This window comes from Pangasianodon hypophthalmus, chromosome 16, assembly GCF_027358585.1.
Source record: "Pangasianodon hypophthalmus isolate fPanHyp1 chromosome 16, fPanHyp1.pri, whole genome shotgun sequence".
NCBI classification, from domain to species: Eukaryota; Metazoa; Chordata; class Actinopteri; order Siluriformes; family Pangasiidae; genus Pangasianodon; species Pangasianodon hypophthalmus.
The window spans coordinates 13,569,792-13,713,970 of record NC_069725.1 but is presented as its reverse complement, the minus strand read 5'-3'; the positions used below and the strand labels follow the sequence as shown (position 1 = coordinate 13,713,970).

The following is a 144,179-nucleotide window of genomic DNA, read 5'->3' as shown; positions in this document are numbered from 1 at the left end:
CGCAGTTTGATGACTTCAGCTGATGATGATGTGCTTTTTTATTTCATGACAGATGCTATTATTATTCAGCTGTTTTATTTTATTTGTTTTATCCATACCATATGTTGCAATAGCTGCATCGTCATTTAGTTTGTATCTTCCAGCTTATGTAAGTGTGAGTCATCTATGAGTCACGTGATTCTCTCTCTCTCTATCCGTCTCTCTCTGTCTCTCTCTCTCTCTCTCTCTCTCTCTCAGGTATCAGTACCCTACGATGGATCAGCTGGCTGAGATGCTGCCCTCAGTCCTGACCCACCTAAAGTGAGTCTCCTGAACTATCCATAGTGCATTATCTCATGAAAACACCAGGAAATTAATTATGATTACTTTTTTTTTAATTTATATCCTTTCATATTATTCCTTATCTGACTGTTTGATTGGAATGCATGTCTCTGTATTAAACCTTCTGTAGGATCAATAGTGTGATTGGCATTGGTGTTGGCGCTGGAGCCTACATTCTCACCAAACTGGCGGTAAGTGAACTCTGTGACTTAATAAAAAGTATCAACTATGTTATTTAATAAAAGTTGGGTCTTTAGAGTACCGTTAGTTATCGCAGTATTTGACGAAGGCCAAATATGTGTAGCTCATAATAATAGATTGGTTTTTAGGGTCAGCGGTCAGCAATAAGTGCTAAATCCTAAAACCCTCAAACCTCAGTTTGAACACTTACTGACAGTTACACTAGCATCAGTTATTCAAACATAATCATACTGACACTTTTTTCCCTCTCACATACCTACACACAGCTTCAAAAACATGAAAGGCACACATGTATCACAGAGCCACTTAGTCACTTTACCTCCCCAAGTCTCATCTTTCCAGCAGAACATAATTAATCTGTATAAAATTGAAGAGGATTAACAGCTCAGAGGCCTGTGCAGGGCCTCTAGCGAGCTCCTTTTACCAGGATTTTAATACCAACTCCAGACTATTAACAATAGGGCTTATTATTAGACTTGTATTAACGTGACATTCTTTTCCTAATGCTTTTTTAGTGTGTATATATTGATGAAAGTGCAGTTACACTCTTTTCCTTTTGTGAAACTAGAATTATCAGACATTGCCCGGGTGTGATATAAATGTGAGTCTGAGAAAAGACTCGCGCAAAGGCATGTTAATGGTGGTTAATTATAGTCCTGCCGTATATATACACGTGGAGGTGTTGACAACAGTCGGAAGCGTTCTCACACTCACTCTCTCTCTCTCTCTCTCTCTCTCTCTTTTTCCATGCGCCGTACTGAGCATCCATTATGGGTTTCATAACTGAACCACTTGCATCCTGAGCAACTGATCTTGCTTTGATGTAGGTCATGTGTCTGGTTGTCAGCAAGCATAAGTTCATGTTTAAAACCAAATGTGTGACCTGCTCTGTTGCACTGATGAGAACAATGTGAAGGTGTTAGCATCTCATGTGCTGAATTCATATGAGTGGGTTGTTTTAGGTTGAAATGTGATACCTGGAAGTCTTAGCCATCTCACAAAAAACTCTTTCTCACAGTACACCACTTCCTTTCCAGTACCATGACCATTTACTGACAATGCATCATAAGTATCCAAAGGTTTATCAGTGTATACTTTGGCCTCAAACATATTTCCGCTTCTTTTTTTACATTCCTAAACCAAGGTAGGGATATATTGACAAATCAGACAGTAGTTTTATTTTCCAATTCCCCTTTCTCTTTCTTCTCTTCTAGCTGAATCAGCCTACACTGGTAGAGGGACTGGTTCTTATTAATGTGGACCCCTGTGCAAAAGGATGGATGGACTGGGCTGCCTCAAAGGTAAATAGCATAGTGAATATAAAATTATACATGTTTATGTACAGTCTACGGAACATGTTTGTTTTTCTTATTACATAAAAGAATCTGTTTTAGGGCAGTTCATACATAATCAAGAATGTTATACCTTTAACTTTTCAAGGAGTAAACTATGCCCAGTGCTTAGGTCCTGGCTGCTGGCCGGATCAGAGTGGATCAGAGAACATTTTGTTCCAAGAAACTTATTAAAAAAGTGTGCTAAACCTCTTTTCAATTTAAAAAAAGGTTTAGTAGCATGTGTTTCCACATCCATTTGGTGTTTGGCCATCACAAATCAAGCACCTTTTTATAAATAAATTAATTGGACAGTATGTACTTTCGCTCAGAAGTATGAGTGGTACTGTGGTAACAGATGAAACAAACCATTGAGCTGTGTGTGTCTCTCTGTATGTCCATGTTTTAGTTGACAGGATGGACCAGCAACCTGGTGGACATAGTGATGGCACATCATTTCAGCACAGTAAGTCTTAATACACACTGCATAGCCTTCATAGCCTGAAGAGGCATAACTGTCCCTGTGAATGTAGCAAACCCCTCTACGGTACAAAAAAAATCATTTAATGTAGCATATGTAGCATATCTAAAACATAATGTAAAACATAAAGGGCTGCTGATTATTAATAAACACTGATGAGGTTAGCATGCACTACATACACTGATGAGGTTAGCATACAAAGAAATGTAAGCAAGAAAAAAGATGATCATATGATATGAATTCTAAATATTATAATTCCATTGGTTAAGACAGTTTCTTATTTTGGTACATAATTCTGTTAATAAGAGGTATGACTTGAACAAGAAGAACTGAGTGGACTAGAGAGTGAAAATAATGCCAGGATATTCGTTCAATCATAGGATGAGCTGACAGAAAACCAGGAGATCATTCAGACATACCGTCTGCACATCGCTCAGGATATGAACCAGGACAACCTGGCGCTGTTCTGCAACTCCTACAACAGGTACTGAACAGATCCACAAGGACTGTCCTCCCCTCAGCTCCCATACTGACCAGACACACCTGAGTTAAGAGTGCACCAGTACTGAGCTTTCTTTTTGTCCTCTTAGCCGCCGGGATCTAGAGATTGAGAGGCCCATCATAGGGCTTAACGAGGAAACTGTCAACACTCTGAAGTAAGTGTGTACTCATTATCATGGTATTGTTTTTTGCAGAAGGCCACAATATACAATTGCACACAAGGAAAATCATTTTTATTGTGTGTTTTTTCTATAGATTGCCAAATAATTGCAATATCAAATACGTGTTCATAATATGTGTGTGAATTTTCCTGCTTTTTTTTTTCAGGTGTCCTGCGTTGCTAGTTGTGGGTGATACATCTCCAGCTGTGGAGGCCGTTGTGAGTGTTCAATATTCAATATTCAATGTTAAAAGAACAAACAGAAACATCTAATCATTTTAATCCTCCATTAAATAATCTGTAACCCATATTTGGTTCTTCCCCAAACTGTTGCCACAACGTTGGAAGCACACAGTTGTATAGGATGTCTCTGTATGCTGTAGCATTACAATTTCTCTTCACTGGAACTAAAGGGCCCAAATCTGCATCTTAATGCAGTGCCCCTGTGCACAAAGCAAGGTCCATTCAGACATGGTTTGCCACGGACACAGAGTGCACACAAGGCCTTCTCACTTGACGCCAGTGCCCAACCACACTACCACACTTGTGGCTGAACGAGCACATGATTTAGTGCAAAGCCTTCCCAGAAGAGTGGAGGCTGTTATAACAGCAAGAGGGGGGACAATTTGGTGTTAATGCCCATGGTTTTGGTATGGGATGTTCAATGGTGAGGTGTCCACATACTTTTGACAATATAGTATATGTGTATGTGTATAAGTATATATAATATATAATATATACACATACATGTACACATACACATATACTGTGAGTTCCTAGCACAGATCAAGCCTACATACATGTTATGGTCATGTGAACGCAGCCATGCACACTGCAGCAAGAGCTTATAATAACGGTCAAAACAAGCAAAAAAAAATCAAATCTCTGTGATCTATGCAGAGATTGCTTATGAGCACATTAATTGTAATTACTGCAGACATCCTCGAGCAACATTACTTAAAGGTGCATTAGGTAAGTTTAGTCTTTATTTTCCAAGATTAGGTCTCTACTGGTTAGGTGGGTTCGAAATTTTAATGATTTTTTTACTGCTTGAACACACTCTCCCATTCCTGCCCATGTTCATGAAGCTCCGCTCCCAGAATCTACAGCAGCCCATAGAGTGTCTATAAAATGACTGACAGGAGGCCCATCGAAACACTAACAGGCATTCCAGACTGGAAGTCACTTTTCCAAACGGGTTTTCTCACTGACTTAATATGCTTTTGCTAAGGTCACAGCTTAATCCATTATTTTTACAATGTTCTACACATCTTTCAGGTTATTTGTACAAGTAAGGAATTCAAAAAAAAAAAAAAAAATCAACTGTTGCACCTTTAACTGACATGTGTTTACAAATCCTGCACTGTCTGAATAGTACTCAAGTACTGAAGCAGTCGTATACTTATGTGCTGTAGCAAAACAGCCGCATCGATTCAGTAATCAGATACAGGGTGTCAAAATGTCTGAGAGTTCCTGCACCACAGTTAATCTTTAAGTGCAGGAATCTCTAAATGTAAGAATCAAGAATCTTTAAATTCTTTTCACTTTTGGATGTAACCTGATTTGCTCTAACTTCACGTCTGGCTAAGATACATGCAAAAGAGAAACATATTTCAGTTAAAGTTAAAGTGTGCAGTTTGCAGAGCTATATAATAGAGAAGTTCACCACATGAGGGGTTTCCCCAGGCCACCACACACATGCTAAAGACTAATGTATTGATGGACATGGCTTATCTAAAGATATCATTTTCAATGACTTGCAATGACTTCAAATGTTCTGAATTATTTTAGGCTACAACATATTGTGCTTAGAAACTGTCATATCGGTCTTTGTCCGTCTGTTATCTCTTGACTGATCTGACTGGAATGAACCTGTTTCTGTGTTCAGGTTGAGTGTAACTCGAGGTTAAACCCCACAAAGACCACCCTTCTGAAGGCAAGACAAGACATTCCTGGCAAAATGCTTCCTTTAGCAGGCTTATTTTAAGAAACACAGTATTGCATTTTGATTTTGTGATTCTGCTTTTAAACTAATATATTTTCTTATTATTTCAGATGGCTGATTGTGGTGGGCTGCCCCAAGTCGTACAAGTAAGCTTGAGTGAAAAGAAAAAGTAGTGTTAGAGAATCAGTTATCAGTTTGATATTTACCAAAAGCTATATATATATATATATATATATATATATATATATGTGTGTGTGTGTGTGTGTGTGTGTGTGTGTGTGTGTGTGTGTATATATATATATATATATATATATATATATATATATATATATATATATGTGTGTGTATATATATATGTGTGTGTATATATATATATGTGTGTGTATATATATATATATATATATATATATATATATATATATATATATATATATATATATATATATATATGCATATATGCAAAGAAATGCTGTAGAGCAAAAATGCCTTCAAACATAATGAAATTAAATGTTTCTACATTAAAAAAATACTATAAAGAGCAGTAAACTTTGCTTTAAAAATTTAGTAGTCTCAGGTACAGTGTGTGCAGTTTTATAAGGATATTAGCTGTAAGTTTTACTGAGCATCTTGTAGAACCAGCCCCAGTTCTTCTGGAGACTTTGACTGTCACACTTGCTTCTTATTTTTGCAGCAAAACCCAGAAGCTTTCATTATGTTTTTTTATCTGAAAAGTGGTCTTTTCATGTCATATGTTGCTACAGACTTTATTCTGTAACGTTTAATTTTGTGCCAGAAAACTAATGTTTGGAGATCTTAAAATGTTTTAGTACTGACTCTATAATGTAGATGTCATAAAATAAAAATTTACAACAAAATTTGTACTAAAAAAAAAAATAGGGTGCCTATACACATACACATATACACACATATATACACATATACACACACACACACACACATTTGTCATACAGGAATATATTTGTATAACACTGCACATTTTTTTCCAGCCTGGTAAACTTGCTGAGGCCTTCAAGTACTTTGTCCAGGGCATGGGTTACAGTAAGTATATGTCTCACTTTTCTCTCTATCCAGTCAGTTCCTTCAGTAGACATCCTGTCTTTAACATCACACAGCTGTATTGCTTTCCCATGTTTTAGTCTGACCTAAGCTGTAACTTCGTGTCTGAAATGTGTCTGATGTGCATTTTGTCTCTTAAACATCATGTCCTTTGAAAAATTCACTGTCAGAAAGTTTTGTGTGGAAAACGTCATCTCAGCAACCCCTTTTCCACCCACGCAACACCACACACACATGCACAAGCACATGTTTGCTGGCTTGTTTGATTGTATGATTGTGGTACTAAATATATCTCACTTACTTTAATACTAATACTAATAAGCACTAAATTTTATACACCAACAGAGTAAAGAAAATTACACCATTACAGGGGTGCATAAGATAGTTCTCCAGTCTCTTAAGTAAACCTGCTATAACTCCAAAACAAAGCTTTAACCTTTTAATTCAGATATAATGCATAACTATAGTACAACATTAAGTATTTTCAGTCACACCTCCTTTTTAAATCAAGCTACAAGCCACAATACTCAGCTCGTAGTTTAGTTGCGGACAGAGACAGACTAGCTTTCCTAGTGCAAAACTCAAAATATGACTTTATTTCCTGTGTGGCTGTGCAGTGCTGCGAGCTCCAGGGTGTAAGTAAAGCAGCTTTACTCTGCCAGTATGCTGTGTTGCATGGCCTGCGTGGACTGCTCCCTTGTCCCTCTGCTCTTTCCCCAACTTTTTGGTGTGTGTGTGTGTGTGCATGCATGGTGCCCTGCGATGGACTGGCATCTCCTCCAGGGTGTATTCTCACATTGAGCCCAGTGTTCCAGGGATAGGTTCTTAAATCCACTGTGGCTCTAACCAGGCTAAAGCACTTACTGTAGCTGCATGAATGAATTGAATGAATGAGTTGAGATGCAGATACATTTAATACAACGCTTTGATTTCAGACACTAGTTAGCATTCTTGGAGAGAAGAAAAAATAATTTATATATATATATATATATATATATATATATATATATATATATATATATATATATATATATATATATATATATATATATATTTTTTTTTTTTTTTTCTTCTCTCCAAGAATGCTAACTAGTGTCTGAAATCAACGCAGATACAGGCCAGCAGCTTCGGGTAATGTTCGCATCAGCCATCAGAATGGGGAAACAATGTGATCTCAGTGATTTTGACTTTGGCCTTATTGTTGGTGCCAGATGGGCTGATATTTTCCTCCTGTGATTTTCAAGCACAACAGTCCCTAGAGTTTACTCAGAATGGTGCAATGAAGAATAAAGATTCAGTGAGCAGCAGTTCTGTTGACAGAAACGTCTTGTAGATGAGAGAAGTCAACGTAGTATAGCCAGACCAGTTCAAGCTGACAGAAGGGCTACAGTAACTCAGATAATCACTCTGTACAATTGTGGTGAGCAGAAAAGCATCTCAGAATGCACAACACGTTGAACCTTGAGGCAGATGGGTAACAACAGCAGAAGACAACCTCGGGTTCCACTTCTGTCAGCCAAGAACAGAAAGCTGAGGCTGCATTGGGCACAGTCTCACCAAAACTGGACAGTTGAAGAATGAAAAACGTAACCTGGTCTGATGAATCTCGATTTCTGCTGAGACACACAGATGGTAGGGTCAGAATTTGGTGCCAACAGCATGAATCCATGGACCCAATCTGCCTTGCGTCAACAGTCCAGGCTGCTGGAGGTGGTGTAATGGTGTGGGGAATGTTTTCTTGGAATACTTTGGGCCCGTTAATACCAATCAATCATTGCTTGAATGCCACAGCCTATTTGAGAAGTCTTACTGACCATGTGCATCCCTTCATGGCCAAAAATAATCCATCTTTTAATGGCTACTTCCAGCATGATAAAGCACCATGTCACAAAGCAGAATTCGTCTCAAATGGTTTTTTTTTTTTTTGCAGGCATTCACTCTGTTGGAAATTAAAACAGATTTTGTCCTAAACACTTGAGGATTGGGAGACTGTGTGGTTAAAATTCAGTAATTAGCTGTGAACAGTTACAGAAAGACACTAGTTCCTGAGTGACTTTTAATTCTGTTTATCATGACTGAGAGGATGATCGACTGTGTGATCATATGGCACGCCTCAGGGGCTGTACGACAGTTACCTTCCAAATGTTGCTTATTCAGTGTGACTTGATTAGTCATCTGTGTCTTGACCTTCAGTCTTGGCCTCACTCCATATCACCACCTCTTAGTACATGAACGCATAAACCAGATCTCCCTCAGAATTTAAGAAAACACACCCTTCTAGTCATAGCATTGTATTGTTGCTAAGTGGGCTTTGTGGGGACTTTTTTTGTTTGTTGCTTGTGTGGAAAAGAACCTTTATTGCCTTTATGTGGGCATGAATATTTGTTGCCGTCTATGAATTTTTTGGGAAGTTCCATTTTATGAACAAATCACATGAAGGTCCAATTAGAATACCATTTATTTGCTTGGTGAGGGTGTAAGGTTTCTTGTGAATACCACTGCACTGTCAAGTGTTCAGTGGCATAAAAAGAATATTATTTGAGTAATTGTAAGATTAGGTCTTTATTCTGTGTGTGCAGAGGTAGTTGTTGATGAGATTAGTCTTTTGTTTTTGTTCAGGATAGTGTCTGTTGTAGGAGTCATGTTTTAACCACAACCACAGGGTTAGTGTTAACCAAACTGGCATTTCAAAACTAACTGAAAATGTTTTGTGTGTTAAGTATTGGTCCGGTCAGACATTTTTGTTTAGAAGACTTTTGTACCAAAGCTTTGAAGTATTAATTACATTACATGAAAAAGTGACAATAAAAAAAACTACAAATTGACATTAGGAATAACAAAACTCATAATCATCTGTAATTTTGTTGTCTTTTTTTTTTTTTTTTTGGTTATGTCTGTGTCAGTCTGTCAGTTGAGCAGGTTTTTTTTGGTCTGGCTTTTCTTTCTTTTTTTTTTTTTTTAAATCTTTTGGTGTGGGTCGTTTTTGTTACTTTGGCCTCGCTTCGGCTCTGTCAGCTGTTTCAGCATAGTACATTCTGGGGCTTGAATGGCGTTAGAAGAACATATACAGTCTGCTTTTAACAAGTTGTTGGTTGAACAAGTTAATTGAGTATATTTTAAGCTTTTATTTTATTAAATGCAACAGGGTGATGGTCTCACAGCTGAGCCTTTCGTGATTTGTATGCTGCTGTTGGTTTTCTTTCATTAAATCATAAAAACCAATGAATGGAGTGTTGAGCTTTTTTATTCTTATGGAATATTAGAATATTCGAGACAGTATTTTGCAGGTTACTTGAACAACAAAATAATTGATAGTTGCTGCTCTGGGTACAACATTTAATAAAACTTGTCTTATCGGAGGTTGGTCTTCTGGTGTTTTAGCAGATGCTGTGTCTCGCACGAAGAAAGCAAGAGACCAAAAGCAGATACATTTGCATTACAGTTACTTAGAAGAAAATTTGTTACAAGTCTGGAAAAAAGCAAAGCTTAAGTAATTAAAGTCTAAAATGTATATGATGTAACCTTCCATGTGTTCTATCCATATTACATCTGGGAGTTCTGCTCAGTGTTTGATTGACAGTGATGGAGGTAACGATGTAAACATTTCTGTAGGTAATGCTCTGGTTAAGTGAGAGTTAGGCTTGGACTAAAGTAAGTTATGATTAATACTGGGCCTTTCGTGCATAAAGATTATAACTATAGCCTCTTCTGGCGGAGCTAGTTTCTCCATAGACAGAGAAGGTTCTAGCGCTTTCTCCCATGATCCTCCTGTTAATCTGTCTTTTCTTTTTCTTCAGTCTTTTAAAACAAGTCCTTACTAGTAACATCTTTGTTTTCCTCGTCTCTTTTCCTCTCTCCTCTTCCTCTTTGACCCCTCCGTCAAACGTGAACAGTCCCCCATGTGCTCCTCAGCCATCTGAACAGCGAAGCAGGTACCAGGAGTTTAGACAACACTTTAGGCTGCACTTCCAGTGTCTTGTCCCCTTATTTGTCTGTTCATTCAGCATCTCTCTCTTTCACTCTTTCTCAGCCCTTGCCATTCAGCCAGTCCCTTGACATTCAGTTCTGTGTTTCTCAGTGTCTCTGCATCATGGTGTTAGTAGCATGATTCTGTGGTCATTACTCCAATATGCTGTTTTTCTTGATGTTGAAAGGGTGTGTGTGAGCACCCTGGGGACAGGTTATCAAAGGTATTAATTTTTATTTATTTAATTTTGTTTTGCTTTTTTCTTCTTTCTGATGCAACTTTTTTTGACATTAACCTGAGCTCTTTTGCATGCTGCATCTTTACATGGAATCCCTGCATTTCTACATGCAATTTCCAAATATTCATTTTTTCCGCCACAGTAAAAATGAATTGGAACTCAGTTGTAACCCAGGGATTTCCCTTCTTTCATATGAGAATAATGACAAATTAGCAGTGGCTAAAACTTGACATGCTGATTTTATGGCCACAGGCAGGAAGACACAAGGCTTATTTGCAGACTTGGAAGAGTGTGACCACCTTGCTGCATTTGGCTTGTATTTCCCCTTAAACTCACTAGACCCATTGGCAGGTCCAAAGTTCCTCACTCTTGTAACTGCATACCTTTCCTCTTAGTTTCACTGTACTGAATTAATGATAGTAGTTACTCTGCAATATGCTTAATGATGAATAACTGACAATAATAAGCAGAGAGTTAAAGTGGTTAAGAACATGTTTTTCAACACTCAAGTCCTGTGCTCTTCCAGCCTTGGCCAAGTCAGACAGCCAGAAATGAGTGTGTACTGTATTGAAATCTCAGCAGTGTGTAAGTGCACGTGAGTGCTGCTGAACTGGGACCTTCACCTGTTACGTGAAGAATCCCAGTGAGGATACTCATTATTCTCCCTGAGAACCACCATGCATCACAAATGGAACAAACACAGTATCGAATGTGTGCCTCTTTCCAGATCCAGCGCCACATCACAGTAGTTCAAGTCAAACTCTGTGCATTATAAATGATTTAAATACCTTTTTCAAAGTCATTTATCCCTTTACCACTATTGTTCATATTTCTTTGTTTCTCTCTCTGTCTCTCTCAGTGCCCACTGCTGGCATGACACGCTTGGCACGCTCTCGTACCCACTCAGCTTCCAGCATGAACTCTGCAGAAGGTGCGCGTAACCGCACTCACAATAACGCTCAGCCGGAGGGCGCTGCTGCCAGCCCAGGTCACGAGAACCAAGCCAGACCACAAACCATGGAGGTGTCCTGCTAAATCTGATAAATCTGCCTCTAATTATGTCTCCTTATGCCACATTCTCTCACATATTTTTCTCTCATAATCCTGAAACCAGGCTTCTGGTGTAATTAAACAATGCAAAGTATGACTATTGAAATGCATTCACAGTCTGCACACACGTTTTTTTTTTTTTTTTAGTCTTAATCGGTTCCTGATATGTGCATATAATGAAGACTGATGTCTCTTGGATAGAAGTGTTCATGTTCAGAAGGCACTTGTTAGTGAGAAGGATACATCTTCCTATTGCTTTTTCATACTATACAGAAGACCAAACCACATCTCACTTCTCTCCGTCCGTCCGTTCATTCATGCAGCACCATTGACTTGTATATTTTTTTCCTGTTGACCACAGCTTTCTGTTCTTCTGTCAATATTATGTGCTTTGTGAAAATATCAGTCTCTAGATTGCAGAATAGTTGTTGACCTTGTTTTCCTGTACATTCTCACAAAAAAATCTACTGATAAGCATGTCCTTTTTAATGTAACTTAATGGAAGTGTATATTGGGATTTGTTTTGTTCAGCTGTTTCTGCAGATACTGTAGACCTCAACCACCCATGGGGTAACTTTGCACTGTAACACAGATGTATTGATATATTTAGCCCAGAACACAGTTTTTCTGATATAGCTGCCTTTCAGTAAATTCTTATGAGTTCTAGGTAAAACACATTTAGAGAGAATGACCTGGGCAGAACAACCAACTTTGCATACACATTAGTCTCTAGATCCTGTTGAGAGAGGAAAACAGAGACATGGTCATTCATTAGAATCTCGTAATAGTTATAGTGAATTTAATAATTTAAACTATACACTCCCTGGAACATAAATACTGACAAGGGGGTATGGTTTCAACTTATTCCACCCCTCCTGTACAGTGGATAGATATTCCAGTTTACTTGAACTGTACTGATTACTTCCTCTATTAAATTTTGTAGTTATATTATTATTATTATTATTATTATTATTATTATTATTATTATTACTACTAATATAAATACTATTGCTATAATGTTTCCTTGGATGTGTATTCATTGTTGCTCTATGATTGTACTGCCTTGAGTGTGACATCAGGCTTTGTCCTCCAAGCATATAGGGGGCGCTGTACTTCTGCTGAGTGTATTGATTTGTACTAATTAATAAAGTTAGAGGTTATACATAAACCTGTTGTCATCATTTTTCTGTTAACAAAATATTACTGAATGTCTTTTTCATTTTGAAATTTGTTAAATACCCTACTCTGCTGCATCAACAACCATATAGTGGAGTAGTGGTAGTACACACTAATTTTTTTTTTTCTTCAATCATGCTCCTGAAGGAGTTCTGCTCATGTAATAAGTTTGACCAATCCCAAACATTCCTACAGAAACTTTTACCAATGTTGCCTGTTCCCTCAGGTAGTTTGAGCAATCCCACCAACTCCAGCAGAAGGTTTGACCGATCCTAACCACTCTTTCAGATAGATTGCCCAATCCCGCCCACTTCTGCAGAATGTTTGACCGATCCTAACCACTCTTTCAGATAGATTGCCCAATCCCACCTGCCCCTGCAGAAACTTAGACTGATCCCAACAATTCTTTCAGAAAGTTTGATCATTCTCGCCCACTCCTGCAGTATGTTTAATGCCGCCCACTCCTGCTGAAACACTCCTGAAGGAATTCTGCTCCCGTAATGTTTGACCATGCCCAAAGTTTCCTGCAGAAATTTTGACCAATCCTGATCGTGCCTACGGAAGCATTGACCAATACTGCCTACTCCCTCAGAAAGTTTGACCAATTCCAGACTGCTCCTACAAAAAAATTTAAACCAATCCCAACTGCTTTCTCAGAAAGTTTGACCAGTTCCACCCACTCCCACAGAATGTTTGCACAATGCTGCCCACTCCTGCAGAAAATTTGACATTCCCCCCCAACTCTAGCAACAAGTTTAACCAATCAAGCTTCCTTCCACAGAAATTTTGAGCAATCCCACTCACTCTGGCAGGAAATTTGTCCAATCCTACCCTTACCAGAAAAGAAAATTTGACCAATTCTGATCACTCTTTCAGAAGGTTTGACCACTCCTGCAGAAGGTTGCTCAAGTGCTCCCTCAAGTGCTCCCACAGAAATATTGACCAATCCACCAACACGGGCAGGAAGTTTGGCCAGTCCTGCCAATTCCTGCAGAAAATGTGACCAATCCAGTTCACCTCCACAGAATATTTGACCAATCCCTTTCACACTGGCAGGATGTTTGGCCTATCCAGCCCTCTCCAGAAGAAAGGCGGACCAAACAATATAGTAGTACATTTGTTTGAATATGATTTTTTTTTTCCATTTTACCACAAATTGCCAGATAATCATCTTTGCAGCATTCAGGGAATGAGGTCTGGGCTTCCCAAGATTTTGAGCTTCCTTTTCTGAAGCCATTTGTTCATTTGATGCTTTGAGTTGTTATCTTGTTGGAGGATGGCAGGTTATTGGTGTTGTATTTGCACTAAACATTATCCAGAAGTAAGGTCTCATCACCATATGATTTAAATGTTTTGTTTGTTTGTTTGTCTGTTTTATCACCCTACCCATAGCCCAAACTTTGGCAGAATATGGGAAATTGTCACATGCAGGGAGAAATTCCTGCAGCTTCTTTAATGCTACTGTAGCTGCTAGTCTTCCTGCTGAGCTTTCTCCTTACCTTGTTATCAACTTGGCAGTGTAGCTGTGGGGCTGCATTTTCTGCACGTATTGATTATACGTCCTCCAGAGGCAGATGATCTTTATTTGAGATTGATTCTTTTCATTGATGGCATTGTGAATGTGATGACTGGTTTACTGTGAACATACAGTAGCTACAGGCTTCTTATAAATGGGTATAACCACTTATTCAGCCGAGGTATTACATGCTTTTTACTTTTAGTTAGTTTTTCCAAATAATTCCCAAAAAAATCCTTCAAAAAACAAAAAATATACTCCTACTAAGCAGATAGGTGTTTTCTCAAAAAAAAAAAGCAGAAAATGTAAAAAAATTAATAATACTACCATGCACTTGAAACTTTCCGACCAGTAACCAGTCATCTCTTTCTGCATCTGGCTACAGGTAGTATGCAGCTATTTATAGATTTGTTAACCAAAATTCTGCAGCTACTCAGAGTACACACTGTGATAAGGGATGTTAGAATGCTGAGTCCATTTTCCATTGAGGCTAGAACATACAGTGAAGCAGTCAGCACTTATCTCACGCATCTTTATATATTCACATGTGATGGGTCTATGGTTTTTTTTTTAATGTATGGACTAAATAACGCTGGTATGTAAGACACAAGGTTTTGTGAACTAACATTGAAGAAGAGAGCCTGGGAAATATTACTTATATAATCTTAAAGTGACCTGCCAAATCCAGACAGAGAAACAGAGAGAGATGAGAGGAACAGAAGGCTGCCTAAGACCTTACACCTCCAGTCATATAAAATATATCAAGCATTTTAAAAGCACTTTTTAAATAAAACATTTTAAAAGAAGGCTTAATGTTAAGGTTTTATCAAATGGTTGTCAAATTTGAGATTTCCTGGTATTGGATTTTTTTAACCACACTGCAGAAAAGTACATCTTATCAAGTGGAAACATCATGAATATAGTCATATTTGTCTAGTATTTCCTATTATAAGATTATTAAACCTATTTATAGATTATTAGTCTTATTTCTGTGTTATTTATTTATTTATTTAACTAATTTCAAGCTTTAAATTGTCTTATTCTGTTGGCAGATAAATTTGCTTCTTTCTAGAAATAAATGCTTAAAATTAGCATCAATTTTTTTTTTGACTATTTCAAACCTGAAATTAGTAAAATGTCTAGAAATAGGATTAATAATCTTTATTGTGTTGTAGTCTTATTTTTTTTTCTTATAATCGGAAATATTTTCTGCCGTGCAGTACGGGAGTTGAGGGGAGGACAGTCCTTGTGGACTTGTTCAGTACGTGTTGTAGGAGTTGAAGAACAGTTTCCAGTTTGTACTGGATCATGTCCTGAGCGATGTGTAGGCAATGTGTCTGAATGATCTCCTGGTTTTCTGAACAAACATCCTCTCATTATTTATTATTCATTATTTCTTTTTCATTTCATTTTTTTGCTCTTGTCATTTGGTGTGACCATCCATCATGCCACATAACCAGTAATGGCAGTAGCTGTATTAAAATTCATGAATATATATATATATATATATATATATATATATATATATATATATATATATATATATATATATATATATATATATATATATATCCTTATAGTATGTGTGCACCACATGCCAAAAGTCTCACAAATTGCCAAATATATGCTTTTTATATTTTATATGCTTTTTATATTTTGGCCTTTCAAAATCTTTATTCGTGAGTGACCCAAATACCACACCAAGCAGCAACTGATGTTTGGATATGTTGATGTGCCGCTTATGTTGCGCAGCTTTGCACAAAATTTGGTAGTCAGTGACATTTGCTTTTCAACAGTTGGGTGGATGGGTGGATCAAAGTGCTTAAGAAGAAGTCTTCAATTAAAGCAGCAACACCATCATTTTTAAGCTCTAATGTATTACTGAAGCATTACTTGGATCTATTAAAAATATTGTTTGTTTTCACTATAATTATTGATTGGATTCTTTTCATTTGGTGAAAGTGATAGTATAAATGTTTAGAAATTTCTGTGCATCAGTTCACAGGAAGCTGCTGCTGGTGCATGTTGTGGGTTTTTTGAGTGTGTGTGTGTGCGTGTGTGTGCGTGTGTCATACATAAAACAGTCTGCCTCAGTGTGTTTTTCATATCTGAGAACCACAGAAGGATTGACAGTTTCTTAGAGCACATACATCTTTCTACTGCAGGCTTCATCAAACACTGCCTTCAATCGAGGCCTGATCTTCAAGTCACCTTGTTTCTCTCACTTCACACTCTTCTACCAATCAGAAACACAGCTACTCATCGCAGTGCGTGTTCTTGACGTGTCTACAAGGGCAGGAGTGAGTTGTTTTTGAGACTTTTTTTTTTTTGGTTAAACTCAGTCATAAAAGAGCCAAACGGATGATCTGCACCCACTGAGGAGAAACAACTGGTATCACAGCTTGGCAGAGAAATGAGGTAAGCATAATCTTAAAGCACTGATGAGGGTTCATTTGAATGTCTCTAGGTTAAAGAACACACATTTCGGGTTGAGATTGCAACTAGGGGGTAAAGTAAGGTAATTTATTTTTTTTTATAGCTTTGTTTTGTTATTTTAGCTGGGGGTCGAGGTGAAATGATGCTTTTAAAAGCAAAACGTGCTTTAAAAATCTCAGCACCTGACCTTTGATTCTTGAGAATGCGTGCTCATGAGGTCCAAAAATGTGGCAGAATGTACTTACAATAAATTAAGAGGCTACTCTTACCTCAGCCCTCCAAAAAAGCAAAGTGTAATAATTAGCGAAAATGTCAGTTAAATATCAGAGTTTCAAACGTTATTCATTCATTTTGAAAAACTGTAAACGTCAAAACATAATAACACATTGTACAAGTGTCAAAACTTCCACATGATTCGTTTGATTCTGAATCTTTTGATACTGGAGTAGCATGTCCTGTTTTTCTTGCATACTAACATCTTGTACTAGCTCCTTTCTAATAAGGCTTTAGCTTTTTAGCATTAAGTTTAGATTTCTTTAGTATTCTCAGACCCTCAACTATGTAAACAGGTATAAGGAAATGTTTCTAACAGAAACTACAAAGCACTTGCGTAAGGCACTTTGGATAAGAGCGTCTCTCAAATGCTGTGTAGTGTAATTTATTGGTCAGTGCAGCCTGAATTATTTCTGTCTCTGTCTTGGACCGAGAGACTCTGATGACCTGGTGAGACCCATCTGTCTGACAGGTGGCTATTCACTCATCTGTGCTGCAGCAATCATATGAGAAATGTGCTTCTGAGTATGATTTCATGTATCATCATATTAGATTAACAGTCAGAGTATAAATAGGAGATGAAATCATTCCTTTCTGTCTATGGACCATTTTGCTGAAGGCCTCATTTTGCAATATTGAGAATATTCCAATACTTGCTACAATATGTATTAAAGTATATGTATTCGTTGCTGTAGTGGTTCAGTAATCTCAAAAATCAGCAAGATAATAACACCCCAAAAATATCCAGTAGTTAGTTAGTTTGTTTATTTATTTATTTATTTGTTTGTTTGTTTGTTTAGTCCCTGTACTTGTGTCTTGGATTCATCCTGAAATTTCTGCACCCCAACTAATTTGCCTGATGCTATATCAGCATTTATCAAACCCTATTTTGCGTAACTCCTATCATATCCTTCCAAAACGTCTACTTTACACTCTTGAAATATCACCAGTTCCACGAAACATGTCAGCAGCATGATTGTGGCTTTGTTCATCTTTATTCCTCACTGGTAACCTAGTGTACTATTACGACATATTCACAAGAAAGGGTTGTTTATGTCATTGACGCATATAAAAACTGTCCAGTCGCACATTTTTGGTGCATTGGTGTATTTGCAGATAATGGTTGAACGTCAGCGTTGTACTTGTTCTATTTTTAGACCGGATTTGCCATAGTTAACAGAGATGTGTTTGTGATATTGAAACTGTGGTTGGAAAATGTTGGTCAAAGTGAAAAAGCAGTTTCACCATCCTTCCTCCAATTCTTCAGAAAAACTGACAATAATTTTTTAACAGTTTTGGAAATTGATTTGTGATCTTACCATATGCCTTTGTGGTACATTTATTGATATGCTTTCTCTGTATTTCATTTTATTCTAGTCTGCAGTTCTGCTGATCAGGAGCATCATGGGCAGCAGGCCAAGTAAAGGGAGGCGTAGCAGTATCCCTCAAACACCCCTGCTGGATTTGGATGAGCCCATGGGTGAGCGCTAGCCTGCCAATACACCTCACCATACACAGCATTTCAACCGTACAGAATAAACGTATAATCAAGGTTGTTACTGAACCGAAGTAGAAAAGTTGTGAACACATGAGGGGAAACCAAATCTATGACAGCCAATAAGCTGTACGTATGATCACTGGATCTCTTTGAGAATATTTTCTTTGTTGATTGCAGCTCAGCAAAGACTATGCGTTTACGCGCAGGAGGAGATGTAAAGAAGGATTCTAGCTTAAGAAGAGCAGTGATGTGGTCAGGCGATGAAACAGTTTGTCGCTTTGCTTAATCTTTCTGTCTCTCTCTGTCTCTGTCTTCAGATGGCAGGTATGTAGTGGTTGCTCTGTATAACTACCCGGCAGGAGGTCCCTCCGATTGCACTATCAGATTTGGGGAGAGACTCAACGTGCTTTCTGAGTAAGTGTCTGTTTCTTACAGCCTTATTATTTACATATAGAACATCCAAAAGGCCCTGGAATGTGCTGAAATATTTCTGTCACTGGGCGCATGAAGGGATTGTTACCATAGGGTCCACATATCTGAGTCTATTTCCAAAAACTGGCATTCTGTCTGCATCTTTTGTCAGTTTATACAGTATATGTCAAGCAAGACAGCATGATTCAAATACTTCAAGTCAAAATATTCTCCAGTAGAAGTATTCTAGTGAGAGCACAGAGGACTATATTAAGAAATTAATTAAGTAGATATGTAGTGTTAGTCATTCAGAAACAACAGCAGCTAACACTGTGTGTAAGGATTATTTGTGTGTTAAATTTGTGGTGTCAAAATAGCTCAAAAAAAAAATTAAGCAAAAGACGCACAACTGTTTTGACACCACAAATTTAACACACACATAATCCTTACACACAGTGGACATTGGACATTGAAATGGATGTCATACAAGGAAATCAATAACCAAACAAAAGAAAAGTTAGTTTTTCATAACTGGTGAAATAAACAGAGTAACATGTGTGCATGTGTGTGTGTGTGTGTGTTACAGTGAAGGCGAGTGGTGGAGAGTGAGTTCCTCAGCTACAGGAGTCGTGAGCTACATCCCCAGCAGCTACACATGTAAAGTGTTTAACAGGTACAGTATGGGCCTCCATTTGACATGCGTTTGCTATTTTATACCTGCTGTAAGGTACAGCCACTGACTCGTTTATGAATCTAGCCAAAAAGGGAGACTCGCCAGGATTCGCGGGTACATTACTGTACTGACATGTGGGCTGATTTCTTACAGTAATGTCATGGATGATGTCATGTAAATGATATGAGGGTCTTCCACAGGGGTGACTTTAGTCAGTTTCCAATGAGGGGTTGTAGTTTACTTCATTTGGCACAAGTATGAAGTAAGTAGAAAGGGGGTAAAACGTGTGTGTGTGTGTGTTGGAGGTCACAGCTGTGTACAGTGTATAACTCTTTCCACATATGTATATTACTCGCCATTGCAACTCTGATCATCTGCGTGGTGTTTATCTTTCTCTCCCTCCACTTCTTTTTCTTCTTTGCCTCTGTATTCATTCTCGGTTTCTGTCACCCGGTCTTTGTCATCCTGTGTGTTCTTTCACTTTGTACCTCCTCACTGCCCCTGCTTTGTCTGTTAAATCCAGTTAGTTGAGAGGGGTTTTTTATCGTTGTTTTTTTGAGAGTCGTTATTGTCAGTATTCAGCTAATCTGTGTTCTAACACTACATAGCTTTATTATGTACTTTAAACTCTGGCTAACTCTCTTTCTCTCTCTGTGTGTGTGTGTGTGTGTGTGTGTGTATGTGCACATGCAGGTGGCAGTTTGTAGGTCTCAGTAAACAGAAGGCAGAAGAGCTGCTTCTCAGCCCTCAGAATCACCCTGGCTCCTTTCTCGTTAGAGAGAGCCAGACCATACCTGGTGGGTTAACACACACACACACACACACACAATTATATAATATGTACTGTATATGCCTAATCACACAGGAGTGTGATTATCCAAGAGTATTCAGTGCAGACAAATTCCTACAGGCAAAATTATCTTAACAGATCTCTCTCTCTCTCTCTCCCTCTCTCTCTCCCTCTCTCTCTCTCTGCAGGTGCTCACTCACTCTCGGTGCGACTTGAGCGCCAGTCCATCAAACACTATCGTATCAATACTATAGAGAACGGCTGGCACTACATCTCCCCCCGCCTCACCTTCCCCACTCTCACACACCTCGTCGAGCACTACTCTGGTAAAAACACACACACACACACACACACACACACACACACACACACACAAAAGTCCTACTATTTTTGTGAGGACCTTCCACTGACATAATTATTAATGCAACTAATGAATACTATGCTAGACCTGAATCTATCTACCTTAACCTCCGTTACCAAAAGTAAACCTTTTGGCTCTTTTTTTTTTTTTTTGTGTGTGTAATTAAAGCTTCAGGGTTGGGTTATTTTTTTTAAAGTAGTTCTCCTCCAGGCAAATGTTTCCATAAGGTCAAAACTAGCAGATATTCCTATTGCCCACATGCTCTCTCTCTCTCTCACACACACGCACGCACACACACACAATTTTATTAAAATATATACTGTTATATTTACTGCTGTGGCGAATGGAATAATTATCAGGCGCATGTTCTGAATGATTTTCAGTTAGACAGCCTTGTATACATGAAGTGTTTTATAAGGGGAAAAAAAAAAAAAACCTCAAAGAAATGTACGTTGATTTTGGGGGAATTACAGATGTGTTAATCAATTCATGAGTGAGTCTTATGCGATTGTGTTTTTCTGCCTTTGCGTGTGTCTTTTTGCTCAGAAGTGTCTGATGGCCTGTGCTGTTTGCTGAAAGAGCCATGCTTCATTCAAGGCTCCAACAACGTTCCGGTTGTAAGCGGCCCTCCTCCTATATCAGTCAGAAAACCCACCATCAACTGGAAAGATGTCAACAGGTGAGCAAAAGCACATGCAAGTGGGATTACTATTGATTTACTCTCTCACTACAAAACTAATAGAAAAATACCCAAAAAATAAAATGAGGGGAAAAAAATGGAAAAGCACTATCATTACAAATGCAGGAAGTTATTCAATATTATACAGTGTTTTATACACAGAGATAAAAAAAAAAAAACAATTAAATCTAATTTACGTTGTTGTTTGAGATGAATGGGTTTGTTATAGTTTCTCATAACTTGTCATATACTCATCTCACTCATCATATAAATACTCATTTAAATTGTTTCTTTTTTTTCAGCTCCATGATCTTTGGGCCCCAAAAGGAAGGTGTGGAAGAGTCGCTTGTCAGTGAGGGGCTGAAGGAGTCCATTAATTCCTATCTTTACATGACTGAAAATGGAGAATGTAACGAATGTGCTGGAAACTGGGACACGTGAGCTTGCGGGACCTTTGAAAGAAAGGAGAAGAGTTAAGGCTGAGGCTGACGGCCAGATTTTACTGTTCCTCAGTTCCCCCTGGGACCTGCTGAGCTTTGCACTGACACACACAGATCACTGGAAAGGCTCGGACATGGACAGTACAGGAGTGTAGTAAAGACATCGGTTCAGTAGTAGAGCAGAACATTTGAAAATGAAGCGGCAGCACTTTCCTGCAGTCCATGTCATTCTCTTTTAAGTCATCACTCATCTTCCAGTGTGGGTGATGGAGATTTTAGCGTCACAGATTTCTGTGTGGACTTGTTCCTGAGGATGTGAACGAAAAAAGAAAGAGAGAAACAGAAGTGACCGTGGGAGGCTCAAAGCAGTGCGTGCAGCCATTTGTGCCGCTCAAACACTTCTGGAACTTTCTCAGTTTTCATGGACTAGAGAGAGGCGAGGCCATGACGGGAGACGCGAAACCTTTATTTCTTGCTGATTTTTTAAAAAAAAGGTTATATTGAACTGTTGGTTCTTATTTAACATTTTAAAAGTTAAGAGTACAGTACATCTGTAAATTCACTATGTGCTTTTTGTTGATTGTGTTCCAACACTGCAGTCACATGTTATTTAATGCTGCTTCAAGAAAAAGCTTAAGAAACAAGTCCTGTCTTTTCACTCATCATAATATTCAGCTACAAGGGAAAAAAACACCAGTCTGCTTCAGGAAATGTGTGTGTGTTACAGAGAAAGACAGAAAGCGAGAGAGAGAGTGCTTATATGCAAGTGCATTGTTGTGGTAAATTGTTTCCTGTGTAAGAAGGTATTCGCACCTCACAGTTCAGGTTAATTGTCAATAGCTTCTGAGTTTTAAGTTTACCTGCTCACAATACTATACATAGTGATTTTAAATGTGAAATACAAAATACCTACTATAAATATTCTTTCTTTCTGTGCACTGTTCATTCTGGCACAAATGAGCTTTAAGCTTAAAGCAGCCTTTTTATTGCTCGAGAGTTGAACTGTATTTATTTTAATACTGTTAATGTAAATATAGCATAATTACTTTTTAAAAAAGTATAATTAATTTTTTAATAGAAAAGATGTTCTGTGTTTTTATTTTAATTATGTCTAAAAAAGCCCCAAACTACCCAGGCTTTCCCCCCTAACATTACCCTAAACTAGAGGGCTTTTTAAAATTTTTTATTATTATTTTTTTTTTCTTTCTCATTTATTTCCATTGTAGCTCTTCTATATATGATTCTACAATATATGATTAACATTGTTATTTGAACAGTTAGGCCAGTCTGAAGGCTTAACACTAATGTATGGGCTGGTTAGTTGATATAAATAATCCACTGCTAGCTACACTGCTAGTGAAAACACAAGATGTATTACATTCAATTTTCTATGAGGTCTGGGAAACATCATAATTCACGAAATAAAAGTTACACTTATAGTCACACGTAGAGACGACTACATTTGCGGAGTGAGATCGGATATGATTCCTGACCTGTTAAAGCCTGTTTTACCTACAGACAGTGTCAGGTGTGTGTGCACTGGTACAGTAAAATGCTAGAGGGCAGTGTAGCGCCGTTACAGCTATATCCGATTTCATGAAGAACCTGACTGAAGTCTGTTTCTGTATCTGCCCACTACTATCTGTGTGCAGCACTAGACTGATGCAACACCACATGGGAACAGTGTAGGGAGTTACTGTACATGAGTAACACATTATATAATAATATTATTTACATGTAGAACAAGGTTTGCAGGTAGCTAACTGACGTTGGCCCATTGTTTATTATGGGTGGCCCAGTGTTAATTATGGGTGGCCCATTGTTTATTATGGGTGGCCCAGTGTTAATTATGGGTGGCCCATTGTTTATTATGGGTGGCCCAATGTTAGCCCAATGCTGGCAACGGAGCACGTTTCATAACAATCCTGCCAAGCTGGATTTAAAGTTGACTGAAAGTCTGACTGTCCTGGTGGCCGAATGTTGTCCCGATGGACAAAGTGATTTTGGCCCAACCTTGGCATTCAACCTCGGCCCAATGAAATGGCTAACACTGGGTCAACATCAGTTTGCTAACAGTTTGTTAAAATTTGAACACACCAGTGCTGCAGCTTATCTACACTTCTCTATTTACACCTGATCAGGGTGTGATTTTCAGCTGATTCATGAGGTAACTTGAATGTGCAAACAGAGAAAAGGTGAGAATTTGCTATCAAGAACCACTATAAATGATAAATTCACAATACAGGCAGTTATTTCAGGCACGCTGCTGACATCATTAATCTCTAATCAATGACTATACTAGAGGAAGATGTTGCATGGAAAAAATGAGAGTATTTATACATCCTATAGAGTCTACAAACAAGACATTTTACATTTGTAAAAATTCAGCGGAAAAAAAAATCTAACCAAAGGAACAAATTACTGAATCAGAATTCACTTAATAGTGATCTCACACATTGTCATTGCCAATGTTTACCACCAGATGGCAGTTAAAGCATTGTATAATATACAGTATAGAATAGTATAGTATAGAGACAGTATACAAAAAATGTTTTTCAACACATTGAATCTTTTCAGCATTACAAATAAGACGAAGAAGCTTCGTGGATGCTGGACTGCTCCCAAACACGAATGGAGGTTGAGGAGTTTGAGGGCTGAGAAACATAAAAAGCTTAATAAAACATAAAAAAGAATAAACACATTCATATCACATCATTAAAGATGTGTGCTTACATGAACAATATTAAGACATGCTCAGTGATGAGCTGATCAGGCTAACCATCAGTGTGTGCAGGTCAGAGAATCTGTGTGTGTGAGTGATTGAGTGAGTGATTGAGAGAGAGAGAGAGAGAGAGAGAGAGAGAGAGAGAGAGAATTAGTGCAAAAGCCTGGATAAACATGAACCTGACCTCTTCAGAGACACCAGAACAAATCAGTCACAGACTCCCGTCATGCACGAATCCCTTACTAGCTCACATTATGAAAGACAAAAAGGGAGAAAAACAGCGAGTGATGCAGCAGAATAAATGATCCGCCACAGAAACAGTGGGGACTCTCTGATCACGTGTTCATAGTAAGATGGATGTGTTTCTTTTTTTTCCCCCTAATACTCATGACATTTTAGAATCTAAGGAAGCTCAACACACTCCAAAGAGACAATCCTGACGTTGCAGGTCATTCCTCTGCACCATGCTCAGGCACAATAACGATGGTGCTACACCACTACTGACATCTGAACTGCTTTGTGATATACGAATGTGGTCAGTTGTAAAGTCACACGTGAGCAGTGTTCAGCTTGGCAGAACTGAGCTTCCCTCTCTCCTTCTTCCTAATCAAACATTCTATACGTGCTTAGAGCATCTCTGACATCACGTCTTACACAAAACCACCAAATCACAACATGAAGCGCCAGACACAATAATGTTTATATTCCACTCCATTCACGCTTCATTAACTGGCCTGATTTGAGTTCTGAGTACGTGGTAGTATGTCATGTATAAGTCATATTAACTCCAGATGGACTTCGTGACGACATCAAAAGAATGCCTGAGCAATCCTTAGGGTGCATGTATGTATATACACTGCTCTGTTATTGATATACATGCCAGTCAATTGTTTCTGAACATCTGGAGTTTCTTAGGTTTTATTACAGTTTAATTACTATTATTGCCACAGACCAAACAAAATGATACGGAACAGCAACATAAATCTTTGTGGACCTTATTAACTGCTCGCTGTCAGACCCCTCAGAACTCTAAACGAGGGCTTTATTAAAAGCAGATGCACTTGGAGGGTAAATCTGTTAATCCTATAGATTAAAAACTCTGACAGTATGAGTAATAACTGTAAAATATAGTCAAGTCCTGCTTTATAAGCACAGAGCAATAACTGATGGAAGAACAACGACTTTCTTTTACTGGATTTTCAGAAATTCAGTCGAAATCTGGAAGCCCGTATCTTCAGTTGTATAGCATGTATGTACTATAAAGAAAGGATGAAAGGATTTAAACAGGAAGTAAATGAATAATTCACTCAAGCAGCTTCAATGTGAAATCAGAAAATATATATTTGAAAGTGCTCTTTCTTAAGAATTTCTCTTACAAACAATACTCGTAATACAGGTACAGGTACAATACATATGAAAGCAGTTTTACATCACATACACATACACACACACACACACACACACACACACATACACACAAAGAACTCAGTCAAGCAAAGACATTTCCTGCATCATCTTTTCAATCTATAGCCATTTTGAAAACAAGAAAAAACAAACAAACAAACAAAAATTACTTGATTTATGAATTTACTCACTTATTGCCTTGGCTATGAATTTACAAAAACATTTTTTTTTTCTATTTTAGTGAACAATCTAGACTCTGAATATGATGTTTTAGAATATTAGCTCATATACATAATTTCCTGTGTATATTATGAAAGTTCATGGTTTGACCCAGAAGAAAGGACAAGTGATGATATATTGATATTGTTGCCTCAACATATTTAACTCTTATCTCCATGGCCACTGCCATTTCTATTGCCACTGTCATCCACTTGCCCTTTTCCTGGGTTGAGCCAGATTGGTAAACATATCAGTGTATGTCATTCCATCATTCTGACATCTGTATACGGCTCCAGTGACGCTGTCCTTCATACATCTTTTAGTTATTATTCCCGCCTCGTCCTTGTTCAAATCCACATATCTCCCCCTGCTGTTGATCTTTGTGTGTGTCGATAAAAAAGAGATTTTTTTTTTTTTTTTTTAATTTAAAGATTTACTTTTTCCTTATTAGCTGTTTTACTGTTAAGAATGGGAAACTGAAAATGAGAAAATGCTGAGATTTCAGGATTTGGATGCTGAAACAGTCTATGAATAAAATACGAAAAAAAAAAAAAAAAAAAACAGTTTGTCCTTTTTTTTTCAAATTGGATATTGATTGAATGGATGCTGCATGGATTAGAGAATGTATAGTATTTCTCAGATACAGATTGCACATGACATTATCAGAAACTGAAGGTTACACTGCGTTATTATCTAGACATGGCCTGTCCAATATGAAAAATCACAGAAAAACTGCATGACTGTAATTATTAAATCTCTACCTACACCCATGTGATATCATGCTGGTCTTTTTCTCTGCTCTGACACAGGAATGAATCAGTGCTTTACTAAATTAACGGATGTAGTCAAAAGTACAAATCTGACCTTTTAGTGCTGCATTGCTTAAATGAAAAACGGTGTGCAGTGAGAACTGAAGAGAAATAGTGCTGCTTTCAACCAAAAAAAAAAAAAAAAATCACAGTGAAATATTTTACTGATTATCCTATTGAGGTTTGGCATTCAGACAAATAATTAATCATTTGCTCAGGCACTTATAATGAGACTTGAACGTCCAAGTAATCCAAGTCCTCAGTCAACACTCATATTAGCTTAGATTTCTACTTGAAATGCTTGGGTTACAAATTTTAAAGATAAAAACCATCAGCAAAATTAACGGAAAATAAATGCTGGCTCTCAACATCTGAAATTGGAAAAATATGTCTTCTACGAAAGAATTTTTTTTCAAACTCAGAATTATTGCCAATGTTTAACAAAAGGTGGCATCTTAAATGCCACAGACAGGTTAACACAATTCCAAAAAATATTGCATAATATTAAGTATTGTACCAGTCTCTTCAGACTGCAGTGAAGAATTGCTCCATTTCTATCAACTACAGTGCTTTATACATTTACCATAGACTCAGTTAACTTAAATCAATGTAGCAAACTCAGCAGTTCAACACACACACACACACACACACACACGCACACACATCCCGCTTTGTTAAAGTGCAAATGTCTGAATTTGTTGTCGTCTCTGAAGAGTACAGTATTTTTACAGAGAGCACACAACATCGTCAATATATAAAACATACACACAACACCAGTACACAACGTTTGCTAATAAAGTATATTAGACGTTTGTAAATGAGTATGACGATACGACGGTATGACGGTATGAAGGAAGGAAGGAAGGAAGACTTGATATGAACACAGTGCTCTAGATTTTTAATCTCAGTGCCCATTCGATTCTAGTTAACTGTGATCAGCTGATATGTGTGAAGGAGTTTTATCTGACACTTGATGGTGGAGGATATTACTCATGGGTTTTGCACGCTGCATTCATAAAAACCAAACACAAATTACAAATGAATAAGAACGAGCCTTGCAGCAGTTTTGCATTATATATCAGGGAAAACATATCACATTAGCTTTGCAGGTTTACTCTAGCACAGCAGAATCAGGATTTAAATATTTCCACTAGTTACTTCTGAGTTCTCACTTACAGCAGCTCCCTACAAGCTATTTATCTCTAGATAGTTTGGGGAAGGTGAATGCTGGTTAAAAGGCATCAGAATAAAGGAGAATCCTGCATAAAAGTTGCTAATTAACACACAGCACAACTGCCGGCTGACCCGAGTATTAGAGTCTCTCACTGTCAGCTATAACGGAAATGATACTTTTAATACTGACGCTGTACAGCAGCCGCGCCAAACTCATTTTAAGTAACGATCCTCATTACACTTGGGCCAGACCCAAAAAAATCAGTTTAGTAGACCAATAACACATCAACAACTCCGCTTAAATGTGTTCATTTATCTGTGTTCATCAGAAAGGTTAAACACATATCGCCTACAGATGAACAGACTGCAATTCATTACCAAAATAAAACACACATTTTACCATATGTACACTAAGGTTTGCATAAATATTCACCCCCTTTGAATTAGGATTATACATCATACATTATATATCAGGATTCTACACGACTCAGTATAGTTTGCAAATATGTTTACAAATAAAAATTGTAAAAGGTTATGACTGCATAAGTATTTGCCCTTTTTTTAAAATTTATTTTTATTTATTTATTTTTTTTTTTTTAGGGTTTTTCCCCTGCTTGGAAAAACCCTAAACTAGTTCTTATGGAAAGAGATGTGGCTGCAGCGTCAACTTTTCAGTTTGCTAATGAAATGAAGTTTATTACTCTATTTTGCCACCTACTGGAATAACAGAGTTAAAAAAAAAAATTGATTTTAATTTACAGCACGCATCCAAAAGCTTTTCATGTTTACTAGGCACTATGTTTCACGCTCCTGCTTCACAGCGACTGAAGAGTGTCCAAGTAAATCTCGGAGACAAGAAGCAAAATGAAACCATTCCAGTGATACATTAGGGTTGTCATAGAGAGTAAATCTCTATTATTAATCTGTGCTTTTCAGCATCCTAAAAGAACAGGAAGTGCTGCAGGCTTTGTATTGAGTGCCCCATTAAATACATATTAATGTTCACAGTGACACTGTAGCTATTATCTAACCATGATAAACAAAGCATAAATACCTTTGGGCAAATATACTGGGCCACACTCTATATTTTAAAGGCCAATTAAGTTTAAAAGTAGAAAATAATAAAACAGAGAAGCACATTAAATGCACTTTAGCTCAAATCAGCTCTAATATAGAGCACTTTTTAAATCCAGAGCCTTAAAATCTCTTATAGAACCCAGAACATGACCAAATACTGCAAACGGAGTCTGATCACATACTACTGCTACAGGCGTGTGATAGCAATAATATAATCTGTGTTCAAAAATTCATATACTGCATAACATACAGATGAATAAAACCTTTCTATACTGTGGGAAATGCCTGAATATAATCATTGTAGAGAGTGTAAGTTCTGTTAGGCTGTAATACAGTGTGCAGGTATGTGAAAAAGGAGTGTTCTGCTTTAAATTACAGATAAAAATTAAAAAAAAAAAAAAAAAAGTTATTTTAGGCAAACTGATGTGGAAGACGTACAGACAGACACACAGACAGACACACAGACAGACACACAGACAGACACACAGACAGACACACAGACAGACACACAGACAGACACACAGACAGACACACAGACAGACAGGCGGGATCTGGGAAAAGGCTTCCCTTGTTATCTGAGTGCTTAGAATTGATTTAAAACCTTCTCTTCGTCTAGTATTCCTGCCATATAATCTCCCCCAGAACAGAAGTTAAATACTAACTATAACAGAAGTTAATACTAACTATAAAACACACAGACTCAGTACTAGCCTGACGGAGTGTAAATAGATCTTCTCTCTCATCCCCAGAGCTTAGTGTAGATATACATCCCCACTGACAACTGCTAAACTTTAACATGTGCCACTGGCGACCTTTTCCTTTCCCTCCTCTCGTATGGACCAGCACTGATAAACACAAGCAGGTCAGCAGGGCGTCTGGGTCAGTCTGCGGTAGTGTGGCATGACCTTGCTGTCGGGAAGGTAGAGGGCCATCTCCAGAGCCACCAGGATGGTGAATTCAAAGGCGATCAGGTCACGCCGGCTAAGACGGAACCTCTCCTCCAGCTTCTGTATGGAGAAAATAAATGGGAGAGATAATGAACCCAAACCAGACAGGGGAGAGGGGTAATTAAACCTTTAACATGTGTTCTGATTCTCAAAAATGAGTGTGCATGTTGGAGTGTGTGTTTGGAATTCCACGAAAGGTTTTTTTAGACTGTTATTGTACGTAGCTTGCATTTTACTACTGTATTAACTAAGTACTAAATAACAGCATGGTCTGTTGTGTATTATTCCACTTATACCACAACAATTTGCCAACGATTACAATGTTTACTGATGAACGACACTTTACACATTTTAACAGTTTATAGTTAGATTTAATATTGTGGAACATCTTAGAGACATGTTAATTCCTGTTCTCCCCTACGTCATAGCCAAAAGACATGTTTTTAAAATCCGTTTATTATTAGTCTTAGATCATGTGGAGCATCTGCCATACAAGTCGCTGTGTATGACCTGTTACTATAGAAACAATAACATGATAGAATGAACGCATTAATATAAAACCGTTGTTCACGTTACAGCCTGAACTACTTTCCGAGCTGTGCTGTTATACAAAAATAATGCACACCTTCTGACCAATCGGATTCGAGAATTCAACTGTGCTGTGGTATAATTATTCGCATTAATACACAAATAATAATAAATTAAATGAACTACTAACTATTGACTATTTTTGGCCAAAATTTTTCAGCAACATGCCTAATAATAATAATAATAATAATAATAATAATAAACTGATGTGTAATGTTGGCTAAGTCAAACATACACTGATAGATTTATTTCATAATATCAAACTCAAAACTTTATTTATTTACCTTGATGGAAAGCGAGGGCTTTCATGTGAGATGTGGGAAAGAGGCGGGGCTTCCAGGGTGTCAGTTAATATTAGAGAGTTCAAAACACCTGTGTAAATGTCAATCATTCTAGATTCACATGTTGATTGGCTCATCTACCATTTTTAGTGGGGAAAAAAGAAGACTGGACTTTTTGAGTATTTTTTTGAGTGACAACTCATAGCAGCATACTCTGATGTTAAAATCAGCTCCAATGCAATATGTGTAAGGATCGGCAGCTCTTGTAAATGATTATTATGTTAAATGTTATGTGATGCAATTACTTACTAAATTTCATATATAATCAGTCGCATTCATGTCGAGTCACACATGAATACACAATGAAAAACTGCAATGATGTTAGAACACTAAAACTATTCTTCAATAAAGTAACTTATACAGACAGTAAAAACAAAATGTCTGGTATATTAACATGTCATAGTGTAAAGTGACATAATTAAATGTTTTCTTTTTTTATAATCAGACTTGGGTTGCATTTTATACTACAGTGTGATATGTTGTCCAGACAATGTGACCAGTATACGTGTTTTTTTTTTTTTTTGTCTATACTCACATCAATCAGCTGTTTGACTTCTTGTTTTTTGAAGTCGCTGCTGATTTTGGCAGCTAGCAGGAGGCAAGCGGCGGCCACCAGCTTCCTGTTGTGCTTGTTGAGGCGGCCCTGAAGGACGAGCTTCTCAAAGTACGCAAATGCCATGGCAATGGTGACCGGCTGCAGAGCACACTCCTCCCCCACCGTATGCATCTCTCGCTTCAAACTGATCCCAATGAGAGAGAGAGAGAGAGAGAGAGAGAGAGAGAAGCGGGAAGTTTGAGGGACCAGGAGAGACAAATATGTTGTTTAAACTGTAGTATGGTAGTACTAGTTGTGTTGTTCTGTGTGTGTGTGTGTGTGTGTGTGTGTGTGTGTACTTGAGATGTACATGGGCTCTGAAATACCAGGTTAAGCATTTGAGGTACCAGTATTTGAATACTGAGTTCACTATTCACTCACATTATTTAAATAATATCCATATTAATTCACTGAGAAAATATTACGAAGAACTGACAAGTCTGGCAGTATTTTCATGCAGACAGCAGCGCTCTCACAACGTGCAAATCAGTGGTGTGCATCAGAACATCAACAACAACAAAAAGGTCTCGAGGTCTAGTGGTTTTTACTCTCATGCATGCGTTGGAGCATGCAGTCCGACACTGTATAAAGCTTGTGAAATGAAAAAAAGAGAGAATATATTTCAAATAATGTTCCAAAAGGTTGCGTAACACTCCTTTAAAAGTGTTACAGTGAACAACAGTTGGGTACATGTTTGCAATTTAAGCCAATTTTACACCAGAAGCGACCTTACGAGTGGCTCAATTGCTCCACTATGCTTTTAATTGTACACCGGGAGCCACTCTCATGCCACACTCATATTTATGTTTCATTCAGTGATTTATCAAATATAACATACAAATTTCTGTACTGACATTAGTATACAATGCATTATATGCAGTAAAGTTCACTAATAACATAAATCACAAAGAAGATTTTTACTCCCTTACACTCTCTGGAAATGAAAACTTTCACAAAATTTGGATTTTAACCAAAGTTAGAGTGTGTGCTGCTACTGTAAGGCTACAGATGACTTTGAGCTGATATTTTCCATCGACAATATGAAAGTTTCATCGATGATACTTTGCATACCTTCTGATCTTGCTGAGCGTGAGCTTGATGTGAGGAAATTTCTCCTTAAAGGTCTCATTCATGTCTTTTTTCAAATCTGATGGCTTCACATACTCTATTACTGTAGTCTGAGACACACAGAGAAAGAACGAACATGAAAAAAAGAATAAACACACATTCATGTCACAGCATTTAAAACAATACATATTACAGAACGGTCTCACATCTCTCCATTGCCTGTTTTTCATTATTTGAGATTCATTTTGGGGCTAAACTTAATGAGTGATCTTGAATGGATATACAGTACATCATCAATTACTTGGTAAATTATGTACTAGTGCCTTTTAGTGCCTTATGTACTGCTGATATATATGTGCTTAAAAATAGGAAGAGCATATTTGATTTCTAGACTTTGTGGTGAAACAAGAAGAAACATTTAAAAACGAGTCAGTACATATTTTTTAAAATAATATTATGAACTGTTATGACCAATTTTTTAAACAGTGTTAAACATAATTTGCTCATTGAGAAGTAAACAAAGTAATTACAGCACTCTGATTACTCATAATGCCTGTGTACTGTATATATTCCCCAATACTATATGGTTCAGAAGCAATAGCTTTCCAAAGGTTTTATTTGAACAGTTTGACCTTTGAATACTTCATGTTTTTTTCTCACTGTGATTCATGCAAGGCCCAAAACATGGGCTCTGTGAAGTTGGCACCCCATATGAATAAATTGTCACCAAAACTATACCATTCGTTTGTGCTGTGTTTGTGCTGATTTGTGGCGCAAAAACGAATGTTTGTGCTGGTTTGGCGTTCAAGATATTAAACATTCTTTTTTTGGCTGTGTGACGTCACTCCCCACCCCATGTCGTCCAAATTGTATCAAATTGGTGCCGTTCGTTTGTGCTCGATTTGTGATGGTATAGTTTTGGTGACAATTTATTTATATGGGGTGCCAACTTCACAGAGCTCAAAACATGAGCTTCTGTGTTGTTAAGTCTATACAGTCTATGCAGTCAACACAGTCAACACTTTCATTTACAACTTATTTATATTTAGTCTACAAGCTGTGAAAAGGGGACATCAAGGAGGTCAATTATTTCCAAAATATATCCCACAGCTGCATCATTTTAAACTGTAATACGGACAAAATATCACAGCGAGCCAGAAGGGAGGAAGAGACTGAAGCTGTCAGTGAAGAAGAAAAAAAAAAGCAGGTCAAATAGAAATTGGTGTTATCAATGCAGCAAATGTCCTTCTATGCCAACTGAAACTGAATATCTGTCGACAAAACAGAGCAAAACAATCCACAACAATTTCTTATGTATGGAATTGTGCAGAGGTACAAGATGAAGAGCATCTACACTAAAATGTATAACAGAACATCATCATCAATAACAAAAACTTCCATGCCAGTATCAACGTTGCAGTCTCAAACTTTTTTTTTTTCAATCAAGACCCGAGAAACCTTTCTATTAAGGTTTCTATTAAGATTTTTTTTAAGCAAGTGATGGTCAGGTGTCCACATACTTTTGGCCATACAGTGTCCATGCAGGACTTTGTAATGAAATGTACCACCCAAAGAACATTGATCTTTACAGATTTAACATTATCATGTGGTGAATGATACAGAGTGGAAAGATTAGCAGAAGATCATGGATGAACCTGAATCTGAACTCCTCACAGACACTAGAACAAATCAGTGACAGACATCTGTCATACACTAATCCCTTCCTAAAGGTCAAAAAGGGAAAAAACAGCCAGTGTTGCTGACTCACAATAAGTGTAGCTCTCAATCTAACATAAATGGCCACACATCTGCAAGATCTCCATATTTCATAGGGCTTGTTTTTGTTCTCTTACCATATAGGAGGCAAAGATCAGGACTCTCTTATGCTTCCCACAAGGCCACTGCGGGTCACTTAGCAGGTTGGGGTCATAATCAGTGTCATCCAGGCCTGCAAAACACACACACACACACGCACACACTTGTTATACATACCCTACAATGTGTATTTATACTGTCTATACAGACAAAGGTTAGAAAGTTGGATTAACATTCATCTTCAGTAACACCACTTTATCCTGTTCAGGGTTTCTGAGGGTCTGGGGTCTCATTTATCACTCGTGTGTATGCATAGATTTGTACATAAACCTTGCATACACATGTCTCTATGCACAGAATATGATTTATCAAGGTTCGCTTGTGCTTGAGGACATGCTAATATTTCCGCACACTCCTGACCATGCATATGCAGGAACGCCTTGTGGTTATTAAGAAAAAAAAAAAAAAAAAAAAGTGTAATAGCGGGTAAACTGATTATGATGTGCTATCATCCCGCTTAGCCTCCTGTCAGTCATATCAGCATAAGACAGTAATTACTGATCTCTGTGATTATAACAAGGTGCAGACGGGCGACACCAAAGAAACGTAAAGTAAAATTATATAAACGCACATCTAAAGACTGATTTGGATGTTTGCCTCGGATGGATGCCTCGTTTGCAGTTTTGGCTTGTGCAGCTTTGTGGAGGGCGGCTCATGTTTTAGGCACCACTGGACACTCTATGCTGAGACTAAGTCAGTCGATTTCATTTGCCATTGCAGTTTAATTGATCTCTGTTCTAGAGGATTTAGCCACAGGCATGTTTTAAATAGAACTTGGAGACAGGTCTGGCATTTCCCAACCAACTATGAGTCGAATAATGACACATTAACTTCACATCACCACAATACACTCCATTTCCATAACCGGCAGCAGAAAAGACAGCAAAAATGATTAAATTTCACGCCGACACAGAGTTTCAAAATGTAATTGGGGCAAAACAATGCATACAAGTGCTTATAAAAGTACCAAAGAAACCACTTTTATTTTGCTCTACTTCGTGCAACAGTAGCTCTCGTCGCTGAAGCATACCTTCTTAGACCTTTTGATATGCTCCATGTCATTCGTAACAAGCAGTGCCATAAGTCAATTGTTTGGCTTTTTAAAGAGAAATTGTTTATGATATATGGTGATTTGGGGGTGTTTCTTTATGCAAATGAGTGCATGAGCACAATTTTGAATGTTGTGGATTATCAGTGGCCATTGTGATAAATACCAGTTTTCTTGTGTGTACTGGTGGGTCTAATTCACAAAATTAGAACTTGTTCTATACATGCTTTGATAAATGAGACCCCTGGAGTCTATCCCTGAATCCTTACAAAAGTCTTTTCTTTTTTTTGTTCAACTTTTTTTTTTGTTCAACAAAAACCAACTATCTAGTAAAGCTTTATTTAAAAAAAAAAAAAAGCAAAACTTAAAACAAATATTTTTAATCCTATAATAACATTAAATTCACTATGAATCAATATGTAACTGGTCTGAACCATTCTGAATCAGTAATTAAGGTTATATTTTCTCTATTAGTATTTCTTTGGCCATCTGGATTAATAGTAGCTCCTGATTCACATATCACAGTAAAACTGTCTTACAACAGTGTCTAATACATATCACTGCAATCACAACAGTACCGCAGGCATGACTCTACACAAGCTATTATAACTGGTTATTACAATTAAACAAATCATTACAAATTCCCAAATACCCGAGGCTGCTTTTAAAATGGCACTTTTTTGTGCATCAGAAGTGCCTATAAACTCTTATTTCCCATGCCAACCTGGTAATACTGGATTTGTCTTTTGCAATCCTTACAAAACAATTGCTATCATTTAACAGGCATTATTGCATTTAGAAGATTATCTTAATGTTTTTTTTATATATATTTTAAACCTGTGAGTGTATTTAAGCCTCTGTCTACACAGTGCAGCACAAAACACTCCAAATCCTCACTTCCCTAACACGCAGATAGGCCATGTGTACGGTTAATAAAGGGTTGCTAAATCAGGCAAAAGGATGCAGGGAGCAATAAGACCTCTGATAATGACAGACACACAGAGTACCAGAACAACTTAACACACACACGCACATAAGCGCGCGCACACACACCCACACCCACACACACCCACACACTTTCCTTAAAGAATATTATTAATGGCCAGCTGCAGCATGTTTGTTGCCACTTCACTTCATGTTCAGTGAGTCACATAGCACATTGGAGGCTATTTTAAGCCCTCTGTGTGTGGGCGGGTGTGTGTGCGTGTGTGTGTGTGCGCGCATGCGTCGAATTTGCATTTGGTAGCTGTTCATGGGAACTTTCAAAATGCGGTCTAAAGAAGTGTTGATGCAAGGGAAGGAGGCCATCATTAGACTGAAAAAACAAAGCAAACCTTTCAGAGGGATAGCAGAATCTTTTGAGAGAGAGTGGCCAAATCAACAATTTGGTACTTTCTTAAAAAGAAGGAATGCACTGGCGAGCTCAGCAACACGAAAAGACCTGGAAGACCATAGAAGACAACTAAAGTGGATGAATGCAGAATTCTTTCCTTGTTGAAGAAAAATGCCTTCACAACATCTAGCCAAGTAAAGAACACTCTGGAGGATGTAGGCATATCATTGTCAAAGTCTGCAATCAAGAGACGCCTGCATGAATGTAAATACAGACGGTTTACCTCAAGATGCAAACCACTGGTAACACTTAAGAACAGAAAGGCCAGATAGACTTTGCTAAAAAAAAAACTCTTTTTAAAAAAAAAAAAAAAAAAAAGCCTGACCAGTTCTGGAACAAGATTAGCTTGTACCAGAATGATGGGAAGAGAAGAGTATGGAGAAGGAAAGGAAGGGCTCATGATCCAAAGCATATCACATCATCTGTCAAACATGTGGAGGCAGTGTTATGGAATGGGCATGTATGGCTGCCAATGGAACTGGGTCACTGGTGTTTATTGATGATGTGACTGCTGATAGAAGTAGCAGGATGAATTCTGAAGTGTATAAACCTATACGCTCTGCTAAGCTTCAGTCAAATGATGCAAAACTGATAGGACGGCGCTTCACTGCACAGATTGATAATGACTCAAAACGTACCACAAAAGCACCCCAAGAGCTTCTTAAGGCAAAGAAATTGAATGTTCTTAAATTCTCGATGACCTCAACCCAATAGAGCATGCTTTTCACATACTGAAGACAAAACTGAAGGCAGAAAGACCCACAAACAAACAGCAACTAAAGGCAACTGCAGTAAAGGCCTGGCAAAGCATCTCCAGGGAGGAAACTCAGCATTTAATGATGCCCATGGGTTCCAGACTTCAGGTAGTCATTGACTGCAAAGGATTTGCATCCAAGTATTACAAATAATCCCAACATTTATGATTATGTTAGTTTTTCCAATTACTTTTGAGCCTGTGAAAATGGAGGGACTCTAAAAAATGGCTGTAATTCCTCAACGGTTAATGCAATATTTTTGTTAAACCCCTTGAATTAAACTCTACACTAAAGTCTACACTTCAGTCACATCTTGATTGCTTCATTTCGAATCCATTGGGGTGGTGTACAGAGGCAAAATTACAAAAACCGTCACACACACACACACATATGTACACACACTGTATATACTCATTATATACGCATCCCTAAACTCTAAATGTTTATCTACTGACGGAGCTGGAACCATTCTGCACTTTTACACCACAAAAGAGAGGAGTCTTTGTAGACAAAATCATTTCAATTCTGGAACCAATACCCAGTGATAACAGGGGCTTGAGTGTCACAATGTGATCGCCATGACAACAACTTTTGATTAAGTTATTAAAAGTTATTATATTACAAGCATGCCTCAGTGATTTGAAAAGAAAACAGCTGCTTTACTCCAATTGCAGCAAACTGCAGGAAGCCAATGTTATCATCTTTATAAAGTGAATTAGGAAATCCTCACAACTGTCAGGCAACATTATTGATGAAAAAGTAATGACATTATATTTGAAGCAGTCTTTTATTCACCACTGGTATAAATGATACAGCAGCTATTTTGCATTGTGCTCTGTATGGGTGCTGAAGCATTTGACTTTAGAGGGTAAAATATATTCTCAAGGCTAGAAGTGAAAAAACCTCCACAGAGGCACACAGTACATTGTGCCTCTGACAAAAAAAGTTTTTTTTTTCTTTTTTAACCAAAATACTTTTAGCAAATAAGCCAATTCCAAAAGTCAATATATCCCCTGCACATCTGTCTGACCAAGTCCTGGGATAATGTCCCTAGATTCACTCTTTTTCACCTGGGTTCCTAAGCTGACACAGAATCCAGCACTTGTACCTCGACAGTGGGGAAAACCTTTTATTTCTTTAGCGCATTTAACAATAGACATTGTCACAAAGCAGCTTTACAGACATGTAGATTCATATTTAGAGCCCTACTGAGCAAGTCAGAGGTAAAAGTGGCAAGAAAAAAAAATTCCCCAGACGACATGAGGAAGAAACTTTGCGAGGACACGGACTCAAAAGAGGACCAGTGCAATTCTGGATGACAGAGGATATAAATCATTACTACTTAATAACTATCAACAGAGCAGAGATAAAGCATGCTTGTGTGTGTGCGTGTGTCTGCAGGATATTGAAGAGGGTGCATATGTTTGTGAATATAAGTGTGTGTGTGTGTGTGTACAGGCCGTACCCAAGTCGAAGCCTACAGTGCTGTTGAGGCGTGATGGAGGGTAGCTGGTGCATGGGATGCTGTTTCTGGAGTAGGGCATCTGCAGAGCGATTTCTGGTGGCTTCTCACGAACCAGTGCATTGGTGGGGTACAGAAACTGGGCATAAGACACCGTCTGAAACACAAATGCACACACACACACACAATTGGTATAGCTCACCAGTCAATTTCAGTCTGTCATTCATGCCACCGATAACCTCCACTGGTTTTTCTCACTTGCCTGTAATGGGCCTGTTCGTGCTCAGTGGGGTGTCAATCATATTTCTCACTAAACATGCACATACTGACAGGTCTGAGAGCTTGATGGACAGCTGAAATAATCCAGTTAGAGGCTAAGCTCTTACCCTGCCATACATGCCAAGCTCCACCCCCTCCAGGCCAGGGAGCATCTCTAGTGTGGTGGAAATCCCCCCAGATGAGTGCCTCCGCCTGGGGGTGCTGAGGGCTGGGTCACTGAGAAGGAGGGAGGGGGAGAAAGAGAGAGAGAGAGAGAGAGAGTGAGAGCACAAGAGACAGAGAGAGCACAAGAGACAGTGACAAGCTTTACTATTTTTATGTTCCAGTTAAATATAACTATGTTTAAAACTTAGTTGATAGATAGATAGATAGATAGATAGATACTTTACTGATCCCAAGGGAAATTGCAGGTAGTGCGTAGTGCATGAGTAGTAGTGCATAAAGTGATCAAGGATCCAAACTCTAATGCAAACTGATGTTTTTCACCATCTGTAGCCAATCAGTAACACGCTCTAACAGACAGGAAATGCAATATCTATGATCTTAATGTACAGTAAGGCAGCTAGCATTTCTCTCTTCAACTGAATTTTACCACAAAAACCCAAAAAAAAGTCTAAGTCGGTTGATGGGGCGGCTCAATGAATTACATTTACCTGCAAACTGCAAAAATGCTTGGATTCATAAGCAACCGGCTGAGCATATAATCTTATACACTTATTAAGTGTGTGTCCAGTCTGTAATCAGTTCCATGTCAGATGTTGCCCATGACCATAAAGTATATAATCATATAATACAATAACTATGTAGGCTTTAAAAAAATAAACATATCTTATGCATTCTTTACTGACATGAAAAGAACTTACCAAACAAACAACATACCTACTCAAGTAGGAACACAAAATAGCTCAATACATTAAAAAAACAATCATGAATTAGGCCCTATGTGATATATGTGATATATACTGGAAAAAAAATATTAAATGGTGCTGCACAGGATGTACATCTTTCATGTCCCCTGCTCTTTCCTCTTCAGTGAACTGCCTTTTCTTTCTGTGTTTGGTCTGACAAGCTGCTTTAGCTGAAAAAGCAGAAAACAGAGGTTTTCGGGTGTCTACCATATCGCTGTAGCAAGGGATAAAAAAAATCGGAAATGCTACCGTTAAACCATAGATGTTAACACCTTGCGCACACAGTAAGGTGTGTACATCAGCTTAGTCATATCTCATCCGTGTACAAATAAATAAATAAAAATGGATTATGCTTTACAATTAAGTGGTGACACCAAGTATATGTGTCTTGTATTTGTACTTAATAAGTGCATGCTCTGTTCTGCAGCTTGGCATTCTCGGTCATAAGCTATAACACATAAGTAATGGAAGAGTATAAAAAGTTATTGTGACAAAACTATATCCATTTTTTTTTTTTTTTTAAATTCCACATTTTTCTACACCTGTGTAGGAAATGCAGATTTACTGTCTACCTGATCAATATTCAAATGTGCTAAAAAAAGTTTACATTTGCACTGGCTATGTCTGAGCATTATTATATTTATTACTGAGTACTAATAGATATTAGTTAGTTATTGGGTTTAACCCAAACTTAAACACCTCAAAAAAAAAGTAGGTATATAAATAATTTCAGCTTGGCAAAATATTATTATACACATTTAAATAATGTTATTATTAATAATTTTTTTTAAAAAAAAAATCTCCACTGAGGGGCTCTGTGGAGTTTTTGTACAGTTAAAGTGTCCCTGGCTACAAAAAGTTTCAGAACCCCTGGTCTAGTGTTACAACGGACCTGAGACGAAAGAACAGATGAAACAGAGTGAGAGAGAAAAGAAAGTAGTAGTAGTAGTAGTTCTTAAAAGCTCTCAGCCTGAAAAAGTAGACAGAACTTCAATGATAACATTCACAATACAGCCTCAGCTGGCTCACCTCACACACATCAGATCAGCATTCTTTTTTCAGTCCTTTGGATACACACGTCAGGTGCAACACTGGAGCCTTTAAATAACACACTCCTCCGTCACTGTCTCCGCACGGTCACTGTCTCTGTGCTCAGACTGAGCTGTCTACAAATAGCAGCTCTTTACACACTGCCAGATGGGCTTAGGAAACTGACCTGAATCAGCCTGCTTAACTCTGGGGCTGTCTTCATTCATTTACACACACACACACACACACACACACAAACATCATCATTGTCTGTGTTATGTCATTAAACTCCTGTCCTTTTTCCCATTCTGTCTCCACCGCCTCATCAGAACTCCTGCTCTCTTCTCAGAGACGGTTTATACATCATTTCCTTTCTAGCAAGCCTTAGCTGTTCTTTTAGACTTTTTACGTAATGAGCGCAGACAGACGGTTTCCCCGCATTCCTAGGACCCTGGGAGGACAAGTCAAGCGGATGGTGGGAATGGCAGCAAGGTCGCAGGCCGGGTCGTGCCTATCTCGGCTGAGGATTTGTGGGAAACCAATCGCAAGCCCAAAATTTGCTGCCTGCCTCATCATCCAGTTGTATCACCAATTCCCAAGAGGAAACTAAAATATCCTTAACACTGTGTGTCCAACACACATTCTCTCTCTCTCTCTCTCTCTCTCTCTCGTCAAGGCTAGTGGTATTTTACAGCCAAGTTCATGATAGTCTCAGGAGAAAAGAAAATGACAGGAAGAGAGATCATCATTATGTAGAATATGGAAAAGAGATGAGAGAATTTTGTGGCACTAAGAAAAGAGAAGGGGAAAGATCATGCAGTTTGGGTAGCCTGGCTTAACTGTTAGATGGAAAATATTGTTGATCTTGGGTACCTTATGTAGAAGCCCTCTCCATATGGCAGCACAGAAAACGCAGCACACAGTGATCTCTTGGCACAGATAAGCACGATCCTGTGAAGCACAAAAATGCACATTAGAACACACATTTGATCTTTTTCTCTTTCAGCGTTCGACAGTATGTAAACTCTCAGTTTCACAGGGACTTCTTTCCTTTAGTTCACTTCTCACTACTGGCATGGTTTATATTCCTGAGTCCCACAAAGTGCACCTGCATTTTCAACCTCAGAGAAGAACTGATCTCTATCTCTAGCACCTATCTATCCTTCCTCCTCTCCGTCTCTCTACTTACTGCTGGCTGTCTGCTATTGCAGCTGGGACTGTGACCGTATTCAATTTTGCTTGGACACTAGCTGAAATCTATTTTTCAACTCGCATGTAAAATGTAGTACACTAGGCCACTCGAGTGCAGACTTCATTGATTTGGTAACCAGCCAGTGGAAAATCAGCCTCTTATCAGCCTCTCAGTCGTTTCCAGTTCCGCTCTCCTCTTGTGCTCCAAATATGAGAATGAGTTATAAAAAGCTGAAGCCTGGGAAAAAAAAAAATCAGCAGAGCACGAGGGCCAATGGTACTGTGGGACTGTTTATAATGAGTCTTTAATAAACATAACTGTCATTCCTCAGCTGGAGGAAGAGCAGAGTTAGGGCAGAAAGAACCATAACACAGTGCCTTAAATCCTACCACATCTGCCCCAAACCCATTACTCTGTTCCCCTTTACCCTGCAGACGAGCTGACCAGACATACACATACGTGAACACAAGTGATCACGACCTACAGACATTCTGGACCTTAGCAATGCCCATGAAAGAATGCTTTTGGTGGATTATACAGAACCAATAATATTTATTTGTTACGTGAATTGAGAGTGAGTTAGAGGTCAATATCTACTGCAGAGTTACAGAGTTTCCTGTGTCATTGTGTCCTGTCTTTCCTGCTGGAGCAGGAAAAATGACAGAATACACTAGGGCATGGCATATTGCATTGCCTAAATACACACTGTATTAATGGTACTGATATGATAATGATATTGCAATACATAGCATATACTTCATGATACATTTTTCTAAATTTCCTGGAAATTGTCTGGTACCAGTGCTTCTATAAGTGTTGATCACAATAACAAGTGGACGCGTACTCCAGTTTTATTTTTGTGTCTTTTCCTCGTCAGATGTGTCAATTGCGTACATCTCTTATAGTATGTCATATTCTAATTCCACTTTTTGATTGTTAGAAAAAGTAAATATTGAGACCTTGCAATTATAGATCAATGATCAACAATAGATCAGAACTTCAGCTTTCATTTCCTGATATTTACATCTAGATGTGATAAACAACCTTTGGTGGCAGACCACCCAATTTTTAGATAAGCAAAAGTATATGAACAGACAGCCTTAAAGTAAATCAACGTAAATAACACTTAATATTTGGATGCATATCCCTTGCTTGCAATAACTGCATCAAGGCGGTGACCCACGGACATCACCGAACTGTTGCATTCTTATTTTGTGATGCTCTTCCAGGCTTTTACTGCAGCTTCTTTCAGTTGATGTTTGTTTTGGGAGTTTCTTCCCTCAGTCTCCTCTTCAGGAGGTGAAATGCTGCTCAATTGGGTTAAGGTCTGGTGATTGACTTGGCCAGTCTAAACCCTTCTGCTTTTTACTCCAATTAGGTTCTTTGTTGTGTTGGCAGTGTGTTTTGGCTCATTGTCTTGCTGTATGATGAAATTCCTCCCAATTACATTGGATGCATTTCTCTGTAAATTGGCAGACAGAATGTTTCTGTAGACGTCCGAGTTCATTCTGCTGCTACCATCATGATTTCCATCATAAATAAAGATTAGTGAACCCGTTCCAGAAGCTGTCTTGAAAGCCCAGACCATAATACTACCTCCACTGTGCTTGACCAATGAGCTTGTATGAGCAGATCCTTTCTTTCTCCACACTTTGGCATTTCCATCACTTTGGTAGAGGTTAATCTTGGTTCCAGAACTCATCTCTGTATTTCTTTCCAAACTGGCCTTCCAGTTCTTATTGCTGAAGAATGGTTTGCATCTTGTGACATGGCTTCTATATTTCTGCTCTCAAAGTCTTCTTCGGATGGTGTACTGTGATACCTTCACTCTTGCTCTGTGGAGGTTATTGGTGATGTCACTGACTGTTGTTTTGGGTCTTTTCTTGACAGAAACATTGGGAGAGCTGTAATCAACTGCTGTTGTTTTCCTTGACCAACCTGTCCATGTCTGTTGTTAGTACACCAGTGGATTCTTTCTTTTTCAGGACATTCCAGATTGTTGTATTGGCTTTGCCCAATGCTCATGCAATGGCTCTGATTAAATTACCCTCTTTTCTCAGCTTCAAAATGGCTTGCTTTTCTCCCATAGAAAGCTCTCTGGTCTTCATGTTGGTTTATCCTTTTTAACAAAAATTGCAGTCTTCACAGGTGAAACCTGATACAGAGCTATTAATTTGTAAAACAATTAATTTAACAGGACACCTGAGCAACAAGAAACCTGTCAGTCACATGTTCCAATATTTTTGATCACTCAAAAAATGGGTGGGTTCAAATAAAATGCACCATGTTCTAAGTTGTTTAACATGTCTAGATATAAATATTAGGAAATGAAAGCTGAAATTCTGATCTATCGTCTCATACTAATCTTTTGATCTCAAACCCAAATGTCTTCAGTGTATAGCAAAAAACAAAACAACTGGCCTTGCCGTTCCAATACTTTCAAAGAGAACTGTATATAAACACATATTGATTACAAGGTGGTCCCTGGGCGACTAGTGGTTAGGCGACGGCGCTCTCACCGCTGTGGCCCCGGTTTGCTTCCCGGCCAGGGAACCAACCACAGCCACTGGGGTTGCACATGACAGTGCACTCGCAGTGCCGGTCCCAAGCCCGGATAAAACTGGGGAGAGTGGCATCAGGAAGGGCATCCGGCGCCCCCAAAAACTGTGCCAAATCAAATATGCGGACTGATGATCTGCTGTGGCAACCCCTATCGGGAGCAGATGAAAGAGCAACAACATATTGATTACAAGGTAACTTGCAAGCATTTAGTTTTCAGATGTGCTATTGTGTACAGAAATCATGCTGTATATAAGCATCTAAGTGCACTGATACTGATAAGACCAGTCAGCTGTCAACACTTGCTGTTTACTAGCACAGGTATGTATGTACCATCACTGCACAAGACAACAACCCCTCACCTATTAAACTGATATAATAATAGCAACAACAGTAAAGACACACACACACACACACAACACAGAGACAGGCAGAGAGAGAAGTGGAAATTTACAATGAGGGCGGAAAGGTACTGACGTCCTTGTTTCCTTAAAATCAGTTTAAGAAAATTACACACCCATACACACACAGTCAAATAATACACAGTCACTACTAAAGGGTGATATTTATCCAGAGGCTGTCATCATGGGGATAAAACCTGCAATAAAGAGGATTAACAAGGAACAACAAAAGCACACACACACACCTACTGCCTCTGGTGTCGTACTGTCTCATGTTCTTAACGAAGTGAACTTTCTTCAAGGAGCGGGACCAGTGAGAACCTGACAGGTTGCGTGTCCTGAAACAGAAAGAGAGAAACATAAATATAGACACACACACAAAAAAATACAAACTACATAGCTTTCCAATAGTCAGATTACCCCAACATGATTCAGATATTTAACATCATAAATCAGTACTTGTCATTTGTCAGAAAATGTGTTAAATTCACTAAAACATGCATGTCAGTGCCACATCCTCTGAACAAAGAGATGGCACATTGGTACGTGTTTTGTGTAAGAAGCTGTGTCCTCACAGCATGTTGTCTGTTCTCACACTCTTCTCCTACAACACACCCTTAACCATTATCCTCCTCATTCACATAGGCCTTCACGCATTTTTAACTCTATTATTTACACATCTATTTTACTTTGTAGTATTTCACAGTCAGTATTTCACACACGGCTCTGTGTCAGGGGTGTTGGGTTGAAAGTGGCTGGAAATTTGTATTCATCATACACCTACTCAGATACACCAAATGTTATCTCGCCCCCACCTTTAGGCACAAAAATGTCCAACCGCACAGTGACTGGCAGGAGCAGACAACCAATCAGGAGAGAGTGAGGCAGCATGAGAGTGTAAACAAATGGGAGTGAGAAATTGAGTCTGATAATATACTGTTTTTATACTGTTATTATTATTATTATTATTATTATTATTATTATTATAGGAACATGATTTAGAATTCACAGAGTTTTAACTTTTTATCTTGCTAAACAGGTATTTATCCTTGTGGTAAAGTGTATCATTACTCAGTTATTTAGCTTGATAAACATGATAAACGGTAGTGACTACCAGCAGGTGTTGCTAAGTTTCTCCAAATTTTCTATTTCAAACTCAGTTATAGTGGGCAAGTGTGCATGATTCAAGCCCTCTGCTCACCTGATCTGTCACTTTTTATCCTCTGCTGTAGCATACTAACACTATCCAGTTCATGCCAAACTTTTTGACAGGCTAGAGAACAAAATACATAGCTTAGATTAAAAAAAAAAAACACAAAGTGGGATCCAGAAGTCTTAGACCACTAGAGAAAATGCTTCAATTTTGCATTCTTTTCTAATTTAATACAACAATTTTCATTCCAAATTATATTAGACAACAACTTGAGTGAAAAGTAGAATCTTTGGAATATTTACATGAATTTCTTAGTATTTGGTACACCCCCTTTTTTGCTTTAATGACAGTGTGACTCGAGCTGGCACGGACTCCACAAGTTTGGGCAAAACCTTATGATCCATTTTAGATCAAATCCATCAGCGTGTCGTCTGAACACGTGCTTCAATAGAAGAGATTAGGCATGAGGAAAATCTGACCTTTTGTACAAAGCAGTTAACATTGTCAATATCACAAATCTGCTTACATTTAAATAGGGACCTAGAAATAGTGCAGAATCTTGAATATTAAATACTCAAGATATTGAACATTTACTTTCTTAAATATTTCAAAATTCTAAAAGCTTCTGTTTATTTCCAATTTCTTAAGAAAAAAAAAATCGTAGATTTTCAATGTAGCCTCAGACTAGACTAGCTAGAGTTAGCAGGCTCGCTGTGTCTATCAGATCTGGAGATGTGCAGAGCCTTGGGGACATCTCCTACATTTAGCCTGCAGTTTGGTGCACACAGTCTCCACGCTGTGAGATTACCCATTTTCCTTAAACCAGATCTTATGTTTTAGCTAGCTAGCCAATGTTAGGTTCATTCTGTACAATACCTTATACTGTTTATGTTACTGCAGAGCATTATCCTAAAAAGGTTTGGCTAAAAAAAAGTATAAAAATGTCTAAAAATAAATGATTTAATACTGAAAACAAAGAAAAAGAATTTATCAGCTGAGCATTAATCACTGAGACGTCTCGCATAGCGTCATGTTTATCGTCATGTTGCATCTGGAGTTGTATAGCGCTGGCTCTTTATCATCTGTGACAGAGATTTACATTTTTGGCCCCAGCTTTGGCCAGTGATATGCGGTAACAAGACCAGGTCCATATGAAACAGTTTATACAACTGTCCTGATAGCATATTCATCTTTATCTCTCATCTGTCCTGAATTTACACTGACCTGATGCCATGTGCAAGAATGAAAATTACTGTTATCCACACCAGATGGGCCGGGAGAACATAAGAGAGAAAAAGAGAGCGGAGGCAAAACAAAAAAGACCACAAGTAGCTCTATCTCAGAAATCAGGAACATTTGGATTCACTCCTACTATCCTGTGGGCCAGACAACTCAAAGTCAAACTATCCAACTTCCTAGCAGGAAAAGTTCATGCCAGTATACATATACATATACATATACATATTAATTAAAAGATATTATCTGCTTTGTCCTTATTAAAGATCAAAGCTTTTATGGCTCAATATCTTAAAAACACAGAATTGTCAGACAGAACCCTATAATCTGATTTGAAACGGTTGAAATGCATTGATAAATCATCTTTTCTCCACGGCAAGATAATACATCTTGTTATGCTTGCAGAGACACATATGTAACCACATGCAATAATCTTCACTGTTTGTGTATTCAGTCTGCATAGCTGTTTAACTAGTTTCACAAGCTCAGTTATTTTCTACGTGGATGTTTTTTTATAATACGCTCTTCTCTTCCCTCTGGCGAACTGACGACGTACACTCACCTCAACTTGAATGTCATTTTAGACCATATAAGATCAATCAGTCCATTTAGCTCTGTTTTTTTTTTTTAACATTAAATCACTTTTAAATTACATGATAAAACTCCTATGTCCAATACTTCCATGCAAGAGGGAAGGGATTTGTGAACAGACCAAATGAAACATTCTCTCTCGATCTCATGCTAATCACTGGTCCATCAGATCTGTCCTTCTCAGGACAAGGAATGAATAAGTGAGAGCTAGTAACTGGGAGGCTGGAGCAGTCCCTGGTTACATCACTGGGTTACATACTCTATGCTAATCCATGGCCAACTGGGCATTAGCACGCTGGGCATGCTGGGTCAGAGGACATATGGCCTGATTCCACGACTGCAGTGTCCCAGAGAATACAAGTGCTGCACTGACAGCTTCAGCTCGGTATTTAGGCTGGATTATCACAACCACGCCACAAGGTCAAAACATAACAGAGTGGCAAATTGGAATATTAAAGAGCTCTAGACTACGAATCACTGATGGACTGCAAGGGGTCTTTCCATTTTTAAAAATAAGCTGTTTGGACAGGTTGTCCCCCCCCCGTGTACTGGATTTCTGTAGCACCACTTATGGAACAGCAGAGTTGAAACTATACACCTATTCTGTTTCACCCATTGTAGCACTTACTAGCAGAGTTGTATTAAGGTATTCTAGGATCCTGAAATACTTCTACGCTGGGATCCTTATAAACCTCTATCGACATACCAAGACTAAAGCTGACTTCTAGGGAACATCCATAAAACCATCATAAATATGTATCGCCTACATACATCAGAATAAAACAATCTAAAAATATGTTATGCAGACACAATGGTAACTGCAAAGAAAAAAAAAACACTGATTTTTGTCAGCAGTACCACATAAAGACAGAGATAAAGATATATTTTTAATATATATTTATAAAGATAAGTGATGGATAGTTTGACATCTGCGGACATGGACAGGGATGGACAAAGCACTGAGAAATTCTACTTAAGCGAAAGTAAAGATAATGAGTGAAAATCTTACTCAATTCAAAGCGGAAGTATCTGGCATAAAAATGTGAAGTGAAAGTTGCTATTTTTAAATCTACTCAAGTATTTAAAAAGAAAAAAAAGGTTTTTTTACTGATGAAATTAAGTTCATGTCAAGTTTTCATGTAAAAAAAGTTACTTTAATTACTTATTTAAACACTATCAGAAGATGGTTATCATTTTTAGAGCAACGACACCATTGTGCCTGAAAACATGATTCAGACTCTGTATGTTTGCTGGTCATGTGCGGGACTCATGCTACACAGACTGATGATGTAATCAGAAATAAAATATTCTGTAAATAACCAATATTTACCATTAGCTAGAATTTGATTTGCTGCCTAGCCAATTACGTTAGAGACCGGAATCGATCCTGGTCTAACCTGGCATTAGCATAGAAATCCGGCAAACTTAGTTCAACATGGCCTGTTAATGTAATCTAATTAGCAAAAGGTACCTCGACATGTTTTGTTCAAATTAGATGAAATTCATGCCTTCAAATGAAGAAATCCACCTGATTTTATATGAGTCTTTGCTTACTTCAGCATATCTTCAGCGCTTATCTGCGAGCTCCACACTGCATTCTGGTGGCTTATCCATCATCAAATGCACACAGATAGCGCTAGTGTTTACTACAATGTGTAGCGTGAGAAAGTCGGAGCAGATGGTGAACTGGCATGATTCTTGATAGTCATTTTCTTTTGTACATTCATGAACATGATTGGATGTTCAACTGAAATGCTAGGATTGCTAAACTGTGTAGAGTAGTCAATGGCTGGATGAGAGAAGAAGAGAACTTTGAGATTTGTAATGAGTATTTTGAAAGTCTAAATAAAAATGGAAGGTGTAAGAAGTAAACTGTATTTCCAACAAAACATTAAGTAAGAGTGCAAGTATTTGATATAATAATTAAGTTTAACAAAGTACAATTATTAAGTATTTTCCACCCATGGATATAGGTCAGTTATCACAATTAGGACCATACAAATATTCTATAATTCTCATTTTGTGGTCTAATAACACTAGAAAGTCACAAAGCAAAAAATAAAGTGGACAAATAAAGTCTATTTGGTAAAGCTAAAAGCACAAAGCACTGTGTTAGATTCACCTGTAATAATCGTAAAGGTTTATTTTCCTGCTCTTTTTTTGAACACATCATCATGTACGGTGTTTATGAAGTGTAGCTGATGTAACAGGTTGTTTTCATTAGGCATCGCTGTTAGACTGGTGAGACCGTCCTTGCCCATAGGAATTCTTGGAAAATGACCTTCATGTATTAATGCAGCTTACAGGTACTGGGAGAGAAATCCTAAGAGCAATGTCCACACTGGGGAAAACACTTGGAACACTTTGTTTTGTTTTTCACAAGCTGAAATCGTGAGTGTGTTGACGTCTGAAAAATTGACTTGCTGATCAAATTTGTCGTTAGTACACAGAGGTCGTGATTGACTTAGATGCAAAATAATGTGTGCTAGATTGCATTTTCAATAGCAGAACTAGTGGGAGTGTGCTAATTGTTCCTGGTAGCTATGGCAAGGTCAGATATCCAAAAGACTCACGGAAGAGTAAACTTAACTTGAAAGTATAATACTGACTAAAGACAGTGAAATGGGTTGAATATGAATAAACGACATGATTTTTTTAAAAAAAAAGAGCGTAGACGAGAGCAGTACGTTATGTGTGAATGAGAACCTTATTAAAGGCTCTGCCTAAACTTTGCCTTGTATGTATACATAATAAAAAAAACCAATCTCCTAAAAGTCCTTTTTTTCTTGATTCTGAGAATAACTTTTCTGTGAAGACTCTTTCATTTGTCTGCATTTACTATGCTGTTGTAAGGCGGCGCGCTGAGCCAAAAAAAAAAAATCTAACCAACCCATCAGTGTGCCGCATTGCTTAGCCAAAAATAGATTGCTGTTTTGGTATTTTGAAAAAGTCACGGTGGTATAACTGTCTGATCATACACTGTGACTAACCGTGAAACTGTGACAACATAACAACTTTAATATGTATATTACATGTGACCTGGATCATTAGTATCCATATATGAAAGGTAGAGCAATGCAGCACAATGATTAAAACCAAACAAACCAAACTCCCTTCACCCCGACACACACACACACACACACACACATTAAAAAAAAATCCTCACTGAACAACAACCATTAGCATAGTTATTTAATTGCCAGTCTTGCCTCTGACTCTGACTCGTGCCTCCCACCGTGTTGTTCTAGTCTGCCACTGAGGATGGAACTCTGGCGTAATAAACACTGTGGTAAACACTTACTTCTTTAAATCACAGACTGTAAAAACGACTCATGATGTCAGGAGTTATTGCAGTCGACTAGGAATAGCCTTTCTACATGATCTAATACCATTAAGTCAAGATAAAGAAGCCTACGAGTCTCAGACTCTGCTATTACAAGCCTCAACATGTGTATGATTATGGATTCTGTTAACATGAGGCTATAAGGTTTGACTAAAGCTGCACAAAACAAATATCATTAAAATTACAAACTCCACCCTGTAGCTGTGAGGCAAGGGAGCAAAATCGATCATGCTCACTGGGTGGGAGGGATGGCATACTCTTTCTCACCTGTCAATCACAGAGACACTAGCCAACAGTGAGTGCCTTCAATTCAACTCCATTCAATTCAATTTTATTTGTATAGTGCTTTTAGTAATGGATGTTGTCATAAAGCAGTTTTACAGAACTATATAAATTCATGATATAAATTTTAAATGTATAAATTTATTCCTAATGAGCAAGCCAGAGGTGACGGTAGAAAGGAAAAACTCCCTGAGACGACATGAGGAAGAAAAATTGAGCGGAACCAGCCTCAAAAGGGAACAGATCCTCATCTGGTTGACAACGGATAGTCCGATTATAAATAATTCTCTTCTATAACTTCTATAACTGCTACAAGGTCAAATATTGCAATTGTGTAAGCAGGAAATTCATCATAGTTTTCACATTTCAAGTTATCACACTGTTCACTGATGGAGACTTGAATGAAAAACTGTTCGTGGCAAATTGCAGTCCTAAAGCTATCATAGCGATTGTAGTGCCTTTGAGCTCATGTATGTGGAAGAGGGCAGATAGTGCTTTCCTAAGAGTGTGTGTAGCTGCCCTGGGATGGAGCATGAGCAGCCGTTTGGAAAGATGTCAGCTGGCTTCATGGGTCTCGGAGGAAGCACATCATGTGATGGAGAGAATTGGCTGGTGGGTGCAAAATGGCAGGTGACCAAAGTTGGGCGAAATACAGGGTGGGTGAACTTGATTCTTTGTTCAATGTAATCTGATTTTGGAGTAAAAACAGCTTCGATTTGGCAGCATTATCATAAAACTGAGCACACTCATTTCTCTTTATCCACCATGACCAATAACCACGAACGTTGTACCACATGGCCTCATGCACGCACTTGAAGTGTGATCAGCCTACAGCATCAGAAGGCTACGCTGTGAGTGTATTTTAAAAATGTCCCAAACACTCAAAAAAAAACTTTTGTTCTTAACAAGTGTTTAATATTATGTAATGAATATTAAAGTCATAATCACTAAAAAAAAAAAACAACAAAAAACAAAAAACAACAACTACTATATGCAGGAAATGACAGCATGGAGACAGTGAGTCATGACTGCATGTGCCATCTCGCTCAAGTCTTGCCAGTGACGCGTTACGCATAAAGCTTTTATCAAAACTGATTTTAGGCTTTGACAAATGATGACAAATCAAAAGAAGAAAAAAAAAACCTTGCGTGATCTTTTCACTGAAAGCATTTGCGGTGGCGCGCATGTCAAAAAGCAGTGGGAATATTTCCTTTAAACTTTGGGAGGACACACAACACTCTAATATGGGTAAGGTTTTATACTAAACTAAAGGTCTTATACTAAACTTTTTTTTTACTCAAGGATTAAGCTACGGCAGTACAAATGTGCAAGTAAATCAGTACTTCACGATACAGACGAGCCATCATTCACAAACATCTGCACAGAATCGTGCTCTCAATTCCAAGCCAAAGCAAACAAACGAAAAAAAAAAAAAAAAACCTGATTCCTATTTAATCAAGAACTTGTGCAGTGCTAGGCAGGACTGCCTATTTCACAAACAGCTCTGATCTTCTCTGAAACCGTGACACAGAAAAGGTCACATAGCAGTCTCATACATCATGAATATTTCTGCTCTAACTAAGGAAATGACACTTATTGGTGTTACTGTCAAATCTGACAGAGTAGCGGAATGAGGAAGATGTGGAGTCCTTTTGGCAATGTAATGAAATTCCCTTGATCTGTCAGCATTCCCAGATCTATGTACAATCCTCCCGCTTGTAAATACACACCTTTCCTGTTGTATAGGCATGATCATATTTTTCACATCTCAGGCTGATTTGGTGCGCTGTAAGCCTCCTCTGATGCTGGAGAGGGGATATGTTCGGGCCTGCAGAAAGTGTACGGCTTGCGGATATGACCATGTGCTCAGCGAGCTTTGATCTCTCCAGGTGTTTGTGCGAAATGTCAAATTTCTACCCGGTATCTACTGATCCTCCCCTTCCTAGGTTTGTCATAAAGCAATGCAGATGTGCCTGCGAGTGGTTCTGCTTCTCTTGCCGCCAATACTAACCATAACCACAGCCCTTCTCGAAGGAAAAAAAGGGAAGCCAGATGAAGGACAGCTAGAGAAAATAAAACACCACCCACTGCTCAACAGTGTGCATGCATCAAACCCCTTATCAGCCAGGGTGTGGGGTTGAGGTCTCTCACTGTTTTCTGTCAGATAAGTCAACTAAAATAGAGTTTATAATGTTCTGCCCAATGAATGGCCAGGTTTTAGAGAACACAACTCAAGTCACTGGAGTTCCACAGAAGGGTTTGTTGCACTTTAAGGGCTGCTGCTCGGAGAGAAGGGGGCACTCACTTTTACCACGTCCAATGTTTAGTCTCGTGCGGTATAATAAACACTACTCAAATGTGATTCATAGATTTCTCATCTTTGCCCAAAGAGTGACCGAGTTCTGGCAAACACTCCACATGTGCCGTGACTGTGGCATCTGCTGATCAGGACTTTCTTCTTCTTATCTGCTTATTTACACCGGGTTCAGCCCCTTGCAGTACATGTAAGCACAGAAATGTGTGGGAGTCGAGGGTTTCTTTCTGCTGATTAGGACTTTCCACTCATAATCTCATGCATCTGAAGCCTTCTTCTTTTTTTTTTGTTTTGCTAACTAACATTTCACCTGTTAAAGCTGTTCTTTGAATACTGTTATCTGTGTAAACAGGGTGTGCTTCGACTGATAGGAGATTGTATTCAGTCGGATCAAGGCGACATAAACTGAGCAAAGGTTTTGGAGATTGTGCTGTCTATTTTGCAGCCAGATGTTAAAACAATAATGTGCATGACTCCCTGGGTCAGTGTGGGTTTCCACTCACCTTAGAAAAACCCCGCCAGTAGATGGATTGATTAAAATAAATTACTGCAAGGTGTGTGTGTGTGTGTGTCTGTATGGTGCCCCTGGGATGGTCTGGCATCCGATACAGGATGTATTCCAAGCTCTGCACCCAGTGTTCCTGGAATAGTCTCCAGTACCACCGTGACCCTGATCAGGATAAAGTGGCTACTGAACATGAGGGAGAGTTACTAAATTATTTAGCTTTTAGTCATTTAGGTTGCTAAATAACAGAAATGCATTCTGTACTTGCTTTTGCAGTGGGAATTTTTTTTTTTTTTTTTAGGAAAAACTGGCATGCAATGCAAACCAAGTCCAGCATTATGGGCATGAAACACTACAAAAATGATCATTCACTAATCACAGCTCCTGATCTCCCTGAAGTGTGTGTGTGTGTGTGTGGTCAGGTTCACGTGCGTTTCAGTCTGCACAAACAGTAACCCTTTCATCCAGATGGAACACGGAAGTGAGTGATTTTGTTGAGAAAAACATGCCAGCACTTCAGCATGGCTCTTCTTACTGTCACAGGCAAACTTCCCTTACAGTGATGTAGCTTGCTGTGCGAGTAGGTGTGCTCCTTGTGTGTGTGTGTGTGTGTGTGTGTGTGTGTTTATGATATTTGTGGGGGAAAAAGGACGATGTTTCCTCACCTCTGTCGGGAGTCCAGAGAAGAGGCGCAGCTCTGGACGGACAGCAGGGTCGGGGACTTCCGCGCTCCCACAGGACTGGGCTGAAGGCTGCAGGGGGACAGCAGGTTCCCCTGCGAGGAGGACAGCGAGCCCGGAAATGTCTCTGCGCTCTCAGCATGCTCGTACTCCGAGTCAGAGGGCAGAACGAGAATAGGAGGCACACTCAGGAGTGCACTCGCTGAAGCCAGGTTAGAGAAAGTACCGTAGCTCCCGGACGCCGGCGACCCGACCTCAGTGCCTTCAAACTCCGCCGCATTGTTTATGTGAATCACCGGCCGCCCGTCCAGGGAGATATTAGTGAGAAACAACAGAGCTGCTCGTCTCTTCCGCGTGTCTTTGCTTTTCCGCGGATGTGCGCTGCTCGGACAAGCGCTGAGCGGACTGCACACAGCCGCAGCCGCAGCCGCCGCCGCCGCCATTCTCCACTGAGGAACACAAACCCTGCTCCAAGCCGTTCTACCCGCGGCGCGAGAACGCTCAGCCACGCCCACCTCCAGCTCATTGGTGGAGCGATGTGTATTATGGTAATTAGCTGAAATGTGATTGGTCCAGGTGGTTCGTCACGAGCCGTATAAACAATGCCGAGGGAGTTCAGCTGCAGGTACAGTACAGCTGCTTAGTCATCATTTCTTAGTCGTGGTTTTGTTTACTTTGTTATGATCATTACTTCTCGTTTATATAGGCTAATAAGGATTGGCAAAACATGCATTAGACACAGGAGCATAATAAATACAGTGGAACTATAGGCTGTTGAAGTCAATAACCAATAATAATAATAATAACCAATAACACCACCACAAGCACAAGCTACTGTATCTTCCATTCACTGCACTTTATCATCTACATTTCCACTGGACTCTGACTGGTGGATAGACTGACATCAGACTCTGACTGTCCTTGTACTGTATCTCCAATATCTCCAACTATGTCACTTTTTCACCGCATACAATGTTTACAGTTTATTATATTTACTTGCTCTGAATACATTAATATTTAGAGTACTATATGTGCAATATCTCCCACCATGTCACTTTTTCACCGCATACAATGTTTACAGTTTATTATATTTACTTGCTCTGAATACATTAATATTTAGAGTACTATATGTGCAATATCTCCCACCATGTCACTTTTTCACTGCATACAATATTTACAGTTTATTATATTTACTTGCTCTGAATACATTAATATTTAGAGTACTATATGTGCAATATCTCCCACCATGTCACTTTTTCACTGCATACAATGTTTACAATGTTTACAGTTTATCATATTTATTTACTCTGAATACATTAATATTTAGTGTACTGTATGTGCAATATCTCCTACCGTCACTTTTTGACTGCATACAATATTTACAGTGTTTACAGTTTATTATATTTATTTACTCTGACTACATTAATATTTAGAGTAGTATATGTGCAATATCTCCCAATATATCACTTTTCACTGCATACAAAGTTTACAATGTTTACAGTTTATTATTATATTTACTTGCACAGAGTACATTAATATTTAGAGTACTATATGTGCAATATCTCCCAATGTCACCTTTTCACTGCATACAATGTTCACAATGTTTACAGTTTATTATTATTTATACTTGCTCTGAATACATTAATATTTAGAGTATTGTATGTGCAATATCTCCCACTATATCTCTTTGTGACTGCATACAATGTTTACAATGTTTACAGTTTTTTATTATTATTATTACTTACTCAGAGTACATTAATATTTAGAGTATTATATGTTAAATATCTCCCACCATTTCACTTTTTGACTGCATACAATGTTTACAGTTTATTATTATTTTTACTTGCTTAGAGCACATTAATAATCTTGCACAGTCTTTTGTCTGTGTTCATTGTTTACACTTTGCTACTTTTTGTACTATATAAGAGTTCATTTATCGTTATTGCACTGTGTCTGGGTAGGAGTGTGCAACTGTAGCACAAGAATTTCGCTGTATATAGATGCTCAAGCACTCTTTATGTACATGACAATAAACTTGAAACTTGAAACTATAGTATGGGTTCCTAAACTTTTCGGCCAAATGACCCCAAATGGACATTATGAATTTTTTGCCACCCCAAGCCTTGACCACCATTTCTACATTTCTTTATTCCAGATGAATAATTTAGGACTAATGTAACATTTGAAGATGTCCTCTTACGTCCACAGTACATGTGCAATGTCCTTGCATTGACTTGCCTGTCAGCTTGGAAGGGTGAGCTTGCATTTTTGACACAGCTTTTCAAAGTCAGCACGTGTGTTTGAAGGAGTGCATCTCATCTCCTTTTTCATTAAAATTCTACAATGATCTTATAGTAATTTAATATTTATTTTTGTAGAGCAAACCTTTTGTAGTCAGAGTTAAACTGTTATGAGTTTAACTGAAAATCCCACTGACCTCCTCAGTAGCCTACAGGCGTATTTCATGATCGTTATTTCAATGTGTACAATAAGGCTGTCTATTTAGGTCACAGACACATTAGGTCCAAGCTCACATTATTTGTAGGCCTAACTGTTTTAGATTTGAGGTTTGGATTAATTCAAGCGACCAGTCAAATCCGATAATAACTGTAGTAACCCAGTCATAAATATAACTTTGATACTGGTTGGTTCATTTTTAAATTAAAAATGAAGATCATTAACCTCACTTCCCCCCGAACCCCACCCCTAGTTATGGTTCCCAGACCCCACTTTGAGAACCACTGGTGTATACTTTCCTGTAGTAACCTGTACTGTACTAGAATCACTGTAACACACTGTAGCAGAAAAAAAAAAAATAGTTTCATATATACAGTATAGTATACATAGCTCCATGTAAAGATTTTGTCCAAGTTTTATCAGTTTTGAATGACCTAGGAGTGGGGAGGCCTATTAAAATATTTGACTTCTTTGTCAATTTTGTTGTCATGCCGTTGAGAGCAACTTTTTAAGCGAATCAGGGTGAGGTTTCTGGATTGAGACGGTGGGGAAGAAAAGAGTACTGCATTCCAGCAGACTGTCCTCTTTATTGGGTGGTGGGTTATGTGCTTTGCTATAGTCACATTCATATCACCACCAAAATTAAAACAAGGTGCAACAAATATGTTTTAACAAGTTTTAATACATGAAATATGTTTTTAATGGGACAATATCAGATTCAGCCAGGCTCTCAGAGCTTGTGTACATGTAGCTTCTTCTCATTTTTCAGTACATGTCTTTATCAATGTAAAATAAATACTCTAAACAGTCAGTCTATCATATCTTCATGTCAGTTATTCTAAATATAAACGTTTACACAAAAACTACTCATATGCTATCCTCCATGCAGGTGTGTGTGTGTGTGTGTGTAACAGAGCTGGTATGTGATTTCCGGCATGTAACTTCCTATTAAGTCACATAAGTAGTTGCTTAAGACCTGGTAACCAAAGAGGAACCTCTGATAAATTTTGGCCTATGACTGTAGGTCAATACCGTTTAAAACTATAGTTCTAATAAGTATTATTGTATAATGAAATATTTTTAATAATTGGTTAAAAAGTATTTGATAAAACCTCAAATCATCCTATTGCCTGTAGGTAATCAGATAATTCAAAGTACACATATTCGATGTGCAAAAGGGATTTATGTCCAGTTCATGTGAAAGTTAGAACACTTTCTATTAATCAAGTCCTATCAGTAAAGATTAGTTAGCACACTTTAGATTAATCAAGTCCCTAAAAGGATAAAGAAAGGAGAGTGCTGAAGAGGGTGTGGAGGCAGAATGAGTCATTCTGCTGGGGAAGCCCCTAAAAGTCTAGAACTTACTTTGTTTATAGATTTATAACATAAATCTTTAAAAGTACATACAATCTCATGTTGGAAATTATTTTTTATAGACTCATCCTTAGTACTGACTTAAAATTTAAACTTATATACAGTTCAGGTAGTAATCAGAGGTAGAAGTCCTCTTCCTCAATGTCTCCATCTCCCTCCTCAAATCCGAGGGCCTCAATGTCGTGTGCGATATCACTCATTCTACTGTTGAAGTCATACGATCCCTCGTAGCCTCTCACAGCCGTGGCCGACATGCTGCTCATACTCCGCTTGATCCGCCCGAAACTATCCGTCAGAATCCCGCCCTCTCGAATGCCAATGCTTTCCAGGAATGTCTCAAAAGTTCCCACATCCTGGTCAGGGATGAAGGGGCGCATACCTAGCCATGAATGGGTACAGAAGGAAGAGAAAGCTCTACTTGTGATAAAGACTCTTACTACAATGCAGTAGATGAATGTCATCACATTGTACTAATATTTGTAATGTACTTCACAGACCTAGTGTCATTTTGAATTGATTCAGGGAGGGGATGAGCAGATGAGAACATGTGCTGAAAATGGTTATTTTGAAATATATAGCATCCAAATAGGTCATTTATTCTGAAGTATCGAAATAGATGTTTTAATGTAATTAAAATTTTCAGTTCATTTTCACTTCAATACTCTTTTCAAACATCTTTTTGAATTACTGCTCAGGCTGCGTCACAGGGTGGCATAACATACTCAGAGGAAAGCGCTATTGGCCCTCTTCCACATACGTGAGCTCACAGACACCTGTGATTGGCTAGTGTCTCTATGACTGACAGGGGACAGAGAGAGAGAGAGAGAGAGAGAGAGGTTGAGAGTATGCCATCCCTCCCACCCAGAGAGCGCAGCCAATTTTGCTCCCTTCACTACTGGCTATGGATGTCTGTGGCATTGTCGTGCCTCAAACGTACGATCTTCTAACAGTCTTCTAAGGAATGCTTTTCTGTTTTGCCAGTCGGAAGCCTTTTTTTTTCATTTTTTTTTGTGTGACATAAGTTGTATAAGTGTATCTACAGGAGCTACAGTTTTTAACACCTTAGTATCATGTATAAAACTTCCAAAATATTCTGAGGTTTATGAAATACCTTGCAAATTATACATATAGAGACATAATGTTTGCATAAATAGTAATTCAGATTTCTCCACAGTACTTTTTGAAGTGTGGCTCCATCTCTACTAAGTTTGGCATAAGGTTCACTCCATGATTAGCCATTTCTAATGGAAATGGGGGACAATCTGCAATGCAGTTAGAGATTAAAGATTAGATGTCGTGAGCAGGGCTTAGTTATACCCAATAAGGCAAGAACAAACACACATACATACACACTCTCCCCTCCTATTGTACCCACACATGGATACATTTAGGTAAATTTAACTCGAGTTTTTTCACATGGGAATGTATCCAAGAAATATGCGAATGATTGTTTTGAAGTGTTTACACGACATTGTTATATCTGCTGCTCAATTTTCTTAGCTCTGCTTCATATCACTGGAAACATACAGTGTAGTTAGACAGTTCACAGAACAGTTCTGGGCTATGTTTGATGAGGATGTGAGCAGACAGATGTAAAGGCCTTGTCAGTTACATAATTGGGTTCCTGTACAGCTCAGTCCCAGCAGTTTAACAACAGTGTAGAGAATAACAATGTGGTTTGATTGTTTACGTTTTTAAGTTGAGTTTTAAGTTGTATGCGCAATTTATTTCTCTAAATCCACCGTGTCTTATTTCCCCCCAGCAAGCTAGTTTTAAAGTAGTACATACTGATGGCTGGCCATGATATTAATTCTAAAAATCTAATATCTACAGTGAAACTATTAGGGCTGAGCAATGCATTAAGCTGCATTCAAGTACAACTCGTAACTCACAATTTTCGAATGTCCCCTTCAACTCCTACTTGAAATCCTACTGGTTACCTCGGGATGGTCTTCTCAACCCCGAGTTCAGTAAGTGACATCAAATCAACATGACTGCTCACACCATCAACAAAGTAGCATTTCTTACCTTTAATGAGTTGTATGTATAAGTATTTACTTTAGATCAATTAATATACAGACATATTTGTTTGTTAAATAAAAAATTGACAATGCAGGTCACTGTTTTTGGAAGGAAAATATACATAGAGATAGATTGGGAGAATATATCACTCCACACAGCTGGCTAGCTTGTTGCTAACAAAAGATGAACATGTAGTTCATCCATGTTTTTTTCCTACTTTGTAGCTCAAACGCTCACAAGTTGAAAATTCCAAGTTCCGACTTCCTACTTCTGAGGTAAGTTGAATGCAGCATCCTAATAGGATAATAAGAATGGTGTGGGGCAATCTATTACACACACTTAAGCCTTTAATAGTATAATTTCTAATTTTTAGTGTTTTAAGTTTGCAGTGCCTTACTAGGTTCATGCAGTGTTTTCTCTGAATACCGAACATGTTAAAAAAAAATCAAACAAAACAACAACAACAACAACACTAAACCGTGCTGTCATCTATCATTTTGAGTCATTTGTACTTTGATTGAACAATGTGTGCTTAGTCAATCTACTTTTTTGTTTCTACTCTAAAGGCATTTTAGGAGGAAAAATGATGATAAGAAAAGTAAATAAAAGTGAATAATCCACCTCTCTTGCAGTTATTAGATCCATGACTGTATTACACATGTGCCTTCTCAATCAGATGTATAACGGATGTGAAAGTAAAGGAGGCTGAGAAATGACAGCTCAAATGGAGATTAAATCTGGGCAAGACTGTCATTGCATGAAGCTACAGTCTGGGCTAGAAAGAAATCAGTGCCAACCTCTATTCTTCATAACAGTCTGTATATTTTACTTATGACCATTGGTGGTGCTGTTGGGCTTGGTTTCACAAAAGTACAAAATAAGACACTGTTAATCTGATGTGGATGCCAAAAAACAAAACGTATATTGATGTCTTCTCATCTTTGAAAAATGGGGCGGGGCATAGCCCTGCTAGCCCATTTATACCAGCTGCCCCTGGTAGGAGACAACCTAACACAGGTGCAGTGCTCATAAATATTCACTTTTCATGAATATAATCATAATGATAAGATCATATTAGGTATCTGTTACTCACAACCCCAAGCTGGACATCATGTTTGACTGCTAATGAATATTCAAACAAATATGAATAGAGCTGTGTTGTCATTATATGTGTCAGATGACTGTATGCTTTACTCACCGAGCAGGAGGAACTTGCGCGAGTCTCCATAGAGCTGCAGCAGGTCCGAGCAGAACTGGTCTATGGGAGCGCCCACACGGTACTCCCTCAGCAACACAGCAAACTGCTGAATCTCCTGGGGAGACAGCTTATTGCGTAGCTGGGCACAACACAAACACAGCACACGTGTAAGGACTGCAACACTGCTGTGAAGTTCAAATGTACAGAAAAGAGACTTAATCATAGATAGTCTAAATCTTAGACAGTCAATACATTTGTGGCAACCTAGAGAACAACTTTGTCGGAGAAACAACAGACATATTGTACCAGTTATGTGATGTGTATTATTGGTATCCACAAATATTCAATATAAATGCACATTTAACTTTCAGGTCGATATCTGTATCATAGCTATGTATCATATATCCATTTCAATAATATTTGTATGTTATTTCTTACACATTTAAAGCATTTGAATCATATTAATTTTATCCCTCAAGGAAAGTATTAGTCATGACCATGTGCCCTCATGGATGAACAGATATTTTTACTAATCACGTGAGGAAAGTGCCTTCATTACTTCGGCCAAATAATACAGTTCACGAATGAGTAATACATACTGTAAGTAGCAGTGAAAATTATAAATTATAATAAATATAAATAAAAAATAAATAAAAATAAAAAGGTTGATCATATTATAAATACAGGGAAGTATAATAAATAGAGGTATTGTACAAATTTTTTGCGTGTCCATGAGATTGCAAAGATGTGTGAGTTACTTCACAGTAAACATCCATGTGTTTCTGATTAGTCTACATACACATGAATGTGTGTCTCACCGTAATCATGTACTCTTGCATTAGATGCAGGCTTGCATTACTGGGTTCCGAGTCGCTGTGTATGGACGCCAGGCTGCGATGCGAGTCCTGATAGGAAAGAGATGAATTCTCACTGTAGTTCTCACTGTAGTATGGTTCAAAGGCATACTGAGAGCCATCACTGTGGAAAAAACACACCGCACAAGCAAAGATGAAAAATATCAAGGGATCTTATCAGACCGATACACAAGGGTGCCATTATAGTTTAAGTCTAGTCTACATGCATAGACACATGCAAACATGTTTATACAGTATACTCCAGTGTACAGCTCACACACATAAAAACACACTGTCGTGTTACTTTATCACTGGTTCTCTTATTTCTCATTGAAACAGCTAAATACTGAGCATTAGCATTGACAAACAGGATAGAAATTTTCTCCCTCTGCAAAAGTGTCCTCATGTTGGAATTTTCTTGTTTTCCTACATCTGGTCCTTTGAAAAGACAATGAAAACAATGTGTACAAACACACAGGCATGAATTAATGAGATCCGGCGCACCATTCACTTACTATGAGCTGCAGCAGCTGAAGTCTGTGTCATAGCTATACGTCATATCTGTCAGACAGCTGTCACCTTGGAAGCACAAAAACAGGAATGATCAGAGAAATGCTTAAACATTATACAACACTGCAAGCTGATTTAGTAACACGATCTACGAAGGACTGCGTCATTCATTCATTCATTCATTCATTAAGTCACTCATTCATCTCCAGTAACTGTTTTATCCTGGTCAGGATCACAGCAAATCTGGAGTCAATCCCAAAAAACCCAGGTCACAAGACAGGAATACATTAAATCTTTAAATTAATTTATTAATTTTGCACCTGCAATGGATTTAAGATAAGACTTTATTATTCCCTTATGAGGAAATTAAGGAGGGAAATTACAAATGGGGAAATACTAATAACCTGAAAGTCACTTTGGGAACTGCAATTGTGTACACAAATTAATGTCTCAAGAGCAGGTATTAAATTTGCAGAAGACTGTTGCTACCAGTTGAAGACAAAATTATAACATTTAACATTTAGCCTTAGTAATAAGAAAGTTTAGGCTATATAATTAATGCCTTAGTAAAACAATCAGAAAGGGTTTTATTTTCCCCCGCAAAATGATGATTTAATATTACTGTGGTAAAGTTGGTTTCATATGATAGGCTCTCTGCATGAGTGCACATCTGATGCTAACAGCATTTAAACAGAAAGGGTTATCATTCACATAGAGATCTACTGGGAGTCTGTTTGCTATCCAAATTTACCACAGCCACACCACAGTTGGTTTGAGTAGAAACAGCTCACTGCTTAAAATATGAATGGAGCAGCGTATAATGCTCGATATGGCGGCTGAAATATGTAAGTCCCGCCACTTCAGTAAAAAGAGCTAATTGCCATTTTGTTTAGGAGGTTACCAGAAAACATGTAGCCTGTCAGGTGTTCCCACTGACCGAGTAGCCAGAGCAAATGTGTTTCATCTTATGAATCAGTTTATGGTATATGGACCTCTCCCCACTCAAGCAGATAGAAGCCTTGTCTTGTATGACACAAAATGGTCTGGGAAAGTTGCCAAGATGGCCGCAGAGTGAACAGGTTTTATTAGAAGGATTTCTACCAGAAACGTTTAATGCACACAACAATCTCGTTTAAATACTCTTTGCACTCCATTCTATAGTAATCATGTGCTACTCCTGTCAAAGACTCCACCCTCCACTCTGACAACTCTGATGGATTTCAGCTCTGTAGGCGCCATTTGGAATGCACTTGAAGTCATTTTATAACGTGTTACTCAGTCCATTCCCTAAGGATTCCCCACGGTGCCACCAGATTTGTTTAGGAGCTGCTATCCACTTAGTCTGATCTTGTAAATCCGCATCTACAACTTTATATCTTGAGATGTTACAAATTTATTATTGGAATTGTGTATTCTAAACTTTGTTAGTAACACACACAATATCTGCATGCAATTTATCCCAGTGCACATACGTTAATGTGCATTATTTTGAATCTTACTAATTCACAGCCTGTGTGTTTCAGTGTTTGTAGGTATATATATATATATATATATATATATATATATATATATATATATATATATGACATATCTAACACCTACATATCATAGTGTGTTGTCTCAGATCTTTGTGCAGTAAAAGACAAAAACATAAGTTGACAGGACGTGCTATGTTTCTGTCACTCACTTCTCTGTAGCCAATAACGGTCAGGCATGGTGTAGTGATACCCTGCCCTGTCCACACACTCAATGGTCTGGTGTCCATAGATGATTTGAAACATCTGACAGATGAGAGCACAGTACTCCTCTGCAGCATCCTGTGTGTTTGTGGATGTATGTGTAGACGTAAAGGAAATGATAATGTTAGGAAATCAGTGGGAGATGCAGCTAAACAAACATACTCTGTACAACACACAATGTCATGTACACAGTTTACGCACCTGCACAAACAGTCACACTGAGATCTAGGACAGCACAATATCCTTTATACTGACCACATTGTTTCATCTTATACACTTACAGTAGATCCCTGACACAGGACCTGTGTTATAAGTCTGTGTATTACACTACAGAAAGGGCTTCACTCTGAGTGAGCTGCTTACATGTCTCCTGGCACAACTCTACACATCAACACTTACTGCAGAGCCAAAGAAAGTCTTTAGAGAGGGAATGGTTGCTCTTCTCCATCACTGTACTACATTCAACCCACAATACAATATTTCCGTATAAACATGGCTGATCTGGACATGACATGATAGACATTTTAAAGGTCAGTGATATTGATTTGTTCTGGAGAATATTGATATGAGCTACTTTTAGGAATGGGTTTTGTCTGTTCTGTTCTCTAACCATCTGTTTGAATTTCTACACAACCATCTTTTTAACTGTCCATCCATCCATCCATCCATCCATCCATCCATCCATCTATCCAGCTGTTTGCCTTTTGAACCAGATTTATAAATAAATAAGTAAGAAAAAGCTTCAGTTAAATTTAGTTTATAAGAATTTCAAGAGGTGCCATTAACTTTATCAAATGGGCCATCTTTTCACCTGTCTATCCATCCATCCATCCATCCAGAGGTTTAGCTTTTGAACCAGATTTAGAAATGAATAAATAAGAAAATGCTTCTGTTACATATAGTTATAAGAATTTAAGGAGGTGCCAATAACTGTGTGTTGTTTAGTGTTGCTTTGATTGATAGGTGAGAGAAAGTAAAACCAGGTCCTGCAGGTAGGGAGCCCTTGATAACTTTTCTCTTATTTTCTTCATTTTCTTTTATAACTTTTTCAGTGTGAAATTATGCCAATTACCCACTAATACACTTTTGTTTACACACCTTTACCAAGCGTGCCAATAAATAAATTTGGAGCTGTGCTTCCACCTATCACCACTACATCCTTATATCCACAGTCCCATAATCACGTCTCCTCCACCTGTGATCTCTCACCCTGTTCTCCACAGCCAGTACAACCAGGTTGCAGTAAGCATCAGGGCACGGTGTGGGCTCCAGTGGATTGTGGCTCCTTCTCTCCCAGCTTCCATATGCCTTGCCTCTCTCCCAGCTTCCCATAAAGGCTTGTCTGCGCTCCCAGCTGCCCCCCTGCCCATGCTTCCTCTCCCAGCTCCCTCCTGCTTTCCCCCCAGGTCCGTGTCTCTTCTCCCAACTGCCTCCCACACCCCCTCCACCTTTGCCCACAGGACCACGGTGCTCCCAGCTGCCTCCTACAAGCCGTCTCTCCCAGCTCCCACTCATGGGTCTCTTCTCCCAGCTTCCTCCGCAGGGCTTGCGGGTTTGGCGTCGCTCCCAACTGCCCCCAACCTGCCTCCGTTCCAGACTGCCACCTCCACTGTTGCCTCCTCCTCCACCTGTGGGCCCTACTCCACTCACACCAGTACCACTCTGCTTTGACTCATGGCGAGACAGCGGCTTCCAGTCCACACCACAGATTGTATGGCGCCGCTCCATGGTGCCCCCCGCAGGCCGAGGGTCAGCGTTGCTCATGGTCTGTCTGCGGCCTTCTAGACCAGTAGGCCTTTTTTCAAGGCTGTCCCCCGCTATAATGGTATCCACATTCAAACCTGAGACATGCAATAGGGAAGGATGAAGAAGTCATATAGGTATATGGTCAATTCTGCAAAACAGCACTCTGCAGGATTTGCTCAGAGTATACTAACTGCTGCAGCATGGATTGATGTTTTGTAGAAATCTTTATATTAGAGCTACTTGTATTAGATTGTATTAAACATCTCTGTTTAACCATTGACTTATTTTTGTGTCCTTCCATTCTGACATCCATCTATTCATCCATACAATCAATCCAGCCACACAATTGTAGCTTCTATTGATTTGATATTAAAAAAACTGGTCTGCAAATTGCTTCGACTCCTGAGTGGAGCTTTAATATAATGATTTTGGTCAAAATGTATTTGGATTACATATATTCACTATGAGATCCATTGCAGCACAAATTCATCATCACCTGTTTTGAGCACCAGCAGGTGCAGGGCATCGTCCCGCAGGTAGGAGGCGGCAGCTATCTCATGCGTGGGGATTCGCAGCAGTAGTTTCTCATTGTCTCTCCAAGTAAGCAGCAGACAGCGTGCAGATAAACTGAGGATGCAGTCCTGCTCTACGGTTGTCTGAAGAGGCAGGACCTTCAGCTTCTACCAGAGATAAAGAGAGAAGAATTATGTACTGTAGCTCTAAGCTCTGAAATTCTTAAACATCTAAGGCTCGGAATTGCAGTGGGATAAGTATGTCCTCACCCTGGCAGTGTCCAGAAGTTGCAGTAGTTCGTCTCTGCTGGAGGGGTTTAGGGAGCAAGACACCCATGTCAGATGACCCAGAAACTGAGATTTACATTTAAAAAGAGTTATATTGATTATTTGGATAGAATAGCAACCCTCTCCAAAGCCCAAGGCTTAACCGTAATGCAAGGCAATACCCAAAACTGTGTTAGATTGGTTATGAAAATCCAATACAATTTGGTCACGTTATATTTTACAAATGACAACGTTTTTCACTAAAATTAATTTATAAAAAATTAATTAGTTAATTATCTACATCACAGACTCTATAACAATCTCTTCTGGCGGTAATACAAATGATAGGTTTATATTAAATAGCTTGTTTTAATACATTATTGTTTCTATAGACACAGGGACTTATATGGCAGATGTTCCACATAAACTAAGCCTAATAATAAATGGATTAAGAAAACATGTTGTTATTTACCAAAGAAAACAAATAAATGTTAAAATGCTGAAGTTATCAGTAACTTTTCAGACATAGAGAGTGTTCAGGATAGAGGAGTTTACCCTTTCTGGTTTCTCGGTAACATGAAGAGCTGCTTTTATTTTGTCTTATTGAAAAAAGAGGATGGTGAGGGAATGACTATTTATAGCTGCTATAATATAAGTGTAACAGGAACTAATTTGTCTCAAAGACAGTCCATACTATAAACTGTAAATAGACATGGTTGATGTGCAATGTGTCATACAAGAATAAATAAAAAAAATTGTAATTGTTGGCAAAGCACTGTGGTATGAGCAGAATAAAACACTTCGGGATGTGCTGCTATGGGAAAATAATTCACTGCAGGGTGCGAATGGCCTTCCCCTTTGCATTGGCCATATTACAGCACCCTGACATGGATTATTTTCCTATAACAGCACAGCTCATTGTGTTACTATGTAACTGCAATCAGTATAAAGAATTCAACAATGTGTGTGTTATACTGTATTATAATTCCATTTATTATCATTTGCATATATTTATTCCATTATAGATAGATAGATAGATAGATAGATAGATAGATAGACAGATCAGTTTATTAATCCCAGAAGGAAATTCACAGATTATAGCAGCAATCCAAAAAATAGAGTGTGCAAGCAAGAATATTAAGAATAATAAAGACAGTCAAAAACATAATGTATTCAGTAAGAAATTATAAAATATAATAAAGGATATAAAGTGAGTATAGCCTTATATACACAAGTCCTCTGAGTAAATGTGAAAGTTTCAATGCAATACTGGAATATTAACCCCAGGGAAGATGAATGACTAGTGTAATGTGTGGTGCAAACAGTGCAAAACAGCAGGTATGGAACCATGGATGTGCAGCAACCACAGTTGTACAGTTGTACAGTGCAATAATATGATGAGGTATATTATTATACGTCTAATAATATAAACTCCTCTATGTTTATATGTTTATGTTGAATGTAATATTAGTTCTTGACGTTGATAACTGATGTAATATAAGCAGTTTCGGTACTGGACTCAGACATAAACTCAGACTGGGCATAAATGTGCCAATGTTCAGTGAGCTACTGACCTTCACTTCCTTCTCTACGTAGTCATAGATGAGGCGTTCAGGATGGATGAGAAAGTCTGGTGGGTAAAGAGGCACCGTGTGCAGAGGCCTGCGATATGCACTGCCCCTGTCTGCCTGCCTCCGGGCCAACTTTGGGAAGACCAGGCGCTTAATTGGTAAAACAAACCCCTAAATAAGCACAGGAACATGAATGTGGTATGATAAAAATGCATATAAGTGTCATGCCAGGATTTGGGCTATAACTAAGGCATAGAAAGCAACATTTACAACATTTACTCCATTCACTTTAATGTATAATAAGTTAGTCATTGTTAAGTCTTAAAATATGGAAAAGGTTTTTGGGAAAATTCACAAAACTAGACGGTACAATCACCATGTTAAAAATATTAAGGCAAAGCCTCATAGAAAACCGTACCCTCAGCCATCATATACACATAGGAATATTTTAGTAAACAGATATTACTTGTAGCATTCCTTTAAAAGCTTCCAATGTGCCTTTGGAAAAAAAGTATTATGCAGTGAAAGCTGAACTGACTTTGAGGTAATCAATCAATACATCAGATTTATTCACTTAATACAACATTCAGCTTTCTTTTTCATCACCAAGCATGGCTATTAGCTTTTGCTATTTATTTAACTCCTCTTGCCCAAGTTCAGGTACTACTAATCATCAGTGAACTACCTTTAGCCCCTGCTGTGACACTGTCAGAGGGCGAGAGAGAGAGAGAGAGAGAGAGAGAAGAGAGAGACAGCTATCAGAGAGGACTCATGTCTCCTGCAGTGAGGACCAGATGAGATAACACATGTCAAATTAGCCACGTGCTGATTTACACGTGTGAGAGAGTGAGAGTTAGAGCATATGAAAATCACACCATATTCTAATGTGTATTCCTACATGAGACACTCAGGATGGATGCGAAAGTCAGTGTTCTCACAATATGCTCACTAATGACCTATTAATCATCTTCACTCGGTGTGTCAGTGTGGAAATGAAGCAGTGTTTTCATGTGGTTGTGAATGTAGGCATCGATCAATCATTTGAGCCTGTGTATGTGTAAATGTGTGGGGTGTGTGTATGTATGTGTGTAATAATGGCACTTCGTAGATGGTACATTAGCAAAGAAATAAGTCCAGGCATAATGAAAATACTCCCAGTTCATTAAAGCTAAGTAGACACAGTGCTTTATCTTTTTTTTTTTCCCTGAGAAAACTGGTTATAAGTAGATCCAGTAGAGGGCAGCTGCTACAATTAAATGTTCTTTTGAAATAAAATGGCTTGTTAAATGTCTTCTTTCTCCTAATCAAACCTGATAATGGATTATATTAACTGTTTTAGCACACACTCCTACTGTCGTTAAAAATAGTAGTGCTGAAGGTAACTGTACAAATACAAAACTGTATTTGATATTCAGTTTGCAAGAATCTTGGAAGGAGGTCGTTTGTGTTTATTTTTTATGTGTGTGTAGGCAAGAATATCCAACAGTCCTCTTAAATTATGGTACAGGAATGCAAAGTATTGCTCTACATTTAAAAAAAAATAAAAAGAAGACATGAGAGAGGAGAAGGTCTAAGTGGAAACATTAATACCTAACAGTGAACGAGAATGACACAATAATCTGCACAGTGTGTGCACAAGGCTGAGGTTTAGCATTTGTAATTAAGAGAGAGACATTTTAAGTACAGAGGAAATGTCGGGTAACAACCTCAAACCGCATATGACCCTTGCTTGAGCAGCTCAACACATAAAAACATCCTCCAACTAGCTGTATGAGTGACAGTAAGCTAATCTACTCATATAAAAAGCAACATAAACCACAACCCTAGAAAAAAATTTTGCTGATAAAGTGGAAACACAAATAGAGAATTGAGGTATGTCGGTCATATATAGGTACACAGGTGATGATGTCCTGGCTCAAGCTAGAGCTTCCTCAAAATACTGATTTATTATTTTATTTTTTATTTTTTTAAATTTTTATTCAGGCGAGTGTAGAACACCTACGCTGCTAGAAAAAATAAAAAATGAAAAAACTAAAAAAACAAAAAAACTACTGAGCAGATCTTACCTTCTTGATTTTCTTGGGCTCATATTCCATGTCAGCTGGCAGTGTGTAAATGAGTATAATAGTATCTGAGTGTGTGTGTGTGTGTGTGTGTGTGTGTGTGTGTGTGGGCAGGGCTGGCCTTATCTTCCATTAGCCCCCCTAGCAGGACATCAAAACTAAAGCAGGAAATCAGCTTCCTGTTGCAGAGGAAACTCCACCAGAGAGCCCAGTCTAAACTCTCCTGCAGCAGCTCTAATCTGAATACACAACACACACACACACACACACACACACACACAGAGAGAGAGAGAGAGAGCGAGAGAGAGAGATATTCCTAACATTCCTAGCTATAAGCAAAAACAAATGCTACACATGCTGTCAAATCACCTGCTAAAATATAACAGATGATGTCAAGTTCAACACTGCCATTCAAATGTGTATTAATTTATAATCTTATTTTGTTAGCATAAATTCCCTAATTGTAGAAATGCCCTTTTTTATGTAAACACCTATCTATAAGCAGGAGTTAAATCAAGTGGAGCCCCAACTATGTGGGAACAGTAGCATACAATATATTGTATGTATTTTTATTATTTTATGGAGTTCTAAGCAAAACTTACATAACTGGAATTAAACTTTTCAGTATCTCTGTTTCTGCCTTAAAGTTTTAATTTAACTTAGAATTTGGTGGCCAGACCTTAACTTTTCAGTATTCATTGTTGTCAAAATTATACCTTCTTATTGTTTTCTTATAAAAGCCTAGGTCCACTGTAGCCTCAGATTTGTGTTCTTGACTGAAAGGAGTGGAACCCGGTGTGGTCTTTAGCTTCTGTAGTCCATCCACCTCAAGTTTCAGTGTGTTGTGAGTATCTGCATCGACCTGTTATAGGTGTTTGTCCAGTGTGTCCCACAGATGCTTGACTGGATTGAGATCTGGGGAATCTGGAGGCCAAGTCAACAACTTGAACTCTTTGTCATGTTCCTCAAACCATTCCTGAACACACTCCAGTGTGGCAGGGTGCATTATCCTGCTGAAAGAGGCCACTGCCATTAGGGAATACTGTTGCCATGAAGTGGTGTACTTGGTCTGCAACAATGTTTATGTAAGTGGTATGTCTCAAAGTAACATCCACATGAATGCCAGGACCCAAGGTTTCCCAGCAGAACATTGCCTGGAGCATCACACTGCCTCCGCCTGGCTGCCCTCTTCTCATAGTGCATCCTGGTGAATATATATGTATATATATGTTCACATAAACCAAATGTGAGTAAACTCTGCTCCCTTGTCCTCCTTTGCCACTAGAGATTGATTATCTCTGTCTTAAATGAATGGACACTTACTATATATGGTTTCAAACATAACAGTTAATCTTTCCACTAAACTCTGTAACACCAAGGCCTCCAGGTTGAATAATCTGTAGTTCCAAGCTGTGCCCACAGGGGGCAGTAGGAGACCAACACAGAAGTGCTTAGCTCCTTAGCCCGGAAAACCACAAAGTCTGAGAATCTTCACATCATTGTTTCCATACCAGCCCTGGAGGAACCTGATTCATGAAAGGGCTGATAAAAAAAAGTAATGGCGTGACTGTATTGGAGCTAAGGAAACACAAAACTGGAGTTCAGAAACATTGCTTTAGATCATCAGGGTGATCCAGGGTAATGTTTACGAACCGTCCTGTTGCACGGTTGGTATTTTTTCTGCTTTCAAACAAATGTGATAATTAGCTGTAAATTCAGTTTAGCTTTTGGAAAATTTTAGAAAATTTGAGAATTCTTTAGTATGTTCATTCAGAAATTTATGTTGGTAGAAAGCTCGCTGTAACCTGTAACTAAGTGAGAAAGCGTGTATATACAACTCGTACAGTAATGAAGAAGGGAGTGTGTGTAAATCAGCTAGATGCAAATGATGTGCCATTGGTGCCCATGAGTTTTCAGTAACACAGGGTATGTGTGTGTGTGTTTTACGCAGCAGAGACTGCTGTTGACCCTGGAGCTCAGAATGTGAGGCCTACAGGTGTAGAGCTAATGGGGAGCTCCTCTCTCTGGAGGGACGTGCTGCTAAAAAGCACTTCAACTGGGAACCGATGGAGCTCAACAGACCCACAGTTACCACAGCAACCCACCAAAAAATGGTCTTCATGAATTGCATGTGCTGACCTTGGGTGTCTCCATGAGAAAAGCTTGAGTCCTGTCTAGTAATTACCCTCTATAGTGCTATTAATTTTTCCTGTACAATCACCCTTCAGCTAAATTCACAGAGCCATCTGCACCGGAGTTGATTACTTCTGTTGTTGTGACGTAAAACAGTTTAAATACAAAAACAGATGGAATTAAAGGAATACTCTAGGTTTTGTATAAACCTAATCTGTTCTTATCATGCCTGTAGCATACATGTGATAAGACGCATTCAAGAATTTAGCAATTCCTTGGACTGGAAAAAAAAAAACCCTGAAACTCAAACTAAGGGCAGCTGTTGAATTCTATAAATGATAATTTAAAATCCACAAATGTATAATGCAAATGGAAAAAAAAAAGACTTCCATAAAGCTTTCTCTGAGGTGGCCTCCATACTACTTGTATGTACCAGTACAAGTAAGTAAGTAGTCTCATCTCTGAAAGAATGAATGGTGTATATTTACAGCTTAATTTACAAATACATTGATGCAATGGGTAGCATTACAGCTGTGTGAACTGTCTGTTCTCCCCATGTCTGTGTGGGTTTCCTCTGGGTTTACCAGCTTCCTCCCACCTCCCAAAAACATACCAGTAGTTTGATTGACAATTCTAAATTCCCCTAGGTGTGAATGAGTGTGTGAATGAGTGTGTACCTGATACACAGTGTCCAGTGTTCCCGAGATTCACTGCAATGCTGATCTGAGGCTCCAGCTTCACTGCCACCCTGACCAGGATAAAGTGGTTACCGAAGATGAATAAATAAATGAAAAAAAAAAAAAAAAAAAAAAAACAGCTGTCCTTAGATTTCTATTATAAGTTACTTTCACGGAAAAAGGGTTTCAGTTGTTTTCTCAGTGCAACAAAATGTCTTGAAATTATTGATCATGGTAATCACCCATATGCCAAAGATGAAGTAGATAGAGAGTATTCTCCAGTTCTCTGAAGTATTCCTTTAAGGGGTGAATATTTTAAAGCATTACATTGTGTCTGGTTGTTGTCTTTTATGAATCTAAAAAAAAAATGATGCAGATTCACCTTAAGAATGATTTTTCCCCAACTATCATTCTCCTAAACTGCACGAGAGACCTTAGTTTCAAATATATGCACAAAAAACAGGAGAATGAACACAAATGTAAATAAAAAGACAGAAATACATTTAGACACATCAGTTTAAAATCTGCCATCTTCATCTTCAACACCTTGTGCTCTTCAAATCAAATGCTGCCCAACAGAGCAGCAAACACTCTTGCAACAAAACCAGTGTCTCGCAAACAAGAGAACCTATGGGGGAAAAAAAACACAACCAACCTGCTTTAGTTTTCCTTTTTTTTTCCAGGGCTGTTGACAGCCATTTTACTAAATATTTTTCCAACTACATTTTAGTCATAATGTATCATCATCAGGGCATGGGTAACCCATTTTTTTCTTTTACCTTTACAGATAAACAATGCAGTATGATCAAAGACCAGCTGAACATACAGACAACCCAAAAGACATTCATACCTACACAGTGATACCATTCCAATATACTGTATACATATAAGAAAAAAGATTATATGTATACATTAATATACCATAAAAATTTTTATCATCGCCACAGAGTAACAAAAAAATAAATCTACTCGATCAATAAATAAATCAATGATGATTCACCTGGCTAACCTCACCATTCACATAAGCAATATAATACACAACTGGTACTGTTTTCAAGTTGCTAACAATCATGGATTTAGACCAGTGCAGTTCCCAGGGCAGTCCTGGACTGAGATGATCGGTCAGTTCTTCTAGCATTTAACATGTTTCACCTGAAATCTCTTACTTACATTTATCATCATCACGTCCATGCACATCATCATTAAACATCTATGGACAGGTATCACCCTTCTTTTCAGATCAGTACTTATGGCTGGCATTGTGGTATTATTCTTGAATGTCATTCACGTTTTCAGTCAACTCTTTACTCACTGAGCTTTTTGACCTTTAACTTCTAACCTCACTCATGTTCCACTCGTATTTTCTGAAATACAAGTTTTCAGAACAGATGATAATTTCCAGGCAAAGCCAGTGTCCCATGTCCCATGCACACACATGCCTTAGAGCACCAATGGTATTGTGGGAATCTCCCAGCATTGCCTTACTCCTCATTGCTTCTCTACACAGAGATGCAGAGTCACAGGCGAAGTCCCTGCGGACAGGAGGTCAGGAATTGCAACTACACAGTAGTCTCGTACTCCATCACCTCTTTGGGGCTGCCAAGGCTGCGGTACTGGATCCGCGGCGTCACTGGCGATGTATTCTCCAGCACCAAGATGGTTTTTCTCAATCGACGGTCGATGAAGTGTGCATCCCAGGCTGGGTAGCTCTTCCTGGGCAGGTCAATGCGGATAACAGGACCTTCAGTTTTTGGTGTTCGGGGAGAAGGTGCAGGAGCCACACTGATGGACCTCACCTGAAAAACAGGCAGGCAACTCTCCTTGTCCCCTGGTTCCCGTTCCCCATCCTTAGTCCTCTGCAAGGTTCTCGGGGGACTTGTGATAACATCTGGTTGGGGCAGAGGTGTCCCCAGGTCCCCCACACCTCCGAGTCCTATTGCACCAATTCCTTCCTCCATGCAGCTCCACTGTGAACCCAGGACTGGGCCATCAGGATGGAGCAGGCAGTAGTAGACAAACATAAAAAAGGTTCCCAAGGCATAGCTGCATACTACCACACACACAATGATAAGGGCATAGAAGTCTGAGGTGTGTGGGCCCCTGTATGCATACCAGGTGGCCGTGAGCGCCGCATTCTCCACCAAAATCACACAGTAGTATGTGGCCAGGCGGCATCGCGCTGGACCCTCCTTGACGTTGAACCAGCAGAAGATGTAGATGATGCCCACAACCATGTTGTAGATGATCTCCTCCCATTTGGACATGCAGAAGTCTGTCTCACCTTGGATGATCCAGAAGGTCATGGCGCACCAGTGAGCTACAACAAAAATGCCAAAGTAGAGCTGGAAGACAGAGGCGAAGAGCGCAAAGGCGATAGTACGTGCGCCAATGGTGAACAGGTGCCACAGCATTTGCACAATCACTGCCTTGTAGGACATGGGTAGCTTGTCATCTCTGGAGTCACGAAGGACCTTCTGGTAGGAGGCAATCATCCAGGCCAAGGAGACCAAAGAGGCAGAGGTGGAGAGACCTGTTCAAAGCAAAGCGACAACTCAGTGACTCTCAAACATAGAGTACATGGAGCTTTAAGGATATGGTTTCCTCCATAAAAGCTCAGTTTGGGCCAAATCAATGCATGCTCTATTCATTTTATTACAAGTTCTGGAGAAATGTGGAACACCATCAGTGTGTTATTGCTATTAAACCTCAGTTTATTCTGAGATGCTAAATATAAAACCTAATCAGAATCATTATGGAAAAATGAACGCTTTCCCATTCTCAGAACACCGCCCCTCAATATTTAATTAGATCTCATGTAATTCATTGCTAATTGGACATGCTATTGAATTATTAATGAAAGAACAATGAATAATTCATGCATTAAATTATGGCTCTCATTACTTGTGACTCATTCTTCATAGGAACAGCTATGAATCTGGGGACATTTCCTGCTTTTTGACTGTCTAAGCTTATATTAGAAAGTGAGATTCAGAGGAAGCTAGTCACTCTTAAAGTAATACAAATAAGTGAAAAGCATTCATTAAAATTATATGACACGCTTCTCATTTAAGAGAAGGCGAGACTTTAATTAGGAGCTAAAATTATGACGTGTTTGTCAGTTTTGTTACTATAGCTTAAGTTATGTTTCAGGAGAGCTGCAATACCTGCATGGTCAACAAGTTGTCGGCATCTCTGTGTGTGTGTGTGTGTGTATGTGTGTGTTTGTGTGTGCATTGCTTTGACAGATCCCTACTTTTTAGTTTGCAGGTACCCTGGGGTATGATCAGGTGAATAGTGTGCCTGTTTCTCCGTGTGTGTTTGGAGAGAGAGCAGGAAGTAACCTCCAGGGCTTCCATAAAGGTGAAGGTATTATTGAGATCAGGTCTTTAGTACATCTAGGCTGTTTGTTTGTTTACCTGTCAGGTCCCTGCTCATATCCTGCTGCTTTTATCCCCATGATATTGCCAGACACACACAGAGCAACCAAGACAGCAAAGATTTTTCACCCAGAGCTTTAGCTCGAAGGTGGTGAATGTGTCCCCTTCAAAGCCCATTTATTCATTCTCTCTCTCTCTCTCGCTCTCTCTCTCTCGCTCTCTCTCCTCCCATTTGCGCTGCCTAGATTAAAATTAAAAGAGATCTTAATTAGGAGTGAACTGATAGCTTAATGCACTGTTTTCCTGCTCTGCCGCTGGCTGACGAATGCTCTCTGTTCAAACTTGCACACTGTGTTCCTGCTGCTCTCACGGAACATGGCGGACAATCTTAATTAAACATCAGACACCGCTGCCACAAAGAACGTCAAAGATTAGAGCATGGATTAGTTAAATGCAGAGCTGGCAACCTGCTGTGAGAAAACAGACTGGGACAATTGGTTCAGTTACCTAAACATGGGTAACATCTGGTTGTGCATATTGTTCTAGAAATCTAATTGGCAATTTCTGAAGGAAAGCTTTTTTTTTTTTTTTTTAGCTGAGCTACTTAAACCAGACAACTCTGCACAGACCCAACAGAAGCCAAAGGATATTTTAATTTGTAAATTTTGTCTGCAATATTTGGATTGTTGTCCATTCCTTTATTTATCTGTAGTAACCACTTAGGGTCAGGGTTGTGGTAGATACAGAGCCTATCCCGAGAATACAAACCATGATTGGCTAACAAGTGAAGATATCTTGAATATAGTCTAATTTATTGAATATTTCATATTATAAGATTACAATAAACCACATGTAAGAATAATAAACCTATTTCCAGACATTTTTAATCATTTCAAGACTAATTAACAGAGTCTTGTTCTATTAGTAGATATTTTTTCTAATGTTATTTCTATAAAGAAGCAAAATTATCTGCCAATACAAAAAGAAATTTTAAAGCCTGAAAATGTCTAGAAATAGGTTTATAATCTTATATTCGGGTTATTGTATTCTTATAATAGGAAATACTACATATATTTGACTGTAGTCAAGATATATTCACTTGCTGTCGTTTTTTTTTCCAGTGAAGAGAGTAAAAAAAATGCATTTCAGTGAAGTTATAGGTGCCTGACATTTTCTGACGTTTCTGCCAATAAAAAGACAATCACAAAAGTGTGCTCTGTTTTATATGAAGCTGTTTAAGGCCATTATCACATAGAAAACAGTTTTCCAATCTCATCTGTAGGTGATGTGAATTCTATTTATAGCTAGGCTTTTTATTCATTGTAAACTCAAAGGTTAGGCTGAAGTCAGATTTATTTAAAGCTGTTTTTATATTATAAAATAGCATCTGGCATGTTTTTGATATGAAATGATATAGTAACCTTAAACACCTGATGATATCCGAGTGTCTTTGAATAGCCCATGTGTGTGGTTCATCCGTCATCTGCCCCTTCTGATTCATATTTCCAAATGTTGATAATAAATTCCATTATAGCCACCTATATTAAAGCACAACATTCCTATATATGCATTTGACAGAACATATTATTCCTACATATTATTTGACATTTTTTATTGTTATTACTTGTACTACTCTACCTACTATGCTACTGATTATATTGATATTGATTTTATTTATTTAACAAATACTTTTTCCGGTTATTAAAATGGTATGCTCAAATGTAGATGCACTTCTGCCCAGACGACCTTATATATCCAACAAAGATGAAACTTTCATCTAACATTCATGAAATGTATCAGTCAGGATTTAGGCTTCATCACAGCACAGAGACAGCGCTGGTTAAAGTGGAAAATGACTTACTACTGGCCTCTGGTCAGGGTTGTGTCTCCTTGCTCATGTTGCTTGACTTTAGTGTAGCTTTGGATACCACTGATCATGCTATTCTCCTTGATAGACTAGAAAATGTTGTTGGCATAAAGGGAACGACCCTCTCCTGGCTCAGGTCTTTATACCGTTATCAGTTTGTAGATGTAAGTGGTGACTTCTCTACACATACTAAGGTAAAGTTTGGTGTTCCTCAAGGTTCTGGTTCTGCAAGGTTCTTCTAGAAGTAAGCTTTCTGATTACATAGTAACTCTGGATGGCCTTTCTGTTTCATCATTTGCAGCAGTAAAGGACCTTGGTGTGATTATTGACTCCAGTCTTTCATTTGAAGCTCATGTAGATAATATTACTAGGACAGCCTTCTTTCATCTAAGAAGTATTGGTAAGATAAGAAATATAATGTCACTACACAATGCAGAAAAATTAGTTCATGCTTTTTTACCTCTAGTTTGGATTTTTGTAATGCCTGACTGTCTGGATGTTCCTATAGGTGCATAAACAAGCTCCACTTAGTCTATAATGCAGCAGCGAGAGTCCTTACTAGAACCAGAAAATATGATCACATCACCTCTATCTTATCCACACTGCATTGGCTCCCAATCACATTTCGCACTGATTATAAAATACTACTATTGACCTATACAGCACTGAATGGACTCGTGCCACAGTACCTGAGTGAACTTTTGGTCTTTTATGATCTGTCACGCCTACTTTGATCAAAAGGTGCAGGCTATTTGTTGGTACCTCGAATAGTGAAGGCTACAGCAGGGGGTAGAGCTTTCTCTTACAAAGCCCAATTAGTGTTCAATTAGTGTTCAGGACTCAGACACAGTCCCCCCCATGTCTCAGGTTTGTTGACGGTGGAGTGGCTGGCCGCTTTATGTCCCAGGGCACCCTCATGTCTGTGTTACCTTCTGGCTTTCCCTTTTAGTTATACTGTGATAGCTAGTCTTGCTGGGGTCCCTGCCTGCACTCTGCATGCAAAGTACATTGTCCTTAACCATTACGGGACAAAAAGCATACCTAACAGCTACACATGCTACTTCTGAGATACCAGTGATCCTGACCCCTTCTGCTCTCTGAACCTGCCTGATCCACCCTGATGCCCTACTTCTGGTTGGAGTTCTCATTGGTTGGAGATTGCTCTGTGCTACCCGGTGGCTGCTGCCAGCTCGGTGGCCCCACATGGATGGCCTAAAGATCATTGGGATTGCTGGGGATGGCGCCACTTGGGGACCATGGAGATGGCTTTGGACTGTGGTTCATATGGGCAGTTGTACTGTGATGGCTTGGGACTGCTACTGTTGGGGTAGCTCTGGGGCTGCAGTTACCGAGAGCAGTTTTGCACTCAGATCTCCATCAGTGGACGGTGGATAGGTTCAACAAAACAGACTTCATGTGAAAACTGTAATCAATGTCCTGGTTACACAATTGCACTATTTGGCCATATAATACACAGTAATAGAAGGGATTTATTTATAATTGCACTATCCATTGTCACCCAGACGAGGGTTCCCTTTTGAGTCTGGTTCCTCTCACGGTTTTTTCCTCATATCCTCTCAGGGAGTTTTTCCTTGCCACCATCACCTCTGGCTTGCTCATTAGGGATAAATTCATGCATTTACAATTTATATTCTGAATGTATTTATTTCTCTAAAGCTGCTTTGTGACAATGTCCATTTTTATATACAAATAAACTTGAATTGAATTGAAACTGAACTGCAAATAATATCTTAGCAAGCACAAATATCTTGAAGGCAAATATTTTTTCTGTATTAGATTGTTTTTATACACTTATGTTTATTAAGCCTATTTCTAAATATTTTTACTCATTTCAAGCATGACATTATCTTACTTATTGGCAGATCATTTTACTTTCAAAGCGATTGAAAAGCAAATTGAAAAATTTCTAGAAAGAAGCAAAAGCAAAATCAGCCAATTGAATAAGACAATTTTAAGTTTAAATGAGTAAATTTGTCTAGAAAAAGGCTCAATGGTCTTATATTTGTTATATAATAATCCCTTAATGAGAAATATTAGATAGCTTTTCCTTTATTTGCGATATAAGAATAAGAAAACCGATGATGTGTTTGCCTGTTTTATGATCAGATTTGACTTTATGCCATAAAGGCCATTGTGTTTACAGATGCATGTTCCAGACTTCTGTCGTACTCTACAGATCCCATTCCTCATTTTCCTGTCTCTGTCCTCTGTCCACCCCTCCACTCTCCCACCTTCTGACAGAATGAGGCATTATATCCTATAACAGTGTTCAGTGTGCTGCACATATCATTGGTTTCACAGGTAAATCTCACACCACACACCACACACAGACACATAAATTATAATAAGGAACACAAGTGTCATGCACACATCTGCACCTTCTCTGTCACCACTTATCACAATTTCTCCTTCTCTGCTCTTTTCTACTACCTGTTTCTCCCTTTCTTTTCATTTTCTTTTGACTTTAGGCTCTTCACATCTCTTCCAACGTCTTTATAGTTCATGCACAGCAAGGCATCATATATTTGTTAGGAATCATAATATTACACTGAAGCAGAAGTGGAGGATGGTGTGTGTGTGTGTGTGTGTGTGTGGTGTGTGTGTGTGTGTGTTTTCACCCTGCAGGCTGTGATGGATCATGATGCCAAGATGCAGCCCCAGTTGAAAATCGCATATGTGGAGGCAGTCTACATGCATTCACACCGCAGGCAAAATATGTGTTTGCACTATGTGTGTGTGTTTGTGTGTGTTTGTGTGTGTGTGTATGCACTCACCCTGCAGTGGCAGGATGTGTTTGCTGTGGATCATGATGCTGAGCTGCAGGACAAGCTGTGGTGCACTCTTCAGGAAAGCCTCCAGCAGCCTCAGCATGTTCACATCAGCCGTCTCAAACATCAGGCGCCAGTAGCAGTGGCGATACCAGTGGTTCTGCACACCCAGGTAGAGCGTGTGAATGTACCTACACACACACAAGCAAAAGGGCATTCTTTACTTCTGTTCAATTCTATATTTGTTTGTACAGCACTTTAAACAGCAAGGGTGGCTTTACAGAAATCCAGATCTAGCAACCCATCCTCTTCTGGATGGCACCGGACGGTGGGAGTTTGATAGGAAGCTTGTGGGTGAATGTGACCTTTCTAAGTAGGACATGTTCCTGAATCAGCATACTTGATAACCAATCACTGCTGTCAGATGTCATAAGTGTACACCTCCTGCTCCTCCCACTCTTCGGCTCATTGAAAATGTCTTCCATAGCTCTTCATTTCAGTTCACATTTTTTTGTTTGGATGTATGATTGAAACAAACTCACTCTTAAAACAATGTTTTAAGATGCTAGGAATTGACTATTTGAGAATTTTAAGATCAACCTAGAAAACATTTCTAGTCACATGTGTGTTTTCAGGTGTTGGAATATGTGTGTTAGGGATGTAACGCAATCCCACTGTAATGCAATCTGTATCTTTAATGTAATCTGGTTAGTACTCTAAATATTCGTACCAGTACCTGGGTTCAGATTTTAATCTGAAAAAAAAGCGGATGTGGCCTAATCTGGAAGGGATTTTTAAAATAGAGATATATATGGGACTGTTTTTCTATCCCGCTTGTGCATATTTATTTGTTTGTGCCTGCTCACAACATTTTCTAATGAATTTAGTTGGCACCATTTCCTAAAATATATCTGATCACTTGCCTGCATGAAAGCAGGCGTGACGTTCTAAAAAAAAAACATGCTTGTCCGATACATATATGTATTTGTACTGATAAGAACACATTATCTGTTCAATCCAAATAATATATTCATATTCATAACCAACCCTAAAGAAAACCATAAAATGTGCCAGAGAATTCCTTTTACTATATAGGAGGGCGAAAGGTTTTAGTGAGGATATTTGAGCATATGATGTTGGAAAATATTAAAGAGTTGAAGAATTAGTGAATTAGATTTTTTTTTAAATTTTTAAATAGTGATGTGTACGGGACTGTTTTTATTTATTCTTATCACAGGGTTATATTTGTTTGTACCTGCCTGTGAAATTTTCTAATGAACTTAGTTCCATTTGCCATTTCTCAAAAAAAAAGAAAAAAAAAAAAGAAAAAAAAGAATGGTGCTCCTCCTATTCATATCTGTATTTGTACTGTTTAGAACTCATCTGTTCAATCATGTATTCATATTCATTTATTAGGATAAAGCAGGTTAAAATGTGTAGGAATGGGAATGACAGTGGTGCAGAGACACTTTTCATGAGAGAGAAGTGGAGGATAAGGACAGGATCCCTCTGTCAAACATACACCAACATGCAACTGATGCATCTGAAGTGGTGAAAATCATCCATTTTTGATGTGCTGTGAATTGCTGTGAATTTGGAGGGGTGAGCATAAATTCTCTCTCTCACTCTCTCTCCCTCTCACTCTCTCTCTCACTCTCTCTCTCTCTCTCATGTTGAACCTGCTTCAGGCTGCTGCTTTATCTGAAAAGCTGCAGAAGAGGCAGTATTCCATGCCCTCGGCAGTGGGAAGAATTCCGGCCCATGCGTTCGCCTGTTAGCCTTTCCGCAGAAGACTGTGCTTCAGGTTTAGCTATGAGGGTGTTTATGGGGAAATGGAGTAAGATCATGAGCAATACACATTTGAAATAGACGAATCGCTTGTCTAAAGTGTGTGTTCATGTGTGTGTGTGTGTTACAGGCCTCAGACAGGCTCTACACAGCTACTTTCTTTATCTGCATGAAAAGATACTCATTAGATACTCATTGCAATACTCATTAGGGCTCTGCTGATCTGAGGGCATGAGTGGTTTAAAGTGGTACAATGGCAGAAATACAAGCAAACTTTCAGTGCCGTGATCTACTTTCTCTGGACTGATCTGTCAATGAGACCCATTTTTTATAGCCTCTCAGCATGTAGCTGGCCGTGAGTCATAACACTGGTGGTGCTATCAATGCAAATCTAACCTGATGGCTGTAGCGTAACATGCACAGCAGTAAAGCTATATCAGCATTTTAATGAGATGTTATTGATCCTGACTTATGTTATTGTAAGTGTTGCTAGATGGCACTGGCTCTCTTGCTCAAAGTGAATACATGTAATTTCACCTTATTTGCTGTTTACTGCAATTATGGCCTTGGTTACTTGTATATAGTCTTCAGTTTCATCCTGTACCTGTCATCTCATGCTGTGCAGTTTTAAAAACAAATAAAGGTGGTAATATCTTTTCATCTCTGAGTGTATATTCTGTTCCGTATTTGTGTGACTGTGTCACGTTTTAGCAGACTGCTACCTGGATAGCTAATGGCCTCATTTGAATCCTAACCACACACATTCAATCTGGCTGTGCCCATTGTTTTTTTTTTTTTCTTATGCAGCATGTGTTTGTGTGTGAGAGAGAGAGAGAGAGAGAGAGACAGAGAGAGAGAGAGAGAGAGAGAGAGAATGGGGCAACCTCATCGTGTGAATATGGTGTAGCAATAGCAGATGTGTTGTTTCAGTTTGACCTGATCAAAGAGAATTCTGGGACACTGAGTACATGGTTCTACACAAAAACTGGGTCTTTGCTTCCAAAGCTCTGAGTTCAAACCACAGAACATCAAACAAACAGCAAAATGAGGGTTGATAAGACAACGGAGTGGAAACAGAGTGACTCATAGACAATGAAGTATGTCCTCAAAAACTGAGATAACCGAAACATTACCTGTACCACAGTGTTTCACAATTCAAAAACTATATGATGTATAGTTATTTTTCACTAGATTAGCCACACCTTGCCATTTTAACCCGCCTTGAACAGTTTAACCTGCATTAATATTAGGCTTTCTCTCAACTGTTGAACTTCTTCTCAAAATGACAGACAGAAGTTGGTGTTCCAAATAATTCCTAACATGTTCAGTGAGGTTGAGGTCAGGGTTTTGTGCAGGCCACTCATGTTCGTCTGTGTCCAGCCTTCGTAAACCAACCTCTTCACGGACCTCTCTTTGTGCACAGAACATTGCCATGCTGTAACAGGTTTGGGCTCCTTAGTTCCAGTGAAAGGACTCTTAATTCCACAGCATACAGAGAGAAGCTAGACAATTGTGTGTTTCCAACTTTGTGGCAACAGTTTGAGGAAGACCGTCATATGGGTGTTATGGTCAGGTGTCCACATACATTTGGCCATATAATGTAGTTAACCAGAGAACCTGGAGGAAACTCACCTGGTCACTGTGGACACAGGAACAACATGTGAAACTCCCATGAGGCATCAATGCTACATGCTGTGTCCCCATGCCACCTGAGTCAATTTGAAAATGTGAAGTTGTAAACCAGTACTGTAATATACTGAAAACCATATAAATGGGTTGTTATCATGCTGTGAAATTTTCATATTGTACCACCCCTAAAGGAAACCATAAAAGGTGCCAGAACATTTCTATTACACAATAGGAGAGCATGAGTTTATAGTGAGGATATTTTGGCATATGATACGGAAATGTTAAGATAAAATAAGTGAATTAGTGATTATGAGTTTAGTGAAAGTACAATGAATGAGTTAGTGAAATAGTGAGCATGCATAAGTCTGTGAATTAGTGAGTACATGGGTAAGTGAATTATTGAGTATGAGTGACTGAGTGAATTAGTGAGTATGAATGTGTGAGTGAAATTACTGATTGCGTGAGGAGTGAATTAGTGAGTTCAAGTGTGTAAGTGAGTGAATTAATTAGTATGAGTGAATGAACTATTAAATGACTGAGCGAATTAGTGTGTACATGTGAGTGAGTGAGTGAATTAGTGGACATGAGTGAATGTGTGAATTAGTGAGTACATATGAATGAGTGACTGAGTATAAATGAGTGAGAGAAATTAGTGACTGAGGGGTAAATTAATGAGTATGAGTTAGTGTGTGAATTAGTGAGTTTGAGTGAGGGACTTAATGATTGCCTATGAGTGAATGAGTGAATGAGTGAGTATGATTGAAATTGTAAGTATAAATGAACGAGTGAACTTAGTGAGTGCAGGGAAGGGGTGAATTAGTGGTTTTAAGTGAGAATGAGTATGTGAGCTAGTAAATACACGAGTGAGCGATTGAGTGATTTAGTGAGTACGAATGAGCGAGTGTGAGTGAGGGGTGAGTTAGTGAGTTCGAGTGAGTGAGTGAATTAGTGAGTATGAGTGAGTGAAATAGTACAATTGAGTAAGTTAATGAATTAGTGAGTACGAGTTTGTAAATGATTGAGTGAATGAAAAACTGAGTGTGAGTGAGAGGTAAAGTAGTATGAGTGAGTGTGTTCATTAATGAGTGCAAGTGAAGGAGTGACTTATTGAGTATGACTGAATGAGTGATTTAGTGAGTATAATTGAAATTGTGAGTGAGTGAGTGAGTGGGTATGAATCAGTGAGTGAAATTAGTGAGTGTGTGAATTAGTATGAGGAAATAAATAAAATAGTGAGTGAGTGAATTAATGAGTATGAGTGAGTGAATTATTACTACAAGTGAATGAGTGAAACAGTGAGTGAGTGAATTAGCAAATATGAGTTTGTGAGTGAAATAGTGAGTATGTATGAGGGTTAACTTAGTGAGTATGAGTGAATTAGTGATTAGGAGTGAGTGAGTGAGGCTGAGTGAATGAGTGAGTGAGTGCATGAATTAATTAATATATGAGAGTGAATTAGTGAGTATAAATGAGTGTGTGACTGAGTGAGTTAGTGAGTGTGAGTAAGTGAATTAATGTGAGTGTGAATAAATTAATTAATGTCTCTTAATGTGAATTAGTGAGTACAAATGAGTGAGTAGGAGTGCCTGGGTTAGTGAGTGTGAGTGAGTGAATTAGTGAATGAATGAATTAATATGTATAAGTGAGTGAATTAGTGAGTGTGAATGAATTATTGTGTGAGTAAATTAGTGAGTGAGTGAAATAGTGAGTAAGAGTGAGGGGTGAATTAGTGAATGACTAAAAGATTAATACACACACTCAGACAGCCTTTTTCTGCTGAACCAGGTGGCACATGTCTATTCCCATCGGCTTTGTGTACAGTCTGTGCTAAGGCTTGTTTGGTCTAATTAGCGGCATTTGGGCAAGTTAATGAGTTTCCACTTTCAGAGAGTGTGCCAGTTAGAGTAGTGTTCTGAGAGCTACCTAAACTGCTTTCAAGTATGTAATGTGTGTGTGTGTGTGTGTGTGTGTGTGTGTGTGTGAGAGAGAGAGAGAGAGAGAGAGAGAGTTTTGGGTGGTGGGATTTTGAGTGAGCATTAATCATCTTGATGAGTGGAGCTCCGGTTCCAGAGCTTATCAGACACAGAATAAGAGAGATGAACACCAGACTGAAACTTAGAAATTGCAGTAACACTTTTTGCCCAATCTGCAAGTCCACTTTTGCATACTCTAAAACCAGTCAACAAACCATTTACAGACTGTCAGTGCCATCTCAGCTGACTGGCATGAAGAAGTCTATTAACAATACTTATCAACAAATGTTTCTATCTTTCAGTATCACTGTCTTTAGTGTCAACGGTTCTCTGATTCATATTCATGCATTCAGCAAACTATCTGACTTACAATTAGTGCGTGGTCGGTTGATCAGCAAAAAACAGACCGTGCAAATGAAGTGTTACTAAAATAGAATCTGTACTGATTGGATATTTGTTTCTTTTATACGACTTTGTGTTTATTGTATTTCTGTGCCGTTCTTTTCTACCCATCTCACTTGTCTGTCTGTGTGTCTCTTGTCTGTGCTGTTTTTATTTCATTCGCCTGCCTCTGTTTGTCCATTGTCTGACTGTCTTGTCTGACTGTCCCAGTGTCATGTCTGTCTGTCCTGTGTTACTGTATTGTCTGTCTATGTGTCTGTCACTCACTCATGCACTAAGATAATGTGAACACGAACACACACACACACACACACACACACACACACACTAGGGGAATAACATAATGCCACTATCTGTATGTGTATCTGTATTGTGCTCCATTTGGCCTAAACCAAAAGTTTTAAAAAAATAAAAAAAACAGGCTACCTTACAACTACGCCCCCAGAAACACTGGAAAACACTGGAAAACCCCAGAGGTAGAAATGCCAGCACTGTCAGCATGGTCTGTGAATTCTTGCTCTGTCAGTTCCTCAACCTCATATCATTCAAGAGATACACTGATCAGCAATAACTTTAAAACCACCTGCCTAATATTGTGTAGGTCCCACTTGTGCCGCCAAAACATCTCTGACCCATGAAGGCGTGGACTCCACAAGACCTCTGAAGGTATGTTGTGGTATCTGGCATCAAGACGTTAGCAGCAGATCCTTCAAGTGCTGTAAGGTGCAAGGTGAGGCCTCCATGGATCGGATTTGTTTGTCCACCACATTCCACAGATGCTTGATCGGATTGAGATCTGGGGAATTTGGAGGCCAAGTCAACACCTTGAACTCTTTGTCATGTTCCTCAAACCATTCCTGAAAATTTTTTGCAGTGTGGCAGGGCGCATTATCCTGCTGAACGAGGCCACTGCCATTAGGGAATACTGTTGCCATGAAGGGATGTACCTGGTCTGCAACAATGTTTAGGTAGGTGGTACATGTCAAAGTAACAACCACATGAATGCCAGAACCCAGTGTTTCCCATCAGAACATTGCCCAGAGCATCACACTGCCTCCGCTGACTTGCTTTCTTAACCATAGTGCATCATAGTGCCATCTCTTCCCCGGCCATCCACATGATGTAAAAGAACACATGATTCACAAGACCAGGCCGCTTTCTTCCATTGCTCCATGGTCTGACACCTTTCTATCATAGCCAGCATTAACTTTTTCAGCAATTTGTGCTACAGTAGCTCTTCTGTGCATCTTACCAGATGGGCTAGCCTTCACTCCCCACACACACATCAGTGAGCCTTGGGCGCCCATGACCCTGTCGCTGGGTCACCACTTGTCCTTCCTTGGACCGCATTTGGTAGTTTCTAACCACTGCATTCCGAGAACACCCCACAAGACCTGCCCTCTAGCCATCACAGTTTGGCCCTTGTCAACGTCGATCAGATCCTCACACCTGCCCATTTTTCCTGCTTCCAACACATCAACTTCGAGAACTGCCTGTTCACTTGCGGCCTAAAATATATCACCCTGTGACAGGTGCCATTGTAATGAGATAAGCAATATTATTCACTTCACCTGTCAGTGGTTTTTATGTTATGGCTGATTGGTGTATGTGCAAGACTGTTTTTTTTAATCCAACTTATGCAGTTATTATTTTATTTTATTTATTTTTTTATTATTATATATTGCACCTGCCTGCAATATTTTATAACAAATGTATTTATTTCCAAAAATATAAGCAAAACTAGTAGCATAATATAAACCACAGTGAACTGGAAGAGGATATTAGTAAGGCTGGCTGCACATTCATGTAGTCACACAGTCTTTATTTAAGCTTCATATCTGACATATTGCATGTGTGGAATGAAAGTAACCTCCAGCTCACGCTATTTTTTCTCACTTCTAGTCTATATCAGATGCCCTGTGAGCATTTCTGGCAAGCTTAAAAAACCAGAATATCTCGCCTCCTTTTCATATCTGTATTTGTATCTATTTAGAACACATTATCTGCTTGATTCAATTACCTCCCACACACACACACACACAGTGCAAATCAAAATCTAGAACGCATGCCATTTTTATGAGAATTTTTAAGCTAAATTAGGAAACATCCAGCAACATTCTTTAAATATAAGCATTCTTTTCTTGATCTTTTTGAGTGAAGTATTTTATGACGTTGTGGTAAAATGGGACAATCGAGTTAATTGGGTTACATTACCACTGGGTTGGGAAGAGAAAGAATAAAAAAGAAGTGTTCCAGTATAAATTATGAGTGTGGGTTTAATTAAATGAGGGTAATTATCCTGAATGCAGAAAAAGCCTTCACACATTAACCATAAATTAGAGGCTTAATATAAGAAAGTAGTATGCATTCAATGATATGGATTCACCTGTACATTAGTCTTGCTAAATCATTACAGTATGCTTCAATGGCTAGTAATTAGTGTGTGTGTGTGTGTGTGTGTGTGTGTGTGTGTGTGTGTGTAGCTATGTTAATTTGTATAGATATAACTGCTGGCTCGTCTCCTGCACTCACACATCTCTCAGCACAGAAGAGCCAGTAGTGCCAGAGTGCCAAAACCACAAAAGCTCTGCATCTGCATCTTTTCGCTACCTTGCCCTGATCATAAAGAGCTGATGATCTCCTGGGAAAATAATCTTTGCAATGAAGCTTTGTGCTGCTGTTAAGGCTTGACTCTCAAATATGCTTTTTTTTTGTTTTGTTTGTTTTGGATCATGGATCATGTGGCATCATTGATTAAGCAAATGTGAGCATGTGAGTATGTTCAGGACAGAGATTATTGGTGCTAAGGACAGATATGTATCACACAGAAATGACAATGTGAGTGGCGTGGTTTTCCTTTTGACCTCTAGGCACCTAATTAGCCACTTCCTGGTTTGGTGATAGTTCTGCCCTGTCAGTTGTAGGCCTTTAGTTTTCCCGCATTTTCATTAGTGGTCCCAGGCATTCGAGTTGTCCCAGGTGACTGTGTATATATATATATATATATATATATATATATATATATATATATATATACATATATATATATATCTCCCATCTCTGCTCTAGCCCTTTGTGTGACTTTCCTTGGAAGTTGCTGGATGTTGGTTTGATGGTTTTCTGCTTGTTGGTCTGTTACTCCTATTTGTTTTAACTGTACTTTGTATGTTTCCTGTTTTGTTTAAAGCAAAATTAAACTTTGTTGATGGTCCTGGTCTCATCTGTGCCACCTGTTTAATGTACCCAGTCTCACCTAAGTTATAAAAAGAAAAACATGGCTCGCACCTACACCCAAAATCAGTGTCAGTGTTACTGTGAGCCACCAAAGCAGAATAATCAGCATGTAATCTGACATATAAATGGAGATCAGTATCTTGAAGGTTCACATCTTTTCCATTAACCTGATTGTTTTGATGTGTTCAGAATAATATAGAATATTAAAGATCAGATAATATTTTAAGAATCATTAATACAGAAATCCAGATCATTCCAAAAAGGTCACAAACAATTCTCACCACTGTATATGAGATGTGTGTGTGTGTGTAACTGCGAGGAAAAATGTCTATATGTCTAAGTTTTGCTGCTGACGGACTGATAAACTGCTGTGTGTGTGTGTGTGTTTGTGTGTGGCTGGTGTGAATACTCATCACTCTGTGATGTTGAGATGTTGATTGGAAGTTAATTTTGACTTCATAAAACGGTGCAGTGAACAGGCAATGTTTCTACATGTGTTTTTTTCAGGTTTTTGAGGACACACTTCAATTTCTATGAGTCACTCTGTTTCCCTCTGCCGTCTCATCAACCCCCATTTTAATGTTTAATTGATGTTCTGTGGTTTGAGCTCGGTGTGTGTGTGTGTATGTGTGTGTGTGTGCTATGTGGATATGGGTGGGTGCATATATGTGTGTCACCCTTCAAATGGTCAGATTTTGATATTTTCTACTATATATACTTCTGAAAATTACATGTTTTCCTGAACTGGAAGTGAATGAGAGAAAATTAAAAAAATACCGTAACGTTTAAAATTATAAGGTGTGAAATGAGTTATCACTTTGATTATCAGCATCATCCACATCAGTCTCTGCCTCAACACCTGAAGTAAAAGTCACTCATGGCATTTCTTCACTTCACTGGTCTATACTCACACTAAGATTGTTTGGGAAATGATCGCTGATTATTTCTCTCAGTTCTCTTTTAATGGCTAAATTTCTTGTTATTAATGTCTTTTTTATTAGGTTATTTAAGCATTTTTGTCTGCTGTCATTTGTACAGTGTGTAAGCACTTTTCTCTGTTTTGATGATGACGTGACAGACAGACAGGCCTCATAGACATTTTGACAGCTGGTATGTGATTACAAACAGAATTGATTAGACTTATATCCAATTTGCTATGGCATGGTTAAAAAAGTGAATATAAATATTTCCATGTAATTTTGGTCAAATATATTTATATTTTCTGAAAGTAGATATGTCAAAATATATTAGTGGCAAGAATTCCTCAATTCAGTCATTTTTGACTCTTTGCCAGAATTCAACTACAGCGACATCTAACAAGTTTTCATGCACACACACACACACACACACATGCACATATCTAGTCTACTGTTCTATATGTTTGTGAAGCTTGTTGTCACCTGTCTGTCTCTCACTACTAGACACGAAGCCCTCTTGAACAATTTCTTTTACACTTTCCCATCAGTACTCAAGTCATCTTGATTCTGACAAAGTAATAATCATCATCAATCAGCTTTAATGAGAATAAATGTGCTGCTAGCGGCACATTGACATCCCCCCCATTACACACCATTACAGAGAGAGAGAGAGGGGGGGGGGGAGAGAGAGGGGGAGAAAGAGAGACAGAGAGAGAGAGACTCATTACCAGCCATGCCACCTGCATGTCCATGTTTCCCCTACAGGGTGGGAGGGGGGTGTCTCCCTCCAAATGTCATTAGTATCTCAACAATGTGACCATTAAAATACACTGAACTAATACTCATTCAATACTATTCATAATTAGGTGCCTTGTGGCACAGTCATTTTTTCTGACAAATCCAATAGGACACACACAAGTGACAGACGGCTCATTTCTTTAAGGGCAATAAAACTAACAAAAACATGTAGTTGAGTAGAAGAGCAGCTATTCCAACCTATGGTCTTTGAATGACACTAAATATGGCAGGTGCAAATGAGTCTGTGAACAGCCGGCTTCACAGCAGAAATAAAGCAAACAGAAGGAGCTTCCTGGCACTACACCCTCTTCCCTAACACCACCACACAGAATACTTCTCATCAGAGACATGATACACCCAATCATTCACACAATATAGCTAATCAGGTTCATAATACAGCAAATTGGACATATAATATAGCCAATCATAATGTGGACTACCCAGTAATTACTTGTGCATTTATACTGGTATATAAAACACATGGGCAGACGATGTCAGGCGTTGAATCTGTAAGATGCAAGTTTGTGAAGAAGGGCTTTTATTGACATCTGCTTCGCAAAGGCAAGTCTGAAAGCCTTTAACAGCCTGAAAATGTTTAAACATAGGTCTGTGTTTTTATGGACTGAAACTGAAGAAAAAAGGAGACAATTATATATGTATGTGTATAACTGATGTGCAAAAGTAACTCAAAGGGGATGTCTGTTACACTGAGAAGCATAAAAGTTGTCAAAATTAAAGAGAATGAAAACTTTTTTGGGATTAATAAGTATGATGAGGATATAGAAGTAAGCACAGGGGCCTACCTTAAACGTCACACCACGTTTAGTGGTTTAATAGTTTTAAATAAATAAAATTCATGAGACTCTGAGTCAATAAAAAGAGTTAAACAATCTCATCCCTTTATCTTGCATAGCTAATGCTAATACATAATATCTACTTCAAGTTCTCTAACTGTTTTTACAGAATGTTTTACTGTGTAGTGTATTAAAGTCAGTTCATGACTTCTGAATATTTTGAAGTTGGTCAAGATGCTTTAGTTGAAGCTTCTTTTACTTTTAGAGTAATTTCTTTTTATGGCCTAACAATCTGAGTTAAACCCTTCCCCTTCATTTTCCCCCTCAAATTCCCCAGTAAAAAAAGATCATGAATTTAAGTAAAAAATTTTATTTTAAGAAAAAGTGTCAAACCCATGCTCTGTGCCATATTTCCATTTGCAGCACCTTTCTAAAATTTTCTTGCATCCCATTTTTTAAATTTTGGCAAAATTAAAAGTGATAATCAAATTTCTATTGCCTAAAGCTTTTGAAAAAAAAATGCATGTGTAACATTCATAAATCTCAATAACCCTCATGTTCAACAGAAGTTTCAGTTCTGTTATATTTTTGTGGTTATTAATCACACCTGTATTCAGCATTCAGCAGCATAAAATCTGCCTATATAACAGTATCTTTTTGATTACTGAAAATACCACTGCAGCTCTATTAAACATGCAATGTGACCTTATTATTATTATTATTATTATTATTATTATTATTATTATTACAAAATTCTAACTATGTGAAGAATGAGTGGCAGATAGAACCCTAAACCTAACCCTAACTCTAACCCTTATAACACTAAGGTACATTCCACCTTGAGACAATCTTTTCAGCAATTTGAAGAATTGCTCTGCAAAGTGTTCAAATATCTCTCTTTTTGAAAGGATGCTAGAGAGCATCTACAGCCCCATAAGCAAAGAAGGTCCAGCTATGTCTGTAATCCTCCACATTTTGCCGTTTACCAATGTAACAGCATTGAAAACAACCTAGTACAGAGTTCTTAATGAAGCACTGTAAGCAGATCAGCTCAAACTCTCACAATTCATCCAGCGACTCATCATACATTGGTGATGTATTCTGCTGTGGAGAAAAAGCACAGGGTGCAGGAGGGATCAAAAAAAGGAATTTGATTGACCGAGACCTTGCTAAACAGATACACATCTCCTAGTTCCTTGGTCCTTGCTTATCCAATTTGGCTGTGGAAAATACAGGAGAACCCCACTGCTATCAATCTCCACACTGAGCTGCTCACCTGACATAATCTCATGGAGTGAAGGAGAATTGTTGGCATGGTCCTCAGTATGAGTCCACCTGTTTAGCTCTCTCTGTCAAGCCACTCATAATGCTAGCCCTGTACATTCTATAGAAATCACCTCTCTCTGCTGAATACCAAGATCTGGCTGAGGGTTTCAGTAACGGTAAAGCAACACAATTACCTCCCTAGAGACCATGGAACTGTGCCAGAACCCTGTTCCCAGGAGCCTTACCTCCACACAACAAAATATACTCCCTGTCTCTACCAGAGAGACACACCATAGGGGCATACATCAAACACTCTAAGAACTACTAGAGGGCTCTTCAATTTCTCCTTAAAGGTTCTTTGTAGAACCTTACAAATGAGTTTGTTTCTGCTTCAGAAAAAGATCCAAGGAGAACCTCTTTAGAAAATCAGGACATAACTATTCAAAAAAACATTAAGACACTTGTTTTCTGAGGTTGGAAGCTTCATAATGATGTCCATGTCTTCAGCACCAACAGGTTTCTTATTTGTAGAAAAGAAGGTTGGCTTTCTCCTCCTCTGCATCGAATACAGGGGTCTAAACTCACTTGCTCTGAAGTATCAATATCCTTTAGTCTTAGTGCCTGCTCTTCTAGAACAAGTAAGTAGGACTAAGATCACTAAAGTAGACCTCTATAGTGCATATGTTTGTTGGCTAATAGTTATAACCTTGTAATTGGTTCTAATTGGAATCTTGAATGAATCTTGAAAGAAAACCCAATATTATTGGTTTCTCTGTAGAAATGCTTTGTAGATGTACAGACTTCTATCCTACAAATGTGTGGTCTGGTCAATATGCCCACTAAATATAGAGAAGTACAAATATCTATTACTTATTAAACACACAAGGGGTACAGAATAATAATACAAAAGTGAAAGCATTGACTAAATGTGCAAAGCCTTGCACAAAGGCCTGCAAAGATTCTTTGGCTTTCCTAAACAATTTCATTGATTTAGACTTTGATTTAGTTTCTCCACACAATATCACACAAAAATCATACAAGCAGGCTGAGTAACTAAATCAGGACACATGGTTCCTTTGCTCATATGGTAGCAGTTCTCAGCATAAACAAATCTGCTTTCTACCTTGGACAGATTACACCTAGAGCTCTGACACACACACACACACACACACACACACACACTTACAGACCTGACACTCTTCCAGTTTGCTTTAGTAGATGACTGGTTGCAAAGGAGTGAACAGATCAGCTCAGAATAGCAGCTCATATTCGGCTGCAGAGGATCATCCACAGACTAAAGCTGCAGTAGGATAAGAAACCAGCCATGGTCAGTTATACTCAGTTGGGCTGGCTGTCCATGAGTGACTAAGTTCTAAAAGTCTTCCCAATGTCCTTACATAATTCAATTCAGTTTCATTTTGTCTGCAGTTGGCCCTGAATTGCCACTACCTTCCATATGTTCATAAGCATCTGTCCTCTGCAGCATAAAAAACTGAATTTTGAGCCACTGGATGTGAAGGTCAGCATGGTGTACTTGATCCAGGAACTCCAGGACTTTAAACACTAAAGCTGAAGAATGTATTGACTAATTGACTGGGAAGTGTGAAATCACTATCTATCCTTAATGCATAACTCACAGAGGCCCATGATTGTTGCTCAGATTGACAGGGGCGAGAGTAATGTCACCCTAGCCACTCCTAGCCACTCAGAGCTCTCCTGTACTCCTTGGCACAGATGGCTGTGGCATTGTCGGGATTCAAACTCATCATCTCCCAACAATAGGATGAATGCTGGCACCACTCAGAGCCTGTTGGGGTGTTTGTCTCTGGATTACCCTTTGTACCTGTCTGTCTGAAAACCATTGTTTAAATTTCTAACATGCATTGAATATGAGTACTGGATTGCACATTGGCGAATTAGTGATTATTTTTTAATCAAATAAATTACTCAGAAGCTCTGCATGCTGATCCTTAACACTATCTGACGTCTAATCACAAAGAAGTCATACAGTGCATATAATCTGCACACTCTACTAATTATCAAATATGTTTAATAATAGCAGTGTCATACATTTTAGTCAGCAATTTTCTCTGTATCAATAAAATGTAATAAAAACAAACTAAATATCTCCCCAAATTTATCTAGAAACTGAGTTAGTTTGTTATGAGCTACACCATATACACCACAAAAGTGAGAAAACAAAAGAACACATTTGTAAGTAAGCTGGCTACTATTTTTACCTGTCTCATTCTTCCCTCTGTACATCTCATTATATCAGAAAAACATAGTATGTGCCTGCAGGAAAACAGAGCCCTGTACTCTAAGAAATGGTTCAGGCCTTTTATGGTTTTTGCTTGAAGTCAGAAATAAAATTGCCTTAGCATCTGTGCAAAGAGGGCATTTCGGCTGGCAGTAATGTAAACACAATTATGGACCAGTGTGAATTTTATGCCACCCCCGTAGTGTCCCACCAGCTATGTCAGGGCCAAATTAGCAATAAGTTGATGATACTGTATATCAGCTTGTGTGAGAAGATATTACTGGCATCTGTGTCATGGCCAAATCTGTGCTGCAAGCTTTCTGCTTTATTTTGAGGGCTTTTAGCTTGTAGTATTTTTAGCATGCTAAATGCATCCTGTATTGGATTGGGCAGTCAAGTCTTGGCCTCGAAAAACTTTAGGCCTGATCATTTTAGAAGAAGAATGTTTCATAAACTGCTGCAAAAACAGAAGGAACACTGACCCAGCTCACTACATGCTCCTGTAGAGGCGTATTACCAACTCAGACATTCCGGTCCGAATTACATCATTAATTCCCATATGGTCCTGCATCATAAGATAGTAAAAAAGTTACGGAATGATAAATTCCTAGGTTGTGTTTTGTACAAAAAACAGAGAACAGCACTGAACAGAGAGAGTAAATACTCATTCAGACATTATTCACAATGTTAGAGTGAACTATTACGTGAATGATAAGATAGCAAGCTCCTACTTAAGCAGTGAATTGATAATAATGCTTACTGCACTCAAGACTTTCTCCACTAATCCCAACAAACTACGTTTTTAAATATAGACCCAAGAGACCACACCAGCATGGTGCAATCACATGGCTTCAGAGTCAAATTCTCCAAATTCTCACAGAACTCTTCCAACAAAAACTATCTGGTGCTTAAAGGAGACTAGATATAAGATGCATTGACACCATTTTTTCCGACCAAGTACATTTTTTACGAGTACGAGGACAAGTATACTCGTCGATACCGATACCAATACTGATACCGAAATCAGTATAACCTACTTAATTATAAACATCATATTCATCTCTGTTTATGTTGCTTGTTGACATGCACTGTTAGCAGCAAACTCCTTGTGCAGAGTTTTATATTTAAGATATTACGGCGTTTAAAACCTTAAATGCCATCTTGACTCACAAGAAAAGTGTAGACCCCAGCAAGTTAAGGGGAAGGAAGCACCATGTGTGCTCAGTGCTCACAGAACTGAAGTGCTCTCCCGCATATATGCTCTCTTCACTGCGCCACGCTCATGAATACCTTTTTTGTGCACACAATTAATGGCACCTCACCCACATTTTTACTCGCTGATACCCAACCTTGCTCTCTCTATTAAAGATATTGTTTAAACACCATAATAGACTAAGCATGCTATCATGTCATGGACAAGCTATAGATAAGTACTGCATTTCTATAAAATACGATCTAATCAGGACTTAAGAGTCTTGGCCTTCTTTAAGATCAGTACTTCATATAAGCACACGTTTAGCTCACATATTCCTCTGTCACAACATCATACCATCTCAGGAATAAACATGTGTTGTGAAAGTTTATACCACAGCGCTGTTGAATTCTCAGGTTTGTCCTAAGTTGCTGGTCTTTTTCTATAACTTTACCCCCTGCATAGTGCTGGCTGCTATTTAAGTGATACGTTCTACATTAAGGGTGGAAAAAGATCTGACATGATTTATCTTGGTTTCTTTTTTTTTTACATGACAAAATCATGCAATTTTAACAGGGCTGTGTAGATGGTTTATATGCACAGTATATTAATGCGCTCATTCTAATACATTAACATTTCCACACTAACAGCTTATTCACAGGGACCTGTATAACAGAAGACCTACATAACCTACAAATGATAATAAATGAATAAAAATGTATTGTTATTTAATAAAGAAGATTGCATAATCATTGATTTGTATTGGACAGTGAGGTTTCTGCCATGGGAGAGTCTTCAGGACAGCAGGCTATGAGCTTTCTGCTTCCTCTGTAACATGACAAGCTACGTATTTTTGTCTTATTAACTTGACTGGTGGCTGCTAAGGAAATGAATGTTTATGCTATAATGTAAGTGATAACAGGAACTAATTTTATTCCTCAACATTAAATGTAACTATAACTGGTTAAAAAAGTACAACATATTGTTCATTAATAAATTAAAAACCACATTCATTGGCTAATGGCTATGGTACAAGAGGAATAAAACACTCTGCGACATGTTGTTATAGGAAAATAAACAATTTCTCTGCTTCGTGTTGTGGATTATTTTCCTATAATTTCATGCCACTTCATGATTTATTCCTTACTTCCTTACAGATTCCTTACAGATTTGAGGAAGCTGCTATTCTTCTTCTTGATTAAAACAGTTGAATAATAGAGTAACGTAAGTGATTATAATTGGTTAATATGATTACTATTGATTATCATCAATAATAATGATATTTAATTACTTCTTTCTTCCAACACAGTCTTATACATTCTTTCTTTGCCCAGATCCTGACTTGCTTCTACTATCAGCAGTTATAGTAGTACAATTTGAAGCGGTATGCATCAGATCATGTTCCCATTTTTTTTTCTACTTGTCTAGATTTCATGAACCTGCTGCAAAATATGAATTTTCATTTTATCAGACCTTTCATAAATTAAAACTTTCTAATGGAAAGTATCTACCACTCTTTGGAGTCCTGCCATCTTTATTGTCATCACACATACTGAGCAGATACCCTTGCATTTTTGATAGGAGACAAAACGCAGCTTTAAATGCCTCCCAGACATGTCTCCCAGACAAAAGTTTACGATCCTATACAATGCCTTACATTATCAGCCTAATTGGAGCTGGCATCATAAACGTTAAACCACTCAACACATCATCAAGCCTCTCTGACTACACATATAACTGCACTTTTAAAGAGATTGTGTGACACTGTGGATTTGACTACCCAGTCATTTGTGATCATTAGTGCTCATTGATCATTGTCATTAGTGATCATTGTGAGCATTGGATTTTCTTTCTGTTTTTGTGTTTAGACTCGCAACAATGGCCTAAATTATCCTCTGCACTGATAAGCCTTATTCACAATGCTGAATACAAATACCTCTATGAAATAAGACGCTTGCTGCAAAGTTAATCATCCAATTTATATTTTAACAATGTAAAATCAATACCTGCTATGGATACAGTTTTATTAAAACATTCACTGTAGACAAGTTGTTTATTGTGCTCAGGCCAGTAATGTGAGTTTAAAGTACACATCTTAACCTCTATAACCTGGAGGAAGGAGAGGACACAGTGCACTACCTATTAGCTAAGGTAGCGAATTTATTCACTGAGATAGGACTTAAAAGATGGGAAAAGTGCAATTCCTTTTTTAATTTCTATTTCCTTACTTTTTAGTACTCCTCTGCTCCAAATTATATACACTTTTGTACAGTTGTGTACCTGCTGCATTAGTGTGTCAGTAGAAATGAGATTTCCAAACATTATATTTTAAATTCAATATTACAGCTATATCTTAAAATTTGTTAGGTAATGAAACATAAAGTAATAGACCTCATTTCTAAGAACTAAAAATAGTGTCAAGACTGTCTGGATTTGTTCTCCAGGAGGCTGTGACAGCCTACCAGCTAATTCATGCAATCTTAAACGCATAGGGAAATTATGATTTTATTATTATTATTATTATCATTATTATTATTATTATTATTATTATTATTATTATTATTATTATTATTATTTTCTACTCAATATAGTCAATAATTTGATATTTAGAAACTTTACATGTCATTAATTTTGAAGGTATCTTTGTGCTTTTACAGACTTTAGCACTGTACTGTACTGTGTATATCAGAATAAATATCTCAACTGATATGATTGCATGTATTGTATGTGAGTGGTACACTGAAAAAGAGAGAGAGAAAGAGAGAGAGAGAGTGACAGAGAGAGAGAGCAGCCAAAATCCAAAAGGAAAAGACTTTTCATTGAATAAATACAATTCTATCTTTTTATTTCCTTGTCAATCCATCTCAGAATGGCTCTGAGGATAAATGTCATAAAACAATCCTGCTATCCATCCATCTCTGCTTTCTACCATTCAGCTCGCCTGCCAATCATGCTAGCAGATTCTTCTTTCCATGGAGAATGACAGCTTTAAGAAGGCATCAACAAGTGACTGAAAAACTGGGTTGTTAAAGAGTGACTCACTCTAGGACCATTTCAAAAGTTTTGCTAAACTCTGTGCATTCAGAGGCGAAATTTAGGCTGAGTTAAGAGCATAATGTGCTTTTTCTATATAATGTATTAGCTCTTTTGTTTCCATCCAGCACTCGCGGAATGTATCGATTCAGTCAACAAAGCCGCTGTTCTGGAACAAAGCAACATGCAGGGAGAATTTTCTCTTATCTCTTTAGAGATGTGCTTTACTCAGTGACACTATCATATGAATACCCGCTCCTGTGCACATACACAAAGGTGTCTGCATTGTGCACCTCATGGTTCTCACGTCCAACACGTGCGCCATGCATCATGATAAAATCAAAAGGCACCAACCTATTAGAAATAAGGAGATTCTCACCTCACTTGTCTCACTCACTTGTTCACTATTTACTATATGGCCTGTTCTAGATAGAGCAACGGGGCAACAATAAGGGAGACACTGTACTGAATTCACAAAACACTTAGTACTCTGGATTCACTTCAGCATAGGTCACTTGGTTAGTCAACATAATTGTTCGAAAATGCATTCCTTAGATATAGAGCATTTTCGGATTAGTTATATTATTTGTAATAATATTTATAATATTTGTAAAATAATTACTCAACATGATTTTCATCCCAGGATGAAAAACAAACTTATTTACTCTTGCCTGAGTAATTGTCTTGTTTTTGTACTCAAGTAAATTATTATTACAGAAGCAGTACTCTTTCCATCACTGACTATGGGTATTAATATAGAACATCCTGGAAATATGATTTGTTCACTAAGGAAAAATCACTACAATCACGCAGAACTTGACTTGGCATCGACGGGGATGTCTCCACCACAACTCTAGTCCTTCTTGTTACTAATTTGTATGCCAGAAATACCCTTAAAATATACTTCAAACAGGAAAGAACCTATTGAAAAAATCTCAGACTTTTGACCTTGCTGTAAACTTGATCCTGATTGGATGTTGGATCAATTCCAAAATCTAATCAGTTTATCTACTGGTTACAATGATAATGCCACATAAATCCTACTAACATTCGACTGCTCGTTCTTGACATATCCTGCTAACAAGAATGGACAGACAGGCAGACGGACAATGTGAAAACTAATGCCAAATGCCTCCACCATAAAGAATACGTAATAGTGTCCTGACTCCACCTACAGACATTCCCAATCATACAGGCTCTAGAACATTCTCAATTCTTACTTCTTAGTAACTGATAGACAAAATTTGTAGCAACTTTCTATTCATTCATCCATCTTCAGTATCTGCTTTATCCTGATCAGGGTTGTGTGTTTGCCTATCCTGGGAACAGTCAGTCTGAATGGGACGCCAATCCCATCGCAGGACACCACACACACACACACACACACATACACACACACACACACACACACATTCACACATTTATTTACACCTATGGGCAATTTAGCATGGGGAGAACATGTGAAACTCCACACAGACAGTAACCCATATCCTTACATCCCACAGATTATTTATAAAAAGTATACATTTACAGATACGAACATTAACAACAATCAGTATTTCTGTTACATCATAACCATAAACCCATATACATAAATTATTACTACTTTACATCCAGACACAAAACTCCTCTTGACCAAAAATATTAAGTTGTGGCAATAAATAACAACAGTGTTTAGCATGGGCATGCCTATAAACATCCATTTATATAACCTAAAAACAGATAACAAGACCATAAGATGTAATCTACAGTATGTAGACATTCTATGTTGTCTCTCTTTATCTTTCTCTCTCTCAGCTCCTTCATGCCATCCTCCAGTCTGACCTCCAGGTTTCCATGACAATGTGAGGGTAGTTCTATAGACTGCTTTTAAATAATAAATAGAGTTGGAGATTAGATATTTTTTATAAGGCTACTGAAAATGACCAGTGGCTTCTAATGGAACTAGAGCATGAGCTGAATTATATCACTAAAAGCCAATGTTTGGGTCATAAAGCACTCTTCAGTTGGAGGTGAAAGCACTATTAAGATAAATATTCTCAGATCCTTTTCTCTTTCTCTCTCTCTCTCTCTCTCTCTCTCTCTCTTTCTCTCTCTCTCTCTGTGTGTGCTCTCTCATATGGACAGCTTGACAGTCTTATTTACAGAGTGCTCTCTTTCTCAATACTTACAGCTGCTAACTGCCACCATCACTCTTATTGGAAAATGCAGAGATCTATCAATCAAAAGAATGAGGGAGAGAGGGAAAAAAACTAGGAGAGAGGGGAGGGTTGACGATCAATGTATTCCGCCAAGCCTCTCAGCTCCGATAAGATCTCTCTGTGAGCTGTAATGTTTAATTAGCCAGAGAAAACTGACAAAGAGAACTGGAAACAGCACATGAAATGTGTGTGTGTGTGTTAAAATGGTGTTGTAAGCACACAACACTTATAACGTAAGCTAACTCTTAGGCTACCCAGTACCATAGTTGAATTTCACTGTAGATGGTGTATATGGTATTAATTCAGTTTCAGTGTGTGGGTGTAAAATCTGAGAAGGGATCTAACCCTGTTTCATTTGTTCTGAAAAATAAACCTGTGTCCCAGTCCAATGTCATTTCCTGTTACCTGTTTTGCAGATATGGAGACCACATAAATATGGTTACTGCCACTGTTGTATGAGGTCAGTGCTCAGTCAGAGCATTTGAAAAATCAATTCTCATCTCAAAAAATATCAAATCACACACATGCTCTCATAGAAAAGAGAGAGAGAGAGAGAGAGAGAGAGAGAGAGAGAGGTCCACATGTTCACACGGCCTTGGCTGGCTTAATGTCAACATGACTGAGAGGTGTCTGTCTGTACATGTGCGGTAGCATTAATCTCTTTTAGTAGTAGACTTGTACAATGCTGCACAATCATAATTGTCTAGCACTATTGTTTATTTCTGTGTGATTTTCCATTTTCATGTGGAATTTGAGTTTTTTCATGGATTTCAATTACTTTTCATGGGTGGCAGGGTGACGCAGGAGGTAATGTTACTGCTTCACAGCTCCAGGGTCCCCAGTTTGTCTGTGGAATTTTGTTTGTGTGGGTTTCCTCTGGGTTTTCTGGTTTCTTCCCACCTCCGAAAAAACATTCCAGTCGATGAATTGGCTACTGTAAAATTGCCCCTAGTTGTGAAGGAGTGTGTGCATGGTGTCCTGGAGTCCTATCCAGAGTGTATTACTGCCTCATTCCCAGTGGTCCCAGGTTAGGCTCCACATCCTCCATGACCCTGACCAGGATAGTGTTTAAAGATGAATGAATGAATTACTTACTTTTCTTGAAATATATTTTATTTATGTTTTAGATTTTTTTAGTTTCTTTTCTTTTCTTTTTTTTTTTTTAGAAATTACACTCACTGACTTTTCCCCTACTCCAGAACAGCTTACTTTTCGACCTTGATATAAAGCAGTAACACCAACAGTAAATTCTTATTTAACACAGCTAAATTAATGAATTACTGGGATATTTATGATTCTCAAATTCGGCCATATTTCAGCAGCAATGATTTCTCAGACTTCAGTAAGACAATACAGATCATAAGGGCTAAAATTCAGCAGCAGACTGTCAGCAATCCATTACGTACTATTCCACCTTCTATTTGATGATAACCCAGGAGGTGCCATAATCAACAAATGTCTCATGAGTTCTTTGTTACTGGTTATAATGTGCTCTATACCACGATACTGTCCAGGAGTTGGTGACTTTTAAAATTTAGTTACAGTGGTGGAAATCACAACCCACCATAATCAAAGCAATTATAGTTATTATTGAGTTTTTCTTATTAGTCTGTTTTATTGGTCACAATTGAATGGGCTTTATCCAAACCTTAATAATTAAAAAACAAGTCAGTCTATAAATAATGCCAACTTGAATCTAATGTAAGTTTTAATAAACTTTTATTCTGTGAGTGGAAAGTTCAAGAATATAAAGTTCCCTGGCTCCAATAAATATCCAAAAATATTAATTGACACATTTAAATCATTAGTTTAATATATGAAAAGTTGGAGTATGTTCATAAAATAAATCTGTAGTGAGGGGGTCTGTGAATTTTAAAGGGGTGCTTGGCTGCAAAAGCTTTGAGGACCCTGCTCTAGACCGACCAGCTGTGTCCTTGACTTAATGCCGTCTTAGTTAATTTTGTTAAGCTAATGTTGGAGTCCTTACTAAACACAACACATTCATCACTCAGCTTGATTTTTTAAGACATGTGCTGTTAAGCCACTCCCTAAGAAACCACATCTTGATCCCTGCAACTTCTCCAATTACTCTCCAACACACCTATTCTATCTAACATTTTGGAGAAAGTTGTCACCCAATAGCTTTGTTTCTTTCAAAACAGGAATAACAAGCAAAATATATTTCAGCCAGTTCGCTGGAAACATCATAGTACAGAATCAGCCCTGGCTGAAGTGGTCAATGATCAACCTCTGCCTCAAACAGTGGATGTTTCTGTTTTGCAACACTATCGACCATGATATTTTAAAGGAATGGAAATGGAAAGGTCAGTAAACACAGTTGGGGAATGCTTAAAAATTCTGATGCTTTCTTAGTAATAAACTGTGATCTTAACAATACAAAACCCGTACAAAGCTGGCTGTGCACACTTGCAGAACTTCGCGTTGGAGTGACTATGATCCCACTGGGACAAACAAACCTACTATTTCTCATAGATTTGGCACTTACAGTATGCTAACATTATCCCCTACCAAATCTACTCCAGCTTTTGTAAATTATACTAACACTTACAGACCAATTGTCATTTTGACACTTTTTGAGTGAGATGTATGACAACTTTCATTCTTAAGAGCCTATTGTTCGTAGTGTTTTGGACTTGATCAGGTCACTGGGACACCGCAAGAGGTTGCACCATAATCTTCTACCACGCAATGTGTTGTTTGTCTATACAAGTTGTTTGTACATGTCTGTAAGATAAGATAAGATAAGATAAGATAAGATAAGATAAGACAGAACTTTATTCATCCCGAGGGAAATTCTTATGCCAGAGGTTGCACAAACAGATATATCACAACATTGTAGGAATAAAAGACAATATATTAATAAATAAAGTAGTAAAAATAACTACACTGCATAATAGAATAGCAAAAAAATGTGAGATACTAAAATATATGTAAAAAATAAGAAAAAAGTAAGTACACAAAAAATAAGTGGAGAAGTAGAAAAGTAGAGTGAAAAGTAGAAAGTGACATTACACATGATATTGCACTTTATATTGCACATGGTATTGCACATTCAAATGGTAGAATAGGCAAAAAATGATAAATGATAATGCCCATGGTATTATATATAATTACATACACCATATCGTCATCCACTTTATTAGGAACCTGCACATTCATTCAGTTATCTAATTAGCCAATCATGTGGCAGCAGAGCAGTGCATAAAATCATGGTGATATAGGTCAAGAGCTTCAGTTAACATTCACGTCAAACATCAGAATGGAGAAAAATGTGATCTCAGTGACTTTAACCATGGCATGGTTGTTGGTGCCAGATGGGCTGGTTTGCGTATTTCATACACTGTTGATCTCCTGGGAATTTCACTCACTGTAGTCTCTAGAGTTTACACAGATTGGGTCGAAAAACAAAATACATCCTGTGTGCAGCGGATCTGCAGGCTGGAACACCTAATGATCAGGGAAGCACTCAAGTTGTCCTGGTGCTCTGAGATTCATGTAGTCCCTGCCCTTGCCGATTCAGGCATGACTGGGAACGTCCTCGATGAAACTATAATTGATATGCTGAATATCCCTCTCATTCCCCCAGAAGCTCTGGACTGCACCCCACTAGGAGAACTGAAAGGAACTAATCCACCATCCCTCTCCAGATGCACTCGGGCATGTTGCATGGAGATACCCTTTCATTCATGATAACCAAATCACCACACAGTCCTGTTGTCCTTGGCTCACCCTGGTTATCTATCCATGATGCCATCATCTCGTGGAAGAGAGGTGAGCTGTTATCCTGAAGTGCCACCTGTTTTAAGCATTGTTGTGAAAGCATTGAAGTGAAAATCCCAGGACCTAATATTGATTTGAATGAGGTAGAAAAAAACAAGGCCTCAAAATTACCGCTTCACGGACACTAGGATTGCGCTACTGAGCTACTGGCAGGCACTACTCCCCTTTGCGCAGTGCATACAACCTGATCCACATTAGAGAAGGGGATTAGTGGAAGATGGCTTTCATTGCCAGCACCAGACACTACGAGTATGTGGTCATTGGCTTGTCAACCACTTTCAGTGGTTTCCAGGCCTCACCCCATTCCAGTGTGTGCTGGGGTACTGTTTCTGTGGTCTGGAGAACAGTTTAACGTGCCATGGTAGACGATTGGATGAGACGTAGCGAACGCACCTGGGACACAGAACACGTCCGTCCACAAAGAGCCATCCAACAACACAAGAGGCTAGCAGACTGACAAATGCGCCTTCATCAACCCCTGCAACCTGGCTATCCACCCAAGACCTCTGACTACAGCTTCCATCCCGAAAGTTAAGTCCATGATTCATTGGTCCCTCAAAGTGATAAAACAAGTTTCAGTATCATAACTACAATTATTCCCACAATATAGAATACTACCCACTTTCCATTTATCATTACTCAAACAGTGTGTCTCTGTACTTACAAACCCTGAACCGCTGAACCACCTGTCTATGCTTAACATGCTTTATCATAAATACTGTAATACCTTGTTTCGACTAAACTTTTGTATATACAGCATGTAGAGATTTTGAACTCAAAAGGAAATGTTTTCTATGAATTATTATTATTATTATTACACACACTCTAGGGAAAACTGGAAGTAAAAATCTACTCCACCTCCAGCTTGGATGGTGCTAATTTTAATTTCATGACTTTTGACACAAGAGAGGTGGAAAGAATCTGAGAGCTGTGTGTGCGTGCGTGCACGTGCGTGTGTGTGTGTGGTTGATCATTTTATTTAGGTTGACATAATTACTGTCTGCTCTCTCGCTTTTAGTCTCTATTAATCACAAACTCAGTTTTATCTTCCATCTTTCTATTTTGATTCCTTTTTCTTATACTACATATCACATGACTTCAAGGCCTGGCTCATTCCTGTCCTCTTGCCCTTCACACATCCTTCAATCCCCTCAATTTCTCTTACAAATAATGCTTAAACTAACTGAAACTTCTTGTCATATAGAAGATCATTTTCTAAGGAAGACCATAAACTCAATGTTTAATTAATATATTTTCCCAACAACCAAATAAAATATACTCTATTTTATCCATTTCAGTAACCACAAAAGTGTCCCAAATAGTGGTAGAGAGGTTGTACATTGGTAACAAATCTGAAATAAGTGCTTAATTAGCACAACAACAAAATCACTATTTTAGATTATTTCTGCTTTAATAGCTGGTATTTTAGAGTTTATACTTTTTAAATTGTTATATTATGCACAGTACTTATTTTACAAAATGGTTTCTCCTTAATATTGAGCCAAGTATTAAACAAAATTATTTAAAAAAAAAATTATTGCCTTTGTCTTTTTCTAACGGCTATCTACATATAGAATGAATCGTAATTTCTCCAGATCATGATTTGATCACCACTTTTCACATTGTTAATATTCATTTCATTACAACCCGAATCAAACGAATCATCTACAGCACGGTACATTATTCTGGATATGTTTCTCCAACAAAATGAATTTCATATTATTGAGAACAATGATTCCACACTTTCGAGTTGCTATACTTGTAAATGGCTGTGTAAAAAGACTGTCACGTTGTGAAAAACACGTGATAAAGAGCCGTTTTATTTTCTCTTAATTGGACGGGCTTTTTTTTCCAACAGTGGGAACATGGCTAAATTGGGGATGTGTGATCTTAAATTTTATATTTTAAGTGTGAATAATTGGTAATAAAAACACAGTCTCTTTTTGGAAGCTACAGTTTACCAACTGGGTTTATTTCATGCTAGCAGTGATTGCAGAGCTTAGTACTGAATGTTTTTTTTTTTAATCATTCATAAAACAGCATAGAGCAACAATACAGTTCACTGACTGAAACTTCCTATTTCTCTATTGTATCCTTTATCCTGATTTTTTTTTTTTAAGTTTCTGCCTGGATCTCTTGTAATATTTTTTGTAGTCATAGTCAATTGATTAGAATTCTGGGTTTCAGTTGCAGCCTTGCTTCACCCTCTGATTATCTGAACAGAAATGAGCTAATCATCATACTGTAATTATTTGTGATGTGAACTGGGGGAATGCCTAATTTTCTCTTACCCATTACATCATTTTCTAAAATATTGTAAATATTTTGACATTTTTTATTTTGTTGTAGCTAATGTAATTTAACAAGGGTGTGTGCAGTGTAAATCTGATCTGAAATGCAATGCTTTTGTATGTATTCAATTTGACTATAAAGCAAGACTGGATCTGATAAGGAAATTTATATTAAATCTGGAATAATTAATGCTACCTAACCATCCCTACATTACTGTTCATGCAAATGCCTTGATAATGATCAGCTCTCATTATGGTCTCCTAATACCTAAATGTGAATAAACAATATTTATTTCCATTTTTGAAAGCAGGCGTTATGAGACCATAACTCCAGACAGCAGTGAAATAATCTACACCTAGAACTATATAAAGAGTGCGAATCATAAGTGTTTTTACTGTGAAGTTGATAATTTTATTTAGGTTGACATAATTATTGTCTGCTCGCTCACTTTCAGTCTCTATCAAACGTAAACTCAATTTCATCTTCCATCTTTCTATTTCTATTCCTCTTTCTTATACAACATATCACACCACTACAATGCCTGGCTCATTCCTCTCCTCATGCCCTTCAAACATCCAAGAAACAAGCACGTAAGTGCATGTGTGTGATCATTATGGCCTACAAGTGAACAGGTCCTGGAAGAAACAGCTGGAGACTGAGCACACTTGAATGCCGATACTGGAACACCATCAGCCTCTGAAGGTAAGATTGTATGTAACTGTATGTAATGTAATCTGTATATGTTCCATGCAGTCATATGGAGTATAAACTATTCACCCCTTTGAGCTTTTCCACATTGTATACTGTTACAGCCTGTAACTGAAACGACTTTAATTTGGATTTTTACTATTTGATTTTCACAATATAACATGCAAAATATTTTTACTGTGACATTAAGGTTAATTTAAAAAAACAAACATAAGTATTCAACCACCTGGCAGAACTATTTTGGATACTATTTCAGCTCCAGTGTAACTTTTGCAGGATGCTTAGGGTCCTTGTCCTGTTGGAAGGTCAACCTTTGCCCCAGTTTCAAATCTGTTGCAGACTGGAACAGGTTTTCTTATAGGATTGCCCTGGATTTTACACCATCCATCTCGCAAGCTTAACTCTGACCAAATCTAAGGGTGATGGGCAAAGTTTTGCCATTCTTGGGGACTCTGGGACCTTCCAGGAATAGGGACAGGTGTATTTATACTGATATCTTATGTTACTTTAATCGTACACAGGTGGACTCTATTCAGCTGATGGCAACTGGCTGCACCAGAATTAATTTAGGAGTTTTACAGCAGTGGGGGAGAATACTTATGCAATCACAAGTTTTATATTTATTATTTCTAAATAATTTTGCAAACTATATAGCCACCCCCCCCCCCCCCCCCCCCCCCCCAAACACCCCTCTTTCATTATTAAGGGTTAGTTTGTGCAGTACTTTGTGTTCATGATACAAAAATACTAATACCACTGTTATTGGTATTAATATTGTTATTGGCACCATGATTATTGCATTACTATTAATACAGCAAGTTATCCTTCTTCAGCTTCCAAACTTGTACTAAATCACAATGTGACTAACTGTTTTTGACTAGTTTTGTAGCATCTTGGGTACTACCATACTGTAGTATGTAAACACTAGCATAGTAGTGAGTTAACTACATTATGTCTGTGAGGTTTCAAGATATACTACTGGATGCCATGAGGCCATTTAAAACCTACTTATACTCTCTCCATGAATCAAACTCTGTCGAAACCACTTTCTCCTACTGAGCGTCTTCTCCACCTGCCTTCAACTATACTTATTTGAGTTACATGACACAAGATCTCTCTGTCTCACTCTCTCTCTCACTCTCTCTCTCACACACACACACACACACACACACACACAGTTTGCCTTAGGTGTAGAACAGCATTAATTAGCTGCATTAATAATTATGTCTTAATAATTATATCAGTGGAAGGTCCTCACAACGACAGTAAGACAAACATGGGGAGTTTATATAAAATCCTATATAAAAAGTCCATTTAATGTTTCATTTAATATATAAACAACTCGTATACTCTGCCATATGTGTATTATAAAGTTTATTGTCTGAGGATGACAATAACCTTAATGTGTTATGTGAGAGTATTCTAAATTTGTTCAGTTCTTCTTCAGTCAACTCATTTTTACAACACCTGAAAATGTCTCTTGATCAAAAGAATACAATTGACACTCCTTTAAATAGCATGTCTAGCCGAGCATTAGTCTGTAATTGACAAGCCAGACAGGGTAAGGAAAGAGACAATGGATTTCTCTGACAAAGAATCAGAGCCAAAATCTGTTCCTTTATAGAGCTCTGTGGGTTAGCGTCAGTGAATATTGCCATCAATCAGCACAATTATTCACCTGCACACCATTAGAGTGGAGGATATGAAGCGGTGTGTGGCATTGTCTGGCTCCATGTACCCATTCATTTCAGTTAGAGGGCAGTGAGAGACAGGAAAGAAGTCTCTATAGAAGACTTCTTATTAAAGAAAAATACTGAAAAACACAGCTCTCTCTCTCTTTCCATCGTCTCAGATAAGGACAGGTTAGTATAGTCCAGTTTGGGGGCATAGTGAACCAGAGATGATTATTAAGTAGAATAATTTATCATAATACATTTTTGAACTAACCACAGTCTTTTTAGCTCTTTCAGTCACCATACAATTGATTCCATGAATTTGGGGCTTCCACTACCTAACTGACATATTGTTAAGAGACCTACTTAAATGCTATGACAACAGAATTCCTCTTTATTTTCTATGTATTATTAAATACACAGAAGACACATTGTAGTAAATGCTCATACTAATAATATATGAAAGAAAAGTGCACACACCCTAAGTATAGAAGTAGTGCAAAGTTGCATTTCAGGTATTGGTTAAGCACGGTTGTCATTAGAAATGACACTTATTGCCCATTTAAACTCCCCTGCTGTAACAGTGCAGGTAATGTTGTTCACAATACACACGGGTAATTGAGTAATAATAGAAGCTGTTGCTACTCTCTGACACATCTCCAGGAATGGTGGTCATAATTAATAGAGGAAACAACAAAGAACAAACATTTACACTATTTAATATGGATCATTAATAATTCAAGGCAGCAGAATGTGTGTGTGTGTGTTTGTGTGAGTGTCTTTGAGTGCATGTATGTGTGTCTATGTGCAAGAAAGAGTTGGTGTGTGTTGGGAGAAGTGTATACAGGACTATATAGATTCAATAAACTGTAAAATATGAGATCACAAAATTTCTGTGGCTTTCTTATTATGTATTTAATTGTTCTGATGGGATAACCCACACACACACACACACACACACACACACACACACACACACTTTAGACACAATATAGCCACATAAACAGCATTATATATATACATGTGTGTGTGTGTGTGTGTGTGTGTGTGTGTGTGTGTGTAATGAGGGGTGCAGTAAATCTGTAGTTGAATGAGGCACATCACTAAAGACCATTAGTCAGGCACTGCTGATGCATGGTGGGAAAAGTTTATGGCTGCACTTTCCTTCCTTTAATCAAAGTAGTTGCTGTAGTCAAGATTACCATCACAAATCTCTCACTTTCCCTCTATATTTTTCTCTCTCACCGTATTATCAGGAGCAGGAGCATGCCATATCTTCCTGAGTTCCAACACAGAAGGCCAAAGCCAATAAATTCTCATCTGGCAAGAATCTCTCAGTCCCAAGAATAAAAGTAATGTAGAAAAGCTCCTTAAATTTAAGGGTACTTTTAATTCCCAGAGTATATATGAGGGCTTCTGAAGTGTCTTAAACAGCCAAGAGTAGTAAAAGATGACAGCATTGAGACAGAGAAGACATGTTTATTAGGGTCTTTCCCATATTGTAGGGGAACAAAAACCTTTTGGTAATCCTAAAACCAATGGTGGAAATAGAAACAGGTGAAGGTTAAATGTGTGTGTGTTAACTAAGTAAATATCTGATTTCAATTTTGTAATTTTAGTGTAACTGAATTATCAATTCTCAAATTCTCAATTCTGGATATTCAACTCTCTGGATATTCTTTTAACTCATTATTTCCTAAAAAAAAAAGAACAACTGTGTGCTAATGGAATAAATCCATTAAACAAGTTCATTATGCAGTACAAAGAAAAATGCAAGCAATAAGCTGAATGTAGAAAAAACGTACAAGATCAATGATCCAAAGCACATTGCAGGTAGAATGGCATTAGACACAGATGAAAACAGTGTCTCCACTGAGTTTGGATGGTAGAGTCTCTCTAATGCAGTATGCATTATTAGGACAGAGACGGAAATCTCCTGGAATCTTTTTCTACCCGAGAACATACTTTAAAGTTCCTGTATTACAATTGACCAAGATAAGCAAATGGGGACCAAGCATGTACTATTTTACAACAGGATGAAATATAACAATAGTTTGTGGGTAATTCCCCTGTCTGGGTAAGATAACACAGGAGTGGAATTGGAGTACAAATAAAAGGAAAAGGTTCATCCTCTTGGGAGGAATTCTGCATCCTAGAGAGTGAGATAAGAACTATCAAAACCAGTGATATTTGCATGTGTGTGTCTGTGTCACATACAGCTGAATATAAACTGTCCTGAAATTATATGTTACTATTGAAATCACCACAATCTTCACTATGAAGAATGTATCAAATGACACTAAATATGACCAGGAAATATACTGATATCACATTTAATCCTTTGATGAGGGAACTTCATTTGGTCCACATTCCAGCAGCCGATGTTATTGCATTACTAATCTCTGTGTGTTTCAAATTTAAGTTTTGTTCAATAGTCACCAGTCATTTCTCTATAGTAACCCCTAGTCTTGACTTGTGCTTATTTATTGCTTTTGAATTTGCTTCCTGACTGTTGATACGACCTCTGCTATGAACTTTGACCATGATTCTCAGATTGCTCTTAAATACTGTGAGAACTTCCACTCTTTTTTGTTACAGAAGACTTCATTGCTCAAGGTCACACCACCTTGGCATGTAAAGTGCCACACGTCACATGGCAACAATGGCACATGGTTATTAAGGTCTGGTTTGCATGACTTAGTTTAATTCAGTGGAGTCTCCCTTGTCTGTCTTTCCGAGTATACCTGCTCGGTTTTTCATCCTCCCAAGGGTTTCCTTCTCCAGTACCACATTTATTTGCAGCATGTACTAGGACCACAGCCAGAAGCGAGAGGCTTACTGAGTTACCCCAGGCTTACCAGTGAGGCATGAGACTGGGCAGATGGCCTATGGACAGAAAATGGAAAAAAACTCATGGTGCCCAGTGAGGATGATTTTGAAGCTTTTTTTTGTGAGAGGCTACATGCTGCCAGTCAATCCAACCCTGGCTTCTGTGTAGGGTGGACTTGCTATTAGCAGCCTAAGTTCAGATGTCATACCAGAACAGCAGCTCCTACTATTTAACCTGCAAAGAGGCTGCACTGCTGGCACACAAGGTCCCTGACTCACCTCCCTTCTTTACTTTTATCTCTCTCCTGAATGCCTATTCAGTGCCATCCTGATATATTCTTAATAACTAATTTCATCATTCACACTCTGTTCTACATAGACATTCATGTGGCTATACACACAAATGCATGCACACACACCTCATTACTGGCCTGTTGAACCTTACCTTGAGCTTTCTATAACTTCTCTCATTACCTGTAGAATGCTGAATCATTTGTCCAAAACACACCCACACACACAGGCAATGTCCCAGACACAACTGGCAATGTGCCACTAAAGGCATGATGTTAAATAGACATTTAATGAGTCGGCTGAAGGTCTGTATGTGTGTGTACAGTATATATGTGTGTGTCTGTATGTGTGTGTGTGTCCCCTAAGCTATCCTACAGCAGCTTGTCAATTAATGTGTCAAGATTGAATGCACTTAAATTGCACATTGTGTGTATTTTGTTATGTTCTACATAGACATACATGTATATGCTATACTTTTATGACTGAAATATACTGTATATTCATATGCTCAGTAATATTATTAGGTTTTGTAAGAAGAAAGATGAAAAGAAATAGTTCACTAAAGTGGAAGGAAACCTAGGAATGCATATCAGTATAGTATATGCTTTGTCCAAAAGAGAAGACGGTCACCTTGATGTCTTGCTGCCTGTGCTGTCTCATATGTCAGTGTGAGACACACTTCAAAGGCAGCAATATTTTACAGTGTTGGCAAGATCTAACATACGCTAAATGTCGCTAACTCCCAAAGCCTAAACTAGAGAGTACTCGTCCACATACTGCCCTTCGTTTTTCCGACAGGGCGCTGTACCTGAGATGACACACAGGATTATGGGATATGTGGGACAACATAGGATACATACAGTATATGTTGCGCCCAATTCGCCTACTTATACTTTGCACTAAAAGTACTCTTTTGTGAAGAAAAAGTACATACTTTTGAGTGTGTAGCAAAAGTGTATGCAAGTACTGGGACCTTAATGTAATGGAAGAGAACCTTGTTGCCTATTTACGCACACTGTCACCGTAAACAAACTCCTTGTTGCATTTCAGCTTTTCTTAATTCATTATTCCTTATATTATTTATACTATATAATTTATTAAAATATAATTTCAATTACACTTCTCTAAAATGCATACCGTCACAAAACTCCTCCTCCCTCGTGCAAGGAGTTGTGGGTAATATTAGCTGAAAAAGTGTCCGCGGATCCACATTTTGAAAATCTACCGGAGACAGTACATCATCTGAGTACCTTTGAGATACTAATTTCAACATACTATGATTTAGGACACACTAGTTCTAATCTCGGATACTATTTAGGACGGATAGAAGGTGAATTGGGACGCAGGGATGTACTCACCGTGCACTTTATTACGGAACACCTGTATATTCATGCAATCAGCCAATCACGTGGCAGCAGCGCAAAGCATAAAATCATGCAGATAGACGTCAAGAGCTTCAGTTAATGTTCACTGAAACCGTACAGTTGAAGAGATCAGATGATGTTTTTCCTATCTTAAACTGGAGAACCTGTGCCCAGTGTAGTCTCAGATTCTTGGCTGACAGGAGTGGAACCCGATGTGGTCTTTTGCTGATGTTTTTCTTTTGCGTCTCAAGGTTGAGCATCTGATATGCTTTTTTTTTTGTATTTCACACCATTCTGTGTAAACTCTAGAGACTGTTGTGCTTGAAAATCTCAGGAGATCAGTTTCTGAAATCTGATCCAACAAGCATGCCACTGTCAAAGTTACTGAGATCACACTTTCCCCCATTCTGTTGTTTGATGTTAATGTTAACTGTAGCTCTTGACCTGTATCTGCATGATTTTATGCTTTGAACTGCTGCCACATGATTGGCTGACTGGATACTTGCACGAATGTACATGTGTTCCTAGTGGCCCAAGAGTGTACATGGTACCGGACTGGACTAATTAAGGTACTGCAGAAGACAGCATTGTATGTGAACCTTTTTTACATGTCAAGGTAGGCAGCACTTTTTGGACACACTCTATAGCCAGACACTGTCAGCTTCGTGACAATGTCTATTGTTAAAAGCACTATATCAGTAAAATTGAATTGAATATAGTATCATTCTACTGACAGCAGAAGTGTCAGCATTTTTGACAGTGTAAAAGGTTGTTCTCAGTTTTGTCCAAAGTGTATTTAAATGTGATTGGCTCAATTTACAGAAGCCGTGCCTGCTCCTACGTAATACACACATACACATAGCCTTAATTATTAGCACTCATTTTATTAATCGTCAACTGGTCATAAAACTGTACCGTAAACAGTAAAACACACTCATCCATACCCTGGCACCACACACATTTATTCAGGTATGCAATTCATAGCATGCGATTGGGAGATTAAATGCATTAAATTCACATAAAATTTCTATTCACTATATATTATTTATGTATGTATTCTGTATGTATGAAGGTATGCCTGCTGATTTATAGTGCTGTATCATGTGGTCTATACACTTAGCAGATGTAAGGGTTTCTTATGTAGCATCTACTCTTTATTTAGCACCACCCAGAATTTCCGCTATTCGTTCAAACATGTGATGCTCCAGTTGTTTTATGTAGTTAGTGTACAGTGTACTAATTGTATTGTACTGCACTCATGTCTTTACTGGCACTGCAGCTTTGCACTGGTCCTACTCTTGCCACACAATTCACACATACTGTACATAGCCCTATGTTCCCATATTTGTAAATTGTTACCTGGAGGTAAGATATTTTCTCCTACTGTATACACACTTACAAAAAAAAAAAAAAAACCCTACAGGAATCCTGCAGGATTTTCATTTTTCTGCAGCATGTTTGCTGGTATCCTGCAGGAATGATGAAATCCTGTAGGACACATTCACAACCTGTGCAGGATATTCCTATAGGTTTTAGACTGGAGCCTTCAGTGCAATAGAAACATGCAGGAATGTCCAGCATACTTGCTGTACAAGGAAAAAATCCTGCAGGATTTTATAATTCCTGCAGGACTGCTGCGCACCTCCTGCAGTAATAAAGTAAAGTTCCCAAGTATTTAATCTATCCTGCAGGACAACTTCTTATTTCTGCAGGTTATGTAGTTGAAAAAAATTCTTTTAAAAATGGTAGATCTGCTTTGAGTGGGAAAAACATGCTGCTTAAACACCCTTTCTGAAATCTTTGAAGGCCAGAGCCTATGTAGGCACGCTCATTTTAGGATAAGACATGTTTTAGTCATGAACAACTCAGTGTTTTAATGAATCAGTTGAGTAAATGATTCAATGAGTCACTCACAAGGCGCAAAAAAAGAGCCTCACTTTTCGCCGTACTGGCGTAACGATATAATTTACAGAAAGCGCCAGTAAATGAATCTTTTTCGAAAAAAGATTTGATTTACTGAGATGACCGTAGTGCACCGTAGTGGCACAGGGACTCGAATTCAACTGTCACCAACTGTGATGTGTCCGTAGAGGTATAGTCCCAATTTTATTAAATCATTTCTTTAATCATTATGGTGTACTACTGTAAATTACTGCTCTGTTTTGTATTTGTAACACACTGGTGTCTTTATCAGAAATCTGCTTGACTTTACCAATAACGTCATGCTGTAGACGGCAGCTTGTACTTTGGAACACAACAGGGCCAACAGGCATCTTTACTAACAGTTATATCTACTGTATGTTCACTTGTGTATGTTCAGTGAGGAAGTGTCTGCCACCCTTCAGAGTGTACTCGCTCATTAAGATGGAGCTGATTTCCCAGTACAACAACCTATTTTTAAAGTTTAGGATGAAGCGTGTATGTGTCTATTCTTGTTTCCATGACATACAACTGAATCAATGTCCCTGTCCAAAATGATGCCCTACACCCTAATCCAGACAAACTGTAAAAATAATGGATATTCCGTCCCATCTAGGGTACATTATTTACATTAGTAACCCTAAGCAATGCATGGTGGGCTTTCATGATCACACCGGATGTTCTCCATTATGGCAACAAATTGACAAACTATCAAAACAGTGCACTATGTAGGATGAAACAAATGTAACCCCTACTTCCCCTCTCTCAATGTCATATTCTGTGCTTCCATTACAGTTCCTTCATCTGTGTGTTTAATAACACACAGCAGGGCTGTAAATGAGAGAATTACTGCTGGACCCTAACTTTGATTGCGAGTTAAGTTGCACCACTGGAATCTGACACCAAGCCTATTTCAAACAAGAATGAAAGACTTCAATGTCTTAAACACATACACATGAACATACACATATGGATGCATATAAACAATCATTTGGAGAAGTAAATGAATGAATTCAAGTCCTGTAAGAGTCCTGTACTGTTCAGTCCTAGCGTGCTTCAAGTGATGGATTTGAGCATTTAGCACCTATTTCTCACAAGTTGACCACTAGTAGTAATTTAAATATGCAGTTGAATAGTTGCTGTTTACTTAGTTAAAGAAAACTTGATTTACTATTCACTATTTTAGCCATGCACAGGCTACAAGTTACATTTCCACCATCAATGCTTTTTTAGGTTACACTACTAATAATAAAAACTAATAAATCAATGCAATAAATAATAAAATAATACAAAATAATAAATCTGTGTATCATATTGCACTATTTAAGGACATACCAGTTCTTAAAATGCACTCACAGCTCAGCTGAAATAGATGAATCTGGAACCGAGAGCATGCCACACAGAAGCTCAGCAACTGAACCTTACAGCTCAGTGAGCAGCCGTCCTTGGATGGAGAATGTGATGTGTGCAGCAGTGTCTGGGCATTTCCTCCAGGTTGATAATGACCTGAAAGATGACCCATCACGTCTAACTTCAGGCCTCAGTAGCATCTTAAAAAACTCTGGATCTGCCTCAGTCAGCTGGCATGAGTGGGACTGAAAAGTGACATATAACTCACAGCATGGAATGCCTTCTTTCACAGTGTGCTGGTCAACAGAATTCACTATGCCATAGTGCAATTTTAAAAATAGTTTTTGCTTTAAAAGACAACAAAAATTGTGAATAGCAGGCAGAGTTCCTTAAATCCCACGCATAGCTCTATACTTAACTATAAAAGTTATATGAAATTGATAATGTACTTTCATAATGTATACTTTTCCCAGTGTAGTCTTACACAATGTCCATTCCACTATAGAACAGGCTTCAGCTAGTTTGAATATTTTCATACTAACAAAGTACAACATCCCTGCTTTCTTTACTGTATACCTACATTTCTTTACTTTTTATCTCACTGTTTTTTCCCAATGCCTCGACTAGTTGACATCCCTACAGTAGCGACTAGTGAATAGTTGACTAGTCTACGCATCCCCTATTGAGCACCAATTAACTTGAATGGAGTCTTTGTCCCAGAACAAGTTTCACCTGAAACTACAGTGGAAATCTATAGACAAATCCATTAAGGTTCTTAAACATGTCCCACCACTGTTAAGCAACTGCCTCACATTTACCCAAAATAAGAAAAAGATTCTGTAGTGAACATGATTTATTGAACCAACTGAACTGTTGAACTGGTATTTTGTTGCAAATAATGAAAATATACTCAGGTGTATTATGAGAATGAGAAATGTAAGTCTGGGCCTGCCAACAGGTCCTGGAAGTTTAATCCAGTTCTTTCCTAATTGTAAGGTGATGTGGTGTTTCTTGCAGTGAGAGTGAGAATTCAGTCTGCAAATCAAGATTTGGACAACCTCTTCCTCTCACACCACTTTATTAAGGTCAAATAACTGATTGCACCTTTAAACCCATCTAGACTTTATCAGTGGGAATCAGGCTGGGGGATAGAAATGGGAGGATTGGTGAGTTTGGGTGAAACCTGAGCAGGAAATTCATTACCGCAGAGAGCAGATATACACTGCAGCCACAGAAGCAACGCCTCTTCCATTTCTCTGTCTCTGTCTGTCTCTCTTTCTAGTCAGGTTGTAGATGTTGTGAGCTGGTACTTGAATGGCACTTGAAGGCGAAGTCCTGTAGTAGTGACTCTGACAGAGATGCCATATAGACTGAACTGTCATATTTTCCAAAATATCTTCAACTAAGCTGCCACAATGTACAATATGCATTCAGTGAGCACAAAAGAGGCATGTGATCCTTTTAAAACACAGAAATAAATAATGAGCTACACTAAGGGCATGAAAAGTGGATATGGGACGCTGTATTATAGATCTGCACCCTAAATACAAACAGCTGTCTACAATGATGAGAATATAAAGGAATGTATATAAACCCTCTGACAACAGACTCTCATTATGAAGCCTTGCTCTTTCCCTTTGCCATGTCCTGGTTTGTATGTTTCATCTGTTTATTCTTGTTATGCCTTTTCTCTTGCCTTGCTTAGTCTAGCCTGTGTGTCTAATCTATGTCTTTGATAATTCCCCCTGTCATCCTGGCTCATGCTAGCTCTTTGCTATGCTAATACCTATGCCTAATCAGAGATACATCCAAGTTCTTATGATAGTTTTTTTTTTTAATTATTATTATTATTTATGGTTATTGTGTAGTTAAAAGAAATTCATCCAGCTTGATTCTTAGTTTCACGTTTCAATGTATTTAGTTTAGTTTCACTGTTGTTCCTAGTATTCTACTTTCTTTTTAGCTTTAGTTGTTTCATTGTGCTAATTTTGGTTTTCCTGCTTGTAGTGTTGCTTCCTGGTTGTTGTAAACATTTTGAAACCTTTTTTTCTCCCAATCTGGTTATCTCCCACACACTAGCTACCAACCGGGGAGGGTGAAAGCTAGCACGTGCTTACTCCACAAGACACATGAAACTAGGAACCACATCTTTTTGAACTGCTGCTCATCACAGAATACACTTGGAGGAAAGTAATAACTGCCCTCTTCTGCACACATGAGCTCACAGATGCCCATGATTTGCTACAGTCGCTTGATTGACAGGAGAGAGAGAGAGTAATATCATCCCTCCCACCCAGACAGCATGGCTAGTTTTGCCTCCTGGACTCTCGGCCACAGATGGCAGTTTCAAACTCGCAATCTCCCAATGACAGGGTGAAGTGCACTAGCCTGTACTTTTGGTTTTTTTCAGAGTGTTCACTACGGGAGAAATTGCAGTGTGTGTGTGTGTGTGTGTGTGTGTGTTTGAGTGTGTGTGTGTGAAATGTAGACTCTTCACTATACACTGTATGGCCTGTAAAACTTCCACAGCAAGCTGCGCTCCAATAGAAATAAATTGTTTGTTTTTTGCTACTCTCTTGGCAATGGTTTTAAAATACACCCTCCTCTCCACATTTATTTTTAAGTCAATTTATCAGGACACTAAGGTGCAAGAAACCAAACCAGCACCAATAAGGCAATCTATTAAAGCTAAACGGTTGTCCACAACACTGTGTGAATAATGATGATTGAGGATACAGTTGGGTGAAACTCCTTAGCTCTGTAAGCCAGTAGCATCTGATTTGTACACTATTTTTAATTTCAAACCATTTATCTGCTGATGTTAGTGTAACTATATTTTTTCACAACCCAGACCCCAGACCACACTGCCCAACCTGTATAACTTTTAGAAACCCCCTTATAACCAAGGTAAAAAATTAATAATACTTTTATAATACAATAACATATAAGGTTTTCCTTACAAATATTTTGTTTCTTTTTTTTTTTTAATATATTTCCTTGGTCACAGTTAAAGATCTTTTTTAAGAATTAGTGACAGAGTGAAACTTTCCTCATGCATGTCTGTGCCTTATTCTCAGTGTGCAAAACTGTCTCACAGTTAATGAATTAACAAGTACTTTGTGCTTCTCTACACTGTTATTAGCTTATTATCACTAAATGAGCCTGACACAATGGGGAAAAAAATAAAACTACCTTAACTAAGACAATCAAAGAAGTAAGAAAATGCTATGTAGAGAACAATCAGAACTCTGGCCAGATAAGTCTGAATATAATCATGAAAATATGATTATACATACAGATGAGTTTTAAAGAAATCTTACACACTCAGGGAGATTTTTTCATTTAACCCCCACCGCTTTGGTATGACCTATTTATTACTCTCTGTATAGGTTGGACACTTCAATTCAGTTGCAAAATGAAAAATGCCATAACAATCTGATGTTCCTCCCCTATAGTCATCCTCCTCTCTCTCTCTCTCTCTCTCTCTCTCTCTCTCACTTTCTGATGATAACAGTGATTTTTCACAGGAGGTGCTACAGTGAGAACCTGGCATATTACTAAAAGGTGACAAGAACAGAAACAAGGAATAAATGTGAAAACATTGTGAAAAGAAGATTAAAAAAAGGGTAGAGAAAAACAAAACCCTGCACCGGGTGGATTCTATGCTTCATCCACTGGTCCAAGTGGCAAAATGCACACACAGATGGCAATTACTATAAACATACAAACAAAATGACTGCTCTGTTCTGTGACAAAAAGGCTTTAACAGCTGACAGCCCGTAGTTGCAAACAGTGCAAAATGAAGTGCAGGAAGAAATAAGAAAGACAGAAACATAAAAGAGATTATAATTTCTGCTCTACATAGGTAAAATGTATGTAGTGACAATAAATGACTGTCATCATGATAATAACAGTAATAACTATCCAGATGTTCAGTTGCATACAATCATTACAGCCAATCAGAGTCTCCTAAAATGACTGATGGACATAAATGAGAAAAAGTGTTAGGGATAGTCGTGAAAGAACAGAGCCAGTGTGAGCTTGTCATCCACACAATGTTACTTTAAACACTAAGGACCTGATGGTTTGGGTGTGCATGTGCAAACTTGATCAAATCTTAAAAAAAAAATCCAATCTGATTTAGTAACAGGGTCTCCTGGGAATTGCATCTTTCAAATGAGCCAAGCAGCACATCTTGCTTCTGCCTTTATAAATATGCAATTTGCCGTGTTTCTACCTAAAATGTGAAAAGTACATGCCTATGCAAATAGATTCATTTAACTCCTCTGGTGTGTACTGCAACCTGACAGTCACTCTGGGAGTGGCAATTGCTTGCACCAATTAATAGAGCCGAAAGGCAGGTAGTAAATTATTAAAGCCCATTTCTGCAATTTGAAGAAAAAAAAATGTTTTATTGAAATTTCTCAAAATTGTGTCTCAGTATAAAAATAATAATGCTCCAATTAAACTAAATTGTTTGTTTTTTGCTAGTCTCAATGGCAATGGCTTTAAAATTCACCCTCCCCTCCACATTTATTTATAAGTTAATTTATCAGGACACTAAGGTGCAAGAAACCAAATCAGCACCAATCAGCCGATCTATTAAAGCTAAATGGTTATCCTAACAGCCACAGCACTGTGAATAATAATAATAATAATAATAATAATAATGCCATTTGAAGAAAAAAAATTATTAAAATCTGTATAGAATATAATAATAATGAAAGACTTTCTCATAATTTTGATATTTCTCATATACTAATATTACCACAGTAGTTCTATATTCTGTATTCGCCAACACCTTCGCACGTCATATTACCCAAGAGATGTGCGAGGGTCTGTTTTCTTAATCCTGCTTCCTGGGTTATTATTAAGTTAGTTTGTAAATATTATTTCTAATTTCTAACAAATGTAGTTGGAATCTATTTCCCAAAATATAAAAAACCTAGGAGCCTAAATTAAACCACTGTGACCTGGACCAGGCAATTACTAAGAACCACTGCATGCCCTTTATTTGAACTTCATATCATGAAAGTTAAATCATCCTGTTCGCGTGACCATTTGGTCTTTTTTGTCCATGGGATCCCAGTCACAATACACAACCCCAGTCTCAACCTTGGTAACCTTTCTTTAAAAAACAATAACAACAAAAAAACCCTTATTCATATCAGTATTTGTATCGACTGAGAACGCATTGTCGGTTCAATCCGAATTATGTATTTGCATTACATCCATAGTATCTTAGTATTTCAGTGCCTGAAAGTAAAACTGACTTCTTATACAATCAAAAGCAGATTAGGAAAATGAAAAGGTTTCCTTTGCCTGTTATGGTTTCAAGATACTCTTCTGATGTAAGTAGCTGGCTTCAGTTACTATCCTGAGAGGAAATGTTTCAGCTTTTGAGGTTAAATGCTTCAGTCTAACACAACACATTAAATAAAAGCAGCACTGTAAAGTTTGACTGCAGTGCTGTTAAACCCTCTATGTCCCAGTGCCTACATGTAAGCCATTCACTGCAGTGAGCAAAATCTCTTCTGTATTGATCTGCACACATACTATACAGCTCTACTGTCACTGCTGCCTCACAAATTCATGCATTTAAATCAGAAATGATTACATAATTTGTTGTAATTAATTGCATTATTTCTGTGTATTTAATTATGTTTTTTTATTTGCTCAAATTTGACCCTATATTTTTTTACTCACTGTATGTAACTAATTCTTATGCTTGTTCTGTAGTTTGGGGGACTGTGTTGGAGGTGCCCAGTATTTTTTCAGCATTTGGCTCAGGCATTTGTCAAACACTGTTCTGTAGAGACCCTGTGTTGGAGAGTTAGAGAAATGCAGAGCAAGTGTGCAAAATATAGCTGTTTTGTAGCTGCAGTCATGTCCCTTACATTATCAAAGTGCTAAGTTTCATTTCAGTGTTCCACTGTTGTGCTACAGCTATGAAACATCTAGCACACAGTGCAGCATTGTGCAACTTCTATTTTCATTATAGTCAAGTTTTGTGAAGATGCTTTCCAATTTTCCTCAGTATAATGCACGGTAACCCCAAGGTAATTATGGGTATTCGTTGATGTATAGTAGTCTGTGTTTAAAAGATCAGTTGCAGTTTTTGTCATCAATCTTAACAACTTTGCCATGCACGCAATTAGTCTATAAGACTATAGATCATTTAGTCTAAAAGACTATACATCATTACTGCATAGTATAATATAATATGTAATTATTATTACATAATCACCTAATAGCAATTGTTTGAACTAATCTTTATAAGGGTGTAGATTCACATCTTGTTCCCAGTTCCACATGGGTACCCTTTGAGTTCTCTGGTTTCCTCTCTCCTCCCAAAAACATGCTAATAAGTGAAGTGAGTACACTAAATTGCCCTAGGTTTGAATGAGTGTGTGAATGTGTGTGTGCATGGTGCCCTACAATGGACTGGCACTTCATCCCGGGTGAATTCCCACCTTATGCACAGTGTTCACAGACCCACCAAGACCCTGACCAGGATAAGCCAGTTACTGAATAAGAATAAATGAATCAAACACAATGTTCATTCTCAATTATTACATTATTTATTTACATGTTTTGCATGTTGTCCAACACGATGAAAGGAAATAGCCCAGTAGAGGCCTGATGGAAGATGGGCCAGATACATGGGTGCCGACTTGGATTAAACATCGGGGCAGATTGTCCAATCTGGCCTTATTTAACAGCCTACCACTATCAGTGCATATTGCTTGTGCTCAGAGATCAGAATGCCTTACCCCCAACCCCCAACCCCAAATTCCCCCCAACTCCCCCTCCCCTCTCAGAGACGGCAACTACGGCCAGACAGCACCAACAACATGTTATCAATTCTAATATCAATAACTAATGACCAATGGATCCTTTGGAAATGCAAAAGCAAATGGACAAAAATCAACTCATGGGGACCTTTGGATTCATCAAGGGAATGCACAGTGTGTTTGGAAGGACCACTGGTACTGTCACTGGATCCATAGTCAATGAAAGGAAAACCTGGAGGAGGCTGAATCCGCAGGTGACCTGCCAAGCTGAACCTCTTTGTGAAATCCTCCATGACAAATGCCACAAGAGACTGCCCAAAAGAAATCCTAGAGCATGTGAAGGAGACATGGATACTGAGGAGGCCCTGGAGGAAGGCAGAAGAGCAAGAAAAGGAAGCCCTGAAGGTACTCTGGGAAAAAATCAGGAATAGGCTTTCAGCCCTGAGGAGGGCAGAGAGGATCTGCAAGTGCAGAAGGAAAAAGGAGAGGGAGAGGGAAAGCTCTTCAGAAACTCATTCAAGTATTCCTGGTAACTTTTGGAGGAGAAGAAGAGTGGGGAAAGGGAAGAATCAGCTATGCAGCCCTGGAAAGAACAATGACAGTGAGCAAGGTCAAGACAGCAGTAGAAAGAATAAGGTCTGGGGTACCATAAACATTTACAAGAACTGCCCGAAGGTGCTGAAGCTCTGATGAGAGCTGCCCGGAACAACTAAATCATTCCTGCAGAAAGGCATAGAACTCTGACCACATTCATTCATAAGGAGCAGGAATCTTGTGACACTGTATAACCCAGTTGGCATTGCTCTACTGAACATGTAAGGGAAATCATCTTGTCTATGCTGGAAAATGATTGATGGTCATTATAAAATTATGTGAAAGACACAAGGATGCTGAGGCTTTTTGTAAATAAATGTTGTCTACACAAAATTTCTTAAGTGGCATAGGAATTTCTGGGGCAAAGATGATGAAGGCGCTGAAGCTGGCTAAGGAACAAGAAAAGGGGAGATTAGAAGGAGAAATAAAATGTGGCAGAAGAAAGCATCCTAGGAACAGCTGCGGGGTGGCAGGGAGATGTCCTGGCCACTGCTCCACAACCAGATGTTCTGGGATTAACAGAGTGAAACATTGATAAGGTGTAACTCTTGGCTGAGGACCTTGCAACTGGCCTGATGGCACCATCAGAGATGCAACAGTACACAGGATGCCCAGCAGGTATCTCACCTATGCACCTCTCTTGGGTTAAAGTAATAGTTTTATATATTTGTCTGGAGATCTGGAAAAACTTGTCAGATTTGTTACTGTGGCTGAATTCTGGTAAACAGCCCAAAAGACAAAAAAAGGGGTTTTGACCAAAATAGTACTTTTCTGCCTATATCATACTTTGTCACCTAAACTTTAAGAAAACATGAACACATTTCCCTAAAATGATGTGAAATTTCTCAGAATGGAATCTTCTCCCTTTTCACTTTTTGGGGTAGCCAGATTTTAAAATGCTAAACTTTACTTATTGAGATGTGCTAATGAGAAACCTATTTCAGTCCAGGAACTATATATAATAGAAAATGTCAAAATTTCACCATGTGAAGGGTTTTATCATGTCTTCCCATTCCTTTACAAGCTAGAAAAAGTTCTTACTTGGATGTTCAGTGTTAGTAATGGCTGTATATATGTACAACTGTCAAAATGGGCTGTTAAAGTAAGTCTGTATTCTTGGCTGAGAGCAAACAGAAATGATGCATTCAACCCTTATAAAAATGTACAATACTCACAAACAGACACACATTCTACCAGCACAAATGAACATTCTCAAATAGAAACGCAAGTCTGAACACAGACACAAACAGTATCTGTGAGGACCTACAGAGAACTAGGTCAGGTCAGACAACAGGCAGGTTCGAGAGTGACAGACAGAGACAGAGAGAGAGAGAGAGAGAGAGAGAGAGAGAGAAAACACAGAAGACAAGAAGAACACAGAGAGACAAGAACACAGAAGACAAGCTTCAGTGAAGGTAGACAAACATGCCTGTCTAGTGTGACAAAGTACCAACAGGCCACTTCTAAAATATTTCCACAGAGAATGACCAAATATTATACACACTGAAACAAACAGACATGGTATAAACAAACAGTGCCAGCTGTGAGCAAAGGGGTATGAGGACAGCCCTGCTGAGGGGAAGGCAAAATTGACGTGATGTGTGGTTTGGAATTCTGCTCATGCCTGCTGGCTTTGGTCTGCTGCCTGCAGCTCAGAGAGAATCTCCTCATCAACTCTTGTAATGACCCCAAAGACACACACCGCTGCTTCTCAACACCTGCAACACACACATCACGCGCCCCCACTGCAGATTCTCTATCGGTGTGGGTGTGTGTTTAATAAAAAGTTCACTGCATATCCCCTGAAGCTTGCAGACACTAAGTCTGGGCTGAGAGCATGGTGTAAGTTCCCACTTGGTGAGTTTCCATTAAAAAGTGATTTTCCAAAAAGTTAGGCAATTCCTTTAATGTAAATATTCTGGAGAGGATTCATTAAAATTGGACTATTTTCTCCTGAGTAGCGCAACAGAAAAGCGTTCGCCCTATCGTTGGGAGATTGCGAATCCCGACACTGCCACTGACATCCGTAGCCAGGAGCCAAGGGAGCAACATTCACCATGCTCTCTGGGTGGCAGAGCAGATGAGGGCAGATAGTGCTTTCCTTCGAGTGTGTTATGGCAGCAGTTCAAAAAGATGCAGAGGTTGTTTTCACGTGCCTTGGAGGAAGCATGTGTTTGCGGCACTCTCCTGGGTCGGTAACTGTCATGTGATGGAGGGAAGAATTAGCTAGTGGGTGGGAGCTGGCAAGACCAAATTGGGGAGAAAATGAAAGGAAAAAGTTATAATTGGGGTCATACTACAAATTACCTTATAGACAAGATCTATCTTTATCCATTATACATCATCAGTGTCCATAGTATTTAAAAGTTAGAAAAGAATTAATGCCAGAGCATACGTTTTGCTGAACACAGAGCTGAGTAATAGTAGTTTCAGTCAGAGCTATACACAGCATCAATATTTTAGTGAGGTTCACGTTGCAGAAATGTCAAAGTTAATATATCACAATGCTGAATGTGTACTTCATCAATTTGACTCCCGTTATATTACCTGTTGAGTTCTGAATTACGTTACATATACATGGATACTATATATTCGATACAATAGCTAATAATTGGCTTTATCTTGGGGGTTGGTTAGCATGTTTGCCTCAGACTTCCGGGGTTGGGGGTTTGAATCCCGTCTCTGCCCTGTGTGTGCGAAGTTTGCATGTTCTCTCCTTGCTTCGGGGGTTTCCTCGGGGGAATTTTGGGCTCCTCTCCTATTCCAAAGACCTGTTGTAGGTGACCGGCATTGCCAAGTTGCCCGTAGTGTGTGAATGTGTGTGCGATTGAGGTTTGCAATGGGCTGGGACCCCAGACAGAGTGTCCCCCGCGACCCTGTGTAGGATAAGCGGTACAGAAAATGGATGGATCGGGTGGGGGTTTTATCATGCCTGAATATATTATTAATGACTGTTGTTACACAATACAACAACTTAAAACTGGACTAACATTATGTGTTTATTTATAGACGACTATTTGGCTTGAAACATTAGAACACTGAATAGACATTGAATTTTACAAACCACTAAATGTCCTCAGAAACACTCACATGTTCTTGCATATACTCACACATTTTCAGTAAATCAAAGCTACTTCAGATGTTAGCCTATAAAATGTCCACTGCCTATAATATGTCCGTCGCATACCCCCTCAACAAGACTATACTGTAACAAGACAAGTCTATAGACAAACAATAAGTGTCCTCCTCAGTTGCTGTGGGGTCAGTTAATTAATCAGATAGTTAGTCAGATAACTAATCATCACTGGTGATTGGGTGGCTTTGGAAAACATGTTTTTCCATACAGTAGACTATGTCACTAAGTAACTCGTGCCCCACAACCAGACCCCAACATCTGGAGAGACACACTCTCACCAACAACCTAAAAATGTCAAAGGCTCCATAACTCAATCCTTCATGTGTGAAAATGTTCCGATACAAAATTAACACTAACATTGCTTTTACTAACATTAAGATCTCAATTTTGAACATCCTAAAGTGCCAATTACTTTATTATTCTCTACTAGTGCTGCCACTCTTTGCTTCTCCCACACCAGAAGAACAGAGCACAAACAAAGCACCAAGCTGTTACACAAAACAAATTAATGAATTTAGCTCATAACAACAAGCATAGCCCATAAAAATAAAAGAACATAATTATTAATCAAATTACTTATCGAGCTTTATACAATGGTAGTAGCAGTCAGTGCATTTAGGCGTACTCGGTGCCAAACGCATCTCTAGGTAATATAATTTTATACCAGAATATAATCAAATTTTACATCTTCATAGTAAAATTCATAGTGCAGTCTGCTAGCTTATTTAGCTCATTCACCCACTCCAAATTTCATGTGAACATCCTTATCTTTTCATAAAACTGCCACTGACTTCATGCACTGACTACATTTGGTCTGATTTGGTCCCACTCAGCTTATTTTTGATTGGTTAGGTGGCCTTTCAGTCAGTCCAATATAACAAATACCTTGAAAAATGCTATTCATCTTTAAAAAAAAAGAAATTTGTGATTGTCAGTCACATGCTCATTTCAGGGCATGTGCAATGCGTGGGACAGGATCACTTGTCCACAAGTCTGCTAGGCCCCTGTCCAGACCTTGGTGTCCTCAAAGTTACCGCCACTGTGTCAGTGACTCCAAGCTTACACTACATATAATGTGAGAAAAGTGCAGTGAAAATCCTTTTTACTAAAGAAAAGACCCCTTACATTTTCCTATTCCAGTGATGAGCCCTATTTGACCATTTTGCATGTACATACAAGTTTCCATCTCTGAACAATAATCACGGAGCTATAAAGCACTGGCGCACATTTCAGAACACAGTACAAACATGTATGTACTAACACTTATTTCCGTCCAGTTATCACAACATTCAGTCTTTTCATTTTTGCAGTTTTACACAATAAAGATATGCTCAATTATTCTTTAATCTTTACATCCTTTAATTCAATTCAATTTTATTTGTGTAGCACTTTTAACAATGGATATTGTCACAAAGCAGCTTTACAGAAATATACAAATTCAGGATATAAATTTTAATTTTATGAATTTATCCCTAATGAGCAAGCTTTATAACCCAGGCTTTAGCATTATGAGTGCCACTATTTGTCATGCTAATAAAGCATGATAAAATTGAATAATGAAACAGAACAGAGAGTGAAAGAGAGAGATGTCTTGAGCACAAACAAAGACTCCGAACAATTAAGGCACTACCTGTCTACAGTAACTATAGCAGCCACCAAATTAAAAAAAAAAAACACAAAAAACAGTACGTTTTGTATTCCAGTGCATGCAATTAAAAGTATTATGTAAACTGACATGTTTCTTTTTTTTTAAATACAGAGTATACATTAGAAAGTAAACATGGTGAAATAACCAGTTTATTAGAATGAAGGTGTTTCACACACTGACAGCAATTTCCTTTCGAGTTCCAGCCTGAGACAGTGTCAGACCCTGTCATACATGCATGACCACACACACACACACACACACACCTACGCTGCAATTCATAATTCTTTAGGATTCTGTACCAATATTGTGACCTGAGAAAAAGAATTTCATTTAGGAGAAGGATGACATGACATGCTATATCGTCTCTCAGACAGTTGCTGAGGCTCATAAGTCCTCTCCATCTCCTGTTAATAATTCAGAACCAAACTACCAGTAAATCTCTCCCTCTCTCTGTCATACACATGCACGAGATTGAATTAGCTCTCCTGGTCGAGCACTAATACAGCCTGTGAGATCCCCTGTGAGTGGGTTGAGGTCCAGTTCTGCTCAGTCAGACCTTCAGCTACAGCACAAAGTTCAACAACACTGCACATTAGTTTTATCTAGAGATGATTTTATTGTTGCGGCTCAGCATGAATAACTCTCTTGACTCTGCTGTTTGTCTCTGTATCCACCCATTCCCTCCCTTTGCTGGGTGTCTGCAGGTATTCTTAAGGTCCATTTAATACTCCAGCCTTTTTCCAATGCTACATTATGTATATAGTGTAAGATCTCATTTGCAGTGATATGCAAAATATGAACCCACTTCAAAATACCTCGCATCTAAGAAAATTGTCTATTTATTCTCTTGCAAAAGTAAATTCATCGTAATCTGTAGTGAGCTTCAGGGTTGTTGACAGACTCAAGTTTTTCCACTTAAAGTCCCAGCTTATATTCATTTACAGTATATTATTGTGGCCACAATACATTACTCAGTAACTACAGTACACTGAAACTAAGAGAAAGGGTGTGTTGTCAAGAGCATGAGAGATGTGTGTCTGGACATGCCGACGGTTCCTGTGAGTTTAAAGGGTTAACTAGTTAGAGTATTTGGAGATTAACTAGTGGTTAGTTAACAGCATGTCTCGGTGTATGCTAACACAACAGCAGGCATGTAGCTGGTTGTACTCAGTGTAACACACTCCCTTGCTTTGTGTGACTAAATCTGTATTACCCAGCATGTGCGTGACCAGACATCAAACACTAAATAACCCCATGTTCACACTACCAAGTTGCTGATGTTGCTCCAGGGTTGTCTCTTGTACTGCACATGTGATGTGAGTGCTGCTATTGCCAATCTGATCTCATGAGATATTAGGACAAATTCAAACCAGCAAGGCTGATGTGGTTAAACCATACCAATAAAGCTGTTGGAAGATGTACAAATGTTAACCTAGTACGGAGCTTAGAAGCTGACAAACGTATTTGAATATGAATTATATACAAGTCACATTAAATAAAAGCATCTACTTTTCACTGGGAATCCCAGATGCTTGACATTTTGCCTAATTGATATTACATTATATGAGATTAGAATGTTGGAGTTTTGTAATTGAGGTTCTGATTTTTTCTAAATCTTAAAACCATAACCCCTGATTTTGAATATGTTTTAAGGTAGATCTTACTCCTAGCAAGTTCCAAACAAAGAAAAAAATGTAAATGTATTAAACACATCACAAAAAGATTTTTATTTAATATGACATGAATATAATTCAAATATATGAAATTGATATACTTGTAAAAACTTAATACCTTTTTTCAGCTTCAAGGCTCCAAAATTCTGCCTCTAACCTTAAACATTAACCTTCACAATCATTCATACGAACTGAGTTATATAAATTGCTGCAAATTAGCAAGCGTGAAATCGTTCATTGCTTGAGGCTTCAGATCACAAAATTAGACAGGAAGTAAATGATCATCTGTTGTTTTGTTGCTGGCACGGTGTAAAAAAAAGTCTAAAATGTAAGAGCATATTAATTCAGCTCATACTTATTAAAGCCTTTAATTGTTAAAATGTAATTTTAGAGAAATTAAGAAGTCTTAAGGACCCACAGACACTTTTATTCATGTCTCTCTCTATCTTTCTTATTTCTCTTCTTTACATTTTACTTTATCTTGTTCTTTTTTTCTCTCCCTACTCTCTCTCTCTCTCTCTCTCTGAGACACATACACTCTCAGAATATCCTGCAATGCACCGAAAGCCTTTTCAAAAGTACAAAAAGTATTGTAGTGTTCTCTCTCTCCTGCACACTAACACAGACTTAAACGCAGTTTTCTCTGACTGAGGGAATGCCAATTATAAATGCTCACCTAAACAGTCAGCATACTTCACACCAGCAAGGGCGATTTCCTCCAGTGGTTTTACTCTTCCTCCGAACTGGATCACAGGAGGAAACTTTCATGCCAGAGAAAGGTAGATTACAGGAAGAAGACAAACAGCAAAGGGAGCAGGAGCTAACGATTTTCCTAGGAGAAAGCCGACCCAGAAGCCACTTTAGACACATGAGTTCAGGCTTCCCATACTTAGCAAATAATGACCCAGCGAGATGACAGAAAATCAGTGGACGGGTTGGAGAGCTGTGTCTGCTTTGTCAGGGGGAGCCTTGCTAGAGTTTGCAATTTATTATTTACCAGGATAGGTATACAAATACAAAAAAGGACAAAAGAGAGACCAGTACAGTTTGGTATTGAATGATTTTCCGTGGCTCAACTCATCATTTAAGCAGTAGACGTGTTAGGGACATCACCAATATTATCCTGGATTCTAAACTCTCTTCAAGTGCAAGTTGGCGTTTGTTGTCACATGGAATTTAGTAATGGACTGTACCTCCACCTAGCTTACAGTAGTTGTGTACATTGCTGTCATTTACACTTGTTGCACCATTTACACTTTGCATTTTTTTTGTACCTTAGTCCAGTATCGTCTGTGATTGGGGAGGCATCATATTTAATCCCCCTGTGTGTGCATGTGGATGGGATTACAATTAATTAATTAATCTGATTTTTTTTTTTACTTCAGAATTGACCATGCCAAATCCGTACAGTCATTAAAATTAGGCATCACTTTGTATTTCTCCCTTTTGGAAAAATTCGAGCCCTTAGCTGTCGAGCTTGTGTCGATAATATCCATTTCAGCATAATCTAATACCCGCCTGTCTGTGGCACATGGGTCTTTCTCTCTGTCCCCTGGCACCACATCTAGGCTGGCAGTACTGCCTGACCAAACAGCACACACAGAGCCAGCCCAGGCTGGAGAATACTGCTCACTGCTTCCATCTGTCTTCTAAGTATTATGGAGGAAGCATAAGAACTGTGGGACAACATGTACTGCTGAAGGCTGGAATTTAGTAAGGATTAATTTAAGGCATTGTTATTTGTTTGAATCTATGGCACTGAAATAGCATCAGTAGCACTGACTGAATACTTCTAGTGTGGACTTCATTCAGAGTGTAACTTCTGTAAAGCTGTAAGCATTCATTCAGCACTGTAGATGTTAATTAATTGAAAACGACATGCATTCGACAATGTCGAAATAGGAATTCAGCATGTTTTGCTGTGCATGCATGATTCCACAGCAGAAGTGGCTTGAGAGCAACAATGCAGCTGAGTAGCTCTGTAATTACTTCCCACACTGACTAATAACTAAAATGATGCTCTTAGCTGTGCTGTCAGCCATGTTCCTGCTCTGTGCATTTATTCAGTGTAAAATACTGAGTGTAGATCTTAACAAGTTATAAATTTAGGGTTGGATTACATCCTTTATTAATATCATTGATTTCTATCCAGTACAGAAGGCTTGTGATATTTTTAAAACAGCAAAACCTGTTCAAAGTGGTCTTGATTTTAATGATTGAGAAATCAAGTGCTGCTTAGTCTAGTTACTGACTTGACTCTCAGTTAGCAGACTCTACCCAGAGTAGTGCACTCACAAGTAACTATGTCAGAATACTATGCTGCACGATTGCGGACGCCGCCTCGGGTGATGCTGCTGATGCTGATGCTGATGCTCTAGACTTCGGCGAATTTTCGACGCGCGTGCCCTTACCTCCACATCTGGCCCAGCTGCAGGATGTGCACGAGGGACTGGAAGGTCCACATGCATGCTCGGCAGCACCTGAGCGTCCGGCTCCGCGAGCGCGCCGCTGCCGCCGCCGCCGCCGCCGCGTCCTCTTCCGTCTCCGCCGCGTAGTCGTAGACGAACCAGCGGAAGCTGAGCACCTGCACCACGGCGGAGGGCAGCGCGGCGAAGAGCAGCGTGAGAGCGAACCACCAGTAGTCGCGGCGCGCGTAGTAGTCGGCCGAGAGCCACACGTCCGTGGCGCCATCGCAGAAGAAGACGAGCAGCGCGCAGAGCACCCAGCAGCAGTCGAGCAGCGCGTGCCGCCGGGAGCCGTCCTGGAGCTCTTCCGGCCCCGCGAGGACACAACGCGCCTCGGGCTCCTTATCGCGCGCGCACGCGGAAGCCGAGGCTACGGCGGATGCGGCGGCTCCGTCCGATTTGGCGGCCATGTTTGTTTGTGCGAAGAGAAGGAGGGGGTGAGGAGAAGGGAGAAGTGGAGGCGAGGGAAGGTTGGTGTGTGCGTGTGTGTCCGTGTGTGTGAGCGCATGATGGGTGGTGAGAGAGAGAGAGAGAGAGAGAGAGAGAGAGAGCATCCTGAAATGATCCAATAGTAATTTCCTTTTGGGATACTTGGGAATTTCGGGATAGTCTGGAATTGATTCAACCTGGCTCTCCAGTTGAACGTCTCCTTTCTTTCTTTCTTTCCTTCCTTCTTTCTTTCTTTCATTTCATTGGCATGACTGTGTTCTGTACTAGCAAAAAACAGGCGTTATAAATATTACATTATTCAGGTAATAGCACTAAAGAGCACTAGAGATCTCCCATCATCATCATCATCATCATCATCATCTTTAGTAAGCGCTTTATTGTGGTCAGGGTCTCGGTGGATCCAGAGCCTATCCCGGGAACACTGGGACACACTATCCTTGGGAATGGCAGTCCACCACAGGAGACACACTCATTCACACCTAGTGTGATGTAGCGTAGCCAGTCCGCCTCCCGGCATGTTTTTGGGAATTGGGAGGAAACCTGAGAACCTGGAAGAAAAACATGCAGACATGGGAGAACATGCACAGAAACGCCACAGTAACCCGAGCTCAGGATCGAAGCGGGGACCCTGGAGCTGTGAGGTGGGCCCTGTGCCCCCCAAGACATCACCAGTACTAATATACAGTACAGGAGTAACTAGGGAGCCAACAGATGCTTAAGATTATTTCCTTAATTTTTAGTATGTAATTGGCATCGTCGTGGTAACTGTGAATTTGCAGATATTCTCGCTTGTTTTTTTTTTTTTTTTGTTGAAATCTCTAGAGTAATAATTAAAGGTCTTGTATGTTAATAATTTAATTGTGTGGCAGCCTGGGAAAACCCTTCACATGGTCAAATTTTCTAGTAAAAAAGAGTTACAGACTTTCCTAAACTGAAATCGGTGGCTCATTCGCACATATCACAATCCTAAGTTATTGTGATTAAAGACACCACCAACTGATATTTATTGATATTTATTGATCTCACATATTTGCATTTAATTCAATATGTAATAAATAAGATATAAAAATGACATATATGACTAAGAAAATTATACCTATCTTTACAACAGGTTTTATTTTTAGGATAATGACTGACAGGCTATTCAGAAATCTCACAAATCCAGCAGAAATCCAGTTGCAATTATCTGGAGTTGACAGGGAAGTAAACACCCTACTCACCCACTTGTGGATTTTTTATTATTATTATTTTTTTTTATTGCCGGATTGTGAAGAATTATGTCTCATTACTTGAGGTAAAAAAAAAAAAATAAAAAATCACTCGTGGCACTTACACATGATTAGGCTTATGTCCATTTCGCTATGACACATAACTATCTAACAGTGTAATCAATGCCTGACATTCACTGTGTGAGAAAAGCACACTTAACTAGCAAGGTTTTAGACATCTTTATGCAGGCTGATTGTGTTTACCACTGTGTTTGTTAAACTGACTCCTTTTCCAACATGAGATTTGCAGGCAGATAGCCAAGGCAAGGTTAGAAAATAGCTCGAATAAAAACATTTTGGCAAAATATATTTATGTCTTTTTAAAGTAGAGATGTCACTGGCAGAAAAACTCAACTTTAATAAAAAACAGGTAATTCTGGCTGTTTTTTTAGAACGGAACGACAGCATCTGATAGGTTTCCCAGACAATGACACAATTATTATTAATAATTAATCAAATTAATCTCTGAAGAACTTGCGTTGTCAAGCAAAATAAACAGAAAGTTGCGCATAGATTAGTGCTTTATACAAAAAAGTTCTATTCACTCAATTACACTGGGCGATTTTACAATAAACAGCTATATGTATAATAAAAGCAGAGTAGATTTACACTTCTGATCTATTTCTGTGTGTTTTTCTCTGAAAAATGATGGTGCTGTACATCTGGAACATCTGGAATGTGTTACTGATTATGGAACAGCCTTGACTTTTTTCTTTCTGTCTCCCTACCTGTAATGAACTGCAAGGTCACATCACATTTCTTGCAAAGGTGTGAGATTATTATATCGGCGAAAAAAGACACACAATACTCCAGTTATATTTATAGGCAAACCTACTGAATGAGCTCCAAATTTAAAATCATATTAAATATAATACTGGTATACATGCGTCTGCGTTAAAATTGATTGGACCTTTATTTATCACATTTTGTCCTTTTTGTTTAAAAAGATCTGTAACTTGAAACTTTAGAAAATATGTTCACATTCTTTTTCTTCTTTGTAATAATAATAATAGTAATAATAATAATAATAATAATAATTTAACCTTTAAATATATGGGATATGAAATCCTCTTTAAATCCAGATCTCAATCTCAGTATCTGCCTACTCTACATGTTTGAGAAACGTGAAATTGGCCTAATGATCGTTGTTTCCATTAAGTCTATTAGGGTCGTAGCTTATTCAGTGAACTGGCAAAACAGTTGCTGGGTAAGCTTTTTAACATCCAGCATACGTCCTGCTAAACGTTTCTTGTGTGACTTACTGATCCACCATAAACCTGCACAAAAAGCAAATGGCATCCACTGCATTACCCCTTAATCACATCTATTGGGTTATTAGCAAACCATGGCCTCATTTCCCCTCTTCTTCATCCATTTTGTTCAGTTAGGCCTCAAACTGTTTTCAACCTTCACTGTTTTTCTACTGGACTGTGTTTTCAATGTTGTTTGCCTGGATTTTATAATAAAGTGCCTCTGCACATGGATGTTCACTCTCCTCCTAAGTCTGGTCAGTTACATCATCCCACACACACACAAGAAAACTAATATACTTCCAACTCCATCTCCCATCAGAAGCTGAAGAAATTGTAATAAGCAATAGTGATTTCTGTTCAAATGAAAAGCTACAGCATTCCAGTTCATGAATTTTTATATAAGCTGGTCTGTATAAATTTGTGACCATGAGATTATGTTAAAATCTCAGAGTTTTATGTTTAAAATCTCAGAGTTAGGATGGAAAACAGTTACAGTGGCAATGCAGTGTGGAATATTAGTTGGTCCTGTGCAACCAGCTAGCTTAGCTATGCCAATTTAGCCATCTTACAAATGTGCAAGTTGAATGAAATCAACCTGAAAGTGACCATGGACATCATGAAATGAAAGTGAACTGAAAAGTCAGGGTTTGTGTCAAACCCTTCCATCATACACTATATGGCCAAAAGTATATGGACACGTGAACATTGAACATCCCTTTCCAAAACCATGGGCATTAATATTGAGTTGTTCCCCCTTGGTGCCTGCAGCAATTAACAGCCTTCACTCTTTCCACTAGGCTTTCCACTAGATTTTGGAATGTGATATATATACATATATATATATATATATATATATATATATATATATATATATATATGTGTGTGTGTGTGTGTGTGTGTGTGTGTATCAACCTTAAATATGTAAATGTTATACATTTAGTCACCAAGCATATCTTATATTTTGGAATACAGTATGTTCTGTTCCAGGAATGGAAATCACCTTACTCTGAAAAAAAAAATTCATGGATCCTTAAATTAATGGCAGAATTTCCACATAAGTAAAATATGTAAGTTCACCACAAAGTAAAAATGCAAATAATGGCAGGTTTATATTAACTAGAAATTAAATAGAAATATGTACATTTGCAAACTTAATTTATTGTAGTAACATCCGACATTATATCAATATGTAAAAGCTGCATAAAGCCATAATAACTTTTTAGAGTGTTTGAATTTATTTACTGTGTTTATGGAATATGGAGACTTGGAGAGGCAACAATTTTTTTTTTGTGTGTACATGATGTACTAAATTGCATGATTTAGTTTAACATGGCTGTGAGATACTTAACTGATTTCACAAAAAAGTAATGAGTGTGCACCAATAAGTTTTTGTTATTCAAGCTTGTGAAATACTAAAATTGTATGCACATTTTTTAAATTTGTGCTCTCCTGTAGACAGTGTGCCCATGGAGCACTTTGGTACTTGTAGCTACAATTAAATACATTCCGTTAGGTATTTTGCATTTTGTTAAAACATTATTTAGAAAATTGTTAGCTAGTTGTATTGAATGATATGTGAAGTTCTGTTTCACTCTACATTTATATAGCTAGATATCTAGATAAACTAATAATAGAGGAGTTAGCATTCAGCCAGTATTATTATATGATTGCTAGCAAGTGCTCTCAGAATGGCCCTGTAATGCATTCCAATGAATAAGTACACTTTAATTAAATAATCTCTATCCATAACTGAGACTTATGAGCTATACCTAAGCTTTAGCTCAGCCACTGCAGATCTCTGCTTGGTCAGCTTATCCATTAGACAAAATCATGTGGGCACAGAGGAGAGCACAAATTAACCAAAACTTGGGGGCATTGTTATTAATTTAAGAATTTAGAATAGCAAATTGAAAGCATTTCTAGTGCTCACATTAAATGGTGCACACAATTTTTTTTTCAGGCAAGCAAAGGAAAGAGAGTTAAATAAGAGTTGTCTCAAAAGACAGATTTGTGTTCACACCAGATCAAGTTCATGCAACAGAAGAGAGAGTGAGAGAAAGAAATGACAAAGCCAGAAAAGACAGAAATAGAAGAGAGGTGCTGGAAGAGGCAGGAGTGTGGGAAGGCCTTGCTGATGAATTTAATGGGCCATTAGTGGAATGAGGGAGAAGTTTTTTATCAAACGAGGTATATTAACTTCAGAAAGGCATGGACACTCCTGTCAGCAGTTCAGCAGCTTCCCATATCTTAATGAAAACGATCTTTTGGCACACAAACACGAACACACACACACACGCCCCCGCCCGCTCCTCTCTACCATTCTTAGCAAGCTCAGCGAACTAAGCTGTGGTTATTGATGTTTCTTTTTTATTGATGTTATTTTCTCATTCATTCACTAGATTAAGATTGTGCCTCCTCTTCTCCCTCACTGAGAAGACAAGACAGAAAAGATGGAGGCAGCAGTATTCTTTAGGCATAGTGTGGGAAGCTGTCCCTGCTTCCTGTCTGCCTTCTTTAATTAAAAGAAAAATCCTTTTCAGTGAGGAGAAGAAGAGGAGGATTAAGGCAGAGGGGTGGAGTGAAGACTAATGTGGCTTTAGGCAATCTTTATTAATTCTCTGCTGCCCTACAAGAAGCGTTTGAACTTGAGGCATTAATGCGCGCATGTGTGTGAGAGCAGGGCTTGCCTGTCTGAGTCCATGTCCATGTAGGTGACCACCCATGGTCATCATGTGAAATTGAAAAAACCTTTATTGTTATTGCCCCAAGATGTTCACATGAGTGTGTTGTTAAATATGGAGTAACTGAGCAAGTTAGCTAATGTTACGCCTAGGCAGTTTTAAATGAGGTATGCACACTTTCACTATATTTAACGTAACTTTTAACTGTTACTTAATCAAACAAAGTTTATTCGTAAGCTAGTACCATTTATAGAGGTGTCAACATCTACAGTTTAGCAAAAACCTTTACGATCTCTGACTCTTTACAACTGTGATACGGGAGACATCTGAAAACTATGCTTTTCTGTTTTCTCGAGAATAAAATTTGCTTGGCAAAAAAGCCAATTAATTTCAAGGGGAAAGTCATAGTAAGTGAAAGACACATTTTCTAGTGGTGGTTACTTTACTAAATACCTTTTGCTACAGCTGTAAACAGTTTATTATTATGTGCAGATAATAACTGTCTAAAAATATGTCATTAGGTAAATTGGCTATGCTGAAATTGTCCTTAGATGTGAATGAGTGTGTGAATGCGTGTGTGCACGGTGTCCTGCAATGGACTGGCATTCCATCCAAGGTGTATTCACACCTCACGGCCACTGTTCCCGGGATAGGCTCTGGATCCACTGTGACCATGACAGGATAGAGTGTTTCCTGAAGAAGACTGAATGTGTAAAGAAGTAAGCTTATGCACATTTCTGCAGATTGCAGTTAAATGAGTTTAACCCATACATATTTTCCTGTATTGAGACTGAGATTGCCCTTTATAAAAACTTTTTTTCCTCTCATAACAAGACCTAAATGCAGTGGTAGAATTTTCTACTTTACTGATCATTTGGCTAAACAGTAGGCTGTATTGTTTTATCAGTCTTGCTAACATTACCAGTTAATGCTATTACGTAACTCTCGTGATGTTGGGTTGCTAACAATACTTTGGCTGGTGATCATCATCTTGCAAAATAATAAGAAAGGAAATTAAATGTATGCACTAATTTGATTTTTGATCTACCTTATTAGGAACACCTGTACACCTACTCATTCCTGCAATTATGAAATTAATGTGGCAGCAGTGCAATGCATTACATAACCAATAAGCAGCAGTTGTGTGGATTGAAATAACTTGTTGATGAGAGGGGTCAGAGGAGAATGGCCAGACTGGCTCAAGCTGACCGGAAGGCTTTGGTAACTCGAATAACCACTCTTTACAACCATGGTGAGCAGAAAAGCATCTCAGAATGAACAGCATGTCGAACCTTGAGGATCCTGGGTTAAAATACATAAGCTGAAGACTATATCAGGTTCCAGTCTTGTCAGCCAAGACCAGGAATCTGAGACCACAGTGGGCACAGACTCATCCAAACTGGAGAGTTGAAGATTGGAAAAAGACCAGGCAATGTTTTTTTAATCTTCCACTTTCCAGACATACAGGTATATCTGCATGATTTTATGAACTGTACTGCTGCCACGTGAGTGGTTGATTGGTTAAATGCATGAATGAGCAGGGGTATAGGTGTTCCTAATAAAGTGGACGGTGAGTGTATAGATACAGTAAGACAGTGAGTGAAGAGCACAAACACAAACACAGATCTATGTCATTCATTTGGTCTAAAAGACATACTTTATGTGCAAACAATCCTGCACACACACACACACATTGAGCACTGAGTGACTGCTGCAGTGTTTCAGACATCACAAAATCTCATCAGAGCAGTGGAGCAGAAGACTGTCGTCATTCTCAGCCAACCCCCGGAGAAGGGGGAGTGACACGGAGATAGGGAAAAAATACAGAAGAAATAGAGGAAAAGAAATATAAAAAGAGAGACATAAAAGA

At 38.4% G+C, this 144,179-nt stretch overlaps 5 protein-coding genes across 12 annotated transcripts in view; 2 read left to right on the top strand and 3 right to left on the bottom strand.

Annotated features, from left to right (window-relative positions):
- Nucleotides 1-12,440, top strand: part of ndrg3b (ndrg family member 3b) — a 63,830-nt gene extending 51,390 nt beyond the window's left edge. For 3 of the 7 annotated variants that reach the window (XM_034311624.2, XM_026920603.3, XM_026920608.3), the window contains 13 exons: nucleotides 238-300; nucleotides 452-512; nucleotides 1,737-1,823; nucleotides 2,263-2,319; nucleotides 2,715-2,818; nucleotides 2,925-2,990; nucleotides 3,163-3,214; nucleotides 4,884-4,931; nucleotides 5,051-5,086; nucleotides 5,948-5,999; nucleotides 6,635-6,652; nucleotides 9,911-9,949; nucleotides 11,082-12,440. In XM_034311624.2, coding sequence (XP_034167515.1) covers nucleotides 238-300; nucleotides 452-512; nucleotides 1,737-1,823; nucleotides 2,263-2,319; nucleotides 2,715-2,818; nucleotides 2,925-2,990; nucleotides 3,163-3,214; nucleotides 4,884-4,931; nucleotides 5,051-5,086; nucleotides 5,948-5,999; nucleotides 6,635-6,652; nucleotides 9,911-9,949; nucleotides 11,082-11,257 — 859 coding nt within the window. In that variant the 3' untranslated portion in view covers nucleotides 11,258-12,440. The remainder of the gene's footprint in view (nucleotides 1-237; nucleotides 301-451; nucleotides 513-1,736; nucleotides 1,824-2,262; nucleotides 2,320-2,714; nucleotides 2,819-2,924; nucleotides 2,991-3,162; nucleotides 3,215-4,883; nucleotides 4,932-5,050; nucleotides 5,087-5,947; nucleotides 6,000-6,634; nucleotides 6,653-9,910; nucleotides 9,950-11,081) is intronic. The other 4 variants (XM_026920605.3, XM_026920610.3, XM_026920607.3 and 1 more) reach the window with 3 other exon arrangements.
- Nucleotides 12,441-16,052: 3,612 nt separating this feature from the next.
- On the top strand, nucleotides 16,053-22,968 carry sla2b (Src like adaptor 2b). Of its 2 annotated transcripts, none has more exons than XM_026920173.3 (8): nucleotides 16,053-16,382; nucleotides 18,051-18,153; nucleotides 18,489-18,585; nucleotides 19,169-19,255; nucleotides 19,949-20,052; nucleotides 20,234-20,371; nucleotides 20,956-21,085; nucleotides 21,388-22,968. In XM_026920173.3, the coding sequence occupies exons 2-8, from the start codon at nucleotides 18,078-18,080 to the stop codon at nucleotides 21,524-21,526; spliced, it is 771 nt and encodes a 256-aa protein (XP_026775974.1). In that variant the 5' UTR covers nucleotides 16,053-16,382; nucleotides 18,051-18,077; the 3' UTR covers nucleotides 21,527-22,968. The 2 variants fall into 2 exon arrangements, with proteins under 2 accessions (XP_026775974.1, XP_026775973.1); XM_026920172.3 differs by having other exon boundaries at nucleotides 16,054-16,382; nucleotides 20,953-21,085.
- Nucleotides 22,969-25,573: 2,605 nt separating this feature from the next.
- cables2b (Cdk5 and Abl enzyme substrate 2b) lies at nucleotides 25,574-56,231 on the bottom strand. The gene is made up of 9 exons (XM_034311877.2): nucleotides 55,462-56,231; nucleotides 45,618-45,710; nucleotides 42,094-42,171; nucleotides 39,391-39,499; nucleotides 39,008-39,161; nucleotides 34,325-34,419; nucleotides 32,475-32,581; nucleotides 31,344-31,548; nucleotides 25,574-29,939 (listed from the first exon to the last, which is right to left on the bottom strand). Exons 1-9 carry the CDS (start codon nucleotides 55,917-55,919, stop codon nucleotides 29,796-29,798), a joined length of 1,443 nt encoding a protein of 480 aa, XP_034167768.2. The 5' UTR covers nucleotides 55,920-56,231; the 3' UTR covers nucleotides 25,574-29,795.
- Nucleotides 56,232-58,595: 2,364 nt separating this feature from the next.
- On the bottom strand, nucleotides 58,596-72,618 carry ccm2l (CCM2 like scaffold protein). Its single transcript, XM_026920625.3, has 10 exons — nucleotides 71,793-72,618; nucleotides 69,730-69,897; nucleotides 68,159-68,242; nucleotides 67,873-68,056; nucleotides 66,840-67,471; nucleotides 65,579-65,708; nucleotides 63,897-63,960; nucleotides 63,346-63,505; nucleotides 62,528-62,666; nucleotides 58,596-59,686 (listed from the first exon to the last, which is right to left on the bottom strand). The coding sequence occupies exons 1-10, from the start codon at nucleotides 71,820-71,822 to the stop codon at nucleotides 59,424-59,426; spliced, it is 1,854 nt and encodes a 617-aa protein (XP_026776426.1). The 5' UTR covers nucleotides 71,823-72,618; the 3' UTR covers nucleotides 58,596-59,423.
- A 2,612-nt stretch (nucleotides 72,619-75,230) lies between these two features.
- Nucleotides 75,231-137,154, bottom strand: xkr7b (XK, Kell blood group complex subunit-related family, member 7b). The gene is made up of 3 exons (XM_026920323.3): nucleotides 136,604-137,154; nucleotides 82,639-82,823; nucleotides 75,231-77,129 (listed from the first exon to the last, which is right to left on the bottom strand). Exons 1-3 carry the CDS (start codon nucleotides 137,065-137,067, stop codon nucleotides 76,159-76,161), a joined length of 1,620 nt encoding a protein of 539 aa, XP_026776124.2. The 5' UTR covers nucleotides 137,068-137,154; the 3' UTR covers nucleotides 75,231-76,158.
- Between the last annotated feature and the right edge of the window lie 7,025 nt (nucleotides 137,155-144,179).

Bases quoted from the DNA above. Each gene is read 5' to 3' on its own strand.
- sla2b (XM_026920172.3), top strand. From the start codon at position 18,078: ATGGGCAGCAGGCCAAGTAAAGGGAGGCGTAGCAGTATCCCTCAAACA. The intron at 20,053-20,233 runs GTGGGTTAACAC...CTCTCTCTGCAG, and splicing joins AGAGAGCCAGACCATACCTG to GTGCTCACTCACTCTCGGTG. The intron at 20,372-20,952 runs GTAAAAACACAC...CTTTTTGCTCAG, and splicing joins CCTCGTCGAGCACTACTCTG to AAGTGTCTGATGGCCTGTGC.
- cables2b (XM_034311877.2), bottom strand. From the start codon at position 55,919: ATGGCGGCGGCGGCGGCTGCGGCTGCGGCTGTGTGCAGTCCGCTCAGC. The intron at 45,711-55,461 runs GTGAGGAAACAT...TTTCTGTTTCAG, and splicing joins TCTCTGGACTCCCGACAGAG to GACACGCAACCTGTCAGGTT. The intron at 39,500-42,093 runs GTACCCAAGATC...CCTCCTTCTCAG, and splicing joins GGAGAGGGCTTCTACATAAG to TGACCCAGCCCTCAGCACCC.
- ccm2l (XM_026920625.3), bottom strand. From the start codon at position 71,822: ATGGAATATGAGCCCAAGAAAATCAAGAAG. The intron at 63,961-65,578 runs GTGAGTGACAGA...TGTGCTTCCAAG, and splicing joins CCGTTATTGGCTACAGAGAA to GTGACAGCTGTCTGACAGAT. The intron at 62,667-63,345 runs GTGAGACACACA...TGTTGTGCCCAG, and splicing joins TGCAAGAGTACATGATTACG to CTACGCAATAAGCTGTCTCC.
- xkr7b (XM_026920323.3), bottom strand. From the start codon at position 137,067: ATGGCCGCCAAATCGGACGGAGCCGCCGCATCCGCCGTAGCCTCGGCT. The intron at 82,824-136,603 runs GTAAGGGCACGC...GTGTGTGTGTAG, and splicing joins CAGCTGGGCCAGATGTGGAG to GTACATTCACACGCTCTACC. The intron at 77,130-82,638 runs GTGAGTGCATAC...TGCTTTGAACAG, and splicing joins ACACATCCTGCCACTGCAGG to GTCTCTCCACCTCTGCCTCT.